This window comes from Xiphophorus couchianus, chromosome 15 (genome assembly GCF_001444195.1).
Source record: "Xiphophorus couchianus chromosome 15, X_couchianus-1.0, whole genome shotgun sequence".
NCBI classification, from domain to species: Eukaryota; Metazoa; Chordata; class Actinopteri; order Cyprinodontiformes; family Poeciliidae; genus Xiphophorus; species Xiphophorus couchianus.
The window spans coordinates 18,833,435-18,973,807 of record NC_040242.1 but is presented as its reverse complement, the minus strand read 5'-3'; the positions used below and the strand labels follow the sequence as shown (position 1 = coordinate 18,973,807).

General features: G+C 40.5%; 4 protein-coding genes, 1 long non-coding RNA gene and 1 other non-coding gene across 7 annotated transcripts; 3 read left to right on the top strand and 3 right to left on the bottom strand.

Moving 5' to 3' along the window:
• The first annotated feature begins 14,606 nt into the window (after window positions 1–14,606).
• LOC114158915 (breast cancer metastasis-suppressor 1-like protein-A) lies at window positions 14,607–21,661 on the top strand. Of its 2 annotated transcripts, XM_028040839.1 has the most exons (11): window positions 14,607–14,889; window positions 15,098–15,188; window positions 15,526–15,653; window positions 15,736–15,815; window positions 15,924–16,020; window positions 16,611–16,700; window positions 16,794–16,858; window positions 16,933–16,972; window positions 17,101–17,230; window positions 20,688–20,810; window positions 20,912–21,661. In XM_028040839.1, the coding sequence occupies exons 1-10, from the start codon at window positions 14,754–14,756 to the stop codon at window positions 20,803–20,805; spliced, it is 975 nt and encodes a 324-aa protein (XP_027896640.1). In that variant the 5' UTR covers window positions 14,607–14,753; the 3' UTR covers window positions 20,806–20,810; window positions 20,912–21,661. The 2 variants fall into 2 exon arrangements, with proteins under 2 accessions (XP_027896640.1, XP_027896639.1); XM_028040838.1 differs by having other exon boundaries at window positions 14,608–14,889; window positions 20,688–21,661.
• A 29,093-nt stretch (window positions 21,662–50,754) lies between these two features.
• On the bottom strand, window positions 50,755–69,814 carry LOC114158311 (calmodulin). The gene is made up of 6 exons (XM_028039673.1): window positions 69,628–69,814; window positions 61,402–61,432; window positions 60,553–60,696; window positions 53,621–53,727; window positions 53,322–53,457; window positions 50,755–51,865 (listed from the first exon to the last, which is right to left on the bottom strand). The coding sequence occupies exons 1-6, from the start codon at window positions 69,628–69,630 to the stop codon at window positions 51,837–51,839; spliced, it is 450 nt and encodes a 149-aa protein (XP_027895474.1). The 5' UTR covers window positions 69,631–69,814; the 3' UTR covers window positions 50,755–51,836.
• LOC114158312 (uncharacterized) lies at window positions 62,849–85,772 on the top strand. The gene is made up of 4 exons (XR_003598388.1): window positions 62,849–62,859; window positions 63,684–63,690; window positions 82,003–82,006; window positions 85,201–85,772. It is a non-coding gene; the product is annotated as an uncharacterized LOC114158312 (long non-coding RNA).
• On the bottom strand, window positions 73,732–81,748 carry LOC114158310 (26S proteasome regulatory subunit 4). The gene is made up of 11 exons (XM_028039672.1): window positions 81,705–81,748; window positions 81,144–81,197; window positions 80,527–80,623; window positions 79,369–79,493; window positions 79,097–79,282; window positions 78,888–79,016; window positions 78,554–78,650; window positions 77,385–77,574; window positions 76,099–76,250; window positions 75,471–75,625; window positions 73,732–74,086 (listed from the first exon to the last, which is right to left on the bottom strand). Exons 1-11 carry the CDS (start codon window positions 81,705–81,707, stop codon window positions 73,952–73,954), a joined length of 1,323 nt encoding a protein of 440 aa, XP_027895473.1. The 5' UTR covers window positions 81,708–81,748; the 3' UTR covers window positions 73,732–73,951.
• Window positions 81,828–81,900, top strand: trnak-cuu (transfer RNA lysine (anticodon CUU)). The gene has a single exon. It is a non-coding gene; the product is annotated as a tRNA-Lys (tRNA).
• A 5,646-nt stretch (window positions 85,773–91,418) lies between the features above and the next one.
• kcnk13b (potassium channel, subfamily K, member 13b) lies at window positions 91,419–109,877 on the bottom strand. The gene is made up of 3 exons (XM_028039531.1): window positions 109,024–109,877; window positions 96,002–96,789; window positions 91,419–91,836 (listed from the first exon to the last, which is right to left on the bottom strand). The coding sequence occupies exons 1-3, from the start codon at window positions 109,361–109,363 to the stop codon at window positions 91,678–91,680; spliced, it is 1,287 nt and encodes a 428-aa protein (XP_027895332.1). The 5' UTR covers window positions 109,364–109,877; the 3' UTR covers window positions 91,419–91,677.
• Between the last annotated feature and the right edge of the window lie 30,496 nt (window positions 109,878–140,373).

The following is a 140,373-nucleotide window of genomic DNA, read 5'->3' as shown; positions in this document are numbered from 1 at the left end:
TGATTGTTGATTCTATGTTGCATTGTTTCTGTGTTTGTAATGATGTAAAGCACTTTGAAATGCCTTGCTGCTGAAATGTGCTATACAAATAACATTTGATTGATTGATTGATTGATTGATTGAGTTTGACACACGTGAGATAAGCGGATATAGAAAACGAAGTGGTTCGATTCTGTAGGGGGAAAAAAATGTGCATTCAAATAAATAGATAAATAAATACAAAAATTTTCTTTTATTTCAGTAACAAACATATGGCAACAAGTGAAACACATTATATAGCTTAATTAAAGAGAAACTGATCTTACAGGTATTATTTTTGTTATTTATGATGCTTTTTACACACAAAGATTTGCTTATATTTGTAATCAAAATGCAGCTAATATGGCACTAGCATAACTATAAGATATAAACACAGACAGCTGCTGCAGTCTACCAAAGACCAGCTCAAATGCTGCAGCAGTTTCCTTACAACAACATTAATCTCATGTTACGCTATGCAGAAACTCTGTCTTCACTGACCTGCTCCAACCGATAGCAGGTTGACCTACTTTCTGTTTAATCAGGCTAACAGTTGGGGATACTTATTGGAGTATTGAGCGCTCACAATACTCCAAGTGAAACAGTTGAGTTGTACCTATGGAAATAAATAAACAAAATATAAGATGGTGACATCATCTTAAAAGGAACACACACCCCATCCTGATGCAGTGACATGCAGTAAATTCTGCTTCATCCGTCCCAGTATGCACCCGCCCGACAAAAGGTAGGAGTGTGAATACGAACTCATCCTTGAGAGACATGATGCAACATGATGTCGTACAAAGTCCATGTGCCGTGCTTACCCCACGTAGCACATGCTTTCCTCATACGCTACAACGGAGCGGCAGTAAATCTGCAGAGGCTTTTCTTAAGAAGAGATGATGACATGCCTCACTGACACGTAGAAATATCACATCATGTATTATGTTGGGATATTTTTGAACACGGCTTGTATTGCTTTACGTTTGGTTATATTTTGTGTTGGCGATAATCGTACGAAGCTTGGTATCTTTTTGTCAATAGCCAAACAACTGCAAGACTCGAGGGGGTGGGGGAAAGAAATTGAAATGTGTTCTTTGATCACTCATTTCGCACTACTGATTATTGAAGATTATGATGCAGTTACATCGTCTGGTTTCCCTTTTTCTTTTCTTTTCTTCTCTTTTTCCAAAGGTGGTAAAATTGTGAGTGGGCAGGGTGTGTGTGAACGTATATCTATTAATACTGAAATTACATTACTGCATCATGGTTCAATGGTGAAACTGAAACATGTGTAATATCTGGAGAGCACTGACTGTTGTCACTTCAAGGAACACATTGACATTTGTGAAATAAGTGAAAGATTTATTCACTACCCAGCTGTTTATCACCATCCCTTTTTTCACGGGGTGCTAATGTTAGGTGTGAAGATGTAAATGTTTGAAGACAAGGCCGTTGAGATACAGTTAGTTTGATATTTAGATGTTGGAGACTTGATGATGGAGCTTCTGTTTTTGCTTAGAAGAATTCCTCTTTTTTGGTTGAGTTTTAGAAGTTTTGCTCTTTGGCATGGCTTCAGGACTGGACTGAGAACTGCTGACATAATCTGGATTATACGCAAATATTAGATTTAAACTAATATATGCAGCCTTCTATAAAGCATCTGGCACAGTAAATATGTGTATATATATATATATATAGTATAGTATATATATATAGTATATACTGTATATATATATGGAGCTCATTTTCTGTTTTAGCATCGAATTATTAGCAAAGGAAGTGTCTAAAACTACACAGACAATATAATTGAAACAGGTTTTTTGGGGTTTAAAAAAAAACAAACCCTTTCCTCGATGCAAATTTTTTAAACTACGTAGTTAAAGGATTCTTGCATAATCCAATCATCCAACGAGATACGTAACAGTATTTTTTTTTGTTTTGAACTCCTAGTTTTTCTGAAACTGCCTTAAGGAAGTCATCACAACATGGCTCCTCTATTAACCCTTTAACAACGATTTTACCAGTGTTGCTCAGAGACGTAGCTTCTATAAAAAGCTCAGGTGGTGCACAGTTTCACCAGGTGTTTGCTAATTGCTGTTGGCTAGTCTGAAGGAGCTGAGTGGGGAGTTGGACGCTTGGAAACTGCAGCTCCAAGGAGAAGATGACGTCTTAAAGGTGGCGCTACGGCCACCAGGCGTTTTGCTCAGCTGCATGGTTGCCATGGAGATTAAAAGATTCCTCAAACATGCAAGAAAGTATCAAAGCAACACTCCAGGTATGTTGTTGATGCAGAAATAACATTATAATGTGATGTAAAGGTAAAAAAAAGTAGATTTTACACAATACTGCCCCTTCAAGACTGATGTCGGAGAATTTTGTAAGTAGAAATACTTTTAGTAATAACAGCCAATTTTCTTTCTTTTAAGCTAGGAATGACAGCACATAATGATGAATGGGGTAGGGGTTACACACAGCTAGAAGTATTTCATTAAAATAAATTAAAAAGAAGGGATGGTTTAGTAGATTTGAAGTCTGTCTTGTGACACATGATCCAGTTGCTACTTTAGTCCAGGCTACTAGGATGCTAACAGGCTAATAAGAACTCTGGCAGAATGGCTGAAAACAGAAGTTTCTGTCCATTGTAAAGAGCCCAACTACTTAGCCAGCATTCTGAGGAGCCGAAAAAAACAAAAGAACTGTGACTGATAAGTTGTGCTAGTTTGTAAGCATGTAGCTAAGCATTAGCGCCTAATGACCCTTCACAGATCCCTATCTGAGCTAAACTGGGGCTGTTTCACAGCGTTTAAGAAATCTGGACAGCAAATGTGCACTAATGGTTCAAAATTTGAAATAGGTAAACAGTTGAAACCTGAAAATTGCACATTGAACACAGAGGACAAACATGCAAAAACAGAACATTTCCATGTTTTTCTTTAGCATTACAAACATTCCAGAATTTGCCAAAAAAAATTCTCATACAGTGACAAGTGTAAGGTTTAGAATATCCTCTGACACCATTACGTTATTTGAATGACACAATATTTAAAAAAATTTCCCTAAGGAATATTTGTCTTGGTTTTGCAAAGCTAGCATCATGTGTCATCTTGCTATCTAGATGTATCATCACACCCTTGACTATTACTAAAAATGAGTACAGAGAGTGCTGGGTTAGGATGTTTTCATCATATTTTTAAAATATCAAAAATAGATTTCGGCTTGATTAGTTATTTAAAGATTATTCACAGTCCTGTCTGATAATTATTTTTTCTTAAAGACAAGTTCCTCCCTCAAGTAATATCTTATTGTTTAGTTTTAGCATCTGCGTTACATGTTTCCTCCTGCCTCCAAGCTAACATCCTCCCAGAGCTAGTGCTGGAATTAGCTTGTTAATACGTCAGTGATTTTGAGATTAGGGACAAAATGGGTTTAAATTTTCAACCAAAAAAAATGATTATTCCTCAAGCTTATGTACTCAAATCTGACAAATAATGTTTTGGAAATGTAAAGATGCTATGGTGCAGGTACGGAGCCCTCTAGGGGACATGGGGAATTTTTTTTCTTTTGCGTTCCCTCGCAAAACTTTTGCGTTACCTCGCAATACTTTTGCGTTACCTCGCAAAACTTTTGCGTTACCTCGCAAAACCTTTTGCGTTACCTCGCAAAACTTTTGCGTTACCTCGCAATACTGTACTGGTCAGTTATGCAGCATAATTGAATACTGCCAGCCTTTCTTACGGTGGGCGCCGTACTTTCTGCTTTAATATAAGGTTATGTGAGGTTTTTCCATGAATGTTAGAATCTTTTTGTGAAATATCTGAAGTTTTATATCTTTCTTTAGGATAGAAAGGCACCACAAACCTACGATATAAACAGAAACCTTCCGTAAGTAGGAAAGAAATAAAAATACATTATAATTTGGACTATTTCTGAGTTATTATCGCGGGTAATAAATCATCTGACAGTTTTGATTGTGTCTCTGTTGTGTTCGTAGTCTGAATGGTTTAAAGAGCTGCTTTCAGTGCCGCTCCATCTCAGCCTTAACAGACATAAACATGCAGTAATAAATCGATTTTCAATCAGTGTTTTGCACCAAACAGTTTTTACTATTAACAAGTTTTTATTATTAAAAACACGACAAACTAATGATGGTAAAGGGCTGCACTAGGGTAACTCGGGGAATCTCATCTGTCCGTTTATCAATCAACTCCAAACCTTTTCTTTGTTCTGTCACAATTATCGATTTATTCCATTTTGATGATCAGGTTCCAAACTTTGCAAGGACTGACCGCCCCGCTCATCTGCTTCCTAATACACACAAAGCCAGTATCCTTCCCATTCATACCTGGTGACGTCACGCCCACATCGACACACCCACCACACAAGTGTCAAAGCCGCTGCTCCTGTCATATCAATAATTACTTATTTCATTCATATGGCTCTTACAGAGCCTCAGTGAAAACTTGTTTATTATTATTAACTGTTTGGTGCAAAACATTGATTGAAAATCGATTTATTTTTTACTGCATGTTTATGTCTGTTAAGGCTGAGATGGAGCGGCACTGAAAGCAGCTCTTTAAACCATTCAGACTACGAACAACAGAGACACAATCAAAACTGTCAGATGATTTATTACCCGCGATAATAACTCAGAAATAGTCCAAATTATAATGTATTTTTATTTCTTTCCTACTTACGGAAGGTTTCTGTTTATATCGTAGGTTTGTGGTGCCTTTCTATCCTAAAGAAAGATATAAAACTTCAGATATTTCACAAAAAGATTCTAACATTCATGGAAAAACCTCACATAACCTTATATTAAAGCAGAAAGTACGGCGCCCACCGTAAGAAAGGCTTACAGTATTCAATTATGCTGCATAACTGACCAGTACAGTATTGCGAGGTAACGCAAAAGGTTTTGCGAGGGAACGCAAAAGTATTGCGAGGTAACGCAAAAGTTTTGCGAGGTAACGCAAAAGAAAAAAAATTCCCCATGTCCCTTAGAGGGCTCCGTACGCAGGCTCCCAGTTGCAAATGTTTTTGGGTTTTTTTTTATTACATTTTTAATGCGCCAGAACTTTGTCAACACCATGTGACAAAAATAAATATAACATTATTTTTAATAACCCTATTAGTGATATTTTTTTACTCAGTTTTACAGACAAACGCTTCTCAAGAAACAAAAGAAATATTTTTTAAAACAAGATTTGTCAACACTATAACTGAAAGAGTCACACCGTCAGTTAAAAACTCTGACGAAGTTGACAAAATGCCAAACTACCTCAATTTATACGATGTTACTCTGAAGGAGGCCATATTGTAGCTCAGCAGGTCCATGAAATCTTTACAATTTACTAAAATTAAGCATTTATTTCACAAAATTTCATCCAAATTGTCAGTTATGGTGCTGACACATCATGGTTGTAACGAGCAACTTAGGAATAACACGGAAGAAAAAACTAAAGAATAACATAAGCTAGCCAGAGCTGCTTAGCCCTCTTAGCAAAGGAAGAGAAGGAAAGACGTCATGGGGTCCTCAGAAGTTCTGATGCCCCCCAATAATGCCTGAATTTTTTTTTTTTACATTCTTTTTATGTCTGACGGTGTTGACAAAAACTTGGGACAAATTTTAATTGAGTTGGAAAATATAGAAAAATGATTTTTAATTAAACTTTTTGATACTTTTGTAATTATTTATTTGAATACTTATACTTAATTGTCATATTAGTATTCCTTTATTTGTTTTAAACTATTATAATGTATTGAGTTCTGCTCCAGGACAAGGGCTTTTACAGACACCATCCACCTACAACGTAGTTTAAAATAAAAAAATATTCAGCAAACACCAGGAAAACATACATTGTTGCGCTGACATGGCCCAGGTTAGTCAGATATTTGAAAAAATGATACTTTGTGTACATTTTATTCAAATGTTGTGCTTTAGCCATAGGACCTGTTTTATCTTTCTTCTCAAGAATTACTGAAACACGTTTTAAACGCGATGACTGTAGCCACCTCCACAATATGTGAGATTTTTTTTTATTTTTAATCACATTTCTGAATGTTGCTAAAAACAGCTTCAGCTTCCCAGATGTGTGCATGTCATTCATGACAGATTCCCTCCTTTCAGGAGGAAGCTTTCGCTCCACCTTACAGTAACTGACAGTCAGCCCAAGCCGGTACGTTTCTGGTGTGGGTGCCGTGACACAGCAGTTCAACACCCACATCTTCACAACCTTCACACCCATCTGATAAAGTGAAAGGAAGCAGTGTTTTTTTTTTTTTTTTTTTGAGGAATGAAATGTTCGCGTCCCTGCTGTGTGTTGCTTGTATTCAGGGACGCTTCGGGGGAGTTTTTCAAACGGCTAGTCCAGTGAAAACCACTTAGCATCTTGGAGTAGCAGAGGAAAACAGAAAAGAAAACAAAGATTCAACTGCTTAAATCTGCTCTCATTAGATTAAAAGTATAAATAAAGTGGAATTGGGATGAATGAATGAGTGAAATTTAAAATAGACACTGAAGATGATTATGTACTAAGCAGAAAAGAAGATTATGTTTGTGTAATGCTTCTTAGCAATAAATCTTGCTCCGTTGGAAATCCTGTTTATTCCCCCTTAAACAGTGCCACACTTTATAAACACAATGGATTTTTGGTCTGAGCAGAAGAGTTGAGTTTGTTGGTTTTATCGTAAAAGATTATACAAATCCTCTCTTAGCTTATTCCGCATTTGACTCTTGTTTGGTGTTACTTGTTATCAGATCATTGAAGTTTGAAGAAAGAGAACATGTTTTTTTTGTTTTGTTTTTTTTAATTAATTTATACCTTTAACAAACAGGAGGGGAAAAGCACAAAGTCACAACAGTGTGGCACCCGCTCCACTTCCTGGTCCCTACCTTGGTCAGACACTGCTGTGGGGTCCCCAGCGGATCCCGTGGGTGTGCGATGGGGTTGAGGTGAGTACAGGCAAAGCCATCCGCTGCTCTCCCAAAACATGAGAAACAATGATGAACTCGGCTCTGCTGACATCTTGGAGGACAGATCTGCTTAACAAATAAATAGATTTTCCTTACAAATGTGGGATCATATGTAGGAAAATAAACAGGCTGCTCAGTAGCATAACATGTAGCATTACAAAGCATTGTTGCGTCATAGAAATTAATAGACTGGGCATGTTGTGCTGTTTATTTTAAATAAATAAGTAAATAAAGACATTTATTGTCTGTTTAGGAGGAAAGTGTATGCGGGACATTGGTTCTTGCCCCCTGGCCTCCTCGTGTACGGGGGACAAAACTGACATGATCAAAAATAAAAGCATATTTTTTGGTTCACCTTACAGATGCGTTTTCGTCTTTTAAATTACTTAATCAATTAATTTTCCCTGTGCAAGTATTTCTACTTCCATGTGTTGCTTTTAGCCTCCTGGTTTTACTTTACCGTATGCAAATGAAGAGGGGCGGAGTCTTAAGGCTTCAACTTCTTTACATCACACTTTACCGGCCTCAACCAAGATGGCGACCTACGATTAGTTTATCAGATAGCTGAAGCTTAGCAACTTTATTCGAATATAATGCTGCAATTCCTGACTTTATTAGTTTTTATGTGGATGCTCAGACGTGTGTAATTTTACTATTATTTTTTAATTTATGTCCGTTTTCATACTCTTGATCTGGCCCTGCATGTTGACGCTGCACAAATTCATCATAAGTAACAGTTTTTACAGGTATTAGACCATACACTTATATCGGATGCTTATTGTGGGTGATCATGTGACCTTTATATTTATGTCCTTCCAAGAAAAAGAAAAAAAAAATCTGTTATAAAAGACGCTGACTTGAAAGAGGCAGTTCAAACAGGTTTCTGAACGTGTATTCTTCATAATGGACTTTTTTCTTGCTTCCTCCTTTGTGTCTCCTGTTATGGTTTTGAAAGCTAACAGGAGACATCTAAGACTCGGTGCATAGATCGATACTGTCAAAGTGAGGCTGAAAAGAGAAAACTGCGACATGCTCCCTCTCTGAAGACTCAGTTTCATGCTGAATGTGCAAATGCATATTTTTTCGGGGAAGCGTGGGCGTTATTCGGAGAAGGGGTAATACCCTGGTTTCCGTCCCGAAGCATTCCCACGGTGATAGAAGCTTTTTTTTTTTTTTTTTGCATTTCCACAGACACACACATACAGTTGTTTGTTTGTTTGTTTGTTTGTTTTGTCGATAGAAGCCCTACTGAAGGCTGTCATCCTTTACCACAATTTTATATGCGATCTACTCGAGCATTTGTAAAACGAGTTGCCCGACGCACCACGATAACTTCCTTTACTGCCATAGAGACATGGCTGAAACTGAAACGACAACAGGTAGAGGTGAATGTGTCGAAATGGTAATCTCAATGTAAATTTGTACGCCAAGACGGAGTGTATGTTTTCTTTTAGGCTAAAAAAAAAAGTCATATCCTCCATATGCAGATATCCATTAAATCTGACAGTCTAAAATTTTTTTTTTGTTGCCCATTTGCATTCCAACCTTTTAAAATAACCGCCACCATTATGTATTTTATGAATTTAGTCATCCCCCATTACATATTCATCTCTTTATTAAGAAATATGAACATACAAATCTCTAATTGATGTATTTTTATCTCTGGAAAAGAAAGTGGACGATAAAGAAGTTATTGCGATGATGTTGTTGTTTTGAGACCATTTTCACGTAATATAATGGCAATGGCATAATAATGCAAGAACATGTATTCAGAAATCCTTCAACTTTAAATTCAATTGAACATTTAACACTGGAGAAGGAAGACATTTTAAATATCCAAAAATAAATAAACAGAAACAACCAATGAAATTCATCATGAAGTCTCTGTAAACAAAATTGTCCTTAACAAAAGGGCTAGTTGAGACCAAAGCACCAAACTGAAGGCTTTTGTCATCCAGTTTTTTGGTAGAAAGAGAGATGCAAATGGAAGTTATTGATTGCCATAACACTTTTATCTTCATGCTTCATATATGATAGAGTCTTTCCCTGGAAAGGCTTATTTAGTTTACGTCAAACATGTCCTCCATTCAGGTGTCTAAATATGTAAATTTCAGTCCCTCTTTGTGGTTTTATATCTATCTTTAAGCATCTTGCAGTATATTTTTCTGGGTGAACCTGCTTGAACAGTCAGACCCGGGCATGTTGACTAATGCAGCGCACCGAACTTAAATGTCTGAGGGGCAAAACACCTTCAAAAATGCAAAGTAATGATGTGTCTATTATGCACAAAGGATGTGATGCCCTTATGTGTAACTTTGGGCATTTTGATATGGAATAAGTGTGGGGGCGTTCTAACTTATTTCTCACCAGAGATGACATGTTCAATTACACGCTACAGCCGATGTCAGTTAGGTCTTCTGCTTAGTTTTTAGTGTTGATTTGCACCAGTCGTCAAAATCTAACCCGCAAAAGCAGAGCCGGCCCAAGGCATATGTGATTTAAACGCCTGCTCAAGGCCCCAACACCACCAGGGGGCCCCCAGGAGCATATTATTTATTTTTATTTTGTGGTGATGGATTGAATGCTTGGCACATTTTACACACCTGGTCCAAATTTTAAAAATAAAAAATATTAAACTTGCCAAACCTGTTGTAATGTCTGCAGATCTTACTTTCAAGTAGTTAAATTAATACGTCACACTTAAACACCACTCTGCCTTTCAAAATTATAATTAATTAGAGCAGCCTTGCTTGTTTTTGTGTGTGTGTTTTTTTTTTTGCTTTTATGGGGTGAAATATCAATAACCATAATAGCCCCGGCTAATTACAAATGACAAAGGTTCTCCAACATAAAGCGTCAGTCTTGTTGCCCTAAGATACCCATGTGATTGAGCCAATATGATAATAATCATTTACAGTGGAACCCTGGTGTTCTCGGGGGTCAGGGACCACAACCGCCCCCAAATAGCTGAAATTCAAAAAAATTCTCAAGAGACCTCTAAAAACATTCATTAGGGCCTTTTTCAATTGTTCAAACACCTGAAATACCTCAATATGCAGTAACACACATAGTGGAAACCCTCTTAGCACTGCAATAGAAGCTTATCTCAGGGGTTAAGCACAACCCACGTATGGAGGCCTTGGTTCTCAACGTGACAGTCGCAGGTTCGATTCTCGGCCTGGAGATCTTTGCCGCATATCTTCCCCCTTCTCTTATTTAATGTCAATTCACTATCAAATAAAGCCCACTAGAGCCAATAAAACCTTTAAAAGAAAAATCCAACTTGTAATTTTTGTTTAATCTTTTTGACATGCTCTACCAAAGACTCTCTGAATACGCAAATTTTCCACGAATAATTTGGAGCCATGTTTCACAGAACAGCTGGTCCTCAAGCAGGTGTCCGTTGTAGTTCGTTAGTTAGCTTGGTATTTAACTTGTTAAACAGTTCACATTCATAATATTGCTTGAGTAAAAGCAGGAAGTAGCCCAGTTTGTAACGGTGAAGTTCGACAAGCACAGCGGAAACAAATTTAAGCCGACCACCTGAAAGTTTTTTTGGTTTTTCTTTTCAAATGTGAGGAACATTTGAGGAAGCTCAAGTTCAACTTTAAAATCCAAAACGACTGTTTTACATTTAGACCCTGTGCAGTTACTGTATGTCTTCTTGCCTTTTGAAGCCATGGTGTTGGTCACTACTGCAGTGCCAGAACATAAATGCAGTTGTTTTGGTGTTGTTCTTGTTCAAACGTCTGTACAGAGCAACCATTTACTCCTGGAAATCTCTGGACTATGTGAGGTATTCATACCTTAAGGATTAAAATTCGAGATTAAATGGATTCAGCCAAGTGGATTTTCTTGATTTCATTGACCTACTTACAGTAGTTCATTATTCTAATGAAAACCCCCAGACATATATGTCCTTTCAGACATACAAACAGTGATAACTGTGGTGTTTTTGCCACTCTTTTGCCATTCTGAACACATGTAGTGACTGGTTCTGTGCAGACTATGTATTTTTTCTGTGCTCAGAAAAGCCGTGTACTGACCAACCGGGTCAGCAAGCTTCTCTGGTTTTTGCACAGGAACAGGTCAAACCAGAGAGTTCCCCAACTTCAAATTTGGACAATGACACAGCACCTTTTATGAAACACATATTCTATATTATTAAACTGAAAAAAAGAAGAAATGTTTGAGGGGGTGCACACTTCTGCAACTAAGGTTGTTGCCGTTTTTTGGGGGGGGGAGAGGGGGGGGATTTTCCTTCTCTAACCCTTTTGTTGGAAGAAGTTGCTTTAAACAAAATGATCAAAACGGGCGTGGAAACATTTTAAATCCACTGTTGTCCGTACAGAGCTGATGCAGATGAGACAAGAGCACAGTTTTAGATTGGAGAAGTAATTAGAGTTTAAAATAGGCTCAGCTGACTATTAGTCACTCTCGTCTTATTTTTAACCTTTCTCCTATTTTCCTCCTTTATTTGTGGTGCACAAATGACGAATGACAGAGTAGGGGGGGCGGGAGGGAGTGGTGTGAAAAAAAAAACACCAAATGAATCCTCACACTTTCTGATTCCACACTGTAGTGACCTGGTTACATATTTCAATCACCAAAGTTTCCTGACAGGCCCTGCGAAAACGGACAGGGACTGGCACAGAAACGCTGCGGCGGCGGCGGCGAGGCAAACCACAAAATCTGCTGAGCAGATTCTTACTGCCGTCTCACATTCTTCTTGTTTTGATTCGACGAGGCCCGGGCCTACGTACTCTGATGCTGTAGGTGTCGCTAGTACCAGGTGGCACAAAGTCCCAGGCTTTAGATCTGATTGTTCTGATTTAATCTGAACTACTTGATCACAATCTGTTTCTAAAACCCCTCAGTAGAAGTCTGAAAATAAGTTGATGGCTGGGGGGGTGGGCTACATATTTTGTGCATGAATTTATTTTTTCTCTTTGTTCAGTCCTTTTTACATTATTGATTATTATTATTTTTATTATCTTGAGTTCTTTTGAACTTATCTTACTGTTTACGTTTTGACTTAGAGAACAAACTGCAATCAGTAGGAATAATTAGAGCACGCGTTGTACCCTTCTAAGTTAAAGATCTTGACCGCCCCCATGTGGTAATAATCTAAACTGCAGGTATTCAGGACCCCCGTTACACAGCGCAAATTTAAACTTTATTAGAATTAAGCATTAAAAAATGTAATGTGTCTATTAAAACCATAAGATAAGATAACATAACATAACATAACATTTTTTTTCACATTGTAGCCCAAAACCTCTTTGTGTTTCAATGGAATTTCATGGAACAGACCCAGAAAGTGGTGGATAATTGTGATGTAGCTGGAAAAAAAAACTATTGTTTTCCTTTTATTTATTTATGTTTTTAATAAAAACTCATTGTTCAATTGTTTTCTGTGTCCCCACCCCCTCTTTATTGTAATTTCCTCAAAAATCCTTTGGAAATTTGCTACATTCGTGAACAAAAAGCAGATCAATTAGAATAAAGCTGTGAGCATTAAGGCAGAGTTGGGCTATAAAACAGTATTCCAAGTTTTAGACATGTCACAAACGTTTAGTCCATCAAACGCTTGTTTCTTTCGCCCATCACTTTCAGAGACAACGCCAACATCTCAGGTCTCCATCAGGCGTCAGTCTGTCCATCACTCTGACCCCGGGGCGCTACATGCCTCTTCCACTCTCTCTCTCTCACCTCTGCAGCCGCACCTTCGCCGTGAAGACCTGCTGTCACCATGGTGACTCAGCTCCTGTGATTCACTCTCTTTGGTGCTCTACCTTTGTTTTCACCTCCACTGCTTTCAGTTTCCAGCAGGAATACAAACAGATCACAGGCCACACAGTGAAACGCTGAAATTAAAATGATATTCAAAGGAGAAAAATAAAAAGGGGGGTGGGGGGACATTAGTTTTAAATCTGCAAGTAAAAAAACATCTTCATATGTCAGATTTACGTTGATTTGCATCTGGTTGCCCTCAGGAGAACTGGGGGCTTCTGACTATAAGCACGCCACGCGTTTGTAAATCTGATTTGTTTCATGATGTTGAAATGCGTGCGTCACTTTTTCCACTTCTCAACGACGTCGCTTTTTGTGTTTTTCACAGAAAATACAGAGAAGTGGTTTTAGCTTGACAACATTTGAACAGAGTATTTTACAAAACGCAGCAGAGTAAAACCCTTAGTTTACACTGTAACCCTTATCAGACAAAAACTAAGCAGAAACTCTTCTTAGATTAGAAATTCTTCCTAATCTAAGAAAGAATTTCTTTCTTAGTTTAGAAAGAAATCTAAACACTATTGAACATATGAAAAAAGGGGATCTACAAAATGGCTTATAAAGCCAAGAAACCAGCAGATAAAAGGCATATAAAAGGTTTTCTCTTACTGAAGTATTAACTCCAAGACACAAAGTCTTAATGTTGCAAAACATATTAATAGCAGTCGTTACAGCCATGATTGAATCCAGAAGGAGAAAGCATTATTTTAAAACCAGCTTTAGCCAGGAATTTTTCTGACAGAGGAGACTGTATTTAAAAAACATTTTTATTATGAAAGCAATAGGTAAATTGCTTAACTGCAGTGGCATGTGTGCAAGACTCATTATGCAAGACCCTGTTGCTGAAGAAAAACATTAAACACTCGTTTAAAATTCTCAGCAGAAACTTTGGACGAGCCAGTGAAACACCGGCAGAAATTTGTCAGGTCAGATGAGGCTGTAGCTGATCTCTTTGAATGTTTTTGTTGTTGCCCTGCTTGGAATTTTCCAAGTTCCCAGCGGGAGATGCACAATTCTCCACAATAACAGTTTGATCTCATAAAAGCGGTACATAGAGTACTGTACAACCTCTTTCGGTGAGCATGCTCCTTTTGTGTTTGAATTCAGAAAATAAAATGGAGATTTTGTAGATTGTAATTGATTCATAGTCCTTCCAGTTACCACCACCCCATTCCTAGATGCTATTTTTGATTTAGATAGTATAGTATCGCCGATTTACTGAGACCAAATTTGTCTGAACTGTTGATGACAGTTCAGTTTTCACTATTTTAATTCCACTGCAGCCATGTTGGACACCAAACCTGCTGTAACTCTGATAACCTCTGGATTTCACGGTCAGAATTCATGCGATTTTATTGTAGTGACGACAAGCTTGGGAAATCCTATTTCTAAGTATATCCAGTTGCTTGTAATAAAAAAATTATATTAAAAGCTTAACATTTTTGTTTAAATTATACTGAAAAAGACAAACACTTTCATAAAAAAAAATAACCTGTACAATTTAGTCTTTCTTTAAGAATTATTTAGGTAAAATTTTTGACGCTGTTGTCTAAAACATCCAACTATTGCAGGACTCGGCCAATAACAACCATAACAACCATAAACATAAATACGTATAAATATGTATATTCAAGTGTATGCTAACAACGCCTCCGGCGCGTGCACAAACTGTTAACTGTCAGATTCCGGTGCCTGACGCTACAGGACAAAGGAATAAAAACTACAACTCCCCACCGCTCCGCTGACGTAGCCTACTTCTAATGCCGGCAGCTGATTGGCTGTCATGTGTAGAGTCTGCTGTGATTGGTTGACGGCGCCCATGATTGCGTGTCCAGCTGGGAGAATGCAGAAGAGCGAGGCTGGCTAACCGGCTAGCAGTCTGAGCCGCATTTCCCCTCTTTCCGGGAGGGGGGCTAAGTGTGAAGCCTTTGCCGCGCCGTCAACCCCGGCTGTTCCGATAGCTGCCATGCCGGTCCACTCACGGGAGAAGAAAGAAAGCAACCACGAAGAAATGGAGGTGGACTTTGCGGAGCAAGACGGCAGCAGCACAGACGAGGAGGACACGGTTAGCTCGACCGTGTCTGAAGATGGAGACAGCTCTGGTAAGACGAACAGGCCCTAAACACCAATATACGCCGAAATTAAAATGAAAATGACATAGGTGGGTTTCTTTTGCAGATGTTGCTAAACAAAATATGTTTTTCCAGCTTTAATTTGTAGGAGTCAGTAATTGAAGGTGTAGGTGGGGGTTAATGAGAGAAACAGTTGATGCGAGGTGATGTCAGACTTGTGATGCGTTCACGTTCACAGAGATGGATGATGAGGACTGTGAGAGGAGGAGGATGGAGTGTCTGGATGAGATGACAACACTAGAAAAACAATTCACCGACCTGAAGGAGCAGTAAGTTATTACATATATATATAGCCAGAGCAAATTGAAGATGTTTGTTATCTCTTCATTTCTGTCAAATGGAAGGAAAACGGTAAATTCTGAAAGGTGTGGTGTGACTTGTAATTAATTTTGTTAGTCTGTTGCAGGTAAATGACTTTAAAAGTAACCTTTAGTGTTAAAGTTTCTAATTTTTAGTGGTTAAAAATATGAAAGCAGTGTAAATTATCTTCCAATTATGCACCAACTTTTGTTACACAGTCACTTACATTAAAGTTTGTGGATGTAGCATACAAAACAGAAACAAAACATGCACTGATAATAAATCCGCCTGTTTTCTGCCTTTCAGGCTGTACAAGGAGCGCCTCAGCCAAGTGGAGATAAAGCTTCAGGAGGTGATGGCCGGCTGCGCCCAGGAGTACCTGGAGCCTTTGGCCAACCTGCAGGAGAACATGCAGATCCGGACCAAAGTAGCCGGTCAGTCGAGATGGGGGTTTTCCCCCCTTCAGCAGCTGCTAACCTCAAACAGTCTAACCGCATTCATGCTGTATTTCTAAAGGGATCTACAAAGACTTGTGCCTGGAGTCGGTGAAGAACAAATACGAGTGCGAAATCCAAGCTGCTTGCCAGCACTGGGAGGTGAGAGGTCAAAATGCGGTGGAAAGTGGAAAACATGTGTATGTGTTGGCCTTGTGAGGGGTGTTTTGAAGAAATAGTCAAAGTTTTGCCCTCTGTGTGTATTTTCAGAGTGAGAAGCTGCTGCTTTTTGACACCGTGCAGAGCGAGCTGGAAGAGAAGATACGAAGACTGGAGGAGGACAGGCACAGTATTGACATTACCTCAGGTAATAAACCACCATCAGAATAGTTGTACTTTATATACATTTATTTTAAATTGGGGAAAAATGCAGAAATCCAACAAATTATATTTTAGAAAATATTTTTATTTACTTATGGATACTAGTGTGTGATATGCTGTCAGGGTATTTTAAGCCAATATTAAGGTACTGTGCTACCAATACCATTGAGTCTCGTCAAATTAAAAAAATTTGTGAAGCATTTCAGATGACTGGTCCAGGTCAGGAAAGTTTCCTGACAGAAAGAAAGTCCTTATAATGATGCTAATACAGTTAGTGCCTTTCCTCCTCACAGTTTAGCAAACTCCATATGTATTTGAGCTTTGGATATCCAGTCTACGTCTCTTACCATCCTCCTCGCTGTGCAGGGTGGAAAGATCAATATTGGTTCTCGTCGATAAGAGTTGGACCTCTGTGTCACATCTAATTAATACCCTAGGAAAACAAAGGTTCCTAGGAAACCTTGACCAATTTAAAATAGAGAAGTAGAGAATGGGAACTGTCTTTCCCCTGCCTTGGTTGCAAACGTCTGTGGTACTAGTCATAAAATTGTTTTATCTTTCCTCTTTGCCCTCCAGAGTTATGGAATGATGGACTGCAGGCTCGGAAAAACAAGAAAAAAGATCCCTTCTGTCCCGTCAAGAAGAAGAAGCCTGTTGTTGTTTCTGATATCCTTTCATCTTTCCCTTCGCTCATCGCTCTCCTCTCAATACTTCTCATGTGAAGACCGTAGCTTTTTCCTTAGCTTTAGCTGTTTCTACGGCCTTATATTGTTTACATGCTGCAAGACCTGGATATTCTTGAAGACTGGACGGCCATAAGAAAGGTAACATCCTAAAAGCGGACAAAGATCACAGGCGCGAAGGCTTTCTGATCTCTTCCTTTCTTCCTTCCTCACAGGCGATGGCGTCCTTGGCACCGCACCGGGTGAAAGTGGATGGTAAGAGTCTTCCCTCGTCCTCGGCTACAGTCAATACCTGGCAGAGCGCTGACATCGACCCAAGCTTAACGCTGGAAGGCTTCACTCTGTGCTTTGTACTTTTATTTCCTTTTTGTTTCGCTGGAAAGTCCCTGCAGTGAAACCGGACAGACATCACCATGTGGCGCGCTCCGAGGAAGGTCGGCTTTTCTACGACAACCAGTGGTACTGCAGGGGACAGACCATCTGCATCAACAGAAAAGACGAGTTTCCAACCAGGTACGATGGGAAGGTGTCGAGTTGGTGAGCAAAAAATAACTAAAACAACAAAATTTGGGGATTTTCGGATTGACTTGAGGTCAGAATACTGCTGGTTGTCTTGAATCAGCCATGTGTCGATATATATCGATCCTCCTCCCAATCATTAAACCAAAGCAACCTTTGTTGTTCTGCTATATGTGATTGAAAGTCAGAGACAGAAGCATAGCTGCTGTAGAAAAGGTGAGACTTGTTCACTCGGCACTGACTATTGAACACGGCTAACCGTACGGGACAAAAACCACGGTTCACACGTTTCATCTGTTGATTGTAAGCATTCAACTTTTCATGTTAAGAGTTCCTACAGTAGAGTAGATGAAGCAGGTGAATGAGGAGCTGCTAGTTCCCTGGAAAATGGACAAAAAGTGTCACTTGATGAGTTTCCATTGATAATACAATTGTGCTAATTGGAATTAAATCAATTTGCTTAATGGAAACACGGCAATTTAAAAAAAGAAAACTCACATTTTTTGATAAGATGAGGTGATTTGTTTTTGGCCTTAAGGTAATTGATGTGTTTTGCAAAACCTCAATGTAAATACTTTTTTGCATCACACGAGTCACTTTAGGAACAAACAGATACTGGCAGAACCAACGAAGACGGTAAGAGGAAGTGATAGGAGGATGAAGGCGTGCCATGTTTTTTTTAAGAACTTATTGTGTAAACAAACTTGCTCATGCGTGATTTAAAAAAAAAAACAAAAACATTATTTGTTGGAAGCACCACACTTGAAAATTGCGGTTTTTCAACAGTGGAATATCGAAACATTTTTGCCCACGTTTTCAGTGAAAATGCAGCTACTGACATTATATTTGATCACAATGCAAAACATGAGAAATCAATAAATAGTCCCTCCCAAAATTCATGCAAAATCAACAGATCCAGGCATTTTTTGTGCTAGTGAAAAATTATTAATTCATTGCAATTTTTACACAAATTGGCCAAAAATGTTGGGCTAAAGTTATGCTAACTCCCACCTGCAGATGGCAGAATTTCTGACTTCTGCTGCCACAGCCTTACTTGAAATCAAGTTATAGTTCGTGATCGAGTTATTTAGGTTCTTTGAAGAATAAAAATGTTTCTGTGTCCAGTCTATCTGCTTCTTAGTTTTTCTCATTTTTTCTCCTACATGTAGATTTTGGAAGGAGTTTAGTAAGGAAAGCATATTATTTATGAAGAAGCACCACAAAATCTGTGATTTTGATTGCAAAAAACAATCACTAAAACAATTGCAAAATCCTGGAGGAACTGAATAAATAAAGGGGATCCTAAATAGCCAGGATGCTCTGGTTAGCTCGTTTGTGGTCGACTACCTTTATGTTTATTTTGACGTGCTAACATTGACTCTAGCCAATTGGGATGTAAAGTGAAGGAAGCTTGAATAAGACTGGCACATTTTTATATTTTGTTCATCTTCCTCTCTGGAACAGTCATTATCTATATTCAGAGGAACCAGCATCGCACTGCACTCTCCATAAACCAGGATTTTACACATATCGTAAACTCAGGACCAAATTATTACAGTTTACATTTCGTTCTCTCTTTAGAGAAACTTATTGTTTTCCTAACCATAAACAGCAGAGATCCTTCATTTCTGAGATATCCGGCCAGAATAAACTCCATTCATGCTGCAGAAAATGCAGCTTAATTTTCAGATGGTCATTAACGTGTATATTAATCATGTCTGAATGGTTTGATGCGTACAATAAAGGAGCAAAGCCAGATGAAATACAGCTACAGTTTACAGCACAAACTGTGAAATAAAACTGCAGTAAAATGTTCTTTTGGATTCATGAAACTAGTTATGTAAGATCAACACGTTCCTGCAGAACCTCACAACCTTCTGTTTGAAACGCGGCGTTTTAGCTCTTCGTTCTGCTCAGATTGACACCCGACAACTCTAGAAGTGCTGGTGAGAGCACTGTTAAGACTTCGATATGTGCTCAACGTGTGATTAAATGTGCATTAGGCGAATCCATGTGGAAAATGGAACGGCAGAAAACCCGCGGACTAGAGCCAGGGCATGTCTGAAGCGTCCGTGGGAGAGAATCTCAGAGCTCTTGGATAAACAAAGGGAGAAACTTAATGTGGCCATTTTGAAAACTATTCACTTCCTCACAGACATTCCTCCTTAGATAAACACCCTGTTGTCCAGTTGGATTTCAGGGATCCTTCTTTAGCTTATCTCTCTGTCCAAATAAGGTCACATGTGGCTCCTGGAAGATAAAATCAGCAACGCAGAAATTAAACATAAATGTCAAAGGTCATGCCTGCATAAATTTATGATGCACTATGAGGCAGGCTTATGTTCCTCGCAAAAGTAATCGTGCGCTATCAACTTTTCCACAGTTTGTCTCATTATTTATCATTTAATTAAAATTTTGTGGGATAGACCAACACAAAGTAGCAAATTCTTGTGAACTGGAAGGAAAAAGATTCATATTTGAAAACTTTTGATTTATTACAACAGGCTTAAGTCATTCAAGCCTGTAGTGGCTAAAATGATTAATCAATTGTTGAAATAATTGTGAACTAATTTAGTCATCGATTAATTGTTAACTGGAGTATACAAGCTTAAACAAATGGTCATCTGCTGAAAAAAAACAACCCATATTCATAACAGTAATTAAGTCAAAACTGTACAAAAAGTTTATACATTTTGCATTTAAGATAAATTCATCTTTGTAAGAATATTTTAGCCCAAATTGTTCAAGTGGAAAATTCACTCAGTTCAGATTTACTAAAGGATTGCAAATTTTGTCGCATTTTAAGCAATAATATGTTTATTTTCTTATTGTGTAATAGTTGTGTTTTTTAATGTATTTCTAATAGTTTAAAAAAATACTTAAATTAAAAATCTGTAGAATTGTTATCTGACTGTCAGAATAATTGATTAATCAGTTGCTAAAATAATTTAGTTGCAACCCTTTTTTCTTTTTTTTTTAAGATTCTCATTTGTCAGACACTTTGAAAACCTTAAATAATTTACGTTCAACTTAGTCGTTTGTCTTGTTGTTGTTCTCTCACTTAAAATCACACAGGGTGATGTTATAAAATTTGAGGAAGTTTCAGGGATACATTTTCAAGGCATAATCATAATACTAATAATACATAGAAAAACATTTTTGTTTATTATCTTGGGTAGCAAATATTCCGGAGAATGTGAGTACATTGATGCTTTTTGCAGCTTTGATAACCAGTCAAATTCCCAAACACCATAAGATGTTGGTCTAGATCCAACTTTTTGTTTTTTTCTTCTCCCGTAACCATGGCAAAGTTTCCGGTGGTTGTTTTCCCATGCAAATACCCAACAATGGAGGCTGAGCACTTAATGGGAAAGTAACTGTCTGTGGTATCACATGCTAATGCTTTGGCATGTCCTTATATCTGTGTGTGTGTGTGTGTGTCACCCTGCAGCGCCATCATCACCACCATCAACAACGATGAGGTGTGGTTCAAGCGGCTTGATGGCACCAAGTCCAAGCTGTACATCTCCCAGCTGCAGAAAGGCAAATACACCATCAAGCACTCCTAGAGGAGGCAAGAACAACACTTTAACACCCTCTCCCTCCCCTTTCCTGTATTCATCTCCGCTGTGTCTTTCCTCCATCTTACATCTCTTTCCATCCTACCACACACAGTCTAAACGGTAACACACACCTACCGACGCTCTCTGTACGAGAGGATCGTCCGTGTTCACGCGCGATTCGACACGCCGTTTTCACAAAGCGTCATTTTTCTCTGGAGCGGAGATCAATGCGAAGTGCTGCTAATGAGAAACAAGCGGGGGGGGGGGGGGGGGGGGGGGGGGGGGGGTTTAGAAACTAACTGTGAAGCGCAAAGCTCAGTCGAGTGCCTTTCCGGGTCGGGACGCCGCCGCTGACGGCTGGTGGGAGGGAGGAAGGAGGTCTCGACCTTTCAGCGCAGCTAAGCCTTACTCAGTGCTGCTTTCGCCACCAGGAGGACTGAAGCGGGTCAGTGAGCGTGTGGAAGAAAATCCCTCTGAACTTGAATTTCATGCTCGTAGAGAAATTTAGTTAGAAAATCAACTTAGGAACCTTTGTGTTTAATGACCTCTTGATGTTTTTAGTGGAACTTAATACCATTTTCTGTCCTCTAAGCACTACTACCCCCTGTACATAGTTGTGTTTTGTGACTCTTCTTTTCGTCCTGTAATGTTGCCAAATGGCTAATGCTAATGGTACCTCCGCTTTGCGATCAAAGAGGTGGAGTTAAAAATTAGGTTGCGTTTCTGTGACCGGATGTGTAAAGCTTAGTGCCATTCTGCTTCACTTGCTTCGTTCTCTTTCCTGTTTTACGTCATCGTCTTTGTTTAAACTAAAAAAAATACACTATAAAGCTCATCTGGTCAGAGAAGGAAAAAATACGGAGGATTAAAAAAAAAGAAAAACGTATGATTCATCCATCCCTCCAGCCTTCCTGTGAACATTTATTTGTTTCTTCAGAGCTTTATCTGACTTTGATTTGTCTACATCAAGTATTACCTGCCAGCGGTATTGAACTGAGAGGTATTTGTGCATAAATCATAAGAAAAGTTATACAGGAAGCCTAATGTGGCTTTTTCTGACGAAAACTTTTGACACAAAATCTTGTCATTTTTACTGTTTTTTGTTTTTTTTTACTTAATGCATAATGATTTCTTGTACATGAAACAATCAAAAATAAAAACCTAAAGTCATGCCTATGCTTGTATTAATCATTGAAGATTGACTAAAGCGGGGACACTCAAAGGTTTACAAATGAGTAAAAAAAAAAGAAAGGGTTGTCTTTACACCCGACAGATCCAAAGCCGTGTCACACGCCACCAGACACCCTCTTAGTTTTTAGTTGTGATCGGATAAAAGCACATGGTAGTTGTTTCTATTGGTGTAACGATGCCTAATCTTCATTATCGGCTCATATCCCGTGTTCAAGGTGGCCTTGCACTTGGAGAAGATTCTGTGCTTTGCAAAACTCTGCTAGCATCATCTAGCTGAAAGCCTCTTCACTTTTTTTTCCCACATTACAACTGAACACAATTTACTCATGTAATACAGCAGGACAAACTAATGCAAAGTCTAAAGATGGTGCATGGATTTCAAAATGTTTTCCTAATGGTAAAAAGTGTTTGCACTATAATGAACGACTTTTTTCCTGCTGTTTCAGCTGCAAGTTTTATCTCCAGCAGCTCTGCAGAAGTCTGGATCCAGACATTTTTATCCATTCCTCTTTCCAAAGGACCACAGGATAAGTTATGTTGGTGGGAGATAATCTTGCCACAAGATTCCTTTTTCTCTCTGTATATACTGTAGGTTTGTATTTTGTCAGTGATGTGCTTTAAACTAAACAATTTTACCATAGGTATTTTTTACTCTCTTAAAATCCCTAACTCTAGCCCTTCATTCATCTTCCCATCCACTCTGAACGACTTCTCTGTGCTGAAGAGAATCCATCCCCCAGCATGATTATTTATACAAAAGAGAAAGACAAGATTGAATTACTCTCAAATATTCGGGACTGGTTCTTGCTGGTAGCGCTCTGTAGCACCGACCTGAAGGTAAAAATCTGCAGTTTGTGTCCGGAATGTGTGGAATCTGAAGGGACGTTAGCTGCACCTTTTCCTGACCCTTGACCCGTACAAGTCCAGGATGGAGGACAGTTGACCGTAATGATCCTCTTGTGCACACCTAGCTACAGTCAGGTCCTACCTGCCTGCCTTGTGGCGGACTATTAAGAGGACTTTCAACATCTTTCTTTCAACAATGCACACCATTTTGTGTTGGTCTACAACACAAAATCGTAATAAAGTATTTTAAAGTTTGTGGTTGTAATGTGACAAACTTTTGGAAAGGTGCTAAAAATGACCAACTGCAATGATAACTAATATATATATATATATATATATATATATATATATATATATAGTCTTATGTAATAATGCAGTTTAGCAGAGGACAGAGTCTACAACAGCTCTCAACCCCAGTTCACCCCTGGAGTGTGCTGAATCCTGGCTACACTTCACTCCAACAGAACAAGAAGGTTGTGTGTGTGTGTGTGTTTGGGGCGGAGGGTATTTAGATGAAAAATGCTGAGCTCGTCCTGTTGGATATTGGCTCGTTTGGTCTGCTGTGCTGTTCAACCTCTCCCTGCCAGGAGGCCACTCACTAAATTAGCACCACGTTCAGTTATCGATTCACGCGCTGCTGTCTTGAAATTCAAGAGTCTGCGGCAATTAGTTGAGATTAATCAAGCTCCGTTTTTGAATACCGTAATTTATTTGGACATGCTTTCACTGAGTTGACGCCACGAGATCTGGTTGGTTCCTCGGCTGTGACCAGAAGGTGGCAGTAGAGCTTCGCTGTTGGAGAGGGGTCCAGCCTCTGCACTGGATGGGAGGAGGGGAGGTGGTTTGTTAATCTGGGGCATCCTGCTGCTGAAGCCTTCCAGCTGATGAGAGAAGGAAACCAAAAGAGGAGGGATGAAAGCTTTTTTTGATCACAGCTCGCTGGCCACGTTTGCTGCTGCAACGGAGAGAGAGTGAAAGAGGAAAATCCCCATCACCGCGTCAAAGGAAGAAGCAGATAAGAGAAAAGCAACCTGCCTCTTCTCAGTCCTTGCAGCCCTGAAGCAGCTTCCCATTCTCTTCTAACTTTGCACAGGAGCATGCTTAAATATAGTCTGCAATGAATACAACACAACCTGGAGCAATAGGAAGGAGCTTGCTTTTCTTTCTTTAACCAGATCTTGCTGGGGTTCTGGATGGTTCTGCCGAGCCTCCTCCTGTGACGAGTCAGATCCTGACGGCTGAGAGAGGCTGGCCGTCTTCAGCTCCATCCATACTTAATGAGCAACCAGAACTGCAGGGCCATTGTGGCGTGTTTACTGCAACACTGGGGCTAATTAGACCGTGAAAGTGTCACAATGTGCTAAATTACTTATATCCCCTTTATTCCTGTGTGCTGTCACGCGCAACTCTGGCCGAGCGAGACCCTGCTTGCTCTGTGTACTAAGGCCAGTGCGTTGGCATGGACTTCTGTGGGGGGTGAAAAGATGGTAAGCATACAGTTATCATCAAAGGCATGAGATGAGCTGCCTATCATGGAGGTGATTTTGTCTGGAGCAGCCAGATGAGACCTGTGTCACTTCTCTGAGGGTGTCGGTGCCCCAGAACTGGCCATTAGTATTCAGTGCACTGCGCCATCTTCACCTTATGCCCTCCAAACATTTCTTGCATCATCTGAGCCTTTGCTAAGGGATGTGTTTATTTTCCTCACCTTTGGGATTCAATATATAAACAAAGCAACTTTCCATCTAGGATACATTAGACATCTACAGTATTTTGGTTTCGTGACAGATCCTCAACTGGATTTAAGTTTGGACTAGGGTAAACATCTGCCCCAGGCTCAGGTCTTTTGCAAATCTCAAATTTTCTTCTAGGAATGCTCTCTATTGAGCTTCACCCATTTTCCTAGAAACTCTTGATCACTTTCCCTTTCTGCTGTGAAGGCAATCATCCCCCCACCGAGATGCCAACACCGGGTTGCAAGATAGCAATACTCTTCCAGGCGAAAAGGTTCTATGGTTGCCTCATCTGACCAAAGTGCCTACTTCTTCTTCTTTAGTTTTTATTTTTACTTAGAAATTGCAGAGTACTTATTACTTTTACAAAATTAGAACATGCTTTGAAAGTCCAGACAATACGTTCTCACTTGTACTTTAGCAATCCAGAACAGGGATTAAAACAAACATAGAATGCAGAAAAACTACCCAAGCAACTCAGAACAGGAATGGATTATCAACATTACTAGATTCTTTCTTTTGCTCTTTCCTTTGGTTTGTTATTTTGTTTGTATTTCCTTTTTAGTTTATGTAAAGCACTTTAAATTGCCTTGTTGCTGAAAATGTGCTATATAAATAAAATTACCTTATCTTACCTACCTTAACTTCCACATGTTTGCATTGTCCCCGCATCTCCTCCAGAGTTACCATGGGTCTGTTGGCTGCTTAAGTTTAGGTTAGCAGCCATGGCTTGGTAGGTCTTGAAGTCATGCCATGCTCTTTCCACTTTAAGCTGATGGATTCATGAGATATCCAAAGCTTAGGATATTGTAGTACTAACACATCTGCAATTAGCTGTGCTTACATTAAATCACTTCAAATGCCTGTCTTGGAATTTGCAGTCCAAATTACTTCCCCAAATTATGCAAATCTGCCATTTTCATTGGGTCTTATCAGAGTTCCTTAGACTATTTACTTTGTCACTGGTGGTTTTTGATGTGGACAATGTTTCTCATTCTACAACGGATCAGCATAAAAAGAGTTCGTCAATCATTAGTTTTCTATTGGTCGTTCCAATGCTCAATTGATTGGTCACGTGTGCCCATTGTTTTGCGCATGTTGCAAAAAGTATAATAGATTACCAATGGTTTATGCTGAAGTTGATATGTAATTTATAGATTGTGGCTCAAGACTCCATTTGAACATATTAAATTAAATATCCAAGCTAGTAAGAGCTGCAGTTGGGGTCAGAGTTAGAAAATGAAACTGTTTGCGGAAGAAAAACAAAGTGTTGACTTTTTTTTTATAATGATTAATGTGTTTTCTGTCCTTCTGGATGATGGAAAATGTTATAGAAATGGGGAACAGCACCTAACAGTGTCATATCTGTGATCAAATCAAGCGCATAAACAATTACCTCAGTGAAGAAGCTGCGGTCGAGTTAAATAATGGAAAGTTGAACGACTTCAATAAAAGTGACAGTACTCCAAGCAGTCGTAGGTGATCTGAGGTGAAAGTGGGCATGACTCACTGATGGATAACCAAATCTTCCCAGAAGCCAGGCTCTGAGAGTTCACAGCAGTGTACACATTTCCTGCCACTATAGGGTCAATCAGGCTTTGGAACAGATACTTGGGCCGGGCATCGGTCCATGGCCCTGACCTGACCTGACTCCACCCCCTGCTGGGGTGACTAGCAAGAGTGCGCTCACACTGAGACAGTTTGTCAGAGCCTAAATCCCGGCACAAACGATCCCCTGAGAGGTCTGGTCTGAAAATATAATCTGGACGTCATCAGCTCGGCCTGTCTGCAAGGTAAAATGTCTGCGCTTTTAGAGGCGGAATGATTCAAAGAAGAGAAACTGGTTTGTGTTCCTTTCCTTGTCTGTCACATTGTGCTCTTATGGTGTATGCATCACTGATCTCTTCTGGTCATGTGGGGCTTGGAAGGAGTTTATTTTTAACCACCCTCCTCTGAATTTGACTGAGGCGGCTCCATCCTATGCCTCATTCCTAGTTTCTACCTCCGGTTGGCACATCTATAGCCGTTATCCGTCAAACAGTGGCAACAGAGCAAACATTCTCATCTTTTTTACCACCCAAACAGCTTTTATATACGAGGCGGTAGGATGTTGTGTAAGCTCACAGTGACGTGGCTTCAGGACTTTTCCCCCTCCACCCTCTGCCCCCTTTACTCCACCAGGACACAGAGAAAATAAAAATAGCATCGTCTGTGTCGTGCCTAAGCTTTGGGGTGATGTGCAGCACTTTCTGGGCTGACTTCCGAGCAGACCCCCCTGAGGCTCTACCAGTGGCCGTGCAGAACTATCAAAAAACCCCTCGGCTGTCTGTGTCTGCATGAAGAGGAGTGCAGCAGCAGTGTTCTTGCTCAGAGAAACATCTGTCCAAACATCTGTATGTTGAGTATCCAGTTAAGACTCTGGGAGCACTTTATGAAACGTTTGTAGATCCTTCAGTGGTTCCAGGATTTTTTAAAGACTTTGTCAGATCGTCCAAATCAGAAAAGTCGATAAAAAGATACATGGATTTCTCCAGTTTTTACAAATAAAATATAAGCATTAACTTTCAGCCCCTTTTAATATAAGGCACCTAAATAAAATCCACTTGAATCAATTTCCTCAACTAACTTGTCGGTCTTGAAAACTACCATATCTGTATAAATACAGATCCTCAGATCTGAAACTCTGTTTACAGGGAAACTATTAGTTCCTGTTTGCAGTTCTCCATGAACCATGTAAGAGAAATACTTTAGAGTGGCGCAGAGCTTCACCTTCCAGCAGGACAACAACCCTAACTGAACAGCCAGTGGTACATTGGAGTGACTTAGATCAGGGATCGCCAATGTCCTACAGCTCCTAGATGTGTCCCAGATGTGGTAGTCAAGACCACAGAGTTCAAATACCTTGGCTCGCCGATCACCTCAGAAGCAAACACTGTCTGATGCCCACGGGTGATCCCAACAAGGCATGGCTTAAATGGTGACAAGTCACCAGAGTGCTGTGAAATAAGAAGATGCCAAAAACAAGCAAATCCACAGCACAATAGAAATGAAGGTGCTCAGGTGGTCTGACCAGATTCGACCACCTCATGAACAAGGATGCGAGAGGAAGACTCAAAGTAGCTCCCATCACTGCCAAGATGAAGAAGGACCGGCTGTAGTGGTATGGACACGCCATTCGCAGCAGTGACGAGTCTGTGGCTAAGACACCACTATGCCTCAACCCTATTGGAAAAAGACGATATCACCCAAAGAAATGCTGGATCACTGACATTATGCATGAAACAAAGACAGAAGACCTAGCCCTGGAGGACACTAGCAACAGGGCCAAGTGGAGACAGAGGACCCTGCACCCCTACAGACTTTAAATAGACAGGAACAGTGTGAGCAAAGAGAGTCTGACTGAGCTTGACCTATTTTGCAAAAAAGAAAGGGTTCCGTCTATAAATGTGGAAAGCTGGTACAGATGTACTTCTTTCCACTTCATGTTTTCTTCAGACGCAAGTTCTCAACAGCAGTTCTACATTGAGACAATACGAATGCTTCCAGGTGCTGACGATAAAGGTTTAGACCACAGCTTCCTGAGACGGGTGGTCCTTGTCTGCCACAGCCATCTCTGATGTCTGAAGTTACAGCTCCTCCTTACTCGACAGCCTGAAACTGAGGAGCTCCAACAAGGGTGGTGCTCCTCTGAGTCAGATTTGTTTAGCTGGCCAAACGAGGTGGCAGTATCACCTTCCAACCCCACACCCAACGTCCTCAGACACCGTACAGTATCTCCTCATTATGTCAGGTCTGATATGCAAAGTAACTCCAGGAGCCACTGTTGCATGGCGGTGTCTGACAGGAGCAGCAATTATGAGACTGTGTGTGTGACCTTGTATTTGATACATTGTAAGGACCACTATTCCAACAAATACACCAACCAGGTGTAGCTCTTCTTGTGGGATCCTTACAGATCCCACAAGAAGAGTTGCTGTTTTTGGTTTAGGGGTTAGCTTTAGGACAAAGGTGTGAATTGAACTTAGGGTTAGGGTTGGGCATGTACTGATAATGGGTAGGCATAAATGGAGTTACTAAAATGAATGGAACTCATTACAAAGCCTTCAGTACATATAAAAGTACAAAGATGTGTGTGTGCGCGCCCTTTCCCGTTTCATAAATTCAATGGCCTCCAAGCCAGTGACAAGACAGTGGGTCGTGGGTCAAAGACTTTACATGGAGTTTACACCCAGTTCCGCATCATCTCACTGCACCAATAAACAGACACATCTTATCCAGCTCTGGGAGGCTCTTCTTAGTCCCGATCCAATATGGAAATGTAGTCAAATGGTCAACCGGTGCTGGATACTGCCTGGATACAGACACTCTGCACAGTCAGGACACCCCTCCTGTTTCTTCCTCTCAAGCTGTGTTTGTTTACACCTAAAGCACACGTGCGAATAAATCTACGCGGCTACACTTTGTTTAAGCTGAATTTCCACTTGAGTGCTCCTCGGGTTTTTGTCACTCTTTCAGTTTTCATACATCAGGGAAAGTGTGCTTTGTGCTGGAATCAGTGGAGGGAGAAAATCAGCCAGCCATTTGGCCGCAGTCCTAATTGGCAGCGTGTCTGTTGACGGGTTGCTGACGAAGCACAAGGCACAGACAGGTCTGGCCTCTCTCTGTCTCTCTTCTCCACTGGGGTTTATAAAAACACGCATCAGAAGAATCTCCTACTAATCTTCAGTAACAAAAAAAAAACCCAAGTGGATCCCTTTGACATTTTGAAGAGGGTGAAAAAAATGGAACAGAGGGTCTAACCAAGGTTGGAGAAAGGCCATCCCTAATGAGGTTGGAGTGAGGTTTGGCGTTTAGACTCGGGCCAGTTTCCTGTGTTTGGGTTAACCAAGTTTTTAAAACGTTATGGTTTCAGAACCACTGAAATTAATAGCGTTATTAAAGTCTAAAGAGAAAGAGATTGAGCAACTTTAGTTCTGTTAAGCTAGCCAGCTATGTCTGTTGCTCCAGACGTAGCTGGCTGAAAGAAGACGAATACAGTTTTCCTTCACTTTCAAAACAAATGCGACTGATGCTCTAAAAATAAAACTTGCCCATTACTGAATAGTAGTTTAATAAACCAGCTGCTTAAGGTGATGGAAACGTTACATTTTCATTATCATATATGCTGATTTTATTGAGACTCTTGAGCAACAGAGAGTTAAAAAAAAGACTCAATACAAAGAAACACTCCGGCCCCACACACATGTATCAGAACGTTACAAATTTCAATGTATTTTATTGGGATTTTTTGTTTAACAAATAAAATATTCATACATATTGATTGAGGCAGTTTGAAGCAGTCTAGTACAAACTATGTTTGGGGCACGGCAAACATGGAAGAAGTCACCCTGACACCGATCATACCTCCACCTGGTGGTGGCAGTATCATGGTGTGGGTAGACTTTTTTTGTTGTTTTTAGCTGGTAGTCCATCAAGAACATGTGTTAGAGGCTTTAAATGAGCTAGGACATTCAACTTCAAGCAAGATTACCCTAATCGTACAGTGAGAGCAACCGTTGAATGGTTTAGAACTTTGCATGACTGTGGTAGAATGGCCCAGTCAAAGTCCAGATCTGAATCTCATTAAATATATATGGCTAGACTTGAAAATTGTTTTTCAAAGGTGCTCTCCGACCAATCGGACTGAGCTGGAGCTGTTGTCCAATAAAGAATGGACCAAAATGTCAATGAGCAAATAAATATGCACCAAGACTTTCAGCTGTTGAAGCGAAATGGTAAAGAAGTTGGAGAGGAATGAATTCTTTTGTGAGGCACTGCATCTCCAGTCAGTCCTCCTCCTCTTCTCATCCTTTTTTACAGTCTTGTTATGTAACCAAGACTTTCAGGCTCTTTGTAAAGACACAAACTCTTCATCTTTGTTGCAGAGTAGGTTCATTTGATGGGTTAATCTGCTTAAAGGTGCAACCAGATGTTGTAAGCATGTCGTTGCCTCTTGTGTTGACGCACTAACAAAATTTGCACTCTGGACAACCAACAAAACACAGCAAAAAGTGTGTGACAGGAATCCGTCATTAGTAACAATAATTGTTTGCAAGTGTGACAAATAACGTATTGTGTTCCGGGAGTTGTTAACGCCATGCCTCTTTCAAGGAATGTTCTAAGAAAAATAAATAGAAGACTAATGTTTCAGGCCCACGGGGGGCTCCGCTTTGAGATCAGCTGAAGCGTTAGTAACTCCTCTAAACGGGAGGGACGGGGGGCGAGTTTAAAAGGTGAAATTGGCTCTTGGCTAAGTGCAAAGGAGAAACAGATGAATGTTGGACCCATCAGGGAATGACCCTACATCTTAAAGTACAGTCTGTTGTTGCTCTGCAGTCCACTCACACCGGCTCTTTTAAGGTTACATCACTGTCCTCATGCTGTGAGCGCTCTTTCAGCAGCTCAAAAATGCAGCTTTCATTGATGTGACGAAGTCGAAAATGCCAGTGGTGGGTTATTTATTTAGCTTTTTTTTTAGCACTCTTTGACCCCTCCGTCATAATTTGTAAGGAAATTATCGACACGTCCAGCATGCATTCTTCCTCAGCTCTGCAGCGGTATGAGTGGGGGTTTTCCCTCTGGCGGCAGCGGCGGCGGTGCAGGCCTCTGTTTTTGGTTACGGTCGCACTTGTTTTGCAGGATGTGGTAGTTTCACAAATGCAAATTTAATACTATAAAAAGTTTTCTGTTGACACTATTTGCCTAAATTGACTTTCCGCAACTCCTTGAAACTAAATGTATCATTAGCATACCTTTAAAAAGAATAGGTAAAATATAAGGGTTCTTGTTTAAAAACAAGAAGTTCAAATGGTAAAGGGGTTGACAAAATGTGATGCTAGGTAATGAAACTTCGGGGTTGCTACAAAGCACTATTCCAGTCATACTTACCACTTATTGCACTGTTACGCAAATGATATTCATCTGTCACCACTCAAAAAGTGAAGTTAATTTGTATAGCACATTTCAGCAGCAAGTCAGTTCAAAGTACTTTACATGATTAAAACACAACACTATAACCAGTTATGAAACATATTTTTTAAAATGCCGTCATCAAACACGTCAAGAATAATCATCGCCAACGCGACTAATGATAAACGCATGGATCAGTTTCTCAAGATTTTGCTGGATTGGCCCTTTAGATGTTCTTCAGTTTATAGGAGGCCGACTTTGTAATCGTCTTTATGTGTGTCTGAAGGTTCACACCAATACACCTTGAGAGGGGGAGGCTGGAATCAAACTCACCAATGTCCGGTTGTCCGACACACAGCTCGTTTGCCTGTTGGGCCTTTCTCTACAGTTCACCAGAAAACTTTAACTTGAACAGATGGGGCAGGTTTTTGTGATTGATCAATTTTTTATGCCAGCTTATATTGAACCAATACAATCAGTACATCATCAACGTAGAAAGTACTCTAGCTGTTTTAAATTCAATGTATTTATACATTTTTACATTACATTTTTTTAAATTTCTTGTCAAATTTTATACTTAAAATGTCTGCACATTGACAACAAGTTGTAAGTTAATTTCCTTGACCAGTAAACTGGATTCTGATTCTGAAAAAAATAAAATAAAATAACACTAGGGATTTAATTTGTCTTTTTTACTATTGGAAGTCTTGTAACAGTTTAGTTGGTGAGGTATTTCTGAAGAAATATTTGTTTTTAGATCAGGGCAACACTAGTTGTGTCTAGGGCAGTGCAGGGTGAATACAGAGATCCTAAAGGTAAGGATAATTCATACATCATGCAGCTATTGGTGTGTTCCCTGTGCTTGGTAATTGGAACTCGGCTTTGGGAATGACGTCGCATCCACTTGCAAGTTGGAAAACCATCGAGATACAAATAGTTGTTTTCATTGGCCAGGCTAGCTGCTATTAGCAAACCAATGATGTATTTCATTCAAAGTCTGTAGCATCACTATCACCAACAGGTTGTATTTTATTCTTCGTGAGACAAATTTAATGAGACAAAAATCAGCAGAAGATTAAAAAAAAGTTTATTGAATAAAGCTGTTGGTATATGTTCGTAAATCAACAGCTCCTGGATTTCAAGTGGATTTGTAGAGCGACGTCAATGTAGTGAAAACCAAAGCTTTTCAGATTGTGAAAACTGTGTTTATTTTATTACTCTTTATCAGCTTTGAGGGGAAATGATTTGAGAAACTTTAGGATTCGGGGTTGTCTGGTTTTAATATCCCCCAGACTACTAAGCCTTCAACTCCTGTTACTATAGATAGGCTTAGCATTTTGAAATATTCACATGTCCTTTCAATTTTAATAAACCTCTGCCATCAGAACTGTTAAAACCTACTGTGCAAATAGCATATGACGTGTGAAATCCCTTGGGATTTTCTTTTTCTTCCCCTCTGTTTTTACATGGAATGTGCAGTAACTTCCAGAAGTGTTTGGATTCATATTTTGCATAAAAACGGCTCGCAGACTATAGGATTCAGACTTAAAATAATTCACTTTTTTTTGTCAGATTTGTTTCACCTTAAAATTCAGTCTCATACTTAAAGGTTTCTCATTTCTTGCCAATAATAGTAAAAGATATTTAAACCTTTTTATCAGTCATTGTTTGGACCACTGAAAATAAATGTCTGGTAATAATCATTGGGACTTTTTTCTTCATCCGTTTCCTTTATTTACATTATTTACATTAATACTAAATAAAGTACCGTACTAGTGGAAATAAAAATAGGAGGGACTTTTGACATGTATTTAACGCTGATGTCCCTTGTCTTCAAGAAGTCAGTGCGACGCCTTGGTCAGCAACATTTCTATCTCCACAGTAACCGAATGTTATACTGGCTAATGGAGGCTGAAATGCCCCTTCATTTTAACTTATACGCACCACAACAGGATATCTGTTGGTGGACCCACTGCTCTGTCGTCTGGACGGAGGTGTTGCTGGCTGCCAAGCTCGCAGTACAAGTCCAGCTGGATTCCGACGTGTTGCCATGGAGAGAGTGATAAACAAAAACACAGCAGTCTCTTGCATACGGACGAAAACGCTGTGTGCACTCGCATAGTTTCCATGGGAAAAACATGAGCAGGAAAAAGCAGCGGTCTAGGAGTGTCCAGCTAATGGTCCTGCTGTCCAGCCTCTGTCTTCAGGCAACCCGCATTCAATTCAATTCACAAATATGTTCTACCAAAACGAAATGAAAGGTCAGGTATTTGAGTTTTGAGATGCAATACCTTGTTGCCATGGTTGCTTATTAAAACAAAAGTTAAAAAGTAAAAGCAAAACTCTGTCCAGCTCCTCAGCAGCCATATAAAGAACAAAGCACTTTATTAAATAAGTGTTTGGTAGATTTAACATGGAAGTATAAATCGGACGTTTCAAAGATTTGTCTCGTAGGGTGACAAAGTTGTTGTCACCCTACGAGCAACAATTTTGAGATTTTGGTCACATTCCATTTCATTAATGTTTGACTGAATGTTCACTTCTGGGTGGGGTTGTGTGGTGAAGTTCTGTTTCTCTACCCTTAGTGATGTCAAAAGGTTGGTTAAGGGGTAGACTTAACCAACCAGTGATGTGAGAGTAAAGGTTACGGTAGGTACCAGGAAGTAGTCAGGTGGGGACAAGATATGTGGTATTACCTGTTGTCTTAGTACACAGGTGTCAAACTCCAGTCCTCGAGGGCCACTGCCCTGAAACTTTTAGATGTGCCTCTGCTGCACCACACCTGAACAGAATAATTAGGTCATTAAGGCTCTGGAGAACTGATCTACACAAGGAGGAGGTCATTAAGTTATTTCATTCCAGTGTTTTGTACCTGTGGCACATCTAAAAACTGCAGGACACCGGGCCCTCAAGGACTGGAGTTTGACACCCCTGCCTTAGGAGCATTTTCACCAATCTTCATATCCATAATTAAAGCATTAATACATCAACTAAAGGTATAAACCAATCATAATGTTATCTAGATGGTTCCTTTCTCTAAAGGCAGTTATCGTTTTCAGGATTTGTGTTAGCTTGACTAAGGATGGGTACACAGTTTTTCGTCTACTTACTAAACAGGTTGAGCACAAGCTGTTCCTGCAAATTTCAAAACCTTCACTATTTCAGTATCTAACGAGGCCACGATGTTTTCCGATGAAACCTGGTTGGTCTCGGTTGAGCAGCTACAGCAGTCCAGCAGTTCTTAGCAGCTCTCCTATAATTGCATTTTTCATTAATTAGATGCCGAATAATCATCTGACTCCAAGTGTCGCATGACTCACCAATGTTTTAATCATTTCTCATGTACGTTTGCTGCTGAAAAATAAAAATCCACATGATTTCCCAAAGGAGCATGTAGGAAGAGAAGAACAGCTCATTCGAAAGATTGCGAGAGGTCGAGTGTTCATCGGTCTGGCATACAGTAAACAAAACATCACATCACACGGATTCCACAAAACGCGTGTTTAGCTGTAAATGACTGATGCTGTGAGGAGGATCCAGAAGTCTTACAGGAATCGGAAGACAGTTTTCAATCTCTGCTTCAATCAGCCTCACCTAATCCCTTCTCCCAAGACCCTCAGCTGTTGAGAAGTGATTGCTTGATGGAGTTGTGAACTCTGTTGAGATTTTAAATGTTACCTTTTCGCTAACATTTTCCTGTGATGTATGTAATGTGGCAGTTTGACGCAATGAAGCTTACCGGAAGTCGCCTGCTCTGACTTTATTGGTTGCTGGGAGTGTTGTTACAACCTTGTTGGACTTCGGAGATTATGATTGCCCTCCTTAGTTCCCTACTACAAGTGCACAGGTTTTAAACTTTTAAACACGCATGTACAACTGAAAGGGCTGCACGCAACATTTTTTGTATGAATACATACATCGCCACACCTCTATTATATATGGTATCAAAAGATAGATAACATAGATATTGTACGATGGTATGAAGGTACGATGATAAACACATCCAACAATATGTACTTTAACTCGCTGTTTTTATTGCAATACATTTCAAAACAACGTAGCTGCACAGAAGCCAAATGAGGATCATCTTTAATTCACTTAATTTTCATTTGGTTTTAAAACTCCAAAGTATATGTAAGAACATTTAGCACTGCTTTTTGGTGTAATAGTACTAATTGGATTTGGCAGGTTAGAGAAGTGGAAGTCAGTTTTGGCCTGAAAATGCCCGATTGGTCCATCTCCAAATGCAGCAAACTTATTCATCATCTTTAAACAGAGAAGAAATGACTATTTTTTTAAGTAATTCAGAGATATGAATTAAATCATCCCAGTGCAAAAACAATAAATATGAGCAACAAAAAAAAAAGCAGTCGTTCAGGGGTGGATTCATTCCAACACCTTAAACCTGAATCGCACCGATCAGATGGCATCAGCCTCTGTACCCAGACATCCTTGGTGGAAAAGTGAGGATGCGGACGTCGGGATCCACCAGCCTGAGCCTGTAAACATGAAAGCGAGTGGGAGGGTTGGATTCTGGGCTTGCGTTTTCAGCATTTAGATGTGCGTGGGTGGGCGAGCTGTTAAGAGGAACGAAGACAGAGGGAGAGAGAGAACGCCCCATGATGCCTGTGTACTGTACTGAGCAGCCCGACTGATCTTGGGTCCTGTTGTTACACAGCAGGGATTTCTGCTGATCTCAGCAGATTCTGTTACGGCTCTGGCAAAGTGGGCCCGCTGAATATTCATGAGGCTCTCTTGTTTTTTGGTAAAAGCCTCGGGTCGTTCCGTGGAGACCTTTGAAGGGTCGAGTGGAGGAGGCGGCGGACAGGAGAGGCTCAGGCGGTGGAAATAGTGCTCTGGACACGGATTGTCTTCTAGGAACCCAAAGAAACCCCGTGAGGGTGCTCTCTGGGTACAAGTCTGACAATTTATTCGTGTTCATCTAAAAGCAGACTTTGAGGCCCCTTAATGATTAATCCATCCAGCAATGTCAATCTCTGATAGGGACAGCTATAACAGATTTCAAGACCTATGAAGAATTTACACTTGAAGCTGCTGTAGCTAGCTTATGAAATTTTTCTTTTTACATTTGTTGAAACGGTCACTATGTAATGATGGTATAATATGAGACAGATAATCTGTGACAAAATCAAGCTCCACTGCACATTTAGCAGCACATACATGAGGATGATTTACAGTGCTAAGACCCTCCTCCTGTCTCTGATTGGTTGCTTTTTGACTGGGAGTGGTGTAGGACTGCAGATGGCAGTAGGACCACAGAGAAGAGGCAGAAGAGTTTGATTTTTCTGCAGGTTATCTATCACATTATATACTGTCATGACAAAGTAAAAAAAAATTTAAGAAACGTGTAAAAAATTATAATTTATAAAAGTTTCATACATCAGTTTTAAGTTAGATATAGTATTTTCATACAGTGGTAACACTAGCTACAGTATATTTCTATTATAAAGGTGCCAACAACTTTGTCAATATTCCACTAAAGTCGAAAAACCTCAATTTCACAACTGTGACGTTTCCATTAAGCTAGAACCGCAATTAAAATCACATGTGTATAAGTTTGTTCACGCAATAAGTCATTAAAAAACTCGGCACTCTGTCATCCTAATGCACTTCCTGTTGTTGTTTCTTCTTTGTGGTTTGTGCCAAAATCCCGGTGTTGATCATGTGACTCGTGGGACGAAAATAAACGTGTTTCCATCGCTGTTTTGCTAAATAAACCAATTTTTTTCTAAAAAAAATACAAAACAAAAAAAAACTACCTCGTTCTAGCACTACCTCTTTTCACCGAAAAACAACAGTTTTTTTCTAAACTGGCGTGAGTCCATTAAGCAAATTTATTTTCCAAATGTCAACTTGTGCAATTATATGGTCAACGGAAACGCAGCTAATGTTTATTAGTGCCATTAAAAAAAAAAGGTTCTGGTGTCTTTGTTTGTTTCCGGCCGTTCTGGTCAGGCATTCTGGCGGCCAGCAGATGTCTCGGTGCCTCTCTAGCTCCAGCCCTCCTCTCACACTGTGTGGACGTACCTTTGATGCGAGAGGCATCAACAGTGCTGGTGTGTCTTCCTCTTCTTCTCTTACATAACTCTCTGAAGGAGACTGAGCAGAGGAGCAGGCTCGCTGTCTTTCCACGCCGGCTTCACCGAGCCTCAGTGTTGCCGGCGGGTGCGGGCCGAACCCCGCAGACTGGAACATGCATAAAGACAGAAGGCCCTGTCTTTATGCAGCTCTGTCGTCCCGAGCCCATCCATCCACATTGTGTTTAAAGCGGAAATGAATAGGTTACGTCTGTTTACGAGGAGCAGCTCTCGTTGCTAATGCGCAGAGCTGGAGAACGAGGGAAGTATTGCATCCTTTAACGGATGACGAAACAACTTCCATGAGCGGATACGTGCAGAAGAGGAAAAGACCCACTAATGGAACCTGAGCATCATCCAATAATTTCCAAGAAGAAATGATTCTTGTAAAACCGCCTCTGCCTCCGGGGCCATTATAATCACACACAGTGTGATGTAACTATTCCTTATGACGGCGTAACATCGGGTGGTGCTCTCCAAAGCGGTGGTCGGATTTTCCAATGAGGTTACTGAGAGGACATCTGCCCCGGTTAATATTTCATTGGGTCAGCGATGATGGCGACAAAGCCGGGAAATGATAGCCAGCCTCTCTTATTCTATTGTCTGAACAAAATGAGGAGACGAGGTCAATTCGGGTTTAAGGCAGAACATTTTTCCACCACTGATTAATCTGTCAATGTTAAAATTGCATTTTCCACCTAACCAGTGGTTGTAAGGGATGGTGGCGGTTTTGTGCTGATTATGGTCTTAATTTGATTGGTCAATGCTTAATTTTAAAGCGTTTAGACAGATAAGATCCATTACAGATTCACTACAGTAATGATCAGAGAGAAGGTACATGGTGTACAATAGAGCCCTGCTTGTTTGTGGTTCAGTATTTATGGATTCACCGATACCACGTTGTGTTTACGTGGATTTTTCTGATCAACAGCTGAATGCTACTACTGGTGGAAGCGACAAAGAAGATGACAGGAAGTGGTAGGAGGATGATAGTTGTTTTGTTTTTTTTGGACAATGTGCAGCTAACTCCACCAGAGCTTTTACAGCATTGCGCAGTTCATAAAAATTTGTGTCAATCGAACATGTGAAATCCACAACTCTTCTGTAAAATGGCCGACTACAATTTCCCAAAAACACTGTATATGTAGCCGCTCCCAAGTACATGGGGCTTGTCACTCCAACGCCTCAATTAGACACCAATGTCTCCTCTGATTGGCTGATAGCGTCATTGTTGAATTATGAACATAATCTCATTTACATCTGTCGCTGTCAATGATTCTCATTGACTTATCACATGAACAAGCTTTTTCACATGTGATTTTTAAGTTTATTTCTTATTGAATGGAAACATTGCACTTGAGAAATTGTGTGGAGTATATATTTTTTTACATTAGCAGAATATAGACAGAGATTTGCGCACGTTTTGTGATGGAAACGCAGCTGGTGGTACTGACCCATGCCTAATGCTAACCACCACCACTCAGGTTCAGTGACCAGCCGATAACAATCTTCTTTGTCTGGGTCTCTGCCATCCCTTGATCTTTGTGTGGCCCTCTCTCCTGTTGCTCTTGTTGAGTGTGTAAACATTGACCTGTGGCTACCCTCCTCCTGCGTTGAGCTCTGACAGCAGCACAGTGACTTCATTTGTCTGCGCCCGATAAAAGCCCCTCCATTATTCAACGGCCATCTCACATCACCCCTCATAAACGCTGAGGTATCATTTAGGATCCAATGTCTCATTAGTGGTCCCTTCAGGATCCAGAGGTTCCCTTCAGCTCCATGCATGTACTGCTTGTCCGACTCCAGCAGACCGCCTCGTAGCTGCTGATGGATAACTTTGGGGTTGCTGAGTTGCCACTGCCTCGAATTTCTTAACCGGATCTTAAAGACTTGTCAGTTGACGATGGTGCACCATCTCACCGCAGGTGTTCAAGTGGATTTATGATGTAAACGATCTGCACGACCTCTAGAAATACAAAGTAAAGTTACCTCATCCTCTTTGTTCAAAGTCTTTGATCGTCAGTTGAGTCTGCTTCGGCTTTAGTTTCCCAGGCCACTGCGCTCTCAACACTCATCAACTCTGTTGCCATGTTGTCGTGACGACTTAACTAAATCATGTTTATATGAACCGTGTCAATTATTCCACACAAATGGCCAATAAAGATCTTCTCTAAATTGCAGTCTTTACTTCTGTCTTAAGCCCGTTTCCCTTCAACTCACCCCAAGGGTTTGTCTAGAGATTGTAAGTGTTTTGACTGAGACGGCCATAAAAAAAAAAGAGGCTGAAATCATGTCTGGTGAACAGTTTTCCAGCAGAGGCCAGCAGGTTTCTACTAAAACATCCTGGTGTTTCAAAATGTTTACAATTGAATGCACTCCTACAAGTAACTCGCTTTGGAAGAAAAACAGCCTCACAGCATTACACATCCTCCACCATACTTAACAGTGAAAAGGAGATGATTAGTTTCACACGAGCGTCTGTTAATTGCGTCTAACTTTGTTTAAGATTTGCAAAGATAAAGATATTGCTTACCTGCATTGACATTCTGCTGTCTGTTTTTAGTGGCAGGGTAAACTTTGGTCCTTTACTGACTCAGTTCCAGTTGTTTTAAACATTTTAATTATTCCTAGCAACAAGCAAGTAGCCTTTTTGTTTTATTTATTTTATGACCAACATAGTCAAATTTATATCCCAGGAGAACAGACCGGCATGGATTTCTCAGTAAAGAGTCATAGACACTCTTCTTTACTTAAAAGATATTGTATTAATTACAAACATTAAAATAAATCAATATAATTTAATTCAATCACATACATTCCAATTATCAAGCATTACAATAAACTAAAGCTAATTATTCATAGTAGGAATGGTTCAGCTTTCTCAAATAAAATAGTAATAATAGTAAATCCTTTGGTTACATTTGTTTAAACTGGAATCAATTGCTCAGCTTGTGGTTTTATAAAAAGTAATAAATATTTCTTTAAGTGGTATATTTTTAACCACTAAACAAATGCAGTCAAATTAAAGGTTGGACTTTTCACACTTTTTCAATGCGAGTCGATGCTGCTGCAGTAACAGACGGATTCATCTGAGTGCGCTGTACCTTTAAGAAAGCCAGTGCCATCCTAAGAGTCTGAGCCTTTCCCACCTTAAATCCTGATGACGTAGTATCGCTGCTTTCCACTTCACAGTCGGTATTATCAAAGCAGACAGTTTAAGGTAAAAGATGTCTATGACCCCCCAGACGCCCCTCACCATCAGTCTGATAATGGCTGCTGCCAAATGTTTCTTTTATTAGACACTATAAAACAAAAACAAGCCAGGGATGCAGCTAATGAAGGATCAGACTGCTGTTTGTATTTAATGAAAGGATCCTCCTCATCAGTTTGCTGGGCAGTAATTAGATGAATTGCAGAAAGATAAAAAAATTAATGACCAAAGCTGCCTCAGCATTAGATGTTGAACACTTGCCACTGTAGAGCTTTTTGTAGACTGCTTTTAGTCCTTTATCGGTTTTAAAAGAACAACTTTGGGCCAGATACCTCCTTTTTGAGGGGATTTATTTGTAGCTTTTTTTGGTCTGAGAGAATGTTGAAGTGTTTGCAGATTTTTCTGTGTCACTTTACAGGGATTTTAGATGTAGTTAGGAACTTTGTTTTTGAGGCCACCCAGTGTTCATTTTTACAGCGGTGGTTCTTTATTGGTCTCCCTTGGCAGAAATTTATGTTGAAATTTATGTTTAATTTAAGGGTGCAGCAACACAGTCCATAAATGTACCAAGCCACATCAACCGCAACAGTAGACGCCAGCTCAAAAGTTCGTGATAGAAATCTTGAGTCTGTTGGCTAAAATGTCATTTCTATTTTTTGTTAAAATGGAGTCATATTAGATTACTAAATATTATTACATTTAAGTCAACCAATTTGATGCTTTAACTAAATTCTTGTTTTTGGTTTGTGCCAGGTTGTGGTTGCTGATTCTTTAAATGTGACTGTTTTTCACAATGGTCCAAATTTTCTAACTGCATATTTTAGGATGAATCTTCCCTGAAAACATGCGACTTCCATCACATAACTGAATTAAATTATAGATGACGTCTTAGGGTGTTACGACCATTTCACTCCATAATTTATGCAAACACTGAACTGCAATGAAAAAAAGAATGTGTTTACAAAATGGTTTGTATACAGTAAAAAAAAAGAACAAAAAATGGGATGACTGTGTAAAACATCATTACATTTACCTTCCTTCTTACTGACTGAGTTGTGGTTTTTCAGTGCGCTTGATCCTGATTTATTTCATGGCGTTGGGATGGTGTGGACAATCGGCCACTCACCTGGTGACTGGACCTATGAGTCTGTGGCGCTGCATGGTGAAAAGGTTGCTGCTGCTTTTTTCAGTGTACAGTACAGAGACACGCTCACATTACAGCTGTGACGCAGTTCTATGCCACTTAAAACAACTATAAAACCTATTTTTTTAAAAACACACTTACTAAAACAAGCTGGTTTATGTTTAAAGAAATATAAACAGTTAAATCCTGGAAGAAACCTGAGAAGCTGAACAGCACCTGAAACCGAAGTAGAAATTCACCTACTAGATATCTTTAGCTAGCAGCCAGAGCTACAGTGTGATGTATATCTTCGAGCCGCCATCTCAGTATCCTAAAATACTAAAATAGATTCATTATTTAATGAAACAGTACTTTTGTTAAAATAATGTTTTTATCTCCACTTCTATTTTCATTGTGACCTGGTTGTTTTCCAGTTGTTGTTCTTTATTTAGTCTAAAGCTAATCTTTGTTAGCTAGAAGCTAATCTCGCCTTATTTTCAAACTCTTCAATATAAACGTTGGCATTTGCAAGCATATATGTTCATATTGAGCTGCGGTATTACCATATATCATTCAATAAGATGTTTTTATTGTCAATTATTGATTTTGATGATAATTGCCCTAAGCAATTATATATAGTTATTCATAACCTATTATTCTGCAACGCCAATCCCTAAAAACACGCATCAGTCTGAGTAATGTTCTGTTAAACGTTAACCTCCTTTTATTGTCATTTAATAATTCAGCAAAGCCAAACATAAAACGGCCTGCGCTCTCTCAGTGCTGCCAGGAACGATTCAATGATCCAAATAACGCGTCGAGGCAGATTGGTTTCTGCTTACATCCTGTATTTGTCTTGTTTTCTATGGCCGACAGCACCTTCGTCTCTTAATTCCACGTTAACTGTACATCTGCGCTCTAAAATAAGCACAGACAACCGTCCGACTCAGACCTTTTTTTTAAAATAAAAATATTATTATTCTTATTGGCCGTGATCAACCGTGGGCGACATTTTGTGCTGTGTGGAGGTAGAGAGAGAGAGAGAAAAAAAACAAAACAACAGAGAAAAAGCTGCTGTCAAAGAGGGTCGCTCAGAGGCACAGCGGGGAGAAATGTGACGGGAATGCAGAGCCCCTGAGTTTTTGGCTGGTATTTTATGGGAAAGATGCTGACAGGCGACAGGATGGGAAGGGCACGGCGTTCGTTCCCCGGATGGGTCAGTCAGCCAGCCGGCCGTCAGTCGTAATCCAAAGCTGTGTTGAGTGACGGAAAGTCAACCGTCAGCAAGTAAAAACAACAACAAAAAGAAGAGAAAGGGCTTTGTTCTCCTCTGCCCAGCGGCAGGACCCCCCCTCATTACCTGACTTTCCACAACGGCTCTTTATAACTCTGAGGACAAAAACACAACCAATTTTTCAATAAACATTGTCACTAAAGATACAGATCCTGCATTTGTGAAAACATGTTATTTTTCTTCTCACTGTATTCAACCATATGCTTTGTTTTTCTTTTTTAACATAATTTTCTATAAATACTATCTTATGGCAAACCGCTTATGTTTTCACTAACACCCCTTCTCTTTTCATGCAATAAACACACAAACCAATATTTTAGTTTTGGGTCCACACCGACCTGCACGTCCTTTTACCTACCAAAGAGTTATTCGCTTAATTAAGATATATTCATATGCAAAAGTTTCCTATAGCTACCTGTTGAAAATCAGCATGTTTGCTATCACGCCTAAAGAGATCTGGTTTACACCAATGTGTTAGTATTGTTCATATTAATTAAATACATTTATAGATAAAATAGTTAGTTTATTTTTTAGCAAATAAATACTTTTCAGTATAACTTTAGGTTATTTTATTTATTTATTTATTTATTTATTTATTTATTTATTTATTTATTTATATTTTTTCTGGCCCACAAGTAGTTTGTGTATTGTTGTTACAAAAATGCTTCATACATCAAATATGACGTAAACAAAATTTTACTTTGTAATTTAACACCTTGAAATTGGGTCTTTGTCTCTTTAAGAAACTCCTTTTTTCTGAAACTCCGCCTTCAGGACGTCATCACAACATGGCTCCTCTATTAACCCTTTCACAACATTTTTACCAGCGTTTCAGTGAGATGAGCTTCTATAATGAGCTCAGCAGGCGCGCAGTTCCACCAGGTGTTTGCTAATTGCTGCTGGCTAGTCTGAAGGAGCTGAGTGGAGGAGCAGAGCCACTCTGTCAGGCATAGGCTTAGAAACTGCAGCTCAGAGGAGGAGCTTCGACCTTGAAGGCGGAGCTAGGTCCACTCATGGGAGATTCAAGGATTTCTCAAACATGCATGAAAGAATCAAAGCAACACTCCGGGTTTTTTGATGAGGGTACAACATTATAACAAACGAGTCAGTTTTACATCCTACCGCCCCTTTGACTTCTGTAAGCCGTCCCCATGTTGCGGCAGTGACTTGCTCTGCCAGAGGTTCATCTGAGCCTCCTTGCTTGCCGTTCAGATGGCGGTCATAAATAATTAAGACGCCCAGGCCCACGTGTGCAGATTTTATGAGGCAGCATTTAAGAGCCGCCGAATGTTTATGTACTGCTTAGAGGAAGGAGGGCTTGTTGTTATCGTCGTCGTCGTTTGCTCTGATGTCATGTCCGACCTGCCTGTCTTCTGACATTCTCACTGTCAGTCGCGGCTTCTGTTGCATATTTCAATTACGTATTAATAAGGAGCGTGCATTATTCCTTTAGATTCACCAAGGTCACCCTATGGGGCCCTCGGTGAGCAGCTTCCTTCTCGTGGACGTCCTTGCTGTGTCTCATCTGCAATGCCCCCACCCCTCCACTACCCCCACAACCCCAAGCCACTGCATTATGTTGCATTTGCATCGAATTGCCTCCGCACTGCCTCTGCAAGCCTGGCCCTGTTTTTGCTCCTCCGTCTTTCTCTTGCCCTCTCTAAGTCTCCCCCTCTTCTCCCTTGTCAGTCCGGTGCCAGCCTGTTGGGTGTGTGTGTGGGTGTGTGTGGGTGTGTTGGGGGTGGAGGGGATCGGCAGTGAGCTGTCAGGCGTAAAGGTAGCGGTAAGGACAGGGTTTGGGTAGCCTGTACAGGTGATGGTGCTAGGGAATTGGAGAGGAAATAAGCAATTAGCTTGGCAACAATTGCGTTGCAGTAAAAAATAATAATAAATGAAGAAGAGGAAGAAAAAGGTTTGTTGGGAGGACTTGAAGGGGAGAGGGTTCATCATAGAGAGGAAATCCTGAGGAGGAGGATTCCATCTCAGCGTTTTCTCTGACACATTCCTCCTCCTCCTCTTCTTCTTCTTCTCTTACTCAGCCTCATTTTCTCTCCCTGCTTCCTTTTTCCTGTGTGTTAGAATTGTAGCCGGATTGAGCTCTTCATTTGGGTTGGTGATAGACCCTCGGCCTTGGCCCCACCCCCTCAAATTTTGTCCACAAATAGAAAATACCAGTTGACTACAAAATGAAACAGAGCCAGGGACGTGACCGGGTTTTGTTTTTGTTTTTTTTCCTTAATGGAGCGAGGTAGAGGCACAAACTGTTGAAGGTGTCACACTAAAAGGGCAATTTCATCTAAATAAAATCTAATCTAACTTAGATTACAATGATCAGTGACCAAAACTTCAATACAAAATTATTTATTTACCTGAACAAAACACATGGATCTGTTCAGCCTGCAAAAACAATACAATAGATTTGTTTTTATTTTTAGTGGCCTAAGACACAGGCTAGTTTTTTTCAGTCCCATGATTAGCCTGTTTAGCTTAGAGTAGCTTAATAGTATACAACTCTAATTTTAGCGTTGCTGTTTTGCTAAATCCGTTCAACTTAATTATCGACTTAAAGTAAGAATTATTGCGCAATTATAGAGCAAGAATTACAAACAACTGCTTAATTACCCGCTTTTCTCCTTTATGGTGATTTTTCTGTGCGATTTGGTCGTCTTCTTACTAAATATTGTAAGCTGCTGCGTTTTGATTACAAAATGTGTGCAAAACCTTGTCAATAATGTTGAAAAAACACAATTTTGTAATTGCGGCGTTTCCATTAAAATTAGCAACGCAATTAACGTCACACATGAATACGTTTGTTCACGTGATTAGTCGTTAATCAACATGGCCGCTCCCTCATCCTCCAACTTCTTTGTTTGCGCCAGTGGAAATGTCCGGTTGTTGATCATGTGACTAGTGTGATGCAAAAAATGTGTTTCTATTGAAGTTTTGTGAAATAAATTTATTTCGATATGGTCAGAAAAAAAAACAAAAAAAAAACCATAGCGGCAAAAATGTTTTAGTGAGTTGGTTATTTCCAAATTGCCATTGGTTCCAGTATGTGAATTTATTTTCAAAATGTCAAATTGCACAATGAATGCCGCAACTGGATTGGCTGCTTTGCAAATGTTAGCCGTATCAAAAAAAAACGTTGCTAATTTGCACTTATGGTTGAGAGGCAGATTTTGTCTCTAGTGACATCTGCTGTTCAAAACGATAACTGCAGCGTGAGTCGTCAGCCAGAAGCAGCAGATTGAAAGGCATTTCGAACCATAGATTCCCTTTTCATTCCTTCGACAAAGTGCTTCCTAAACTGTCTAAATCCACCTTTCTGATTTCAACTCCACAATCAAAGCAGTTGGAGCAGCCACAAACCTTTCCTGGCCAGATATTACTGCTCATCTGTAGTCAAACTGTATTTGTCACTAGCCGTGACACGCGGTACTTGTCTACGCTTTGGACCAATGCGGTGGATTTGCGGCCTGAAGAGCAGGCGAGTCGGTGAATGGTGGTGCCCTCGCAGTCAGGCGCCCATCGCTGAGTCACGGTGACTCTCAGCTTCTGCCCAGCGCCGGCTAACTGCACTCCCGAGATCAACAGGGAGCAGGCTGTTCTGCCTGGCCGTTATTAAAGAGCTGTTTGTATTGCCTGCTGTTTTTTTTCATTAGCAGGAATCTTATATCATCGCCTCTGAATATTGCATGAGGCTCCGAGACGCTCGGTTCTCGTGACAACGCAGTAATTTTTCACAACAATCAAAGATGGATGAGCCTATTGTTCTAGGTAAATAGAGTGAGGCCTGGAGCCGGTGACGGCGACACTGACGCAACCATAAAGCGGGCTGGAGGTTGAGCAAGAATGATTGGAATCTATTAAAAAAAAAACACACACACACACACTCACTAAGTGCACCGTCAGACAAATAGAGCGGGCCGAGGTGAGGCAGCAAGGTAAATGAGGGGGAAAGAGGAAGGGACAGGACGAGAGAGGGGGAAGCAGAGCAAGAGATGAAGACAAACATGAGGAAACGGCAGGGGGTCGGATTATAAACTCAAACACACCAAAGCAAGAGACGGAGCTTTTGTTGGGTTAGGGAAAGTGTTTGGGAGAGAGCAACGCTTGCTGCCAGTACTTGCAAAGGCACCATGACGGGAGCTTAGAGGGTGGAGGTGGAGGGGGGGGGCCACGGTGCATTGCAGAGTACGACAAGCAAGACGTGCCAAACCCCTGCGGTGCTTTGCTCCACCACCTCTACAGCTGTTATTAGCGCAACATGGAGAAAACGACCCTCCAAGGACCAAAAGAAGCTGCCAGGCTGCAGAATCATCCACACCAGCTAACCACTGACAATGCCTCCCATTCTTCTTCTTTTAGCATGAAAGGTGCACTAAAACACAGAATCATGAAGAATTTAAAAGAAGATGCAATATGATAGAGATGCTGGGTAAAGTTCTCATTGCAGAAGTTAAGGGTGAACAGATAACTTAAGACATAAAGACACTCATACTTCAGAATTTAGTACCCACACAGAGTTCCTGCTGAAACCGAAAGACCCCCACGTTGGGATTTGAACCCAGGACCTTCTTGCTGCAAGACAACAGTGCAGGCCTACAGTTTGTAGAACCACCATTTGCTGAATTTGTAGGGGCGCGCCCTTCAGGGTTTGCCTACCTGCTTCCTGGAGACTGACATTTTTGCCTGTTTTTCTTTGCAAATTAGCTCCTTCTAAGTCAGATTGCGTAGAGAGCATTAGTTGACGTCTCTTGTCAAGTCGTGCCACAAATTCTCAATTGGATTTAGGTCTGTATGTTGTGTGAACCTTTTTACTGGATGAATATCTTCAATCTATATCAACAGAACTCACAATTTTGAAATGTCTTAAGATACGTCAAAATGTCCTTCCAATCCACTCATACATACATATCAATCGTTCTGTTGGAGTCTGGACCGTATGCTTAGGGTGAACTTACCACCCTTCGAGTCTTCTACAACCTCCAACTGGTTTGCTTCAACTATTGTCCTATATTGATGATTCTGGTGCCACTCAAAGTTTTATAGGCCCAAAAGTACAATCTGGGTCTCATGTGGCAGAGAACCTTCTTCTACGCGTTTGCTCTGTCCTCTGTTGTTTGTGGTTAAGCATGTCTTTTATGGCTTCTTGCCATTTGTCCGTAAAAGCCACCCAACTGTTCTTGTGGACAGTACAGCAAAAATCTGTCCATATGCAAAACATTTCATCTTCTTTCCACTTGTTGTTCACATAAAGTCCCAATACAATGTTGATAATTCCATAAAGTATGAATACCTTTACAAGAATTGTATTTGTTTACCGTATTCGCCCATTGCGCTAACAGAGGTTGGTAGAAGGTGCCAGACGCACTCTTGTTTTGAAGCTTTGACTGTCTGAGATCATCCTCATCCATTCCCTCGACACGCTAAAGCAACCCAATGCTACACCAACAAACAGAGCTCCACGTCTCTAACACACACACAGTCCCCGACTCCACCCTCCTCTCTTGCACACGTGTACTATTTGCAGGATGTGTCCTACACAGGCAACACACAGTCACACCATATGTCATCTCGCAAGCGGGCCTGTTCTTTCCAGGGGTGCTGCTACGCGATAGCCCTGCCCGGTCAGTCCCTCTCACGTTACCGCCTCCACAGTGCGCTGCTTCATTTACACATGAAATATTGATGTTCTTAATTTAACCCGCAGGGTGCTCGGATGTCCCTTCCTCACCTGAAAGGAAGGGACGCCTTTTCCAGGGAACCCATAGCCTCATTACCAAAAACCACACCCTGTCTGAGCCCTCATTGGTTGACGGGCTGTGTTTGGGTTTTGTTTTTTTAATGCTTGGCTGCTGCTGGTCAGTGCGAGCAGCTGGTGGTTGAGAGAGGTGGCACACCCTTTTTTGTACAAGTTCTAGCATGTGCTTGTGTTTGTAAGAGCCGACAAGTGACCGCATACTGTTTTCTCACTGGAGTGTTAGTGTTGCAGAAGTTTCTGAAATTACTTGAATTTCACACTTAACAAGGTAAATGGGTCCAAACAGGAGCTACATAGCAGTGTTGAGGTTGACAAGATACATCCAGGCTTGATTATTGCCCAACCTGTGTGGTCAAGAAATGACTGAAATAGAAGGGAAGCTCATTGTGTTAGTCTATTGCCCCAATGGCTGAAATGACTGGATGCAGGGTTTTTGCGTGTCTCATTGACTCAAATTTAACACTTTTTAAAAGACCATAATGAATTTATTTTAATACAGCAAAAATGTACAAAAGAAGATTTCATGTTTTATATCGTAGTACCAAGCTTCTGGCAACAGAAGTGAGCCAGTGGCAAAGATGAAGGTGGTCTGGCCAACTTGCAATTATTTGCGATAACAAACGCAATAAAAAGCTAGCTAGCAGCTAACAAGGATTTATTGGCAGCTAGTTAGCGGTAGCCTCTCACACTAGCCAGCAGCAATTAGCAAACACCTGGTGGAACTGCACATCTCTCGAGCTCATTATAGGAGCTGCTTCTCACTGAAATGCTGGTAAAAATGCTAAAGGGTTAATAGAAGAGCCATGTTGTGATGACTTCCTGAAGGCAGAGTTTTAGAAAGAGCAGGAATTTTTAAAGAAACAAAGTCCCAATTTAAGGACAATTAATTATGTAATCAAATTTCTTTTGATTACATAACATACATAGCATTTTTATAACTGACTTTTTACTTAATTTTAATATGAAATACAATGTGACTGGAAAACATAATACTGGACACTTAATAATTAAAAAAAAGAATTTAAAACTCAAGGATACACAGGCACCCTTTCCTTCACCCTATGATTTGACAGAAGTATTAGAGATCATAGAATCCATATTTGTTCCCTTGAAAGCCGAATCTCTCCTCTGGGTGGCTTTTCTTCCTGTCTTAAAGGCATATGTGTTTCCTTCTCGCCGTGGCGTGGGTGGCGAGCCGGCCAACACATGCTCAAACAACACTCTCTTTACAGCGAAAGTGATGCGACTCTTTTAAGTTTGTAGATATTTAAGTGTAATGCCCTGCAAGTGTTGCAATCAGTGCAGAATGGAGGATAATGAAGAAGCGCAAACCCAGTAGTGCTTTGGCCTGGTTTGCCTTACTAGGACAAGCCAACATGGAGTCATCAGCAGAAGCAGGAAGGTTTATTCAAACTCCCACTTGTCTTTCCAACCTCTCCACCCCCAACTCCTCCTTCAACATCCCAGTACCAGCATGCTCCTGTTGCCTAGCAACCCGCTGGGTCTTCTTAAAAGGGAAGAGAGATAGATAGATGCGTGTGTGTGTATCCACAGTTGAATGCGAAGGCAAACGCACTCCCTTCATAGTTTGACACAGCACAGCTCACCCAGACACAGCACATGGAGCTGATTGTAATCGTTTTATTGTTGACACATTTGTCTAGTCAAGTAAACAACATAGACTTGTTATGCTGTCTTCAGTTATCGCTTTCGTAATCGAGCATAAGAAAAATGACATAACACATGATAAAGTTTATGGTCTTTTATTTGAAAAAAAAAAAAAAATAATTAAAGACTAGCATGTACAACTTGGAATGAATGTAAACTGAACTCAGGACGAACAGTCGCGCAGACCTGGTGCGGCGTCGCACCCTCACTATGCTCCCCGTCTGAGTCGAAACAACAGAAGAATAAAAAAAACACAATAAACGTGAAGGCCAGTGATTCTCTCTTGCAAGAAAAAGAGGACAGACACTCCATCTCAGCGAAAAGAAGAAGAAAAAAAAGCTCACTGTAAGACTAACTCCTCCCCTCCTTTTTCGTAGGGAAGGACAAGCGACTACTAAGATGGCCGTCCGAATAACATAAAAACATGCCAAACGCTTTAAAATGTCAATTTTTTGGTAATTTTTTTTTTCCTTTTTTTTTATCTAGCATACAATTAAATCCCATTCCACTTTAATGCTTTTGAGTTAGAACCTGGTATATTCTCTCAACTAACAGTACAGGGTTCCTCTGCGAATACAAAAAAAAAAAAAAAAGAAACTGTACCAAACCAACAAGAGGACAGATTATAGTGGAATCAGCACGCTCTGGTAGTCCGGAGGAGGACGGATGAGTTGGGTGGGGGGCGGAGGGGGTTAGTGCTCCGGTCTCAAGCTGCATGCATGAAGAACAGAAAACAGAGAGAAGAAGAAGAAGAGAGATGGCCAGCCCAGACGGTTACCACGAGCATATGGAGCTGGGAGGAGTTGGCCCGATGCTTTAAATTTAGTCTGAAGGTCGTAGTTACAGGGTTTGTTATTGTTTTTACTCGTACTGATGCTGAACTGATCTTCATGTTGGGGGGCGGGAGGGACAGGAGAGAGAGGGCAGAATCACTAACCATCATTTTCATGCATTTTTTGTATTTTTTTTTTATATATATTTTTCCTGTGTGGACAGAAGGATATTTTAAGTCAACATTCAATTATTTTCTATACAGAAACAGTATGAATAAATGAACATTTTCTTCCAAGAGGTAAGTAAAACATTTTTTTTTCATGTTTTTTGTTTTGTTTTCTTCTAAGAGGGGAGGGCGAGGGGGGGTCAGGATGGGGCGGGCAAGCTTCACTTTGCGGTCATCATCTGTACAAACTCTGCAGAGACACAAAAAAAAAAAAAAACGGACAATGAGGTCACCAGTTTTAGGGCTCTGCCGCGATGGGCAGTCTCCTGCTAAATTCTTAAATGCTTTATTAATTTTTTAATCAAGCTGAGCAGGTTCAGAACACACATCCTAATTACTGACCCCCCCTCTTCCAAACAGCTTCTGCGTTCGGCTCATTAAACCGCCATGATTAAAAATGCAGGGCTTTGTGCACAGGGCGGCGGGGGTACACACACACACACACACACACACACACACACACACGAGCTAAAACGATAAACGTCGTAGAGAACGTGCGCCGATACGGCGAAACTCTGCTGAGACGGTGCCGCGTTACGACAAACAATACGTTGTAATCTGGATGTTATGCAACAGAGAAACTCAAAGCAGTGCATAATCGTGAAGCTTTGGTTTCTGAAAAGTAATATTTAAAACTAGAGACACACCGATCCGATATCGATATCTGTATTGGTTCGGATACTGAGTGTGGCAGATCTATTCAGTCTAATTCTATGGTTTGTTCTGAGCGGTGTCATTCATTATTTATTTTACATTATATTTAGAATTCCTAGTTGGACTTTCTGAACTATTTACAAGAAGGTTTGTTGCAGTGTATTTCTTTACATGTTTGACCAAAGTAGTCAACACAGTTTTTTTTGTCAATTTCAGTTTCTCTATTATTAATTTTCCATTGGCTGTTATACTTCTAATTGAACTGACTGAAAAAACTAAAGCTGTTTTTACATGTTGGACCAAACTTATAAAGCTATTGGTGTATTTAAGTGTGCTGTACTGGTGCAGGATTATCAAATACATTTGTAATAAAGGAAATGTTTTAAGTTAATCCAGCACCGTTGTATTGGATTGGCATCAGTCGATACCAAACATCAGATATCGGTATCGGAAGTGAAAAAAGTGGATCGGTGCATCCCTGGTTAAAACTTAAGTGTGTGTTCAGCTCCATCCAGCTTCCTTGTCCCTGCTGTAGGAAATCATTCACACAGCATGATGATGCCACCACCGTGTTTTACAGTGGAGAAGGAAGATCAATCCTTTTGGTTACTTTTTAATAACGCTCTTTTTCCAACATTTTAGTTGACAATTACTACTGGGAGGTTTGTACTTATCTCACATTTTTGGTTTTGTTTATTGATATCAGCGTAACCCCCCCCATAAAAAAAAACGAGTTAACCTAAAAATCTTGCCACCCTTTCCAGATTCCCACTTCCTCCTCCACAACTCTGCACTACTTTGTATCAGTATAGAAAACATAAAATCCCATTAAACTCTATGGTTATGTGAAAACATGGTGGCTTTTCTCCAAACTTTGAGCGGCAGTTTCCATCCAACGACGGATTCAGGTCACAGTTAGCTTGGAGAGATGAGCCTCAGTCTGATCCCCGCTTGTTAAAAACTCGTGCGTTTCATTTTCAGTGATCCCATACCTTCATAGTTGACCTGTCCGTCTCCGTCGATGTCTGCTTCTCTGATCATCTCGTCCACCTCCTCGTCTGTTAGCTTCTCCCCGAGGTTCGTCATGACGTGGCGCAGCTCTGCGGCGCTGATGTAGCCATTCCCGTCCTGGAAGGAAGTGACAGAATTCATCTTACAGCTTATTGTTTAGTAAAACGACTAAATGTTTGCAATGATTTCATGACAAAAACACCAACAACTTTTTCTCTTGTTTTCTTTCTCCTCAAGTCACAGCCTTCCAGCAGAGGTTCTCCCTGCGATATTTCCGTACCTTGTCGAATACCCGGAAAGCCTCGCGGATCTCCTCCTCGCTGTCTGTGTCCTTCATTTTTCTGGCCATCATGGTCAGGAACTCAGGGAAGTCGATGGTTCCGTTACCTGGAAAGGAGTGAGTCAAGGAGGCCTGTTTAATCATCAAAAATGGCAATCAGTTAAAAGGTGACTGATCAGCCGAAATAATGACATTATATCAGCATTTGGCTGATGAGAAGCAGCCAACTGAAAATGTTCATCCAGTGGTTTAGCTCTTTAGAGGCCTCAACTCTGGATCTGATCCATCACTGTTGCGAATTGGAAGAAAAACGACGCACTGCTCTGAAAATGTTGAAAAGTGTGGCATGCTTTTTTTTCTTTTGCATTTGTCTGATCTGATTTTAAATCTGCTCGTTTTTTTTTAAAAAGGATTTTCCAAATGACAAAATATTTTCAAAAATTGGCTTTAATTGTCCCCTTGTGCAAGTTGTACGACGAGCCGTGCTGTGTTAATTATTTTTTTTTAATTATGAGAATTTAGTCATAGCATCAAAAGAATTTTATTATTATTATTCCTTTGTTTAATCAGGTAAACCCCGTTGAGATCTAGATCTCATTTTCAAGGGGGACCTGAAACAAACTTCACTCCCCGTCGGGGAATCGAACCTGGGTCTCCCGCGTGACAGGCGGGGATACTCGCCACTGTACTAACGAGGAGAACACTAATAAAGACGCAAATTTATTAGGACGTCTGAAAATTACAAGAAAGTCGTATGGAGGAAAAAAAAACCAACCTAATTATTATTTTATACTCAATGGAGTAAGTCAACATGCTAGTGATACCCCACGTGCTACTGACAGCATTTAAGCTAACCCTGGCCTTTTGGCTAATATTAGCTTATACACTAATGTTTGCATACTGAGTGATCTTAGTCACTTTTAGTCGATGTGCTAGTTGTTCTACATGCTAGTGATAGCCCCAGGCTAACATTAGCCTTAAATAACAACAACAAACAACAGTAACAACAACAAACAACAGTAACAACAACAAATAACAGCTAAAATAACAATTTTAGCTAATTGTTGATATATTAGTCACATATATTGTAGCTTACTGTATAGAGCAAGTTGATGAGCGTCCACATTGGTATTGACTTACTTGCTACAGACACGTCAGACACATGCTACTGACACAATTGAAGCTAACCATAGCATTTTAGCTAATTTTCAGCAATAAAATGCTGGATTCCGATTGACACGCACAGAAATTTTTTAATTCCATCGCCATTCCTTTAACATGACATTATTTTTGCATTAAGAAAAACAAACCATTTTGGCCTGACTCTTGTATTTCGTCATAAAGTTGACTTGAATTAAAATTCAAAACAAACAGGCTTGTCAAAGAAGATGGGCTTGATTAAATCCCTCAGACGTCTAGAAACACACACAGTGCATTAGTGAAATAAAATGCAGATTTTCCAAAAATATAATCTTCAAAAACCAAAAACTTGATTAATGAATAAACTAGATTTATCGCCCATTCCTATGTGTATTCCTTTAAGGGTCTTGAATGAATCGGATCTGGAGAGCAAATCATCGCACACAGGATTCTGCACTTCAAACCAGATGCTACAGCTACACATCCTCGAGTCTTTCCATATCAATGTGAGAGCCAGAATGATTGAACGAGTGGCGGCGCTTCAAGTTGCCCTAACGGCAGCTGCTGTGCCAGTAGTGTCATATGTGTGTACTGTCGGATTAATATCCATGTAGCCGATGTCACAACAGGATTAAACTGGGATCAGACTCTCCTGACTGGAAGGAGCTCATAGGCTCCACGGCAGGAGGGGGAATCTAATGAGAGCTTCCTTTTATCTAGACCTGGAACTGTTAACCATCATAAAATATAAATAAATGGAAAACAAATGCACAGAAATACAGGGTTTTTGCAAGTTTCACTCCATTTTGCGATTCTCTACAGCCTTAATCATTGTTGCCAAGCTTTTTTGCACAGAATCCACCTAGCTTCGTATGGGCTATGAACGTCATCAAGCTAACTGGCAATAAAACTGCACTTTCCCATGACGGACTCAAAAAACCTAGTTAGCAAGAATAGATTAGCAGCTAGTTAGCGCTAGCATCAACCAAGTTGAGTCACAGAATGCAATGAAGATGTTTTTGCGTGACTCAAACTTTAGCCAGACAGGGAAAAAAAAATAATTCTAGATTAAACAACGCTACCATGACAGAATATAAGATTTATGATTAGGGCTGCAACTATAGATTATTTTAGTAACCGATTATTCTATTAATTATCCTGACGATTAATTGGATTGACACATTCTACAGATTTTTCATTTAACCACGTATGCCCGTTTCATACAATATCAGAAATACATTAAAAGATACGAATACACAAACAATTCAATTCATTTTTTGAACAACAAACATTTTATCATCTAAAATGCAATAACAGCATTCCAAGATGTCCTAATGCCTTAATTTTAGATAAAAGTATTTAAGGATGCATCGACATCCTGAATTAGGTAAAATGTCTGGAACATGAATGAATTAAAGGAGCCAAAACGATTGGTTCTGGGGTGGGTTTGTTTGGCTGATTAACCAATGAGAGCAGTCTTTGCAAGACATACAAGTAACTAACTAAAGAGTGTGTGTTTCTGTGTGTGTGTGGAATAAAAAGGAGTACGGTGATGTGATGGGGGGCAGATGGTGATCTTATGGCCAAGGGTGATCGTCTGAAACGTAGCAACGAGGAAGACTGGTGAGGAGATAACGGTACCAGCTCAACTGGAAAAACACAATCTGAGGGGAAAGGAAGGGTGACGGGAACGTTTAGCTGTTTGATCTGGATCGGTGAGGAAGGATGAAGATGGGGAAGAAGGCAGACTAGGAGAGAGAGAAGATGGTGGAAGAGAAAGAAAGAAAAAAAAGGAGAGAGAGGGCGGAAGGAAGTGAGTGGGCGACAGAGATGTGAAGAGGAGAGAATATAAGGAGTGAACTGAGTGGGAGACGGTGCGATTACACATAAGAGGTGCTGACGCAAACTATAGATGGTTGAGACATCTCGGCACACTCGTATGTGTGGTCATCGCGCTAACTCCCCTCCCCCCTGAGCGGTGGGATTGTGTAATGGAGAGTGATGCGTTTTGGGGTGCATGTTGCTTTATCGCATGTTAACAGCAGGTTGTGTAACAGAACGGCCAAAACCGGTCAGAAACCAGCGTCCGCGTTTCTTCCCAGATCACGTTTTCCACTAACATCGCACCGCTTCGTCCGTCTTGCTTGGCGCTCGTCATCGTCCGCTTGTTTGGTAAATAAAGCTGATTTTCAATGGACCGGCTCACATCCAATGGGGTACTGGATGTACAGCGGGCAGAGAGGTCTTATGTAACCACTTTTATTTTCCATTACTAGCTTCATTGCCGTCTGACCTAGATTGCATCAGCCAAGGGAGGCAGAGGCAGAACAAGGGAATGTGATGGTGTGTGTGTGTGTGTGTGTGTGTTGGCTCTTCAATGCAACTCGTGAGGGTGGCAGGATAATCTATGACTAAAGGGGCAATTGATTCATTCTGATCAATGTGGTTCCTATAAGCGGTCGCAAGGCGAACGCGATTGGGGAATTGGCATGTTTCATTTTCTACATTCCCTACTTTTTTCATACAGTTTTTTGTATCATTCTGCATATCTGGGTACAAAAGTTTGGTTTTGGATTCACAACATAAGGCTTTAACTGGACATTTGCTTAGCTGTGGTTTTTGGCACCTGGGCCTGCTCTGTCTCAGATTCCACTACCCTTGTACCTGCCTAAAGACGATTGGAGCATCCTGCAGCAAATGCAGATTCAGACAAACAAAAAAAATAAATCAAAATCACCAGCAGTGGATCATTGTTTGGGAATTTAGCCAAGTTAAAAGCAGAAAGTTGTGAAATGGTACTTTTTCATTCCTAAAAATCGATTTTAAAACCAAAATACTGATGGGTGAAATGGTAACATGAAACATTGACGGCAAATCATAGATAAAATAAGTAATTATTTTAATTAAATTCAGTGAAAAGCAGAATTTTGGCCATTTAGAAAAACGGAGAAGGGAATCCTGGGAATTTAGGCATTTTGCGAATTGATTTGACATAATTCAGAAGACTAAGATTCGATTACGAATCCGCTGGTAGATCGATTGAACAAAGACATGTTGAGTTTAAACGTAGTACTTGGGTAGAAATGGATCAGCTGGGCCTCCACCAATTGTCTTTCAAATAATTTTTATCAATCCCTGAAGTTCAGGGCTGCAGCTAATGATTATTCTGAATTTATTTTGCCATATTCTGCAGATTTCTTGTTAAATCACTTCAGCCTTTTTATGCATTAGAAGTAGCTACATTAAAAGATGCAAATAAAGAACTTAATTCTTTTAGTGTATGTTTTTTCAAAACCCTTGTTTTAAATGCAAAATGTTTGTATTTTTGTACAGTTTTAGCTTAATTACTGCTCTGGCTGTTACTTCAGCAATTACCTCTTTTTGAGTCCAGTTAATTAATCTATTACTAAATTAGTTGACGATTTCAATAATCAATTAATCATGATTAATTATTTCAGCACTACTGAAATCTGACCTAGTAATTTTTATTAACTAATTGGAGCACCTTTTGGTTGAGTTCATGTTTTTTGTTGTTTGAAGTGTTTATAAACCGAACATAGATTAGTTTTTTACGGTTAATAATTTGAGTGTAGGCCTGTCACAATAAGCAATAAATTAATTAATTGCATAATAAATTAAAACAAACACAATAATTCCCATTTGCATAGTTTATTGTTTTCCTCTTTTCTCTCTTTCTACCAAAAACTGTTTGACTAAAATCCTCAATCTGGTGCTTTGGTCTCAACTAGCGGGTTTTTTGAAGGACACCTTTTTCTTCATAATTAATTTTGTTTGTTTATTTTAAATATCTAAAATGTCTTCTAGTTCCAGTGTTAAACATTGGTTGGAATTTAAAATTTATTGACCTTTGAGAATTATAATGCCATTGAAAATGCTCTCAAAACCCCCCCAATATTATCGTTTATCATAATAACTGATCTCTGGCCGATCCATTAACGCCTTCCTATAAATTAAAAGCGCTAATTCCTAGTACGGCGGCTGTGATCGTGCGGCGCCGAGAAGCAACGCCGACTCTTTTGACAAATGGCCTGTTCTGAAAACTCCACCTGCTCATCCATATCAATGACATAGTGGACTCGGATGGAGTCGAACGCGCAGTGACTAAACTGCTGACACAGAGGGATACGTCATCTGACAATAAAGCTGGCCCGCCAGTTGGCTCGGACAGTTGGCGAACAGTTGGCAGAGAAACGCAAGGAGATGGGCAACAACACAGCTGATGTGTTTGGAGGCAGGACAATAATGGATGCCTCAGCTAATCCCCTGTTCTCTGTAACGGGGGGGTTTAACCACTAAAGTCACGCAATGACAGAAAAATCACAGCCGTATCCCTGAGACAACAGCAGCAACTCAAATTAATTCCTAAGAAGAAAAATGGGTTGGGAGCGCTCACTTTCTGCACTCCTGTTGCAGCTGACGATCGTTTTGCAGATTAAAAATGAGGGAGCATCATATTAACCTAAATATTAAAAAGCCTTCCATTTCGCTTGCAAAATTTGAGTAAATTTGGGGATTTGCCAGCATGTGGGCCAGAGCAGAGCACTCGCCGTTTCCTGCAACACATTTTGGTTGACTGAACATGACCCACGCAAATGAACCCAAATGGTTCCCGACGCGCCGAAAAATGTTGGCATCAATTATTTTCAAGGTAAATGTGAACAGATGAACTGAACCAAGGAGGAGTTTTGGTGGCAACGAGTTGCAGCGGCATTCAGAAGTTCTCGGAAAAACATCAAAACCAACTTTAATGAACCAGCTGCCAAAAAAAACCCAGTGGGATTCGCTTCTTCATATGGTCAACTAGCAACATGTTCATTAAAGGAGGCTACACAGTAGTTTGTGTCTATTTTCTATATGCAAGGCAGCCATGTTGGATTGTGGTGTTGGTGAAAACTGCAAGGAAATTTCAACTCCTAAGTAACTTGGTTCCTTTTTACAACTCCAAAATTGAAATTTTCAAATTCAATAAAATTTTTAAACAGTTTATTGAGTCCAAAGGTAAATTAGATGTTATAGCTCATATTAGCCAAGATTCTTTAAGAGTTATTGTAGAAGCTGATGGATGTGGGCAGGCTGGATCTCCTGTAACAGTTTTTATTACAGGGGTTCTACTGAAGCCTCTGACTGAAGACATTCAATTGTAGAACAGGATGATTGTCATTTTATTAATTTGATTAAGAAAATTGTGAAATTTTGCTTACAAAATGACACTAGGGATACTTTTACCAATGAAACCAGACATTTTTCTATAACTGGCTCCAGTCATCAGCCCTTCCTTCCTGTCCATTTTATACATCATAGCTACGATTTTCAGTCTATAAATGCTCCAATTACACTGCAAACTCTTACAATGTATTTTTGGTCTAGTTTGTAGCGTAAATATTTTAGTACACTTGAAATGAGACAAAAATAACAGGGAACTTTTCAGCAAAATGTAGGAGCTTGTTTTGAGTAAATGATTCTTTAACGCTGATGAAAAAGTTATAGTTATAAGTGAAATAATCTAACAGTATAACTATTGTTTTTCCATCAATATAAATGAATTATTGACTTAAAACAAGCTTGCTGAAAAAATCCTTGTTAGTTTTGTGTTACTTCAAGTGTACCAAGATATATATCCGATTTGATAAATGAATAAGAATCATATTGTAACTTCTTCATTTTTGGTGCGATTCCAAACTTCCATCACAAAACCTGCAGCACGTTCCTGGCCAGGAAAAGCTTGAGAACGAGTAACGACAACTGAAACGAAACGAGCGTGTGCCACTGACCGTCAGCATCCACCTCGTTGATCATGTCCTGCAGCTCGGCCTCTGTGGGGTTCTGGCCCAGCGACCTCATGACGGTGCCCAGTTCTTTGGTGGTAATGGTTCCGTCGCCATCCTTGTCGAATAAGGAGAAAGCCTCCTTGAACTCTGCAGGGTCAGAGAAGGGAAACGTGTCTGAGTTAGGCAAACGCAGTCAGGTGACACCAGGGCTTTCCAGCGGCTAATCGATTTCTGATTGGGATCGTCTGGAACGCTGTCGTGAATCTGATGAGCTTTGACTGTCCCCAGAAATCCGGCCGAGATTGTGACAGAAAGTTTTAAAAACAACTAAAAACACGCAGCAGGGAGGCAGTATGGAGCTTTAGCCTTGGGAGTGTTAGCGTCAGCTAATTAAGCACAAAATGGGGTTCGGCTGAAAAGAAACAAGAGCTTCCAGTTTTAGACCAAAGCGCCACGTTGCGTCTTTATGGTGAGAACATAAAGGTGCTTATTGTGTTTGAAACCAATCAGAGGCCTGGACAGAAAAGTGCCTATTCAGTGCAATTTTATAGGTTGCAGTTGTGACTCATAACTGCTGTGAATTCTTCATCCCCTTATGTCCTGCTCATTTTGAACAGCTAATGATCTGCCAAGGGAAGAGAAGGGAAGGAAAAGGACAGCCTGCTGCCAAGTCCTTCAATGTTCCGTTTCCCTTCATGCGATGTGGAAGCAGCCAGAACGCCTAATGAGAGACATTACCTTACACGACTGCTGGACTTTATTGAATAACGCGGAGCTGGATTTAATCCACCGAGAGCTGGTACACAAAACAACAAGGAGGAAAGTTTTGTTGGGAGTGGAAGGAGTTCTTACCTGCAATCTGCTCCTCTGTTAGTTGGTCAGCCTGTGGTTGGGGGGGGGGAGGGAGAAGAGACGGGTTAGTCAACAAGGAAAGCATTTTAGATAACAGAAATTCCTCATGAAGCCCCAGCCTGACCGGCTTCACTGCAATCTAAGGAGGCCCTTAGAGGTATGTGTTTGACCTTTAAGGAGGTCAAACACATACAAAAGCAAATATTTTTTAACAAGGCTGAAAGAAACTAGTTTTTTTCCAGCCGTAGCAGTGAGGATGGATTTCTCATATTTGGAGGCTACAAGTCAGAGCAAAATATCTTCACTCAACCTACTTGCTTCAAAATAAAGGCCACAAAAGTATCAGTTTTATATGCAACTGCAACTAACAATTTAGTAAGCGATTATTCAGACTATTAATTATTCTGACAATTAATCGAATAAAAATTGGCGCAAACTGCAAGATTTTTCATTTAACCACTTGAGCCTTTTTTATGCATTAAAAATACACTTAAAAATCCCCCCCAAAAATAAGAAAATAAACATTTTATTGCCTAAAACACAATGACATTATTTATTCAGTTAACGCCTGATCATTTGTAGAAAAGGATGCATTGATTAATGATTGGATAGCAAAAGATGCTTAATGAGTAGAACATATTTACAGACAAAAGTTTTTTTTTTTAAACTTATATGGAAAATGTGTATACATGTTTACAGTTTTGGCTTAATTACTGCTCTGAGGTATGTTATTTTTTCAGCAAATATCCTTGTTTTGGAGTTTGTGTACTCCAGTTGACAATTTCTAAATTAGTTGACGATTTCAATAGTCAATTAATCACAATCAATCATTTCCGCCCTACATTTTGGGCTGTTTTTGGTCTCAAATCAGCAATAATCAAGAGCCTGACAAACTGCTTGGTTGTTGTTCATCTCCATTTCCCCAAATATTTCCAAGCAGCTGAATTTATATTGCTGGAAAGCAAAGGAGAAATAATAGAAGCTTTCCATCAGCTAGCAGTGCACAGCAACAAGTAGGGGTGGGGCAGTGCTTCCAGGCAAAACTAACTCCTCCAGTGCCAGGTATTTTTGCCGTTTTGAAACAATTTGTCTCCAGTCCAACGTTGGCATAATAAAATAGAATCAGTTATCGGACCTGGCTTCCCCGGACAGTAAAGGCTCATCAAAGCAGTTTCTGAATAGCTGTCTTGTTCGAAAGATAAGAAAAGGTAGATATTGACAATCAAAAAGAAAAAACAAGCAGGCAACACTTCAAGATACTGTAACAAAGCTGTTAAGTAGGCCTTTCACAAGAACAAATTTTGCTGGACAATACATAACCCAAGTAATTACTGCGATAAACGATAATATTGTCGTTTTGAGACCATTTTTAAGCAGCATGTTGACAATGGCCCAATTGTTCAAGTTCGCTCTCTCAAAGACTCGCAACACCGTAATTTTGTAAAGAACTTTAACTCAGTAACTGGAAGATATTTTAAACATCCAAAATAAATAAAACAGAACAACCAAAAAACAAAATAAATGAAATAAACACACAAACGAAACCAGGAATAAAACAGACTGTGTCTGTAAACAAAATCTGACCTTCCAAAAATACTAATCACGACAATGGAAACGACTGAGCTCATTTTAATTCATCATGTGATTAATTGATGAACTGCTTATGGATAAAGTGTTGCCTCCAGACCAACCGGCTGGCCTGGTCGTCCCCCTCTCTCACCCTGACCATTATGGCTTCCATCATGCATCAAGCTTCAAATGCTTCCAAACCAACTTACCCCCACCCTTTCTTTTTAATCTCATCAAAAAAAAGAAAGAAAAGACTAGAATAAAAGTGTGAAGAAACAGCTACTGGTGTAAATGACTCTGAAGATATTTTTATTATCATTGTTAACAGACCAGTCTGACTGACATCCGTGTGCTTGGCAGTAAAGAGGGGGGACACACACAGAGCAACTCTTTTATATACACACGCAGTCTTCCTCCACACCAATACTTTCCATCCCTGCGTTTCCTGTGAAGCGCCCAGCCCTGCTTCCATTGTTACGTTTGTGTGTTTATGGAGTGTTTCTCGTGCTGATGCAATGAAAAAATCATCCCGGAGTCCTGTGACTCCCGGAGACCAGAACCTCGTAACGAGCGCGGCGCTCCATTTTGGAAATTAACTCAGCAAATTGAATTTGTTGCATAAGGGTTAGATTAGTTTAGGCTGGGTTGGCATTTAGCAGAGCGCCACATGACCGCGCTGCCAGCTGACCTTTTGCTTCCTCTCAAACAGAGAGACGTCTCGTCGCGGTGGACCGGGCGGCGGCAGGTATCGATCGGCATGTAGTCGAGTTTCGAATGATTAGATGACCCGACTGAATGAGTCCAAGGTTTCTGCAGGCTTCACTGATGCAAATTTAGGAAAGTATAGTATATTTTGAGACCATTAACAATTAAATTAAAGATTTTTATCACAACAGAATTGAACAAAAGAAAATCACAAATTTTATATAGTAGTAGTTTCAAGCTTTTAGAGCAAGACTGTATGAACAGCATCGCACAACAGAAGTGAGCTGATGGCTCAAACATCTGGTATACATTTGCACTTTACTGATGATAGATGCAAAAAAAAGCCAGCTGGCTAGGTTATAGCAGCTAGTTAGCGGTAGCTGCAACTGCTTCAAGTCTCTGAACACAATGATAATGTTTACAGGTGACTCCAACGCTTGCACTTATGAGATGCCACAACATTTAAAGGGGACAATATTGTGTTTTAGAGCTACATGGTGACATTTTATAACATAATCAAAAGCTATGCTAACTTCAGTTGTAATAGAAATGATGTCTATATCAAATATGACTTAGATTGTGCAGTAAATTTTCTTTTATCTTGGAATTGGGCTTCTGTCGCTTTGAGAACCTCCACCTTCAGGAAGTCATCACAACATGGCTCCTCTATTAATCCTTTAAAAACATTTTTAAAAGCTTTGCACTGAGAAGTAGCTCCTGTAATGAGCTCTATACACTATAATGGACAGATGCGCAGTTCCACCAAGTGCTAATTGTTGTTGACTAGTCTGAAGGAGTTGAGTGGGGGAGTTGTGGGGTAAGGATGCTCTGTAAGCTTGGAAACTTCCCATCCTCGAAGGTGGAGCTAGGTCCACCGAGGTGTTTTGCACAGCTGAATGGTTGCTACGGGAGACTAAAGGACATCCATGAAAAAAACAAAGACAACATGTTTTTGTTGAGGGAACAACATTATATCGAGATGTGAAGATTAAAAAAAAGCACTGCCCCTTTAGGACCTGTGATTGAAGTTTTTAAGGCCATCTTACTTTTTTGTGTGAATTTAAGACATTTTAAGCCCTTAATTTTAGATACATGACTTTAAAACTAAAGGGTGAGGACAATCTGAACTTACAATAAACACAACAATGTGACTGTTTGCTCCGTCTCCATGCAGCCAAAATGAAACAAACCAGATTCCATCTGTGTATTTTCTCCGTCTACCTGGCTCTAAAAAACTGAACAGGGTGTGTGTGAAGGGGGGAAGGGTTTGGTGACTCAGCGCTATGGTTCCTCCCCTGGCTGTGACCCAAGCTGCCGATGACTTCTGGTGCCGCAGCAATGCCAGGCCTATTTTTTCCCCCCTTTTCCCCTCTCTGTGTGGCGGTGGCTCTTACTGTTCAGAGGAAACTCCCTGTGATTCACCGTCCGTCGGCCTAAATAACAGCTTGTAGGGGAACAGGAATCTGTGTGTGTTTGTGGATGCTGGCATGAGTGGGTCAACCGCATACCCCGTTGCCCATGGCAGCAGTCCAAACAGGCAGGAAGCAGCTCCAGGAGCCAGTAGGGAACAGGCATGGGTTGGTTCCTATTAAGGTTTTCCAAGGTCTAAAAGTTCTTGCTTTAATCTGCGGCTGGGCTATGGATTAAAATTAAAATGTCAGATTTTCTTTTTTCCAGTGCAAGTTAAATTTTTCTTTTTTAAAAGAAAAAAAACTACAGAAAACATTTTCAAAAAGTTGTTTTGTTTCAGTCACCCCTTCTCCGAGTTGTACGTCGGAGAATTAGGGCCAGGCTACGAGATTTTTTGAATAATTGTATTAGGAGGGGGGAAAAAAAGAAAAAATTTTACCAGAAAAAAAAAACATCTTAAAATTGCAAGACAAAACGTTGTTGAGAAGAAAAATGTGTGGTTATCATGTAGTTTTCTCTTTGACATATACACACTTGTTTGCACTATTTTAAGTCCTGCTACCAATAATGATTTGATGCTGATGTGTAAAAAGTGTCATCTGTAAAATGTATACCAAAGCATCACTTCACAAGATGCTCAAAAATCCTCATCTTAATTTTTTTGTTTTTTGTGTCGAGTTCTACTTCATTGTTATAATATCACCAATTTATACTGATGGTATTATGACTTCACTCTTGTATTAGTTCGACTTAAAAGAAAACCAAATCTTAGCCCGAAATCTGCCACAAATTTCCCATCACAGAATTGACCTGAATTCAAAGTCTAAATAAATGGAAGTTGTAAAAAAACATAATGCTCGCCAAACAAGATGGTGACCTTGGGCGTACTAACCTGCACTCGTGTTTCCTGAACTATGGAAACATGAGTGCATTGGTAAAAAACAAAATCCTATTTTTTTTTCAAATATTAACCAGTCAGAAACCAAAAATTTGATTAAGCAATATTATCGATTTTTCGCAGACATATCAAAGGAGCTGTTGGGACGTTTTGTAGCATACAGTGATGAACCCCTCCCCCCGCACAATCCAGGTCAGCCGGTGGAGGAAAAAATAAAATAACTAAACTACAGTTTGTTTTTTTTCCTGATATTTTCCGTGATTTGGAAATATTTCAGCTCATAAAACCAACGGAGAGCCAACAGCCACTCAATAGTTGTAAAGCTAAGCTAACACCTTAGCAGATAGCCACAATAACCAACCAGCAAACATCAGCTTGTTAAACCAGAATTTTCCCTTCACGGTGATTGACAGCTCATATTTCCTATTTCCTCAAATACGCCAATCATGTTCTCCTGTTAACACATCAACAAAGACTTGCATTGATGCTCTTTTCCCCCCTTTCGTTCTCTAGTTTTATTTTGTTTTTAATCAAACTCCGATCAAGGAAACTGCAGCACAGTTCATCCTTTTAACATGCAGTTCTTTTTAAGCACACAAAAACATTGTTTTTGTTGTCAGCATGAAAATTGAGTATCAGATTACATCGGGCGAAATCTAAAATATCAGGTATAATAATCGTTTAGTCCGGCCCAGCACTTCTATTCAGCAGTGCTTGTATCCCACAGACTGATCCACTTGTTATTGAATGGGTCAGTTGTTGTCACATCTATTGTTCACCATTATTCTCTGAGTAATATGACTTGATCGAGCCTTTTTCTAGCAATCAACACAACATATGTAATAAAAGTATTTTGGATTGATGTTGATTATTGTATTGGGAATGTATCGGCCATTACTCAAAGTATCGTATCAGGAAGCAAAAACATCGCATTGGGCAAGCCTGCCGTGATAAGCAATTAATCACACATTAAAATGAGCTTGATAATTTGATGATTAATATTTCTTGAAGGGCAATTTTATTTAAAGACCTTGAGAACCCATTTTATTTATAGTTTTGGTTCTGTGTGTGGTTTTTATATCCGTTTTATTTATTGCTTTTCTGGGTGTTGTGTTTTATTTTGAACATATAAAATGTCTCCCAGTTGCAGTGTGGATTGTTCTGTACAAAACTGAAGTTTGTAGATCTTTAAAAGGGAGTACTCGCATTATTCTGGCATTACCGTTATATTACTCAAAAATGGCGTCAAAACAACAAGGTTGTCGTTCATCGTAATAACTTCTGGAACAATTTATCGTCTGGCAAAATTTGTAAATTTGTTACCGCTAGCTAAAGAAAAGAAAAACGGGAATTTGTATCGTTCAGGAAGAAAAAAAAACAACAAAACATCAATGTTAGATAACTTTAGCAGCAGTAGGGAAATGTGTTCCCATTCTGTTGAACATGAAACCGACTGAATCCTGCTAGTTTTTTGGGGTCTGAATCTGTGTGAACACCATTACACACCAGGGTATGTTGGTGACGTTATCACACTGTGAGAATCACATTCCATCCCAGGCCTCTTTTGCTCTTACGTAATTGGCATTTCCTCCTTTAGAAAACAAGCGTACCAATCATGGATCGTCCTTTCTTTCTCTGTGATCTACTATGGAGGTGGCCGACCAGTTTGTTGAGCTGGATCAAAGCAGCCATCGCCCAGACAGATGGGTGTGACGAGCTGAAACATTCAGGAGGGAAACAAAGACTCCAAGTGTGTGGGGGGGTAGTAGTGGCAGGGCGTTCATTCCACTGTGGGGCAATTCTCTTCATAGCTGGACAAAAGACAAAGAGGCCTCAGGCCCAAGCAGCGCCACAGAGAGACGGAGAGAGAGATGGGGTGTGCGGTGTAAACAACACCACGGTCCTAGGGCGCAGCGACAAGACCCGGTGCACCATATGGCTTGTGGTGGCAGGTGACGGGCTCTCCGCACCGCAGACGGGACACGGTCGCTCCGAGACGCATGGGGAGGAAGGGGGGGAAGGTGTAGGGCAGGGCTAGGTGTTGCTGCCAAATGCATCAATTATTCACCACGGCGTATCGGATGCGCCGTGAGTTACTAAACATGCAGCAGCAAACAAGAGCCGAGCAGGAACAAGATAGGGCCTCGACACACTTACTCAATACTTCCACCTCAATGCTGGTGGTGGGGGTGGGTGGTTGGAGCGTTTCCACCTGAGTGGGCTCAGATAAGGTGATGGTGGTGGTGGGGGGTTGGAATGAAACTTTTCATGGATGCTGGTGGGTTTATACTCCGGTTGCTGCAGCGCGTTGCAACGTGAACCTGATTGGAAGCTTGATACTGTACGTGGGTCATCTGATCTCGGTGGAGCTGAAAGGTTTACGGCTTGGAGAGGCTTCTGTGCAATATGCAGATTATTTCCAGTTCCTGCGCTGTAGATGTCAAGCTAACGTGTGCACCAAAAAAGGAATTTATTTTTTTTTTCTGCAAGTCACTGAGGCCTACGGAGATGACCAGAAAGTCAGCTGCAACAGAGTGACATGCAGAATACGTAATTATTAGGAACTGTACAGCAGGGTGGCACCTAGGTGTGCAGAAGAAGACGAACAAAAAAGTTGATTCAACTTGTTTCCACCTTCTGTTCGTGTATTTATTTACACAGAGCTTCTTGCACGAGTCCCACAGGTGCCATATTTGCATAACATCGAGAAATTTGCAAAGAGGCAACCAAATCAGCAGACATAAGCACAACTAGATAACCCAGGATGCCTGCGATAAAGCCTCGCAGGGCTGCGGAACACCGTCCGATAGCGACTCGTTTTCGGCTCCGACAGCTCCCCTCCTCCCGCTCCCTTCGCTGGAGATGTGACCTCTCAAGTGTACGGAATAGTTATGGTCAATTTCCGTTGCGGAACAGCGACGAGAAGCGCGGAGGTTCAGGCGCGGCAAGGCGAAGCGAAGCTAGGAGGCGGCGGCGCGATGGTGCAACCCCAAGAAAAAGAAAACAAAAAGTGGAAACCAAACAGTTTCTTCACCCAGACTGTGTGTGTGTGTGTGTGTGTGTGTGTGTGTGTGTGTGTGTGTGTGAAAAAGAGAACAAAAAATGAAGCATATCTTGTGAATCCATGTGAAGGAAAAATACCAGCGTGTGGCTTCAAGACGTTTTTTTTTTTTACTCTCTCAACACGCCTGTGTTCCGGAGGCGCGTTGTAAAAAAGAAGACCAAAAAAAAATAAAGTACCGTATCGCTCATGAGCAGAATTATCCCATTATAACCCAGAATAGCACACCAGTTTCTCCCGACACCTCCAAATGTCGTCCAAGTTTGAATGCGAGCTGCAGCATGGAGGAACTAGCTAATTGCGCAGTTATCAAGCATAGAGTCCACATATGAAGTAGAGCACATTTACAGGCATAAACCCGCAAGGAAAAGGCAAAAAAAGAGGCGAATATTAAGGCCATGTTAATATTCGAATCGGCTGAAACACAGTGTGCGCCTCCTGTACGGATACGAGTTGCTCATAACAGGAATCAATGAGTGAACATTGAGTTATAAAGCAAAGGCTCCGACCAGCCAGCAGGTGTTCCTACACTTCAAGCGCCATTTTCCCTCCCCTAACGCAAAGAATGAATGACTATACGTACCATGTCGGACGGGTTGTGTGCTTGTTGGTCTGTGGAAGCAGACTAGGAGTGTGCTCGTTCCTTAGATGGAGTTCCACTGGCGGCTTTTGGAGTGGGTATATCGGCCGTGGCCAGAGCGGGGAGGTGGGAGGAGGGGGACGCGGGTTTGTCTTGTGTATCCCTCCGCCACGCTAGCACGTATCACTCACTTCCTTATTGCGATTCAGAGCCGTCTGCGGCAGCGCGGGCCTCCAGCAGCCCGGCGCGCCAATCAGCGCGGCCCAAACGTCTGCAGTGCACAGGAGAGGAGCATCCTGCTGCTCATTTTGACCCGCAAATAATTATTGATCAAATTATCCTGCTTGGACTGTGTTTTCCTCGTGATTATACAGAAAATAGAGCACATTATAACAGCACAAAGAAGTTTGAATTGAGATAAGGAGGAAAATGTATAAATAGTGCGACGAGTGATCTATTGAGCAGTTTTCATATTATTAACACACCAATAAATCTGATATAAATCAGGTTCAAACTTGTGCAATGTTTTAATCTATGCATCTAGACACCGAATAAGTTAAAATAAATGTAAACTTTTTCAATATAGTGACTTATTTTCTCAGTAATAAAAACTAATATTGCTTGTTGGGGTTGCTTGGTAAACATTGACATTTCATTAAAATAGTTTGCCTATATAGCTAGCACATAGTTGTTTACATCTGGAACAACTTTTATTTTGTGGATTATTTCTAATTACATTAAAAAAAAAAAACACTTAAATATTAATTCATGTTTTGCTAAATTGTCTTATTTTTGTAGCTGTATTTTACTTAATAGCTTCTCACAAAAAACAATCTCTTCCTTTACATTTTAATCACAAACTTCAACTCCTGCAACTTAACTTAACATCCACATTTAATTAAATATCATTCGCTTCCGAGATTAAAAAGAGAGAAATTGAGTTTCTTCAACCACTTCTACGTTTTTTCGTAGTTTTTTTTTTTTTTTTGGAAGTTACAAGTTCTTGACACAGGGCACTAGTTCGTAGCTGCGGAAGGATAACGTAAAATCTAAGAAGCGCGCTTGACACATGAGATTTTGCTGCGCCTGTATGTAAGGACCTCTCTGATTGGCCAGTGCAGACCTGCAATATTACATTCTATGTGCCGGACGCATCGATTGGCTACACGGGACCTGCATTGCACCAGGCAGTGGTACTTGATGGAAACGTAATAAATAAAAATACTGGATTTTTTTTTCTTTCTTTACGTGAAAAGCTAAACACTGCTTAATTCCGTCCGCTCAGCGATATCCATTACTGTTTATAGTATGTTAATGTTTTTATAACGGAGTCGGATAGAAATGCGACAGGTCTTCACAGGGGAAATGTTTGATAGGCTCGGTGAAAGAAGTGCGCACATTCACTTTGGACTGGCGAGGCGGTGTGAAACGAGCCATAAACCACTGCAGGACTGGTGGTAGCTTAATGGTACACAAAAACGAGCCTTTTTTTAAAAAAAAAATTAATATGTAGTCTCGTGGAAATGGTAATTCTTCCAGTCTCCTCAATTATAGGTTGTAACCTGGATTGGTAGTGACGATGCAGAAAAGGGGAAAGTAATGTCTCCCCTCGCAATTTGTGACTACAGCGCCCCCTAGCGGACAAATTAATGGAAGCTTTACCGCGTCTCCATTAAAATGAGGGCGCTTTACAATAGTATCTAATGGACCGTGAGGAGCATTCCTAAATAAGCAACAAGGAGCTAAAAAGATTTCTGCTGCTGCATCCCAAAGATAATGTATCTTTAATATTACCATACGATATTTGTTTGTTGCAAAAATGTTCAATTAGCTGTGTGCTTTTTACACACTTCAACGTTTTTTGTTATTGTTTTATGTGACTTAGTAACAAAGCAGTGCTGCTGATTGCAAAGTTGAGGCAACATGCCACATTTCCTCTTTGAAACAAACAAAAACATTTGCTCAGCCTCAGCCAGACTAAGTGAAGAATGTCTGTAAACATTAATTTTTACATCTTGAATTTAAGTCTAGGCCATTCTAACACACAGAAATGAGTCGATCTTGATGTTTGCCATGTCACTATGACTATGATTCAGTTCCTCACAGGGAATCCACTTCTGAAGGACTTTATTTAGGGCTATCTGAGGAAAGAGGGGTTAATGCAAAAGCATATCACAGTTTTCAGTAAAAAAAAAAAAAAAAGTTATAAAAAAAAAACAGCTAGCTAGCTTGCTAACTCAGGTTAAGACTTTTTTTCTGTTAATTTGCTGAAAACTAATCAGAACTTTTTGAAATTATTCCGTTTTGCTTCGTTTATTTGCTGCCGTACAGATTTGGAAGCACGGATCCGTTACTAACCATCACATATTCGATATGACCACATCTTCGTTTATATTCTCCTTCCTCAAAACCAAAGACGTCTAGAAAGGTCTGAACTGGATCTTGGTTCCCTTGATGAGACTTTAAAAAAAAATAAAATTAAGTCTGGTGTGGAGAATTAGTGAGGCAAATGATCAACATTTTGTTTGTTCTAACTAATTCAAATAAAAGGCTTTTAGGAACTAATCTAGGACGAACTTGTTGTGATTTATAAAAGTCCCAAAATTTGCCTTGAGCCAACAGGACAGACCAAAACCCATCTTCCAACAAAGCTGTTGCAGCTGCTGGGTTACAACATGCTACCCCTAATGGGTGCTTGAATTATTATTATTTTTTTGTCCTGAATGTGCTGCATTTGAAATGCCTGATCATTTTTGGATGAGGGTCCTGCAGTGCAGCAGCAAGGGCTCAAGGCCGGCCCTGCATCTTGGCCCGACGCTTGCTGCATGGGGCCACTTTCTGCTGAGCACTGAGTTCCACATGGTTCCACATCAGGGGGAATTAAATCAACGCCGCCGCTGTCCGCATGTCAAGACTGCAGCAACAGCAGCTTGGCTGGATTTACTGAAGTTATGCATCCGCCTACTTGCTTGTAATTGCGCGCATAAATGGAAACATGCACAAAATCTTTGCGTTTTTTTCTTTCTTTGAAGCAGCCCTTTGTAAACATCTGAGTGTTAATACTTTGACATACATAATGCAGCTCTTGTAGGTAACCACTAGATGAAATGGTGGATTCGAGTTTTTAAATTACATGCGATCATTGAGTTTATGGCTGTGATATGAAATATTCCAGAAATGACTCAGTAGCTACGTTTCCATTGACCATAAAACTCAGCAAATTGGAATTACAAAAAGAAATTCACTTATTGGAAACAGACCATTTTTTTTTATTTCATGTTTATCAATAAATGTTTGCGCTAGCATGAGGCGGTTTTTTGCAAAACTACAACAGAAAACACACCGTATGTCAACGAAAAATGTTCTTTTTGTTTTACAACGGCCATTAATTTATTTGTTGTTGATTGTTTCAAAGTTGTTGTTTTTTTTTATAATGGGACATTTTATAGTAACATTATAGTCAAGTGGTTAATTTCTATCTCTAGTCCCATTGGTAAGCTGATGTATGTTGCAGCGTTTTGAATCACCGTACAATTGCAGCAATTTGATATTTCAAAAATAAATCTGCCAATTGGAAACATGCCAATTTAAAAAAAAATGGGATGAGGTGTTTTTTGTGGCCATATTGAAATTGGCCACAAATTTTGCAAAACTGCAATGAAAACAATACTTTTTTGGCATGACATGAATCACAGGATCAGCAACCAGTTGGTGCAATTCACAAGAGGAAGTGGTACTAGGATGACGGCGGCGTATGATTTTAACAACTTATTGCGTGAATGAGCTTATTCACGGGGGAAATTGTGTTTTTTCCAAAATTAGGGGAACATCGACAAAGTTTCGCGCACAATTGCAACAGAAACGCAAACTGACACCACTTCTTTGGGTTAAACGAGTCCAATAAAAGACCTCGCATTCGTTATATCTGTGGTTATAACGTGACAAAATGTAAAACAGTTCAAAGGAAGTGGCTACATTTACTACTTTCTACAAAACTGAATGCATGAAAATGATGCAATCCTCCATATGCAGGACGTAAACGTCAGCAGATGGTTGAAGTGCTCCTGCGACCGAAGCTGTTAAAAAGTGATGACTAAACACCCCACGCCTGGTTCTATTCATCACTTTTATTAACTGTTTCAACACATAACGGTAACAGGGAAGAGGGGATGGAGCAAGACGTGCACAAGACGTATCAAAGCTTTTCGCTGACGAGCCGAGTCAGCTGCTGCCACTCTTCCACTCGCTAATAAATGACAAAAGGGTTGGGTGGGGGGGTGACGGGGGAGGAATAAAGAAACAAAAACAACAAATAAAGGTGGGAGCGTTAAAGGTAAAGGCCCTCCGGTGTGCCCTCCTGCTTCTTGTACAGGACGTTCTCCTTGGACTTTTTGAAGTCTTCGTTGGTGACTTTCATGCGGCGCTCTCGCAGCGCCATGAGGCCTGCCTCTGTGCAGATGGCCTGGAGGAGAAACGAGGAAACGGGAGAGGAAAAGTGTCAGACTTGTCTTGTGATGTTTTTTTTTTTTTTTGTGGTTGTTGTTTTTTTTAGGCAGCAAAGATGTGAAACAGAATGCAGAAACATAGGCGGATGTGTGTGTTTTCTATATTTTCCAATGAACTACCACAACAGGAACAATGGCTAGCTTAGCGTGTTCAGCGGGCTCAGCTGTGCAAAAACCTGCTGAAATGTTGAAACAAAAACACTACTGACCTGTTCAGTAAAGCTGTATGAAGCGCACATAAATTCCTAAATGTTTCAGTTTTATTTGTTGTAATTCCATCATGTGCCAAGAGATGGCAGCAAAGCCACAGCAGCGACCTGAGCTCCAGCGGAGAGATGCTATTGAATGGAAAGTTCACTTCACCTAATTAACTGCTGGCATCAATTAATTACAAAGCCAGCCTTAGAATTTTCCGTTTGAGCAACTTTGCCTTTGCTCCCCGCCCTCCGTTTGGATGAGGTTGGGATATCTAATCAATAAGTGACTGCAGCGATAAGCAGAAACCCACCAGGAAGAGCAGGAAATACAGAACCAAACACATTCCGGCTGAAAAATCCCTGCAGATTACCAGACTGAAAGTAAATAACTTTCAATCTGGTAAATAACGTAGAAAGAAAGGTTTTCTACATTGGACTTTTTCAATTTTGTGTGGAGGTCAATGTAGATGCTAAATTTTAATTTGAAGAAGTGCAGCTATGGTGCAGTACATGTCGACAGTTCCGCCCAGTTTATAAGTAAGCAATAAGTCAGTTAATCGCACGATAAATTAGAACAAACTGGATTATTTCCATCCGGGCAACAATTATTGAAGGACGCTCCAGTTTCATATGGCTGAAATTTTGAAAAATGCTGCAAAACATTTGATTCGCTTCAAATGTCCTTTATTGATCCTGAAGGGAAATTAAATTATTCAATACTAAGTAATTAGTTTGCACTGTTTTTTTTTTGTGTTTGTTTGGCAAAAGTCCTACCTGCCACTTTTGCCTGTTTTTTCTGTCTAATCTCAATGATTAAAAACATTTGAGACACAATTTCGGTTACAGAGACTTTGCAATCCATTTTAATAATTGCAGTTTTTTAAAATTTATTTGGGGTACTTAAAACATTTTCCAGCTCCAGTGTTGAATGTTTTTTTTAGAAATTAAAGTGTTTTTTGATCTTTGAGAGGGTGCAGTCACATTAATATGCCATTCTTATTATTATATTAGATGAAAATGGTCTCAAAATGACAATATTCTCATTTATTGCAATAGTTTCTGGGACAATTTATCATCCAGCAAAATAGGTTATTGTGACAGGAAATCAGACGTGTCTGGTTCCTGTTTCTTGAGGACGTCTCACCTTAATGTCTGCTCCTGATAGGTCGTCTTTGGCCAAAATGAGGTCGTCCAGGGTGACGTCGTCTGCCACCGTCATTCTGCTGGTGTGGATCTGGAAGATTCTCCTTTTGGTCTTCTCATCTGGCAGAGGAAACTCGATCTTTCTGTCGATTCGCCCTGCGTGTGGGAGAAACAGGAAACAAAAACGGATTAATAACATCTTTACGCACACGGTGCATTTACTAGCGTTGAGTCTTTTGGGAATATCTAAGAAATAAACAAGATTGGAGGGGTTGTTATTTAATCTGCAGGATTTTGCTCTTTGTGACTAGATTGCGGAAAAAGAAAGAAAAACTACCTCCCTCTCTTAAAGAGAGCTGTTGATAATGTCAAGTGAATGTAATTCCTGGTGCACGTGACAATCTTTGTTTAAAGGAGAGCTGCCTTAAGGGAACATGCATTATAAATTCACATCTCAAAGCAGAGAAAGGGAAAAGCAGAAGAAAAAAAGACTTGACATTTCAATTTCCCCCTCCCTGCCATGACTCAGCAGAATGGAGCCATTTCCTGAGTGCCAGACAGATTTACAGTACTGCAGATATGAGAGCCAGAGCCGGGCGGCCTCTGAGCCAATCAGACGGTGTGCTGACCGGGTCTGATGAGGGCCGGGTCCAGCGTTTCTATCCGGTTGGTGGCCATGATCACTTTCACGTCGCCCCGCGAGTCGAAGCCATCCAGCTGGTTGAGCAGCTCCAGCATGGTCCTCTGGATCTCCCTTTCACCACCCGAGTTGGAGTCGTACCTTGAAAAAGACAGAAAATATGTTTTACAAATATCTGGCGTACCAGGCGTGGTTCGGTTTGAAGCTGATGCCTGAATTATTTGGTATAAAACTCATAAAATCATGAATATTCAGACACTTGCAGCTCTGCCTTCTGCTTGCTTTGCTTCTTCCACTCTTAAAAAATATTTCTAGATACCAGTTGTGAAAATTAATATATCAATCTATATATATACCTAGAATTTCAAGATACAAGTGCAAGCTTATTTAAAATTCTTCCTCAGTGTTACGACTGGAGTCGTTAAATGTTATTATGTAAATGAGTGTGCAGGTACTTGTTTTTGATTGGTGCCTGGAGGACGACGGGGGACGTCCGATTGGTGGCTTCCCGGATGTGAGGAGTATAAAAGCGGCTGACGTGGACTTCCTGGAAGATCTCTCCTCTGCTCATCTCAACCGGCCACACTGTTTGTTTTGTTTGTTCAACTTCTTGGTTTGGAGTTTGTAGGAGTGAGCTGCCATTTATGTTGCCTTAGTTCTTTCCTGTTTTTTTAGTTAGGGAGGTAAGTTTTTGTCATTTGGTTTATTTATTTTTCGGTTAGGTAAGTTGATTATTATTTAGATAGTTCCTTTTGTTTGTTGTTTTGGCACTAGCTCATTCTGAAGTTATATGCTCCATTTTTGTTATATTTAAATCAAACATATATTTTTTAATAAACATCATTGTAAAATGTTTAACTTTGTATGTGTTGGCTGTTTGGGATGGGACGAGGAGGGACCTTTCATGTTATGATCTGGTCACCCCTAGACGGGTCGTAACACTCAGTATCAAAAACAATATAACTTTAGCCTATAATGTCAGAAATGCTGCAAGGCAGGTTTTTATATTATAAATGATCCAGGAAACAGAGATTTTGACCAGGATACTTAAATGTTTTTAGCAAATGTTGAATTTGGCATAAACATATCTTCAACAAGACAATAAAAAGAACAACGCTTCCGCTCTGCATCACCTCGTCTTGTTGAGAATTGGACACAAACACAGAGATTATTTAGAGACGGGACGTTGTGACACCAATCCAGCACCTTGACATCAGCGCAGGTGATTCATTACCGCTCTCAGTCTGAGTCAGCGCTCAGCAGACCCCCGCATACCTCTTAGTGCCGATGGCGTCGATCTCGTCGATGAAGACGATGGACGGCGCGTGCTCCTCCGCCACCCGGAACAGCTCCCGCACGAGCTTGGGTCCGTCTCCGAGGTACTTCTGGATCAGCTCTGAGCCGACCACACGCAGGAAGGTGGCCGACGTCTGATTGGCCACGGCCTTGGCGAGGAGCGTCTTACCTGGGAACGGCAGGACGGAGGTTTAAAACAAATCCTGACTCCAATAGTGTGATGTACACTCCTCTGATCTGGGACAAACTTCCAGAAAACTGCAAAACAGTCGAAACACTGAGTTCCCTTTGATTAATAATTACTGGAACATTGATCAATATATTTGCTGAAAGCATTTGACAAAATGTAAAGTTTATTGCTTGTTTAAGCAGTTACTGTGTTATGTTTTTATGGTGTAAAGTGCCTTGTTGATGAAATGTCCTCTATAAATCAATTTGGCTAAATTAATCAGCATCATGGCGACCAAGGCACACTGCATAACACATCACAAGCTGTGAACATCTCACCCAGAACGGCTCTGAGAAAGGAAAGAGCATGGCACACCTGTACGGCTGGGCGTTTATCGTACAGGTAAACGATAAACGTTTACCTGTATCTTATCTTATCGTGATAAATTTATCATCATGTTAAGCATTTTGATTCATCGTTTTTCCATTAAATTCAAATTAAATCGTTTAAAAAAAAAAATCCCCAAACTGTCAGTTTTGTCAGAATTTCTATTTTTACCACTTATCCCAGCGTTTGTTCAATAAAATTGTCAGTCAATACCAATAGATTTGAAAATATGATTGAATGCAGTCATTGTAATGATACAAATCACACTTGTTTGTGTGACTGGTGCGGTAAATTTGTGTATGTGAGGCTGTGACCTTAAACATAAAATAATAAATGGTTTTTAGTGTTACTTTTATCGTTATCACAACTATATCACATAATAGTGTGATAAAACTTTAAGTCCATATCGACTGTTTACAGAGTTAATAAAAGTTAACTTAAATCACAAAACCCTCACTTAGACTTTGTTTTACAGGGTTGTACTGAAAATCTGGGTTGGTATTAAGATAAAAAATATCAACCCAGGTTCTTTAAATTATTTTGTGTTGGTTGCTTGCGCCAAAAACAACAAAGAATGTTAAAATGAACAGACCTGTGCCGGGAGGTCCATACAGGATGACACCTTTGGGAGGCTTGATGCCCATCTCCTCGTAGTATTCAGGGTGTGTGAGCGGCAGCTCCACAGACTCCTAACAGCAAACAGTCAAAGTCAAGACAGCTTTATTCATAGAGTATATTTCATACAACAAGAGAGAGATTCAAAAAGTTTTCCCTTTTGTAATGTCGGGCTAAGGTAAATGCTACAAACTGAATTCAAATTTGTTCCTTTTCTGCTTAAACGCAGAAGGAGCCTAGCTTAAAAAGACACGACAAAAAAATAACTTTGTGTATTTAGGACGTTCGTTTGACTGCGTGCCACGCTGAACCTTAATCTCCTGGATCTGATTGTCCAGTCCTCCTATATCCGCGTAGGTTTCTTGGGGAGCTTTTTCCACTTTCATCACCGTCACCAAGGGGTCGGTGTCGTCCATTAGCACCCCGATCACAGCATGAACCTGCAGGCACACACAACTAGCATCTACTTTACCGTGGAACAAACATAGAAACACAGGCTGAGGCTTTGCCCACACCTCACCTTGTGGTTGAGCAGAACGGAGCAGCCTGGCTCCAGCAGATCCTTATCCACGAAGGACAGGATGCTGACGTAGTGCTCCGATCCCACCGACGTGGAAACAATGGCGTGGTTGTCGTCTATGATTTCTTCCAGGGTGCCTACCGACATGGGGGTTCCTCGCAGGTCGTCCACCTTTGACCTTTCCTCCTGTTAAAGCAGGAAGGGAGCAAACACTCACACACGTGATCGCCAGAGAGACGAGACAAGAGGCGAGCGTCAGAACGAAGGCTGACCTCCTGTTTCTCTTCTAGAGGCTTCATCTGCTCCTGGTTCCTGATGAACTCCTCCTCCATCAGCAGGTAGTCTTTGATCCGTTCCTGCTTCAGCAGCTTCAAGCGGCACTGAGTGTGAGGTGTGACTGGAACACAGGCAGACCGCTTTGTGTGAAATAAACTGGGCTGAAACGATTCATCCGATTAATCGTGATGAATCGATTGTCAAATTAATTGCAAACTGATTTGATGATAAATTACTTGTTAACTGGAGATTAATCGATTGTCAAAACAATCATCTACTAATTTAGATATTGATTAATTGTTAATCAATAATTGTTCGTAGACTCAAAAAAGACTAATTGTTGAAAGGACAACACATTTAGAGCAGTAATTAAGCCAAAACTGTAATCATAATGAATCAATTGTTAGCGATTAATCGTTAAATGGAGTAGAAAGACAAAAAGACATAACCAACTGCTGACAGAACAACATGTTCCGGTCAGCAATTAAGTCAAAAACTGTACAAAATAAATACATTTTACATTTAAAGAAATAGAAAAAAAACTCTTCTTCGTCTGTAAATGTTTTACCTAGACCTTAGCAAATGGCTTATTTTTAGCATTACCTGGTCCAAACTGTGTAAAAAAAATTTTGAATCCTATTAAGCATGTTCTTCTATCCAATTATTAATCAGTTAATACAAAAATGAATCAACAGATCATCCCTGCTCTGCATTGATGTTAAGTCAGGCGGAAAGGGCTGAACGTTTTGACATTAGAAGTCTTTTTTAGCTGTTTTTTTTGCTACAAATGATCAAGCACTCAGTAAATGAATGCTGTTGTTGCATTTTATGCAATAAAATGCTTATTTTCTTATTTTAAAAAGCAATGAAATTATTTGTGTATTTGTATTTTTATGCATTTCTAATATTGTATAAAAATTTGAAGAACGTACCAATTTTTTTTAAAAATCCAATTAATTGATTAATCGTCACAATAATCGACAGAATAGATCACCCAGATATTGACTTAATGGTTTACTCCTACTTTATGTGGATGGACAGTTTGGATTTTAGTTTGGACTCGTTCCATTGAAATGCTGCATACAGCCAGGTTTTTGTACATAATGCCAAAAACGGACATGTTGCCAGATAACAGTGCGTTTTCACTTCTTTACCAAGTGGAAGTTTGCTAGCGGCATCGGGACCCTTTGTCTTCTTCTTCTTCTTCCCCACTCTGGTTGGAATTGGAGGTTCATACTTCTTCTTCTTATCCTTTTAATAGAAATGAATGACAGCAAAATAAAAATAAAAAAAAACGTTAAAGACTTGGCAACAGAATGTAGTAATGGAGTACTTAAGCGATCACGCTTCACAAAAAAAAACAAGGATACATAAGCAGTTTATTGTTTGTAGATTTACAATATTGATTTTTTAATTAAATCTTCTGCATATAAAAGTTTGCTAAATCATTTTTTATGTTGTGTGTTTTCCTACTGAATGGAAGTGGAATCATTTTTACTGTGGTCGATTAATCGACCAATGACGAGAGTCTACTCTATAATTTTCTGTTATTGTTCTTGTGCTGAAGCAAGTTCAGAACCAGGACTTGGCATCTCAACACGCTGTCCACATGTATTACGATTCTGAAGCTTATTTTCGGAGCACAAATGTTGTGTTAAACTGGCGATTAATTGAAGCCAACACCGCAATGTGCGCGAATTTCAGCTGTTATAACAGTTTTGATATGTGCACCAAATAGTAATATCTACCACAACTGGTAGCAAAAAGTCACCTTGTCATCCTTCTTGCCTCCTCCCGGACCGTGACCTCCACTCTGGCTTTGACCCTAGGAAAATAAACAAGATTCAGTAAAGCAGGAATTAAGTTCAGAATGAATTGCCATGAATGTGTTATTTTTCTAAAAGCATTGTTTTCCTTGAGAAAGCTAGCTCGTTGCTATCTGCAACCTGCCAAGTCAGAAGCGACACTGACTTGTAAATGCTAACTATAAAAATTGTAAAACTATTTAAAAAAACATAAACGAAAACAGAAAAGTTAATAAAAGTAGAACAACAGATTATAAGTGTAGTTTAAAAATTAATAACTTAGTACATGAAAAAGAGAAACACAAACCCTGGTAGCTAAAAAGAAGCTAATGCTGCTAGCTTTAGGCTAAATGATCGTTTGCTCCCTTTAAAATAGCTAGCCGCTTCACAAATAAAACACGCAGCCATAAATATCGACTACGCGGTGTAAACTGTGACGCTAAAAGTGAAGCCATAGTCACAAAAGTAGGTTTTAGACCACAACTGATATATTAATTATCCGGGGCAAAAATTGCTTGCTCACTTACCATGGTTGCTTGTCGACTGAATGTGACGTCACGTCATACGGCAACAACACAGGGCACAAAAAAAGGCGCCCGTCCTGTCAGCCCACGTGTGTATTGAAACAGTCGTGTGTGTCAGCAGCGCAAGCCCGGCTAGCTCAGTCGGTAGAGCATGAGACTCTTAATCTCAGGGTCGTGGGTTCGAGCCCCACGTTGGGCGACTGCACTTTTTAAATTTGATTATGTTGTGAATGTAGTTAGCTTGATAAAATAATAGTACCGTAGGTAATAATAATACAAGAACTCTTTCAAACCCAGTAAGACAGGTTTGTCTAAAAAGATTTGATATTAATTTTTGATATTTTGATGATTATGGCTTACAGATAATAAACTCCAAATCCAGCGTCCCAGAAACCTAGAGTATCATATAAGATCATGTAAAACCATATTTCAAACATAAATGTCAGGATTGTACAAAGTATGCTTAATTCTGTGCACTCTGGGTGCAAGTTAAAATGTGGAAAAGATTAAAGGGGCATGACGTCTTTTGCAATTCACTGTAATGCATTTTCTGTAGAGAATTGACAAAAACGAGGAAAACTTCAAGGTATTGACAAGTGTGTCCCTTATTGGGGTGTGTGTGTGTGTGTGTGTTTCAGCCCTGCATATTGGATGCAGCCCTGCTATCAGTGACTCTCTTGGTGCTGCCGTGTCTCAGAATGGAGCCTCAACAAAAGAGTCTTTGTATGCCAGTCCGAGTCTCCGCTGTCCCACATGCATACATGCATTAGCACATGGCATGCTCATTGCACACAAACAGGAGCTAGCAGCACACAGGCACTGGTTCAAAGCTATTATTATCTGTGTAGGCACTGCTTCTCTGACTCCCTGTTAAGAATATTTTTTGAGTTATTCCGTGTGAAAGAGTTTGTCTCCATAGTGAAAAGCAGATCTTTCAGAATTAAAATTATTTCGGAGCGTTTGTGCCCTGGTGTCAACGCTGAAAAATGTATCAAATTTTCTGTGCTTGCAGGAAGAGAAAAGTTTGAGAAAAAGTTTGAACTTGAATAAAAACAACAGGGATTCACATGGACAGCTTGCGACTGCGGCCCGTAAAGACAGGTGCTCAGCATTGTGCTTGAAATCTTTGTCGTCTTGTCTTACGCCTCCGTTGATACCACAAACGAGTGTATAACGGTTTTCACTCAGGGCATCATGTCGTGTTGGAAATTGCTGCTCCTGAGAAAGAACACATTTCGAGTGAAGAGATTCAGCTGCAGCAAAGAAGGCTTAAGGACAGGGGCGTCCAAATATTAGGAACGATTTTGTGCCAATTGAAGAACAGAGCAAATGTGACACAGCACAAGCGTACGGTTGAAATTTTAGGTTGTTTAAAAATGGAAGTTATCAGAATTTTTTTAATTTTTCATTAGACACGTAGCTTTAAAAAAAAAAACAACTACAAACAAATGTCAGATGTTTGTGAAAAGTGGTGCCACAAACATCTGACAACTTTTAACAAAGAATCGACCGTCACCTTTTCAAGTCTTCCTCCATTGTTGTTGACAGAAGACTGAAAAAAAACCCCACGAAGTCTTACCAAGTATTTTTGTATAGTTTCTTGTGGCTACATCCTAGTTCACCTGAAATAATTCAAAACTAACTCAGAAGTAACTTTTTAGCAAGATACAGGAGTTTGTTTAGAGTCAATAATCCCTTAATGTTGATGGAAAAGTTCTAGTTCCACTGGCAGATTATTTCATTTAAAACATGGGGAAATTTCCTGGCATAAATGAAATTATCTGCCTATGGAACTAGTACGTTTTCATCAATATTAAGGAATTTTTCCACTTACATCAAACTATTATATCTTGCTGAAAATGTACTTGTGAGTTAGCTTAGTTTTATATATTTATGAAGTTTTCTACTAATTATAGACTAAGACCAAGAAAACAGAAAGCCTTCTGTTGTGCACCCAGTTCTTGTTTTTTTTTTTACTGATTCTCAAAGTTATATATTGTAGTAACAATCCACCAAAACATAGAAATAACTACACAAATCATAAATAAAATAAAAAAAACTACTTTCATATGACATTCACATGGAAGGATCAGAACATCATCAGCAACAGAAAGAGGAAAAAAACTAAGTTCATGAGAAGAAGAGATTATGGTGCAAAATCACTTTATTCCTTTTTTGTTAACAACTCATTTCTTCTTTTCCTTTTTTTTTATACAAACACTGCATATAAGCCAGGCATTATCGCCCCCTAACAGGCTGTAGTGAGAACTGAATTCTTTTTTTGACCGGAACAACAAGGCTCTTAAACGTTTCTGACACAACATGCCCCTCCCCCTCAGAGAGAGATATTAAGACAATAAGTTAATGATGCCATATATCCAATCACAATGTATATTAAAATACTTGGATAGATTTGAGGTATTTATTTTTATTAAATGTCTGACGATCTGCTTTCGCTCTTTGGTAATCAGAAGCACTTCAGCTCAAGTCTCAGCTGGAAAAGCAAAACGACGGCGGCTGGAAAATGGTCCGGTCCAAGTCACTTCAGCATCTTGACCGATGCGTGTTAGAGAAAGAAGACAACTGTGCCGCCAGCTCTTTCAAGTGTCAACAAGTCATTTTCCAGTTTTTCGCGGGCAGCGACTCCACTGACACTTTAACAACCATCGGGGTCTTCTGTGGTTTTCTGCAATCAGAGCGAGGAAATATATATATATATATATAGTTGTAACAAATAGATTGTGCAGGTTTTCAGATCGTATAAATAAACCTGAAGCACTTGGACAAAAGGTGTTGTGTGGCGGGATAAAGGAGTTTTTGCACCTCAAATGGCTGCCATTACTTTCATCAATTGCTCTAGTTACACAGGGAACCTAATGAAATGTCACCAAAATGAAGAACAGACAGATCCAAACATAAACTCTTTTACAGTTTTTGGTGGCATTTTGAGGAACTAAGAAAGTTGTTTTGTTCAAGCACTTAGGAATTATTATTCCTATGATGCTTTAGGAGACGTTTGTCATCCATCTTTGGGAACGATAAAACAAATCTGACCCAGAGCTCAAACCAAATATACAAACATATACATATATATGCTGCCGGCTCGGGTTAGAGTCCAGACCAACTGGGGCTTTGGGCTCCTCGTGAGCCGCTAGCAGGCGGTCGTGCGCCGATGCGCCCTGGACAAAGCGAGACCCGGGCGTGGAGGCGCTGGGCGTAGCAGCTGAGGAGGTGGGGGTCTTGTAGGCCACAGAGGGCTGAGGTGTGAGTGGATTCTGGGGGAGCTGGCGGCGCCCACGGGTCTGAGCGCTGGTACCAGACAGCGGCTTCGTCACAGTGCTTCCCTGCTGGGGAAAAACAACCACACTGTCACTTTAAGGCAGGCCTGGGCAATAATCAATAAGAATATAAATCGCAATAGACACGTGATCAATATCAATGAATAATACGTCCGAACTGCACGGCATTCTGGGAGATCTAGGGAGAAGAAAGGCTTTAGCTAGCTAAGCTAGGCTGGTGGAATCAACTGACTCACTCCCTCTTTGGTTGCCTAGCAACAAAATGCTGGGTAAGAAGCAGTTTCATTTGACAAACTAAGCCTTCAGAAATAAAAAATAAAAATAAAAAAAGAAAGCAGCGGATTGAGGGGGTGTGAGCTTCACACAAGATGTGCTAAAAACAAAACCTGATGGTTGCGGACGCCGCAAAGCTGCGGAAGTTGCGCCGGGCGAAGGGAGGTGATCAGTTTATCCCAACTGTAAATAATTTAAATAGTTAAATAGATAGTCTGACATGTGCAGTAAAGTGGCTGCTGACACAACGTGACTTCTTACGTGACGACATAAGGCTGCTGTGCGGGCGGGTTTGATGCCTATCACGTGTGGACGGACGTCATAAAGTCAGGGTCTTTATTTGCTCGTTCTCTTTCCCTAAACGTCACTTCACACTCGTTCCTTGCAGAGCCGGTTGTTGTAGCAGAAAACCTAAATCTTAACTTCAAACCTGAGGAATAATCATGCCAAGTAGACAGAGTTTGCCATCCGTAGAGACCCAGACCGTCACCGTGGAAGCCCTGATGGCTGCGGTCGAAACATCACGCCGAAGGAGTGGTTGGGACTGGCCGATGGAAACCCAGAACCCAGCACCACCTGTGCTCTGCGTGAGACTTTTGGAGACATCTTGGAGCTGTTTACATGCAACGTTCTGCATAGTCTCCACAAGGAAAGCTGCACTATGAAGGACTTGAAGGCGGGCGTGGGCAACAAAGTTCCCGAAACCTTCGCTAAAGTCCTGGAGATCGACGAAGACATCAGTACCAAGCACACACAGAATTTAAACAGACTCATTGTGCAATATCTGCTGGCTAGAGTCAATCACAGCTTGGACTCAGGTGCTCCAAGAGATCATGTTGAGCAAGCACCTTGTATGTCAATAATCAGACATATGGTTGATGAAACCAATTTGGTCATGCAGGACCTTTTGGATAGATTGCGCGCATCTGGTGAGGAATTCAAGAAACCAGCCGACGGTAAAACTTGTGAGCCGAAATCTAAGATTAAAGGTCTGATGGGGAAGATCAAGAAATTTTTCAGAAATTTCACTGGTAAACATTCATCGAAGGTGGCTCCAATGATCATCCAGGAGCAACCAAAAACCTCTCTGGCTGAAAACAAGTACACGCTGAGCATCCAGGTGGAAGATGTCGACATCATTTCGTACATTAAAGGATGTGTAGCAGAGGCTCGGCCGGCCAAAGACAACAACAGAACTACGGCCATGGCAGCCGTTATTCCTCTAGAAGTCCAGGCAACCGCAGAATTACACAAAGAGCCTAAGGTTGATAAAATCTCACCTGCTGAGCCGTTCGTTCCTCTTGATGTTGCAGATGTGGAGAACTCTGTACCAGAGACTCAGTCAACCAAAGATTCACAGGAAATAGAAGGGAAGCCAAAGTTGGTTGAAATCTCATCCATGGAAGCCTTCTTTCATCCGGTGATCTTGTTGACTGAAAATCTGCTGGAAAACGAACCAGAAACAGAGTCCATCAGCAAACCAGAGGAAGGCCAGTCTGAAGAGGTAGAGATGAGAAAGACGGCCGTGAGAAGCCTGGTCAGAGATGTGATCAAGAAGATTATTGACAAGTCAGGACACAAATACTACCTCTAGAGGAATATAATGCTATCTGTGACCGACTCTTTGAGAAACTCTGGTCTGAAACCAAACCCAGAGTCCTCACCATTAGCCCGGACAAGATTACACACCAGGGAAAGGCCATCTTCAAGGACCTGCTGAAGGTGTGCAACAAGGCAACGAACATCCTCCTTCTCCTGCAGGCAGGGACGCCGATAATAGAGAGAAATGTACTGACAACAATGGAAAACCGACTTCAGCCTCGGTGGAAGACGATCAGTCCATTAAAAAGGCTTTCAGGGAAGCGGTAGAAAACCTCCAAGAAAACCAACACAGGCTTTACATTTGGCTGTAAATGAATTACAGCCATATGTAATTCTGAGGGAAATTTAGTATAGTTAGTTCATTTTAGATTTCCCATTGATTTTTCTCCTCTTTCAACTCTGCCACTGTCCATTTTGACGCTTTTATGTCAGCGTAGAGCTTCCCCCTTTTGATTGACACCGCATTCAACCAATAATGTTCTGAAATGGCTTTTCCTGGGCCAATAATACCCAGAGAGCGGTTTGAGCTCATTTTGACATGCCTGTATTCTTTCTGGAATATTTCTGACGGGTCAACTCGGAGTCAGGCTCTGTGCGCCCTCATGCGTAACGGTGTTTACAAAACTTTTTCTCACCAACGGAGAGCCACGTTGTCAGAACGTGTCAAAACTGGACGCATTTCTTAAAATAGAACTTCAACACAACTCACTGGAGTGGATAATTATGGCCGTAAGAGTGCTGCTAAGTTTTGGATTTTAGAATACCGGAAGCTTTTAGTCATCCGCTGCTACAGTCAGAGCGAGGTGGGTAGAGCGTACAGTAAGAGCGCGCATGGGGAGGAGGAAGTAGACGGTACCGCTAGAGAGCGGGAGAGAGGGGGGGCAAAGTCGGTACGGTTCGAGAGCGGGCGGGGAGGAGGCGGGGCTTGTGTACCGTTAGGGTTAGCCCTGTTGTAGGGCTAGAAACGGTCGCAACTCTGTCTCATGCCGTCGCAATCACGGAGTTGTCCCATATTTGGCCGTTAAATGTGCGTCCCGTATTGAACCGATACATAACTGTCCGATAGACACGCCTATAATACACACATCAACACTATGTTTAATAATAATGACCAAAATAAAACACAGGAAATATTAAGGTCAGCTACATTCTCGTGGCGGGAGCTAAAAGGACCCCAGAACGTTGCGGGCCGTCGCTGAACGTCATGGTTGCCTAGAGACGGACACTACGCAGCCGCGGTGAGCTGCTATCAACCCGCGTATTTTTAAAAGGTCCTCGACCCGATTCCAAGTCCTTAGAAGCAAAAACGCGTTCAAAAATACAGACGTGAGTGAAAAGACGCGCATTATGAGCTGAACAATTTCAGAGAGGATGGATATTGTGTACATCGAAAGGCAAAAAAAAAAAAAGTGTCCGTCGTGGCGCAGTGTGCTGGACAGAATGGATCAGGAGAGGAACTGCAGACCCGTCAGAACCTAAAGAACCAGAAATCAGCGTCTCTTCATCTTCAATCATCTCCCGAGGCTGACATGGTACAGAACATTTAGCTATGATTTTAGTTTCTTATTGTGATTTTAGTTTGATTATTATTGCTTAGGATGTTGAGTTTGGATATTTAATAAATAATAGCATTAGCCAAAATAAGTGGCCATTTAAAGAACACATACTGATAGATTAACACTAAATACATAAATAGTTTCAACATTACATTACTTTCTGTGTGTTTTATTCACAAATGTTGATATATTTTATAAATAGTTGTTCAGTGGTCATTTAATGTATTATTTCACTAATGTTTTATTAATGTGGTTTACCAGTTTGGATAATCTGACTTCCTATCGATGAAGAAAAACACGCTAAGCAAAAATGCACCAGACTTGCAGGCCAGGGGCAGTTCTAGACGGGGGCCAACAGGGGTTCTAAAGAAATTATACTAAATAAATGTCTTTTTTAAATATTCAGTGGTAGATATGTTTTTAACTTTCACAATTTTATTTTAACAATGAATTAAAAATTATAGTGCTGCACTTTTAGCTGCTGTATCGAGAAAGAATCACACTTTCCATCTGCTAGATCAGGATCTGCCAGTGTTGTATAAAGTACTGAAATCTCAGAGTCAAGTAAAAGTATAGGTACTTCTCCAAAATATGACTTTGGTAAAAGTCCAAGTCACTGACTGAAATGTTACTTGAGTTAAAGTCTTAAAGTATCTGAAACTTCTTGTACTCAAGTATGGAAATTACTGTAAAAATGGATGAACTCAAGTAATGTAATGAAAAGTACAAGTAAAAAGTAAAACAAGGCAAATGCAGTTTGAATGACATTTTTTATATTTTGGTAAACTTGTCAAATACACTTAAAATTATGTACCCAACCAAGTGCAGGCAAAATTAAACCTGCTAATAGATATACCTGCAGGCATCATTTAGTTAAGAAAATTAGGTGCTTTACCTATAGCACAAGGTTAACTTAACCTGCTTTACAACTGAACCAGCTTCTTAGTATACCCTCCAGGACAGAAAATACAAAGTTTTTGTAAGCCTCAAGTTTTCCCTTCAAGTAAGGTCAGTGCTGAAAATGAGAAAAATAAATAGTACAGAAAATGCAGCCAACATGAAGAAAAAGAGCTGTTACGATTACTCTACTTCACAAATCAGTGAATCAGTCAATCCTACAGTCAGTAGGTGGTGCACACAACTGGTCATTATGCAAAAGAAAAAAAGAATTGGGAGGGAAATGCAGCTTATTGGCATCTGTAAACCTGGTTTTGAACTTGCATGCCTTTCCTATATTCGTTAAATTTAGTCTAAATTGCTATGGCTTCTATCCCCCTTGAACAGAGGAGTCTAGGTAGCCTGATACAGTCAACATTAGGCCTAAGCTAAATACACCACATGTGGAACTGAAACAATGCCAAACAAAGTTCATTTATGGTCAACGTTTCACAATACAGTAGTGTCTAGTGACCAAGCTATAGTTACTGAAACAGGAGGATTATAACCATTTCATAAGACGTTACCTCGATGTGTTTCTTCAAGTTGGACGGGGAGTTTTTGTAAGATAGAATTTCCACATCTTCGGGCAGGAATAACATAAACTGCATGCGGTACGACGAATCTTTAACACCCACGAAAGAGTATATTGTGTTTAAATAAGGCCATGGGCTCTCATCACCAGCTGGTGGTTCCCCTGGAGCCGTGTCCGACGTAGTTGCAGTCGTTGTGGTCTCCGTCTCCTCCTCCATGTGGCTGCTGCTGATTGCGAGACTTGCTTTGTGTTTAATGGGAGAAGCGAAACAGGTGTATCCTATTGGTGGTGATGAACCAGCCCAGGCAAGCAGGCTACCGACTTTGTTCGGTAGCCTGCTTGCTACTTGCTAATCAGTAGGTGGGGTCAAAACACTTTGTTTCTCTCTCTCGCTTTTTTGTAACGAGTAACTAAACCACACATTGAAAATGTATCGGAGTAAAAGTATGCAATTAAGTTCGGAAATATAGTGAAGTAAAAGTGAAAGTTATCAAAAATTTTCATACTCGAGGAAAGTATGAAGTACTCCAAAATATACTTAAGTAAAGTAGTGAAGTGTTTTTACTTCGTTACTATACAACACTGGGATCTGCAACCTGAATCTGCTTTTCCATAGATGGACAAACATTCTTATATACAGAAAAAAGGCCAACAGCCACATAACATTCAGATAAAAATAAGGGTAATGCAATTTCCAAGTATGATTTTCAAATAAAGTTGAGGTTAATGTCTCATTTTCATGAGTCATTTACCTGAACTTCTACCTTGATAATAAACTGGTTTTAGTCAAATGTTCTTCAAATGACTGAAAATGCATAGTGTTGAGTAGATTTTATTTTAATTTCCGGGGCAGCAGACCCCACTAGGACTGTGTCACTCCACAGCTGCATGTGTCTCATTAATGTTAGCAGATGTTGGCAGGTATGATGTGGTCTTGTGATTCTGTTTCAAACAGAGTTTATACACCTCTGGAAAAAATGAAAAGTTTCTCTGATTTTACTCTTTATAGGTATATGTTTGAGTAAAATGAACATTGTTCTTTTATTCTATGAATTACTGACATGTCTCTTAATTTTGTTTGTGAATGTATGTAAATAAGCAGTTAGATTTAGAAAACCGCACCAACAAATATCTTTTCATGGGTCTTAGACCTGCTGGGGGCTAAGCACCCCTAAATGTCAGATCCTAGAATCGCCCCTGACAGATATGCTATTTTATTTATATAATTATAAGTAATTTCCACTATCAGTAATGTTTGGCCCAACAAACATCACTTGTTCATGTTTAGTAGTTAGGTCATGTGTAGGAGGATTGGCAGTTTTTTCTCGCTTTAATAGATTTAAAAAAAAAAATGCCAATAGACAAATTACTTTATGTGCATTAAAATATCTGAACATAACATCCCAATGGCAGTATTCGGCATAATTTCATTTCCTGAACATAAACCATGTTTTAAACAGACAAACCCAGGATGTTGCGTTTAGGTGAGAAGGAGCTCAGAAAACGACGCTCTAGGCAGGCTTATTCCTTTTTTTAATTTATCACCATGGAAACTGGGTTCATCACCAGGGAACATTCCAGCACTCTGGTCCGGATGAAAGATTTCAGCAAACTGACACGGAGTCAAGTTCCTGAAAGGAAAGCGGACAGAGAGGGATTCGCTTGCGCCTGCTGAGAGGAGACTGCTGGGGATAGAGGGGTTCAGTTAGCCCACGCCCGTCAGACTCTTCCTCTTCAATCTTCTGTGTCTGTTTTTTTTTTTTTTAAACAACTCCTTATCTGTCCACGCTGGTCTCTGCCAGCCGGTTGTTCATGATGCCCAGGGCGCCCACCCCTCCTGAGAAGCCGTTCTGATGCGAGCAGGAGCCGCCGGACTGCCGCGGGTGTCCGACCGCCATCTCCGACAGCTGCTTCTGCATGATGGCCAAGTTCACCTGTGGGGGAGGAGAAACTGGTCAGCACGGGAGGGGAAGAAAAAAAAAAGAAGCTTGCTTCCTATGTACAGAGGCTGCAACATCCTCCTGTTAAAGCTTCAGTATGTAACTTTTACAAAAATACGTTTTGTTTTTTATCCCCCCCACCCATATTTATTAAAACTGTGAGCATGGACGTTGTGAGACAGGTAATCTCTGAGCTACAGTTGAGGTCGGAAAAAAATTCAACCAATCAGAGGCAGGAGGAGGGCTTTGGCGCTGTCAATCAACCTCGTGTATGCTAACTCGTGTGCTAATGGCGGAGAAACAACTTACCGTTACAGAGAAACCGCTTATCTGCCGTCATCGAGGGCTATGCTAACTAGCTAACTAGTGTTAGCAGACTACATTATGGTGAGCCAGATATTGATTAGCAAAGAGGAAACAGGAAGGGTGTGAGAGAGTGATTGACAGTGCTAAGACCCTCCTCCTGGCTCTCATTGGTTGTTCTGACTGACTGGTGTATTTCTGCAGTTAGTACTGGGAGAAGGCAGCGGAGCGTGATTTTCTCAGATTATCTGATAATATATTATACTCTTCAACCCAATAATTTTAACAATAATGTAAAAAATATATTTTTAAAAATAAAAGTTACCCACTTCATCTTTAAACCTGCAGAAGCAAGTGTTGACACATAGCACGTCCTGTTCTCACATAAGATATGTAAAGTACGCAGATATTTTCTTTGCTTAGGTGCGACGATCTAACTAGACAGGAAGGTGATAAATGCTAAACAAGCGTCAGCAGAGGCAACCAGAAGTTGCGGTTCAACAAGGCAACGTTTCGTAGCTCCACATAGAGAAGAACAAGGCGCTCATTTCTTCCTTACGAATATGTTTAACAGGAGCCGGCAGGATGACCACATGGGGAAAGTCTTTAGTTTGCATTCCACCTGACATTTACATTTTTTTCCCTGTATGTTTCATAAAAAGTATTTCCGGCAGCGTGACATTTGTTGCAGGCGCTTATGCTCTGCTTGGAATTTCAATAATAATAATAATGAAAAAAGGTGAGCAAAGAAGATAACTTAGCTTTTTCTTTTCTTTCTTGGCTTTACCTGGCTAGGCTAGATTTAATAAGGTACACATGCACTGCTTACACTTCATTATAGTCTGATACACCCATATTTATCTTATTGTAAAATAATTTGCCCACAACTTTGCATAAAATTGTAAGTATTCGAAAAGGTTTTGTTAGAATTGTAATCATCCTTCTGCTCATCTGTTTAAGGATCTACGTATTCTTACTACCAATTTGTATTTTTATGGAATTTATGAAAGTGAAAAAGACTTGAGTGATATTTAGGAAAATATCCTAAATATTTTCCTAAACACCAGCAGAAGTCAATTTTCTTCTCTGCTGCAGGAGGAGCTAAGCTTTGGGGTGACGTTTAGCCCCTGGTCTGCGAACTAGCTTAAACGGTATTGAAAATGATACTTAATTAAAGAATTGTGATGAAAATGAAACTTTGTCCACACACAAAACACTAAGAGTAGAACAAAACGAACACACTCTTCCCCACCGGCATCATAAGGGAAACTGGGCAGAGTTGATGGAGCTAAGTAAAGGGGAATCCATTAGGCAGGGTGATGGTGTAAATAGAAGTAGACCAAACAGAGACACGTTTGAACGGTTCTCTGTGAATCAGTTTTTGGTCGCTACACATTGCCTGAAAAAACTACGGAGAAGAAGAACCGGCCGGCTTTTCATAACTTAACAGCAGCAACGTATGACTCAAAATACAGACTCAATAAAAATGTATGACACACTGTTTAGGTTTAGTATTTTTTTTAAAGTGTTGTGTTTGTGTCTATCATAAAAATAAAAAAGAAATACACGGATGGTTTGAGGGTAGCGATGTAACAAAACATGAAAAAGAGGGGTGCTGTGGTGGCGCAGGGGTCAAGCGCAACCCGCATAAGGAGGCCTTAGTCCTCAACGCGGTGTCGCAGGTTCGATTCCTGGCCTGGTGACCTTTGCCGCATGTCTTCCCTCTCTCTCATTACCTACATTCCCGTCATGGCACTTTCAAATAAAGGCCACTAGAGCCAAAAAACATGGAAAAAGGTCAGAGGTATGTATGTATACTTTTGGATGGCTCAAATGCTTCAAGCTGAAATACTACAAAGCATCGCTTCGTACGTAAGTGTTCAAAACACAATATCAGAGAAGGAAAATCAAAAGTGCACAAACTCGTATTTCTTACATCCGAGGGACAAAATCGATGTTATTTTCCTCGATGTAAGCATCTAATGGAAGGGCCTTCACTGAGAATGCGGAAACTTCTTGTATATTTACAGTAACACTGCCTTTCAAAAATAATACAGAGCTTTGGAGACAGAGTGAAACTTAGTTTACATTCAAAATATGAAAACAACTACTGCATCACAACAGATCTATCAACACAGACAAAAGTCATATTTTCTCATTGAGCATCATAAAGATTTTTTATTTATTTTTACTAAAGTAATAGCTCTTTTTTTATTGCTTCGTAAAATATTATCATAAGTCAAGAGCGTCCCCCTGGCTCTGATTGGTTGTTTTTGGAAGGGAGCGGTGCACGACTTCAGACCGTGACAGTGTCTTGGGAAGGAAGTGGAGGAGATTGATCTTTTCACAGATTATCTGTCTCATATTGTACTGACATGACCAGGTGACAGTTTTAACAAATATGAAAAAAAAACAACTTTTTTTATTTTTTATAAGACACTGCAGCTTTAAGTTTTCTTAAGCCTAACATTAGTTAAATATTGGGCTTAAGATATTAAACGTGATGCTTGTATCTCTCAGTACCAAGGAATTAAGCTAAAGAACAACAACATTTTTGTTAGGTCTAGTCAGAAAACGAAGGTGTTGGACAAAAAAACGTCTCTGAATGCTCACGCTGCTTTCAGTTGTCGCTGCTCTCACTAATGACTTTTTGAAAATCAATACGCAGCAAATTGTGTTCGGGGGACGGGTTGGTGGTGCACTGAATGTGTTTTAATTGAGTCTATTCACACGGTTTTAAACAAATATATAATAAGATAAAACATAATAAGAGAAACAACAGCTTTAATGAGACCAGATTTGTTTCTGTGTGGGAGGTGGGCTGATGTGAGCGGGCTTTAATCCCTTCCTGGTAAGCGAGGTTGTTGTTCATCAGAGCCTGCTGTTCCTCTGTTTAAATTAAAGCTAGAGTGACCTTCAAGCATTAACTCGTATTCCATGAGAAAAAGAGATTTTTCTTTTAGAGGTAAAACTTAAATTAGAAATGAACTAGAAAGGAGAAATTCAGCTAAAATGCTGGCAACAGACATGCTAGCTTTCTTTCACCCCGCTAACATTAGCAAACAGCTGTTATCTTTCCAAAAATGTTCACCATCATGCTACAATACTTGGGTTGTTTTGCTGTTGCTCATGCCAGAGTGCGGTAGGGTTATACAGGAGGATAAATAGTCAAAGCACACCAGAAGGTTCAACTGTGAATACCTAAAATAAGACAAAGGGAAAGTTTTGGACTCAACTCTGACCTTAAGAGACCTCCATCCTCAAAACCCCTTCAATATAGCTAGTACAGTGGACCCCTGCCTATTTGCGGCTAAGTATTCGCAGACTCACCTATTCTTCTGTGGAACATAACTCCAAACTATTTGCGGAAATCCGTCGCCGCCTATTGATGAATTTTGTCCGACAGCATTTCAAAAATATTTGAAGGAAAATTCAGCTCAGGAAGTAGAAATACCACAGGAAAATGCTACTTGGCATGTCATTGGCTAGTGTTTGCAAAGCAGCCAATCCAGAAGTCCCATTTATTTTCCTTGCCACTGATTGGCTGTACCCTCAAGAGGGTAAGGAAGACCTTAGATGTTAGTTTAAGTGCTAAGATGGTTTACCCTCTGCACAATAATGCAAATTAAGATACATATAGTATTTTAACTATTAATATAGGCAGTTAGAAACACTTTTAGAGAAGGTCTTAAGTATTTAGCTATTCATGGGGAGCTGTGGTTCCTAATCCTTTGAGACTACCCAGGTTCTACTGTTCAAACCTGCCACATATCTGATTTAAGATTAGCGTGATTCCATTAAAGGCCCAAGACCGGATGTGAGGCATCTTAGGTTGTTCCTGACATAAGGTTTTCACCTTGTTGGCAGCCAAGAAGTCCCTCATGGAGATCATCTCTCCAGACATCCTGCGGCCCGGGTCGGTCTCGCTCTCGTTGATGGCGTCCGTCTCAATGGAGGGGTCCCTGCGGGCACGGAGATGTCCCGGGGCCACCACGTTCCGGCGAGGGTGCCGGTGTGGGTGAGGACCCTTCCTATAGAAGCAGCAGTGGCAAGAGGCTTCCAACCTCCTGAGCAGCCAATTGAGGACCTGCTTGATGACGATGGAGATGACATTGAAAAGGGAGTAGATGCAGCAGACGCCGGTGAGGATGAAGAAAAAGTTTCCGACCCGGTACGCAGCCGTGGCGTGACCCTCGTAGGAGATCCTCTGACTGCTGACCATATCCCCGAACCCAATGGTGCTGAAAGCCACAAAGCAGAAGTAAAGCGAGTCCAAGTAGCCCCAGCCTTCAGCCGCCGAGTACATCAGCGAGGCGCAACAGGACACCAAGATTGCCGCCGCTCCGAGGATGAACATGACGCAGTAAACCGAGGGTTTCCAGCCGGCGAGCGCCTCACGCTTTCCTACTCCGCCCGCCTCGGCTTCGCCCGCCTTCTCGCCGTCAGACGCCCGGCGTCCATTCTGCGGCAGCATGGCCTTGTTGCGGCGCCGTTCATGGAAGGACTTGAGGACAAAGGCGATGACCGTGATGACGCGCTCCAGAAAGAGGTTGAAGAAGAGGATGGTGGCAGCGCAGCCCAGCAGTCCGTAAAACATCAGGAAGATTTTTCCTCCAATGGTGGCGGGAGTGGTCATCCCAAACCCTGACAAACGCACAAAGACATTCAGTAGTGAGTGTTAATCCAGACTACAAGGATTGTACAGCTATCAGTGAGACAAGGGGAGGGGTGGTAGCTTAATTTGAATCTTTGTTTCTCCACAGCATACATAAAAGACTAAAGAGAGAGAGAGCAGAACAAAGAGCATTACTGTCTCTAGACAAACACAATTTTTAAAAAAACCCTCCATTTTCATTCACGCACACGGTCTTGCAAATGAATTGCTGCTCTCCTAGGAAACAAATTGATTACTTGCACATAGCAGAGGAGAAATATAACCACTTCCTGTTGCTTTGTCATTTGAACTAAGCATAAAATCTCTTGGCAATGAAAACAACTACCCAGTTACAATTAGGTATCCTCCAAGTTTTAAATTGGATGCTTCCCTTAATGATTCTGACGAGCACCTAAAACGGCTAATGTGATTGAGTTAAAGCTCGTCTCTTTATTACATGGTGGGATTCCAGTTTTCTGGAACTTATTTGGATTCTGTTAGCTAAATAAAAATATTTGTTTCAGACTTACGGTACTTTGAAAGAATTTCCAAACTCCTTGAACCGTTTCACTGTTTGCCATGTTACAGCCATAAACTTCAGTGTGTTTTCACCGGGACTGAATGCAGCAGAGCAACAAAAGGTAATAGCTGAAGCTGTCTGACTCGTAGATTGAGTCCAAATATGTATGATTTTATCTAAGTAGCAGCTAACAGGTGGCAGATGACGCTCTGGTCAGGTGAGAACCAAAGTGAACGTTTGACCATTGCAGTAATCTGCAGTGGAAAGAGACAGATAACATTTTTGCTAAAACAAGATGTCACATTTCCACACGGTGAAACTCCTCCTTTTTCATCCTAGAACTGAAGGTGGATTACTGCAGTGCATTCTGGGATTGATAGTTTTCCTACCTTTCTCTTTGGTCCCCGTAGGTAGTTCAGTTCGTCATTACTGGATCCCAACAAGATCCAATGCGTCAAAGCATGGTCAGGTGTTAGAATGGCCCACTTAAAGTCCAGACCGATTTTAAATCGAGTCTTTAAAGTTGAAGGAGAACAATAAGCTCAACCTGAGTGAGTTTGAACTTCATCACAAAGAAGAATGGGTGAAAATGTTCAACTTCTAGCTGGTAGAGACACACTCTAAAGACCTGTAGCTCCAGTTACATTGACAGATGACTCTACAAAGTATTTGCTAAGCTATAAAGTACACTGAAGTATATTAACAAGAAACTTTATGTCATATGATTGAGTACTTTTTGCAGTTTTTGCCATCTAACACCTTTGCTGACGTCAACAGGTACAGTAGCTGTGAATGTGTGCGACGCACGAGGCCTTTTCGGGTGGAAAAAGCTAAATTAAATGTTGCGGCCTTTTCTTTTTCTCAGCGTTGAGACGGAAAACAAAAGCTTCAGCCTGACTAATTGGCTGCGCTACACGGTGGCTTCTTGGGGAGCATTTGATTGCCTCTTGATTCAAATTGGTTGTCAAGGTGCTAATTGAGCCAGAGCTTTCTCCCAAACACCACAATAAAGCCGAATGAGCTGGAGTTTATGACTTTGTTTTTCTTCTCTTTGTGTTTCAAGATATCATTTACATGAATGTCACAGGCTATTTGACCCATTTAAGATACGGTGGTGGTAATAATAATATTGCAGTCAGACGGGCATGAAAGGAACTGCATTATGACACGAGTCAGGATGAAACTAGCTGCTGTCGGTGACGGTTTCTGAGTTGTGCTGCTAACGTCCTAACATCCATACCAAAGATTAACCATGGGGCTCATTTCGAGCTTTAACTCTTGTATTTTTCAGGCAGCTATAGATTATTTACAGAGAAATAGCAACAGCCATATATTAAAGACTTGCATGCAGCCACTGGGGTCATAAACTGTTTGAAAACCAATCTTCAAATCAATCGACCGGTTAAAGTTGTGGTTGGGCAGAGGAAAAAAATAATCTGAAATGGTAGAAGTAGGTGATAAAATCAGTGGTCTTAGATCTAGTTGACGGAATATTTTATAGCATAACCAGGACAAAAAGAGCCATACTTAATGGCCATATTTCAGACATATATTCAATCGTAGACTTTGAATATACATCTATGATTCGGATTTAGATACAGATTTTAATTCCTGTTCCAGAGGGCAATTAATTTTACAGCAAGTCACAATAAAAACAACAATTAATACTTAGCTAGAGGGTGTGGCTCTAAATCCTACTGCTTCAACCAATGAAGGATAAAAACACCAGAGTCGTCGATCAAACAGGAAATAAACCAATAATAAACATATAATGCTTTAAAAAAACGCAGTCCCGCTTGAGAGTTAGTTAGAGTTAGTTTTGCTAAATTTAATGCATAGTAGCCCATTGAGCTCCTATTAGTGTAGCATTGGTTAATTTGCATGAGAAATAAATGAAAAAAAATCTTAGATTTTTACTCTTATTAAAATGTCACTACATTGAAACTTAAAGGGGACAGTATTGTGTGTTTTCCAGGCATTTTAAAGTATTATCAGAACTATCTTACCTTCTGGTGTTATAAAAATGCTATATATATCAAATGTGGCTTAAAAGAAATTCTACTTCCTGATTTAACGCCTTGAAATTGGGCCTCTGTCCCTTTAAAAACTCCGGCTCTTTCTGAAACTCCGCCTTCAGGAAGTCATCACAACATGGCTCCACTATTAACCCTTGAACAACATTTTACCAGAGAAGTAGCTCCTATAATGAGCTCAGCTGATAGCAAACACCTGGTGGAACTGCACTAATTGCTGCTGGCTAGTCTGAAGGAGCTGAGTGTGGAAGGTTGCTTGATGAGGAAATAACATTATAACATGATGTAAATCTTTAAAACGTCTATTTTACATAACACTGCCCCTTGAAAAAAACAACACATGGAGTTTATACTGCTGCATGTGTACCACAACTTTTACACATCTTTACCATATTCTTATGGTACAGGTTATTATGAACAACCAGATAACACTTTAGAAAAGATCAACAGTGTTTTAGTTCTTTAAAACTATGCGTAGTATTCTCACAGGCAATCTTTCAGAATAAAACGAATAACAAAATGGTGAACTTCTGTGTGTTTATTTTAGGATAATAACTTGATTAGATCTCCTGTGGAGGAAAGGAAACAGTAGCGCCTTAGTTCCTTGTGACTCATCGCCTTTGTTTACCATGTTCTCAAAAAGCCCTTGCTGTTATTTTAATCTGCAACAAAAACAGAAGTCGAAAATATCACTAGATAAATAGACTTGTTTTAATAAGTCATGGTTGCAGCAACAACCTCTGCACAGCTAATCACTTTCCTGTTTCATGCTTGCGACTTCACAAACCGACGTGTTTGTTGCAAGGTTGGAAATGAAAATAACAAAGTCTGACAATAGATATGATTCAAATCCGAATATTGAAATGGAGCCGTGAAAGTGGATTGCTCATGACAAAGACACAGTGTGCTTTTTACTCGGCGCAGTCTCACTCCAATATTTAGAATCCATGGCAAACAACTCCGGTGGAGTCCCGAGCCGCATTGTTATATCGCCGATCTGAAGTTGGAAACAGGAAGGAAAAGGTCAAAGCAACAAACTCAGGCTGAATGTTTGCTGATGAGACTGACGCAACTGAAACCTTCCAGTCTTAACTTACTCCTTAAATAACTTGCATATGTTATTTTTTATTATGTACACAGACGAATTAATCGACTGGCACATTTATCGACGCATCCCAACTTAAGACACAAAACAAGGTGCTCTGGTGTTCCATTCGTGGTCCTTACTAATGTGGGAATTTTCATCTACATAAGATTTTCAGAAGCTTGGCAAAATACATGGCTTTTTATGTTTGTTTGTGTTTTTCTTTTCTAGAGAATTCATGGACTGGAAATGGGTTCTGGTCGCCAGTGTGTCCTGCTGGTTGTCATTTGAAATGGTCTTCAGTAGACAACGGGTGGATGAATTCCATATCACCTCAACTAAATTGGCAGCGAATGGGGATAACATTGTTTCCAAACCAGATAATTCTCCATTAAAATGTGGAAAGGTAGAGAGGTAGAGAGGAAATGCATGGGCATTAAGAGATGCTCTGTGCACTAATGATACCGTCACAATGCAGCACTCTGCTACTGTATAGCACATCAGCCTGTCATGATGCATGCAGTGCTTTTAGAGAAGATCCAATATGACAGTTTATTTTGAAAAGGCTTTATCAAAGTAACAAAGTGAGAATGGTACGTGGAATTAAAGAGTAGACGAAGGAACAATGAATAAAAGATAAAATTGACCACTCTGCCGTCACATACTGAGCGCCTCGTTACTTTCACTGTCTGAGCCCCACAAGCATTTTGTTCTGTGTTCACACATAGAACATCTTTTTTATTTTTTTTAACTGAGAACTTAATGTAAATGCTTCATACACTTCCTCGTGAAAGTATTCCCAAAGCACTTTCAGATTTTGTCACATTAAAACCTCATATTTCAACTTATTTTGCTGGGATTTTGTGTGATTAGAACAACATGCATTATCAGGGCATAATTCTGAAGTAAAAGCGTCACATATAAAGGGTGTGGCAGCCAGTGGTGCACAGATTGCAGTTTTCTGGCTGGATCGCCGATTACCGATCTTTTAAAAAGCCTAACCTGCCGATTCTGATTTTGGCCGATACCAATTTTTTATATACAGTATATATTTTTTGTCTGAAATGTCGCTAAATATAGCAGTAAAGTAACTGAATTGGCAACAGTGGGGTGACTGTTGTTGACTGTAAACGTGCAGATATGACCTGGTGGGCCGGTCCGTCAGTCAAACCTCTCTGACGGGAGAGCAGAAGAGGACAGATGTTGATTTTTAGACCTTTGCAGACGAAGATAAGAACGGTGGATAAGATCCGCTTCACATGTAAAAATCGGCCGCTCACCGATATTCCAATAATTAAGGAAATCGTCCGGCCGATAAATCGGTGGCAGCACCTCTTCACTGTGATATCACTAAATAAAATCCAGTGCATCCAGTTGCTTTTCAGTCACGTAATTAACCAGAAGCCTCCATCTCATTTAATACAGTTGGAAACCTAAACCATAAATATTAGAGATGCACGATATTGGATCTTTGTTCGATATTTGGTACGCCTATATACTAAAACTAATTTAGCCTATAACCAATACCAATACTGATATTTCTCCAAAGCTTGTAGAATGGACCGCTGGTGAGTTTTTTTTTTGTCTCCCTGGTTAACCGCTCTCTTACTTTCTCTTTGGCCACCATGAACTCATCGTAATGGTCGGCACGGCGGTTCTTGAGATGGTTAATCAACTTTGTTGTCTCTCCTCCTCCTATCACCGATGCTGAGCAGTCGAGGCAAATAGCGGTTCTGCTATCAGTTTCCGACATCTTAAAGAACTTCCACACTGCTGACATTTTCACTTGGTCCTGCTCTCCCACCGTGATCAGATTAGTTTGGTGTCATAACGTTGTGCTGTGCTGCAGGCATCATTGTCACTGGTTTGTCATATAAAAACAGCACCTTGTATATCGATGAATTATTTTGACCTGAATAGCCAATGTTTGGTATTAAAATTTTCCGCCAACGTCAGCCGATGCTAATATCATGCTGATAATGTCGTAGTAAATACAATACGCTGCCACCACCATGTTACGGGATGGAGACTGTTGGAACATTTTAAAATGTACCGTAAGCCAAATTTGGACTTCTTGGTATACGTTCAAAACCCAAAGTAGATGCTTTTCTGAAGAGTGAATATGTGAGCTTGTCAAAGTTGATAGAAGTCACAGATAGCTGAATAAAGCACCAATCATGACGAAGACCAAGGCTGCGACGGTTTGGGCCGGTGCATCTCCATCTCCATCCCTTTCCGATGGGGCTGTAAAGGCAACGCATGAACAAGTTTGAGGACTTAATCCAGGGGTCTCAAACTCCAGTCCTCGAGGGCCGCAGACCTACAGTTTTTAGATGTGCCACAGGTACAAAACACTGGAATGAAATGGCTTAATCACCTCCTCCTTGTGTAGATCAGTTCTCAGAGCCTTGCTAATGACCTAATTATTCTATTCAGGTGTGGTTCAGCAAAGGCACATCTAACAGTTGCAGGACTGCGGCCCTCGAGGACTGGAGTTTGAGACCCCTGGCTTAATCGATGAACTCGTCAGAGAATGATTATTTCCACATTTTAAGCAACATGAATCTGTGGGGTTCACACCGTGTGACGCAAAATGTCTCTGAAGAAATTGTGATGACTTTATGGATTTCTCCCTCATACACGCCCTGAGCCTGCTATCAATCAGAGGCCCTGCCACGTCGTCTGACGCTGACCGTAAATTTGTTTCAACCATGGCGCTGGAGCGAAATGGAGACACAAATCTGAGGAGAGGTTGTGACAACACAGGATCAATAGTGGCAGTCATGTTGGGTTGAGCATATCTGAAGGACTTTAGGGCTTTGTCTCCGTCTCACACCGACACCAGCGAACCCAGGACCCTGACGGAGGCTGGTGGTTCTGAGAATTTTACACAAATACGTCATTTTTCCATCTCGTTGTACCTCAATCTTGTTGTAATCTGTTGATGACAATGACAATAAATCTTATCTTATCTTATCTTCCTTTGTTCGCTGCTACTGAGCTATTGAAGGGGATTTCATGGATGGACAGAAATGACGAAACTTTTTCTTTTCTTCATTTTGAATTCAGGTAGAAATTTAGTTCCGGGATAACGACGGTGTTTGTAAAAGGAAAAGTGTGAAAGAATAGAACTCAAAGGATGATGCGTATAGTTAGAAAACTGCACTGTGCTATTCTAGATTACACTAATTCACTACCTTGTACAATACTGTAGAGCTGAAACAATTTACCAGATTAATCGTGATACAATATAATTGACCTGACAGCAGATACTTCGTCACACATACTTGTTTGAAGCAGCAAAACGAGCTTCTTCTTAACCGAAGTGCCAAAAACAATCTGCCTTCAACCTGCAGTATTTTATTTATAAAGTGTAAAAGAAAAGAAATATTTTTTTACTTTTTTTTTTTAAAATCAAAGTTGCACAATTTGGATGGAAATCAGAAACACATTCTCCGACAAGACTTTTCTCTTTTTGGCCGCATCTATTTTTGTAAATCTTAACTCTGTTGAACACAAAAGTTGCTTCTGGTTTCGTCTTCTTCACTTAGACTTTGTTGCCAAGCAATGCGGCTAAATGCAGTTCAGACAAATTCTCATTCTGCGTCCATTTTACTTCATGCAGTAAAGGCGACTGTTAGTGTGCCTCATACTGAAGCACATTGATGATATTACAAAAACAAGAAAACAAAAGAGAAATTGGTCTGTTTTTTGTTTTTTTAAATGGTAAATGTTTCATTCGGTTTCCCTTACAGTCTTTACAGTCCGCACCCAGAACTCTGAATACAAATGCCTCCATACTTCTGTACATGTGCACCTATTTATAGATCTGTGTGGCCGTCAATTACCGACTGTAATATCCAAAGAGAAGATTTAATAACTTGTTCACAATGCGTTCATTCTGTGGCCGTCTTTGATCCACGTTCCTCTTTTCGAGTAACCTGAGAAATTTCCATAACTCTCTCGATGTCAAATAGTCGAGCAGACCGTTCCTGTTTTTAGGGCTGTTTGGGTCCATCTGAAACACCAACCCTTCTATATTTAGAATCAAGTCGTTCCAATTTACATGTCGTTTAGCTGCCGGGGTGATAACGCCCCTACAATAAGCACTAGTGATGGCACTTATTGTCCACTGTTGCTGTGTGCTGAGGAGAGATAGCGCTGTGCACCGGAGGCCGACTCTTCCCTGTCCCTGGAGAGTTGAGCAACACGTTTTGTGAAAATAAAATAAAATAAAAGCTATTCTGTGGAGAGCGCATTGAAAAACTTTGATTTTGTGAATTCTGCGTTTTTTCTATGTCAGGCTTTTTTTTTTTTTGTCCAAAGCTTGAAATTACGACTGAGCAATGAGTGTTTTTGCGATACAAAATAACCAAATTGCTTTATAAATTTCAGATCCAGAAATATTTGATTAATCAGACAGGGAATCGACATGTTACTGTAACTCGTATTAGCCCAGGTTTTTAAATGCTGATTGCTGTGGGCAGGAAGGATCTCCTCTAGCAGTCTGTACTACAGCGACTCTTGAAGAACCCTCTGACTGAATGCAACTATCTTACAAAGTCTGAAAATCTGGAAAGTGCGGTGCGTATTTGAATCCGTTTTGCGGCCTTAAGCAGGTTTTCCATCCTCCCATGTTCCCATCAGCCAGGCTGAGAAAAGCCTCCCCACAGCATGACGCTGCCACCACCACGTTACGGGATGGAGACTGTTGGAACAGGAGCAGACTCTGTCTTTGTACTTTGGTTTCCACGTACAAATTACATCTAAGCATAATCTGACTGTTCCCTCCTCTTTTCAACGTCAAACCTGATACTTTACTTTGACTGGACTTTAATCATTTTATTCCAACGGTTGTATTTCTACAACGTTATGGCAATGAGTATATTATTTACAAACCTCCCACTATTAATGTTTTCTAATCCAGAACACATTTTATGGGTAGTAATTGTTCTTTTGCTGCATAGAGCAATATACAACAGAACACAGGCCTTGCAAAATTTATGCACCTATATCTTCCCATGTGTTATTTGCTAATTGCTAAAAAAAAAAAGGGTTCAGAAAAATCCTCCCATTCCTACACTGTAAAAAATGTCGCTGTAGAATTTACAGTAACTTACTGGCAGCAGGGTTGCCAGCCAGTTACTGTGATTTTTACGGTAAAGAAATTACAGTAACTTTACGGTAATTGTTTACAGTAGCCTTACTGTAATTCTATTACAGTTTTACTGTAATTTTTATTACTATCTTACTGTAATTTGATTAGTGTTACTGTAATTTCTTTAAAATAGCACAGTAATTATATAACATGGTTACTGTGATTTCATCACATTTTTACCAAAATAAAATTACATTAAATTAAATTGTAGTAGAATTACAAAAAGTTTTAATTTTACAGTAGTTCATAAAACTGCATACTTTGCTAGCTTTTAAAAGTTTAAATGTGAACTTGCAACATAATTTACCAAACTCTCAAAAACTGTTTTGCTTTTCTAATTTAAAAAATATACATGTATATTTTAAAATTGCTTTATTTTACTGTCAATTTAACTGTACATTAAAAGTTTACAGTACAGCCGTAAATTTCCGTACACGATCCAGCAGTCCAGTCACGTCCCATATACTTTCCATAGGCATTTCAGATCACAGTAAAGAGCTGTATTTTCAAAACCCAGCCACCTTACTGTATTTTCATGCTGTAGTTTTTACAGCCATTTGTTTCAGTGTATATTATTGCAGAGAGTTGATAAATGTGTGAACAGAATCCAAACTATAACTTTTTTTCAAAAATTTATAGTTTTTAGTCATTTCCCCCCTGTATCTACATGGAGAACACTGTTTTTCGGGGGTGGGGGGATGACGAAGAGGTTTAAATACGTTCCACAGTGAAAATTTTGCCCTCTCATTCTAATGTGGACAGCAAAAACCCATAAAAAAACCAAAACTCTTATATACTGTATATTAGCCCAACATCTAATCTGATCTATAACCCTAAACGAGTCATACATAACAACAATCGCATATTATCTACTCAGCATCGCACCACTTCTGGTTTGGGGGGAGTAAATACTGGTCTGGGCCGTTCTCTGCGTTTCCATGTGGACGAAAAGATTTCTGGAAACGGTGTGGAACTTGGTGTTTTTGAAATCTGTTGTAGAAAAAAAAAATGCATTCCTTTGTGGACTGTGCCGGGAGGGGAGGCGGGTGAATCTTTCTTTACAGGGAATGAATTATTCATCAGAGCATGTATGAACATTAGATTGAGTGAAGTTGCACAAAAAAGATCAGTAACGCTGCAGTTTCTAACAACTTTTATTGCTAATTACTGAAGTTAGCATTGGCTAGCTGTAACAGAAACGTCTACATATGTAATTTCTACATTGTAAATTTTTATAACTAGTGTGAAAGCCTTCCAACTGATCGCAACGTACTTATTGTACTGTGGCAGAAAAAGGTTCAAATGTAAAAAAAAAAAAAAAGGAATACGTACGGAAGCAGTTCTGTTATACGGTTAGCTTTCCTGTTAGCTAACGCTCCTTGTTGCTCCTCTTCAGAGCTACCGTTTTAATGTCAGTTATTATTACTGTAACAATCTGAGGTAGGTTATAATGCTTGAAACGTTTCCATAAAACACATTTTAAAAACATTTATTTTAAGCTTTCACCATTTCAACACCAAACTATATGCTACAAAGCTAATGCTAACAGGCAGAGTACGCCCTCTGACACCAGTCGGACATCTGTAGGTCTGAACTTTATGTAGTTTGTTCAATGTATATAACACTATACAATGAAAACAATCGTTTTATGTAAAAAAAAAAATAAAAGGTGAGATTATTATGTTTATTTAAGTGTGTGAGAATGCTTCTGACTGACAGTTTAACCTGCATAATCTGGTCAGTGATAGTCACCCTATCAGCCAGACATCAGATTCAGAAATACAGAAGATATACGGTAGCAGGCATTCAGAAATAAACATTCGATACCAGTCCTGGATCAGATCAGCCCCATCTCTGCTGAGACCAAATTCCCACTTAATGCCTTACACTAAGCTTTGGAAACCTCACAGTAGGAGAAGCAGCGTATTTACCAAAAGCACAAAAAAAAATCCCAGATATTGTTATTTTCTGACAAACTTGACAGTTTGACACGTAGTCAAGATGCTTCAGAGCTGTCAATTTATGTCGGATTGATTGTTAATCATTGAATTACTCGTGTATGTTTTAATACTTTTGCTGCATTTAATGACACAAGAATTAATTTATGAGACTGACTTTTCATTTCCAAGTCACTGTCAGCTGTGCCAGGCTTGCTCCTCCCCAGTAATGTGACGAGAAAAGTTAAAAAAATACATTTGCAGCACAACTTTGTCAACGAATGAATGACACAGCTCCCTGCTCGGGGAGGCACAGCAAGCGGGGGTGGCACAAGATTTCCACAACATCAGTTGCGCCTTACATGCCAAAAGTGAGTATTTCATTATGTCAACAGGAAATTTGCACCAGGTAACATGTAAATAACGAGGAACAAACTAAAACACAAATTAAAGGAATGTTTTACTGTTTTTGAACAAGTCTGTGCTGCATGCTATAGCTAAAAATCTGAGTTGCTTCAACTACTTAAACTTCAGCCGAGTCATTTTTATACCTGTAACAACAATTAATTTTGCAATAAAAGTTATTGCGATAAACGATGATGTTGTTGTTTGGAGACCGTTCTCAAGTAAAAATAATGCTAGTGGCAGAATATTGCTCAAAGATCAATAAACTTACAATTTTAATTAACATTTATCACTGAAACTGGAAGACATTTTAAATGGCAAGGCCAGGCAACTTTACTTATATAGCACCTTTCAGCCATAGACAATTCCAAGTGTTTGCACAAGAAAATTTAAAACAAAGTCAAGCAGATTAAAAATAAACAAAATAAACATTAAAATTTTGAATATAGTGAATGAATAGAATTTAAAAAATTTAAGAATAGGTCATGTCAAATGAGGTTTTTAATCTTGTTTTAAGGTAGGGGCAGTCTTACAATGAGCAGGAAGCTTATTAATATCTAAAATAAATAAGCAACAGAAACAACAAATAATTTTTTTATGACGTTTTATTCTGTAAACAAAATCGTTCTTAAAAAAAGGCTAGTTGAGACCAAAGTACCATGATTGAAGAGTTGAGAGAGAGAGAGAGAAACGGTTAACCATTTAAATGGAAATTATTAATTTATCATGCGATTGATCGATTAATTGCTTATTGCGACAGGTCTGCATCTACGGTGAAAATGCTGTTGGTTGTGCAGTTCTGAAGGGATACGAACAGATTTTTCTCTTTGCTTCTCTGCTGGCTCAATCCATGAACAGAAACGAGAGAGAGAGAAAATATTACTTTTTTTCCCCCTTTTCTTTTTTCCATATTTACATTTTGAATTTAGAGGAGACGGCACATTTCACAGTTGGGATAAGTTTGTGCTTATCCCAAGAAGAAAAAGAAAAAGAGTGAAAAACAAACATCGACCAAAAAGACGGTTCGGTCAACGCGTTTGACCTGAAACGACCGGCCGGTGCGTGACAGGTTGCTGCAAAACCTCACCAATTGTCGACACCACGGTCCCCACGAAGTAAAACGCTCCCGTGAAGTCCCACCGGGGTCTGACCGTGTCCACGCGGATGCCCGCCACGTTCGCCTCCTCGTAGCTCCTCAGGAAGTCGCGCAGGTCCCTCCTGCTCAGGTTGTGCTTCTGGGAGAAGTGCTCGAACCTCTGCGCCCAGCGCGCCTTCGCCTCCCGCTCCTTGGGCTGCTCCAGCGCCGAGAAGACGGCGGCGCCGCACAGCAGGTAGAGGACGATGAAGAGCGCCAGCAGCAAGAACCGCGCGTTGTCCTCGTTAATGGGGCCGGAGGAGCCGCAGCAGCAGCCGCTCCTGCATGCCATTATGTTGCCGTTGTCACCGCGGCGAAGGAGCGGCGGCGGCGGCGGCTGTGGGGGACCGTACGCGCTCCACGGAGGAGACGGAAAAGTCCATCGCGGTGGACTTTCATTGTGTTTCTGGCAACAACCGGTTCCAAAAAAAAAAAAAAAAAAAAAAAAAAAAAAAGTCAAACAAGCGAGATGTTTGTAGCAGTTCCAGAGGCTGGATCTGATCAGAATTAGAAAATGTTAGAAGATATGAGAGAAACAACCTCTACTTGCAGCGCGTCGTGCTGTTGTGCTCTGGTTTTTTTCTTCTTCTACTGATGCGTCTCCAAAGCTGTCCCCGCCCCGGAGCGCGTCTTTTACGCACCAGAGTCTGATCACCTACTGCTCAGCTGGCGCGCGCGAGAGAGAAGATAATGAGCCTGAACGCAACACCTCCGTCATGTTCGACCCGAGCCAAACTTTTGGAGGTTTGATTCCGACATTATAGAGCGTGTTTGGGATCAATAACACTTGACCTTTGCGGCGCTCAGATGGTGGGGGAGGGAGCGGCGCGTGGAGGGAGCCACGCGACCGCCGCATCTTCACCCCGGGACCGCGTGAGCAAATGTCACCGCGGAAATAAATTATTCAGGGTCAGAGAGAGGCACCCAAAGAGCTATTTCTGGAAACATGGACGATCTGACTAAACAGCCAGGAGCCAACGGACTTATGGATAACAAGTTCTACCTCAGGTTATGGGTTGAAATTTGAAGTCCTTAAGTTGTGGGAGTTGTTGTAACACTGCAAAACCACAAAATCTTACCAAGTTATTTTGGTTTAGTTTCTTGTGCAAATATCTTAATAAGACAAAACTAACTTATAAGTAACTTTTCAGCGAGATAGAAGACAATCATTTCTTAATTTTGACGAAAAAGTACTTGTTTCACTGGCAGATTATTTCACTTATAAAATAGGAAAAATGTCTCGTTATAAAGCATATTTTCATCGTTATCGACTCAAAACAAGCCTCTATATTTTGCTAAGAAGTTACTTATAAGTTAGTTTTGTCTTAAGATATTTGCACAAGAAACCAAACCAAAATAACTTGGTAGGAGTTTGTGTTTTTGTCGTGAATAACAAAAAGTGACAATTGCCAAAGTACTTTTTCCATATCTTATGAAACCAACTTAAACGTCAGTGTACTTTCTTTTCTTTTTTTTACGGCATATTAGTGACCAACACAAAGTAAGACATAATTGTGACATGGACACAAAAATAAAACTCGGTTTTCGTTCAAGAATAAATTTTGTTTAGAGATAAAAATCTTAAACTTGTAGCATGGATTTGTGTTTATCACTCCTGATTCAGAGTCACAACTCAACTCAGATTGGCAATTAGTCGATTCCTTACAGCGGCAGTGTACGCTATGTATCAGACTTCCCTATGTTGCATTCCAGTAATCATCTTCCCAGGATTTGAGCATCTCTTGTCAGATCCTTCTTCTGAAATGCCTGGTGCAACAGCACAAAGTTGATCTGCTTGTTTTAGTAAAAAAGGAAGAACAAAAACATACGTTCCTTCTGGTCTACAATCATGTGATGCTTTGTGTTGTTCTGTCACATAAATTCCCAACAAAATACGCCTAAGATTGTGCTTCTGACGTGGAAAAAAAACCAAACAGGAAGACGCACAAGGATTAGAAATTCTGTAGAATATGAATCGAAAAAAATCAACAAAAAAAAGTTTTTTGTGTGTTGGAATTCCAGACTTATAAAGAAACATTTATATTTGTGTTTGTCTCAATAAATTGCGTGAGTCGTCAGAAGCCTTTTGACATAGGCCAATCAACGGAGGAGACGAAGGCTAATCGTTTATGTCGGCAGTATGTCCGTTTCCATGGCACTCGAGGAAATTAAGACATTTTGCAACCACAGTAGCAGGTCTGTTGTATCTTTTCCCTTATTTGACTTTTATCCGTAGATTTAGATTCTTCTTTTCGGCAAACTCTGGAAGAAGGCACTGTGCATCATTTCACTCCTGTTTACAAGCACCATAATTAAGCCCATGCCCTTATCTTTCCCCTCACACACACGCACACGCACACACACCGCTAACACACGCACCGGCAGGGCTCTCGGGTCTTTGAGTTTCCACACAAAGTGAAACATCCTCAAGCGGCGTTTCCAGCTTCCCCAGCATAATTGTTGAGCTTATCGTGACCTTTGAACTCCCCTCGGCGGGCGGTGATAAGACACTGTGGGGGTTTTTTTGTTTTGTTTTGGTTTTTTTTATGATGGAGTCAGGTCGATAGGTCAGAGGAGTTTGAAACACAAGCATCCCAAAGGACGAGGCCTGTTCCGCTTTTCAGTCGGATTACGCAGAAACAAAAGAAAACAACCGAGGCGCTGATAAAAAAAAAAAACATCTTGATGTTTACTGAATGAACCCAAGCGTTAACGAACGTCTTATCTAACTAATTCATTTAATGGTTTGCTACGTATTCAAGTCAGTTTCTTGTACAGTAAGAAATGTTTTCAGCAAAACCTAACCCACTCTTTCGGCAAAGTGAATCTGAAGCATTTAAGTGGTTTTAATTTCTCTTTCTGGGTCAATCAGGGGGCTTTGGTCAATTTTAATCAGTAGCTAATCTGTAACTTTCATTTCCATTTTCGTAAATGTGACACGACACGGCATTATTCTTCTAAGACGCCATCCTAGTAAGGCAGATATTTGTTGAACAAACAGAAGAAAATAGCTACTTGTGCATGTTTGATCGAATCTTTGGCCAGAGAAATAATTAAAAGTTTATATGAAGATGCGGACAAGAATGGACGAGGACCCACGAGAATCTTGCAGTTACGGAAAGCGACAAGGATGGGAAAGAAGGAACTGCTAGGGGACTAGAGCAATCATTGTATGATTTCTAAATCTAAAAGCCTGTGAGACAACAAAGGGTGTTTCCTGAACTACTGTAACAAATGTAAACATGTGGAGTTTGCTCAACTGTCACAGGGCCTTAACTGAATATCCTTCCCTCGGTCAGATGAGACTAACTCACTCTCTCTCTAAATGTTAGCGGTGTTGTTGTTGGCGAAACAAAATAACAGCAGCAGTAGGGAAGCCATTGAAAACGGCACCGGTAATTTTGTCAAAAACATTTACTTCTCCCCACTGAATCACTGTACTCAAACTAAAAGGTTATTTTCCTTATTCTCAGTTGTTTTTGGGGGTTTTTGCTAGTTTTTGCCGTAGAAGTTTCCATTCTAGACTTCTGTTACTCATCTTGACCAGCGAGGTCAGTACCTGTTGAAAGCAGGTACTGACTACATACAAGTTCACTTATATGTAGTGTGAGCTTTACAAAAAAAAAAAAAAAAGCAACTCCGTGTGCAGCTACTGGAAGAAAATATTTACCACAGAGAATCAGTTTGGCCAACCTGGATGTTTTAAAATACAAAAGCCACAAAAAAAAAAAAAGGTCTGACAAAAATGCCGACTTGTTTCTGAGGTATCTCAGAAAACAAAATCGAAAGCTTCACAAAATGTTTAGCTTGAAATATGCGTCATTAGAACCTTAAATTTTTTTTCCTCCTGAGAGTTTTTTGCGGCGCTAGTGGCTCGTATTTTTTGCGACAGTAGGCAGACAGGAAAAAGGGCGAGGAGAGGGGAGAAGACATGCGGCAAAGGCCGCCGGGACCAGGAGTCGAACCCGCGACGTCCGAGTCGAGGACTAAGGCCTCCAAACGTGGGGCGTGCTAACCCCCCTGCGCCACCACAGCACGCCCCGAAAAACCTTTAATTTAAGGCGAAGGTTCAGGATTTATATGTAAAAGTTTCATAATATTTCGGCCTTTTACACCACTTTACTTTTCTGTCAGGTAGTTGCACCAAACAGAAATAAATTACACAAGGTGTCGCCGCATCCTTAAGTCTGAAATTTAAGTCCTTAAATTTAGTCCACCAGTTGGTTGGACGAAGTTTGTACTTTTTCTGTGGGGATACGGATTTTAAATTCCATTCGCAATGTAAGTTAGTTGGCCTATAAGATATTAATCACACATCGTGAATTTTGTCTTAGCGGGACAAAATCTCGTAACCTCGTGTATTTAATGTTATTTTTGCGGTGATTTTCTTTCAGGCAAAAGTTTGAGTCGCACATCTTCATTGCGTTCTGTGACTTGAGACGGTTGAGGCTGCCTTTGCTAGCTGCCTAGCTCTCTAGCTAGCTGGCCTTTTTGTGCCTACCTTGGGTAAATCCAAATTTGTGGCTAGCTGTACATTTCTGTGGAGACATCTATGTTAAATTCCATTCATAACGGTCTTAAAAAGTCTTAAGTTTGAGTTTATGAAACCTGCAGAAACTCAGCCTTTGTTTTGTTAGGCTGCTCATAATAGCGTTAGCATGAATCACTTGATTCTACACAAAGCAGCCATGTTTGTTTTAGTCTGCTCACTTTCTCTGCTCTTTCAAACTGAAGTGTGCTGATGTTTTAAGGAGCAGCATTTTTTTTTCTCAAGCTGAATATTTATTTTAAGTTCAACTGTTTTTATCAAAAAATAAAACAAAGATACATGCTGAGCTTTGACGATGATTAAAAATACTAACAATGCCTGCCCTCAACTACAACAGATTAAACACTTCACCAGTCAAGTGAGAGATTAAACTGCTCATCCTGGACGGCCTGATGACTTTACAGGTCAGTAAATGTGTTTTCTGAGAGGACAAAAAAAAAAAACAGAGCAATTGAAATCTTATTTCACTTCAGCTAAATCACGAGATGAAATTGAATTTTGGCGAATACAGTGGCAGTGCACGTCTCCCACTATCGATCTTAAAGGGAGGGGAGATAGCCGTCCTTGCTGCGCAGGGTAACCATAGTAACAGGGAACTAGGTTACAAAGGACAGTATGTAAACAAGAGTAAAGTAGTGCTCAAAGGTGTCAGAGCAGCTAATATTCCGTCAGGAACACGGTCACGAGAAGGTCTTTATCTTCTTTGTCTGTTTTTTTTTTTCTTCCCTGACTGTGTGTGCGGTGAAACATAGAGAAACTCCAAACTGCAGGGGCGGCTCTACAAGGGGGGGGAGAGAGGGCAGCCGGCACCGTGTTTTAGAGCCTTCCTACCCAGTTTTCTTGTCCTTAAAGTGAAACTTGTAATAACAAGTTCTAGTTTTTTTTTATTTTTTAAATGGAACAATATATATTTATTTACATTTATATGTACATACATGAGATTATATCCAGGTGGCTAATTTCCATCCCTAGTCTCATTGAAACTAAAAGCAATAAAACAATCACTTGTTTGTCAAATTAAATATAAATTTGGCGTGGCATGCTGTGGTGGCGCAGGGGGTTAGCACGCCCCACGTTTGGAGGCCTTAGTCCTCCACGCGGACGTCGCGGGTTTGACTCCCGGTCCCGACAACCTTTGCTGCATGTCTTCCCCCCTCTCCTCACCCTCCTTCCTGTCTACTGAGCCACTAGCTCCACAAAGACTCTTTGGAGAAACAAAAAAAAAAAATATATATATATATATATGCTGTATATATATATATATAAATTCGGCAAAAATATATAATTGTAAATGTAATGTTAGGTACCAGAAAAACACACGCACTGCAGTGTGCACTGTCTAACTCTTGTCGTTTTTGACTCTGAGAAAAATGTCCTGGAAGTTGTGTGATTCTTCATTTCCAGGAAAGACTTTGAGCATTCATGTCCGGCTCAATAAGAGGATCAAAGATTATTGAGTAATTCCAATAATATTGGTCACGAAAAGGTGATGGGCTTGTCGCTATGTTGGATGTAAAAGCCTTCTGGACAGGTTGTCTCCAGGAACGAGAGAGCTGGAGAAAATCTTACATGAAGCTAATCCATAAAAAGCTGCAGGATTACGTTCTAAGACAGATTTGGATTTCACAGCACTCTCTTTGGGGAGACAAAGATTTTGTCTGTGCATCAGCTGGGGTCATTATAGGAGCTACGACTCAGTGGCAAAAAAAGGTTTTTTAAAGGGTTAATAAAGGAGCCGTGTGATGATGACTTCCTGCACGTGGAGTTTCAGAAAGCACAGGAGATTTTAAATAGAAAAGCGGATGAACAGTTGAGAACAAAGCAACAATAAAACAGCAGCAGCAGCATCACACACATATAAAAAAAATGAATGAAATGTATGTGTGACAATTCATTGGACAACATCAGTCGGCAGACTAGTCCAGGGAAGTTTGAGGAAGTGATTGCGTTCTTTTCATATTGCCTGCGAGTTTAATTTGCAGAGAAGCCAACTCTCCTCCGGCCTCACCCTTTGAAAAGCAAACGGCTAACCGTGTTGTGCGACAAAGCGCCTCCGTCACCTTCTTCCTCATCCACTGCGCTGCTGCGAAATCAGCAGACTTTACTGCCAGCCGAAGACACCCAGAGGCGGGATTAGCTTGGAGCCAATTAGCTGCTGCAGGCGTTGGTGCTGCTTTAGCGCCAGAGTGAAATTGTACCTCTGTGAGAGGTGTGTGTGTGCGTGTGTGTGTGCCTGTGCAAAGTTTGGTGGTTTAAGTGAGAGTGTGAAGGACCTTCATCTTCATCATTTGATGCCTCAGAGAGATATATAGGCACCCTTATGACAAAATTTAACCGGTGGAGTGATTTATGGCCCTAATCATTAATTGCTTTTAATTTCCGGTGACCGGATGTGTTCCCCCCTAAAATAAACATTCCTTCGACATCTGTTAATCCCATCTTTGTGACACTTTGTTTTGGTAAACTCCTTCTGACTTCTGAGTTTTAAGAGTAATACAATTAAAGTATGAAAAACAATAAGTGTTAGATAATCAAGAATAATAAATATATATATATATAGCATATACTATACCAAGAAAAGTTTAAATAGATTCGGATGTTGTATTTACCTCTGGTTTTAAACAGAAGGTCTTCCTGATACACAGGGGGGAGAGGACTGACCCCAACCCTGCTGAACATGTCATCTGTGTGTGTGTGTGTATGCGTGCGTGAGGCGGGGGGGTCAGGACATTTGCTCACCAAATTTTGTGACACTTTGTTTTGGTAAACTCCTTCCAACCTCTAATAAGGTCTGGAAGCTACAATTGAAACGCCACCACAGGATGATTCTCATGACCTCTGGGGAAGGGTCGATGGCAGTGGTGCTCAGTGTACCGGTGTGGGGGTGTGTGCGTGCGTGTGGGTGGTGTGTGTGCATATGTGACCACGTGTGAGGGATTTAAAGCACAACACAATTAAAGTATGAAAAACAATAAGTGATAATCAGTATCAAGATTATCACATTTCCCAGAGAAGTTTAGATTTAGAATCCTGTAATTACATAAGGGTTTGGTCACCAAGCCATTTGTGCGTTCGTGGACTGTTTTACTGCATTATTTATGGCAGCACGATTAGTCAGTGCTGACTATGAGTTTGTGATTTCCTTCATCCGTCCCGAAAACTGTCACTTAAATTTGAACCTCTTATAGATTTGTTTTTCTGTAACACTTGCTAGTGTGATACATGTCGGTAAATGTCCTTCATTTGTACACGAATATGTGACAGACAGTATACAAGAGGCTACTCAAATTGAACTTTTATTTTTCCGCAGTTAAAGTGAAAGACAGCCTCTAACATCTCTCCCTTTCCAGAATTTGTCCTCGCATCATTGTGAATGCTTTCATTCAGTTTTGTTTCTTGCTGTTGAATCAACACTGATCTTCCCACTGCTTCATGATTTCTCCAAAATAGTAAAGGTTGGTTTAAATACATTTGAAACTCATAGATTTTTTTTTCTGTAACACTTGCTAGTGTGATACATGTCAGTAAAAGTTCCTCATCTGTAAATTTACTTCTGAAGAATATCCGACAGGGACTTAACAGGCCTAGGTGAGGATACTCTGAGCAAATGCTGCTTGTTTGATGTATTTCACCATGTCCAAATTACAGACAACTATAGACATCATTGTATATATATATATATTTCATATGTGTGGGGGTGTGTGTAATGTACCAATTTCCCTTATGATTAATAAAGCATATATTTGTGTTGTAATAAATTCAGCCAATAAGATGGCGAGAAAGCTTACAAGCCCACAAGAGAACCATCGCCATCAATGATGACATCACAGGCCTTTTCATGCATCATACACAAGAACTGTATCTTATAAAGGCACAAAGTTCCATAGAAATCTACCCACTTTTCACTGTGCGGCTTGTGCGAATTGTGCGGATTTGCGGATTGTGCGGAAAACATTGTTTTGAGCAAAACCTGTTTGAACAAACCAGAATGCAGAAACCAATGGCCTATCACCTCAACAACGAGCTCTTTGACATTTTTCAGCAAGAGATCAAGGAGCTGCACCAAGATGTTGCGGCCATTACGATGGAGAAGTTAGACACAGAGCGCTACTATGAAGACCTTGTCTCAGAGGAGAGGGAGGAGAAGCAGGCCCTGCTTCTGGAAATCCAGGAGCTTAAGGAGAAGCTGGAGAAAGCTGACTCCAAGAACCAAGACCTAGTGGGCAGAGATGAGACAACGTGCTGCCCCACAATACAGGAACTCCAACAAGAGTTAAAGGAAATGCAAAAGAAACACCGTCAAGAAATTGAGATGCTCACCATTGAGCATGAAATTGATCTAGCTGTGGCTCAGAAAGAGGTAAAGGAGCTCCAGGAAAAGCTAAAGAATCAAATAAATCTTGGTGCCAAAGGGGAAGCCATCGAGATTCCCTTACAATTCTCTAGCCACAAGATTCAACTGGAACTGCAACAGCTGGAGAAAACTATCCAAGGAGAAAAAGCACTCAGGGTCCAGGCAGAGAATTTCTTGGAAATATTGGAGAAAGAACTGAAAACAGAACAAGAACATAGAGCCCAAATTGAGGCAGACAAATGGGAAGCAGTAGAGATTGCAGAAAAACTGATTGAAAAGCTTGAGGACATGGAGAAAACGTCCAAGGAGGCTCCATCTGAGACCAAACTTGAACTGGAACTCCAAAATTTAGAGAAAATGCTCCAAGAGGAGAAACGACTAAGGGTCCAAGGAGAGACTAAAAATGCGGCTCTCTTGAAAACGGTAGAGATCCTTCGGCAGGAAACAATCAAAGAACGGCCGAAACCAGTGGCCTATCACATCAACAATGAGCTCTTTGACATTTTTCAGCAGGAGATCAAGGAGCTGCACCAGGATGTTGCGGCCATTACGACAGAGAAATTCAATACCAAACGCGACTATGAAGACCTTGTCTCGGAAGAGAGGAAGGAGAAGCAGGCCCTGATTCTGGAAATTCAGGAGCTTAAGGAGAAGCTGGAGAATGAGAAAAATCTTGGTGAAAAAAGGGAAGCCATCAAGATTCCGTTACAATTCTCCAGCCACGGTGAAGGATTGAAGAAAGTTTCCACCGAGTATTCAACAGGAATCAAAGTTCAAGATGAGGACATTCCTTATCCTGATGTCCGACAGCTTCAAGAAATGCTGCAGAGAGAGAGGGAGCTCAGGATTCAAGCTGAAAATGAGAACCTGGATCAATTTAAATGTGCAGAGGCATTCTTTGAAATGATGGAGCAAGAGCTGAAAACCGAAAGAGAACTTAGAGCCCAAATTGAGGCGGACAAACAAGAAGCCGTGGAGATCGCAGAGCAATTGATCAAAAATCTTGAGGACGTGTCCAAAGAGGGTCCCACTGAGATCAGTTCAGACGATAAGGACAAGATTCAACTGGACCTCCAACAGCTTGAGAAAACCATCCAAGAGGAGAAAAGACTAAGGGTCCAGTCAGAGAATTTGTTAGCTATATTGGACCAAGAACTAAAAACAGAACAAGAACATAGAGCCCAAATTGAGGCAGACAAGCAGGAAGCAGTGGAGATTGCAGAACAACTGATTAAAAAGCTTGAGGACATGGAGAAAACGTCCAAGGAGGCTCTATCTGATCGGGACAAATTTAAACTGGAACGCCAAAATTTAGAGAAAATGCTCCAAGAGGAGAAACAACTAAGGGTCCAAGGAGAGACTGAAAAAGCTTCTCTCTTAAAAACTGTAGAGTTTCTTCGGCAGGAAGCAATCAAAGAACTGCAGAAAGAAAGAGCATTGAGAGAAGAGGCAGAAAGAGGTAAGCTGGAGCACGAAAAGGTAAGTGACAAACTTTACCAGGGTTTCGAGAAAGCCTGCAAGATGACAGAGGCTCTCTCAGCTGAGACAGTACTCCTTACCGACAAGCTTCAGGCAGACGACAAGACACAAAGATCTCTGCTCAAAGACATCCAGGAACTCACCCTCATGCTGGAAAAGGAAAAAACCCTTAGGATCCAGTCAGAGAACTACGAGATGGAGGCCACAGAGATTCTAGAGGCTTTGCAGAAGGAAGCAAAATATAGAACACGGAAGAACAAAGGTTTGAAGAAGGAACGCCATCACATCAAAGTTCAACCTTTTTAAAGTTATATGAATTGCTCCTTGTTGTTAGATTATTAGCATTTTAATTCATGTAAAAGTAACTCTGTTATAATCTGTTTCACCACACCTGATTCAAACGATTGCATGACCTCCTCTGCAGCCACCAAATACTGCAAAAGTCTGACAATCAGCCATTCATTTGAGTCAGGAGAAGAAATAACATGTAGGGCGAGGACTACGGTTGGGAATCACTGCGACGGCGGGCGATTTCCCGTCTGTCCACACTTTGCCGTTTCTTTTCCCACTTCACCCACCTTGCCTGCTGGTGTTGGTCAGAAGGGCCAATGGCTCAAGAATTTGCAAGCCTCACTTCTGCCAGCCTGTAGCTACAATCCAGTAGCTCGCCATCAGCAGAGTTTGAATGAGTCCTTTAAGATTAGCCCTTTTTCCACTGCAGGGTCCGGCCTGGCCCAGCCCGGCTCCGTTCGACCCGGTCCTTTGGCCCTGGTCGTTTTGCATTAAACGGGATCGTCACGTAAATCGAATTCTTGCTAAAGCTACCGAGGCGATCTCCCCAGCGACCGCAGAACAGTTTCCTTCTTGGTTCTCCCGTCCCGCTCTTTCTGAACGCGCTCATGAGCGAGGAAGCTGAGGGAAACACTTACCTCAGCTTTACATTTAATGAAAAAAATAAAAAAAGAGCTGGAAGAAGTGGCCGGGGAGAGGGAAGTCTGGGCCTCCCTTCTGAAGCTGCTACCCCCGCGACCCGACCTCGGATAAGTGGAAGAAGATGGATGGATGGATGGATGAAATAAAAAAATCATCTGAATGTCGTCTCTGAGCTGAACTACCGCTGTGGGTGGTGGGATTTCCCCGCTGGAGCGACCCTCCTTCACAGCTTTTACGACTTCTGATCGGTTCAGCTGGAGAAATGTTATTCACATTTACCATTAAAATCTTTGGCTGAAGAGGCGATTGTAATCCCAGTGTAGGGTGAGAATAGATTATGACGAGAGTTTATTGATGCAGCACATTAAAATGGCAGCCATCGAGAAAGTCTAGTGCTCCTCTGACCCAGAGATCTGATCTTTGTCCCGCCAATGAACCAATCGACAGCTAACTCCAAACCGGCCCGGTCTGGCCGGCCCGATTGGAACCACAACTCTCGTGGTTCCAGGGAGCCGGGTGGTACCGGGCTGGAAGTGCTAATGCAAAAATGATCAGCCCTGCTTTTAAAGCCAGACCGGGTCAGCCCGGTTCTGGTCAGCCCGGTTCTGGCTGTGCAGTGCAAAAGGGACTACAGACACACAGTGTCATTTTGTTTTAAATGTTGCAAGTTCTAAGTCAATGTTTCATTGTTATTGTACTTTTTTATAAAAAAAAAAAATGCTTAAAAACAAACAACAACATAAAAGGAAAGGACAGTTGTTGTTTTTTTTACTTGGGATTCAGCCTCTTAACTGTAATATAAATAGGTTCTTGTGTTTGTTTCTGTTTTAAATGTTGAACGTTTTACATCATCATTGTCTGTATTCAGACTCGTAATGTAATGTAAATAGCTGTTGATTGTGTTTGTCTTTCTTCGAAATGTTGCAGGTTCTGTGTCGATGTTGCATTTTTATTATGTCCTTTTTGTACAAACAAACGCTAAGAAACAAACAACAGAAAAATGACTAAACAAAAATGGAAAGGTTGGATCTATTCCACCTCTTTACAGTAATGTAAATAGCTTCTTCTTGTGGTTGTTTCTGTTTAAATGATGAAAGTCTTACATCATCATTCTACGTATTCAGACTTTAAAGTAATGTAAATAGCTACTGATGTGTTTGTCTTTGTTTTAAATGTTGCAGGTATGTTGCATTTTTGTTATTTCTTTTCATTTTAAAAATACACATGCAAACGTTATGTGAATCATGACTCTTTACTCAAACTCTTACCTAGAGATGTGCAATGCTGAACAAAATAAATAAATACATCCAATAGGTAATTGTCACCGTAGCAACCAAGCTTCTAAAATTGCATTTGCTTTGTGACGTCACAAGTGCAAAATTCCCCGTTCTACTTATCAAATAGTGCAGCAATTTAAATGTATTATTTAAGTTAGTAAAAAAAAATAGCAGAATGCATCATGTCATTGACTTGACTTATTTATATGCTTCTTCCTCTGCAAATTACTTTTACCCTGTAATGACTGATTTTATCCATATTTTCAGGGGAAGCCAGTGGAACCAACATGAACATTTGCTGCCTTCTTTCTCTGTTTCTCTCTTTTTTAGACTAGGACCACCACAAAATGAATAACCTCACTGATCGACCTCTGAAATGAATAAAAAGTCACTCAGTTAATCATCCAGCTACTCAGAATCAGCACAACGTTGACTCTTTCCATCTTTACAATGACTAGAACCAGTCATTGTTGAAGCCAGTGAGGACTGGCTTCAACAGTGCCAAACTCCTGTTGCCAACATCATTATTACATCATTAATAATGATGTAATAATGATGCAATATGTAATGATATTACATCATCATTACATATTAATGTAATGTATCATTACATTAATATGTAATATAACATATATTATGTTATATTATAATATAACATAATATTATATTATGTATAATATAATATTATACATAATAATATTAGATTATGTATAATATTATGTATTATACATAATAATGTATAATACATTATTATCAAATAGTGCAGCAAATAGTGCAGCAATTTTTATGTATTATGATACATAATAATGTATCATTACATTAATATGTAATGATACATATTAATGTAATCATCTGTAATAATAATGATATTACAGATCATTATTATCTGTAATATCATTATTATTACAGATGATAGTAAATAATTGGAAATGTAGAAATGTAATTCTACCAAGATAGAGCTTATTCCGTTATTACTGGACACTATTATGGAGTTCCATAATACTCCATAATATTATCACTTATTGTTTTTTATACTTTAATTGTGTTGTACTTGAAATCCCTCACACACACACACACACACAGATGACATGTTCAGCAGGGTTGGGGTCAGTCCTCTCCCCCCTGTGTATCAGGAAGACCTTCTGTTTAAAACCAGAAGTAAATACAACATCCGAATCTATTTAAACTTTTCTTGGTATAGTATATGCTATATATATATATTATTGTTTTTCATACTTTAATTGTATTACTCTTAAAACTCAGAGGTCAGAAGGAGTTTACCAAAACAAAGTGTCACAAAGATGGGATTAACAGATGTCGAAGGAAGGTTATTTTAGGGGGGAACACATCCGGTCACCGGAAATTAAAAGCAATTAATGATTAGGGCCATAAATCACTCCACCGGTTAAATTTTGTCATAAGGGTGCCTATATATCTCTCTTGCCTCATTGCTGAACACGTGAAGGATATATGGCACTGTGAGGCATTAGTGTCTGAAGACAGCGGAGACCACAGCCTCCTGAGTCCGGTATAATTGGCCAGAGGAGGGATAACGAGCTTGTTCTATGTGAAGAACAGCTGATTGGCCAAAGAGACACACAGAGAGGAACCTTTGATATCAAACCAAAATCCGAGAGACGTCTACTTCAGTTTTGGAAACATTAAATTGTTTTGACTCTCCAAACAAAAAGGTGATTACTGGTATTTTAGTGGTTGGCGACCTTTAATCATGTTTTAGCCGCCATTTCTGTTCATGTTTTGGGCTCGAAAATGGAATACGATAGGATAAAATTGAACAATTTGGCTTGCCAATATACTTGATAAAGTAAGATCAATTAGTCCCTCGTCCTACAACGTCTGACTCAACAGCAGGTACAGGTTTAAACTCATCCACTCCTTGTAGAGTTAGCCATAGTTCTGGACACAGGCTGATGCTGTTTTCACATGCAAAATCATCAGGAAACACACCCGCATATTTTCCCTTTTATGTAAATGGTACCCAGTTCTAGAAGTCGATTAAGCCTGAGGAAACGAATAAAATGCAGATCTGTATTGCAGATGTAAAGTCCTGTTTGACAATAGCTAGTCTTCGCTAGCCTGGCCATTGGCGTCCCGCACTATTCTGCTCAATTCAAATCTCACTTAAAGCTCAGTAATTGAGATTCGACTTGGATTACTCTGGTGGAAATTCTATGTGTCATAATGGGTTTTAAGTTCTTAGCCCACATGCAGAACAAGCACAGGAGAATAGTAATCAGTTAAATGATTTTATTTGCACAAAATGATAAGATAGTTGAGAGAGAATAAATCCGGGAACAGGCTCACGGAGTCGTCGACTCACTAAGGAACAACAGAGGGAGAAGATGAGTTTGTGGTAATGGGAAAACAGAGTTGCGAACAGAATTGGACTGGTCTTACTTTGTGAGATGGTAGGTTCAGTCTGGGAGAGAGTAACTGCCGGTTCAGGTCTTGGTCCACTTGGTTGTGGTGGAGGGCAGACAGGTAAGTTCTGAGCGTGGAGGAAGGGAAAAGGAGCGGTCTGACTGCCAGCTGGGGAAATCTCCGATAACTGTTGGTGATCTGGTTGAGGAGATGACTGTTGGGCTTGGGCAACCAGTGGGTAATTTCCACGGCGTCACGAGGAGTGGAAATCCAGAAGGCCAGAGCTGGGTCTTCACAACGAGAGTACTCAGTATCTCAAGGAAAACACCTGAGAGAGGAAAAGGACAAGGAGAAATTACTCTAGGTATCTCTCGGAGAACCAAATCTCAGACAGGCTCGAGGTACCATCACTGGCAACACTGAGGCGCTGAAGTGCAGGCAGTCCACTCCTCTTAAGCTTCAGGATGACTGGAAGATGAACAACAGGTGCGCTGAATCACGGGCACACCCATCCTTAGAGGCTGCCTCTGGCGCCCTCAGGTGGAGGAAATGAGGAACCCCGATAAACAGGGAGAACAGAAGAAAAACCACAAACAGGGACCAAAAACGCCGGTTCCCAACACTATGGGGCAAATCAGCGGGAAAAAAAGGTGAAGTTGTTAACGTCGATTTTCTGTTTTAGAATTGTGGTCTGACTGTAGTTTCAGCGATGGCAGCGGAGGAAGTGAACGAAGCTGTTCATTCCCGGTTGGCCAAATATTGAATCAACATCAACAGCCATGGGGTTTGAGTCTAGTGATGGGATTTTCGGCTCCTTTTCGAGATGCGGCTCTAATGGCTCTTCTTACTGTGGAGAGCCGGCTCTTTCGGCTCCCAAACGGCTCCCCATATATAGTTTTGACATTATTAATTAATTAATAGCTTAAACCTAATTTTATAATATTTTGTTTCATTATTGACATTGTTAAGCACTTATGATGAGTAAAAATGCCGCATAACAATGCTATAGCAATGCCGATGCGTGTGATGTCCGCATGTGCCTGTGCAGGTTGTTTGTCGAGCCTGCACGATAGGAAATGCTGACTTTGCACAGTCTGCACTCTGCCCTGGAGCTTGATGTAGCATTAAAATGAGTCCAAATCTTGCTCCGTTTTCTGTCACTCATTTATTTTCACCTATTCAGTTCTCACACTGACTCCCCTTCTTTCTGTCGTGCTTCTTGACCGCTGAGTGAGTGTCTGTACATAAACACCTGCCGACGAACGCTATACAGCTTGGCCAATTGCCTGCCGTTTCCACAAAAAAAGTGGAGATAAACTTTTTTTTCAGTGTTTTCCCGCCACATTATTAATTGAAACTCTGTGTGATTGGTCAGATGTGTGGATCACACGCTTGACATGAGGGCAGTGGACCGAGGGGAAAAAACTCTCCGCTGTAGCACTGGCAGAAGAGCAACACGCGCAAGGAGAGGGAGAAGGGGGGGAGAGACAGCGAGGTACCGCAGGACAAAAAAAAAACGATGTGGGGAAAAACTATCGGCTCTGGCACTTGCAGAGCACAAGCACAACGACAGGGAGGCGGAGAGACAGCGATGTACTGTAGAAAAAAACCCGGCTCCCAAATAGGATCCTAAAACGGCTCCCATTGTGGAGCCGGTTCCAATCGTTCACTTCAAAGAGCCGGCTCTTAGAGCCGGATCGTTCGCGACCGACACATCACTATTTGAGTCGATGCTTCTCTCTGTGCAGTGGAGGAAGGTTGTTTACAGTCAGGCAATTTCTGGTTCACCTCGTAGCTTCGTACGGGTGCATTAGATAAGTAAAGTTCAAACATTAATAATTGGGTAAAATGTACGACTTCAACAAAGTCCACGCCTCCAGGAGACAGTTGTCTCTCAACAGCCGAGGGTCCAGACCCTTTGGACAGAGCAAAGTACAGCTTCGTTTTTACCAGGCTAAGTCACAGCAGCTCCATTGGTTAAAATGGAGCTGTGCCGGCGGCAACGTTACACATTCTGTCACTCAACCTCCATACCCACCTGCTTTAAGTTTGGATGTGTTGTACATTTGGTGATGGCAATCCTCGTGCATCGGTTGTAAAAAGGGCTCATCTGCACTACTTTCTATCGCCTCATATGAGTCTCCTCTATTAACAATGCCAGGCATTTTAACCCACACGATTGCCATCAATGGGAGATTTTCTCTTTCTCTGTCTCTCTCCATCTTTTTTTGGCTTCTTCTTTGTAAATCTGAGAGACTATTGTGTGAGAATCCCAGTAGACCAGCAGTTTTTCTTGGATCGCATATTGGTTTTTCTTTTTCAAAACAGAGAAAATGAAGAAATGAACTGAAAGAAATCGATTCCTCATTACAAATTTCACACAGCTTGAATGTATTCGTATAACGAAGGGACGAACGATACAAATACGAACAACAACGAAGTCCCTGAATGCGCCAGAACTCAAAACGTTTACGTCACACCGGCCTCAGGTTCAACAGGATGAACGAACACAATGGGATGTGAATGAACTTCAGAGGGACCAGACAGGATCACCTTCTCTTTTAAGTGTTACAGCAGAAAAAACTTTGACGGAAAATAAGTAGACAGTACTGGCACAAATGACTGTAAAGCACCAAAATTGTTCATACCCCTACCTGCCTCAAAGTCAATTAGAAAATGTTGAAATATGGGAAGTTGCATACAAACAGCTGATCAGTAAGTATAAGAAGGATTTGGTTGCTGTAACACCAATTGTGCTTTCTTTTATTATCTTTGTTGAGGCCCTTATGTTACCAGAAACGAACATCTTGGTTGGTTCGAAATATTTTGGGCTCGACTGTTTGTTTTGTTTGTTTGTTAACAGAATACAGGGCATAATGTCAAAACTTTTGTCTTACATATTCAAGGGAATGGGTGGATGTATACACTTATAAATGTTCCCGCTCTTATTCAACCATTTAATCTTACATACGAACTAAACACGTATTTAATAGTTAACCCATCAATTTAGTGTCTATGTGATTTTAACTAGAGTGGAAGATCACCCAATAAAACTAAACAAAATAAACCCCCATTAGCATCAGTAACAGAAACACCAACAATTATCGATTAATAATATATATCACAACCAAAAATAATAATGTGTTTATATGATAATTTGAACAGTTTTATGTTTGGACATTGTCTAAGTTTAATATTCAAATAATTCCACTTACTGATACACAAAGGTTTTATCTAGTTGTGATTTCCCCCTTAATTTCTAAATTTGCTACTTTGTCTTAAGCAAATTTTTTCCTGCAATAGTTTACTTTTCGCTTCGCAAAGACCTACAGGAGAGCTGTCTGTAGTTCTACATGAATGTTAATCATTTAGATTTTACAAGCAGCGTGTCAGCATCTTCTAAATTTTCCACCTCTTGGATTATTTTTCTTGCTCTCTTCTGGAGTGTTGCTAACGCTGAATGAGCGTCAAAGTCGACTTCATCACGTCCTGAGTGCACTCCGACCAAAAGAGATCTCACAAAGAGCCTTACAAGACATCTTTATGGAGAAGTGAAACTCTTGAAACGGCTCGGTGTCGCACGCTTTGATATAGATGTGAGCTGGACTGATCTAACAGCTTTGCGAGTGTTTTAAAAGCGCCAGCCTCCGCATGAAAGACTCAGCCCAGGGCTATGGGCTCTGACAGCTTTAATCTCCTTAGCATGTACGCTAGCTGAAGCATCTGCTGATGGTTTGTTACCGCCTGCTCCTCTGTCCCTGCTTCAGGTACAGCTGGGGTGTCCAAACGTTTTGTCACATGGGCAAAAAATCGTGGAGTTAAAAGTGAAACGGCCAAAATCTACAACTTTTTTAAAAGCTAAAACCACAGAAATGTTATTTTTTTCTTTACTTTTACATACCCGACTATAAACTAAGCGTGCAACATTTTAACAAAACAGAGAGTTTTGTTAGGAAGTTTCGAAGGAAAGCAATGAGTAGATGAGACCTGAAAAAGAGTTTTGCATGTTTGTTGTGTAAAATCTACGTTTTTGAGCTTTACATCATGTTATAAGGTTTTTCCCTCGTTGTAAACATGCCTGGAGTGTTACCTTCAGTCGTTCATGCATGTTTGAGAAATCCTTCAATCTCCCTTGGCAACCATTCGTTTGTTCAAAATGCCTGGCTGGGCCGAGATCTGCCTTCGAGGACGAAGCTCCTCCTCAGAGCTGCAGTTTCCAAGATTCAGAGCTTCTGCGTCCCAGAGCAGCCCTCCCCTCCACTCAGCTCCTTCAGACTAGCCAGCAGCAATTAGCAAACACCTGGTGAAACTGTGCATCTGTTGAGCTCATTAAACAAGGCACTTTGGAGTGAAACGCTGGTAAAAAATTTTCTGGAAAGGTTAATAGAGGAGAAAGGCGACTACTTCCTGGAGTTTCAGAAACTCATCCCTGCGTTCATCTTCAGTCGTATTGATTATTGCAACAGCATCTTCACAGGTCTGTCCAACAAATCAATCAAACAGCTGCAGCTGATCCAGAATGCTGCTGCTTGCGTTCTCACTAAAACCAGGAAGATAGATCACATAACACCAGTTTTAAAGTCCCTCCACTGGCTCCCTGTAGCTCAAAGAATAGACTTTAAAATACTGTTGTTAGTTTATAAATCACTGAACGGCTTCGCACCACAATACATTAAAGATCTGCTGTGGTTGTATCAACCTTCCAGACCTCTCAGGTCTTCTGGTTCTGGCCTGCTCTGCATCCCCAGAACCAGAACCAAACGAGGAGAAGCAGCTTTCAGCATCTATGCACCACAAATTTGGAACAAATTTCCAGAAAACTGTAAAACAGCTGAAACACTGACTTCTTTTAAATCTCAACTAAAAACCCACCTGTTTAGGATTGTATTTGAAATGTAATCAATTTCAAATTTATTGATGGAACTTGACTTAATGATTGATTCTATATTGCATTGTGATTCTGTGTTTGTAATGATGTAAAGCACTTTGAAATGCCTTGCTGCTGAAATGTGCTATACAAATAAAATTTGATTGATTGATTGATTGAAGAGCAGGAGTTCTTAAAGGGACAGAGGCCCAATTTCAATGTGTTAAGTCATGAAGTAACATTTCTTTTTAAGTCATATTTGATATATGTAGCATTTTTAGAACAACTGAAGGTAACAGTTTTTTGATTACACTTTAAAATGCCACTATGAGCCTGGATAATACATAATACCGCCCCTTTAAAAGAAAGGCATCAAGTTTGCATATTTAATTACATCATTTGGGGGACAAGAACAGCACAAGAACAGGATTTGGTTCACCTTACCTCAGAAAACATTTGCTGTAGTTGGTTGAGCTTAATAACTGGATTAAATGCGTTTGGATGCGTTAAAGTCTAACTTAGAGTAAAAATCCCAGGATAAATGTGGTCAGATTCACAATAAAAATGAAAGAAAATGCAAAAAGACTTGTCATTAAAGCAAATATTTTGCGTTGAACCCAACATTTTTTTTGTTGCATCACTGATGGGGGGATAAATTTGTCCTAACATTGAATTACAGTAAAGGGTTGTAGAAAATCAGTCCAGAGCCGCACTCTGGACATCCCTGAATTACACTTGGAGTGACAACGCTTGTAAATTCTGTCCTTCCCATCTTCAAAAAACCACATCAAGTTTATTGAAGTGTTTATCAGATTTCATCAATGATTCTCCAAGCATGTCCCCTCTGGTCTCCATCGCTGCAGCTCCCATCCTGCTGATTATCGTTTTTTTTGGAGCAATTCCACTGTAGCTGCTCGGTGAGGACACCGACACATGTGACACGCTTGCCTCCGAACAGGGCGGGGAATTCATCGTGGGCTGATATGCATATAATAGAGCAATTACACTATGCAAATCCTGTATTCTGTGTGCGTCTGGTGAGGATTCAACACAGCGCTGACGGAGCGTTTTGCCCACGGATTCTCATTTAGAACCGACAAAGGTTTTTGCCGCTTTTGTTTTCTTTCTCCGTTTTCTCATGTAGTTTGAATGCACCTGCACTAATAAAGGCTACTTTAGAGGTTCCATCTTGTTTTTCTAACCCATCGCCACTACCGGTGCTCCAGCTTGACCTTCAGAATCGTGCCAGTTCTTCCTCTATGAATGCTGGCACAGGAAACTCTGTCTTCTACAGGCCTATTTGTGTATTTTTGCTAACGTTCCTCGGAAACACTTGACCGCGAGATGTTCTTGGCACATCCGAAGTTGAATGTGCTAATGAAAGCGCTAACCCTCTGCCTCATTAATATGCAGTTACATGTAGTGGATACATTAGACACAGGAGCTAGAGGGGCAGCACAATGTGTATTCCATGCACAAAATGCCACTTTATTTCACAATCAAGTTACTATGTTAACTTCAGTTGTTAAAAGAAATGCTATAGCTATGAAATATGACTTAAAAGAAATTCGGCTTCGTAATTTAACGCCTTGAATTTGCGCCTCTTGTCTCTTTGAGAAACTCCAGCTCATTCTGAAACTCAGCCGTTAGGAAGGCATCACAACGTGGCTCCTCTATTAACCCTTTAACTACGTTTTTACCAGCGTTTCACTGAGAAGCAGCTCCTATAATGAGCCTAGCAGTTCCACCAGGTGGTTGCTAATGGCTGCTGAAGGAGCGGAGTGGGGGGAGCGGCAGTCGGGATTTGCTCAGAAGCTCGGACACTGCAACTCAGAGGAGGAGCTTCGTCCTTGAAGGCGGAGGCAGGTCCGTCCAGCTGAACGGTTGCCATTGGAGACTAAAGGATTTCTCAAACATGCATGAAAGAATCAAGGCAACACTCCAGGTACATTTTTGATGAGAGAACATTATAACATGATACAACTCTTAGAAAGTCAATTTTACTTAATATTACCCCTTTAAGAACATTTAAGTGTACTTTTATATTTTGTTTAACCAGCAGTAGTTGGCTATTAGGCTGTTATGACATTAAGCTACAGAAAGAGTCTAGTAAAATATATTTTGCTTAAATAAAGTTCAATAATCATGCATATTTTACTGTATTTTGACATATCTCTATTGTATCCACATGATTCATTGGTTAAACTATCCCACACAATTCAAAGAGCCGGGCTCTATCCTTTTCTTCTGTGCCAGTGAGTCAAGCCTAATATGAAAAAGAAATCCCAAAAGACCACATACAGTGTTTTGTTGCAATGTCATGGTGAGGATGACTGGTTGCCATGGCTACCTCCAGCAGCTGGGCCCTATGATCTGTCAGCCAGCTTTCACTCCACCCCCATGAATGTTTGTACCGCAGCGGCCACTTTGGTAAAACGGACAGAGCCGCGCTGTGACAGGCGCTTTTTGTGCTCTGCAGCTCTGACCTCGAACTCAGCGAGAACAGTGGAATAAGTTCAGAACTTCAACATGTTGTCTCCTCAGAGGTCACAAATAGCGAACCGTGATGAGGTGAGGGCAATCCAAACGTCGGGAACTGTCTGAGGAACGTCCGACCGAACTGTGTCGCCGCCAGTGCAGAGCTCGCTCAGACAGCAGCCGGCGGCTGTCAGCTCAGCTGAATGAGCAGGGAGACGAAGCCTGAACAAAAACATCAAAATGGATGACAAATAATGTGAAGAAAAGCGACAGAATACAGTGACCAGGGCCGGATTTACAAGGATGCCGGGCCCTGGGCTGGAGACAGTTTTGGTGCCCAATGTATTTAAGAAAAAGTCTTTTACTGTTAGAATAATTATCTAAGTTCATTTACTTGTGAGTTTATTTGAAAGGTTATGTTTTCATATTATTATTTTGTGTGTAGTTTACTTGACTCCTTTTCTTCTGTGAAACACTATTAACCATTTTTAGGATGTTTGCCTGGAGGCTAGAGACGTTTGCACATTCCTGTGTTATCAGCTCCATGTGTAACTGATTGGTTGCGGTCAGCCTCATGCCCTTTTAAGGGCATGTCCACAGAAGGTTCCAGAACACCCTGTAGAAAAAGGTCATTGGTCAAATTCTTTGTGTGACTATGTGAAAAAGCCCAACCTCCTTCCTTGTATTTTCTAATAAAGCCAAATGCAGACAAAGATCGGGCAGAGTTGATCCCAGACAGTGTTTGACGGCGGCTTTCCGCGTCTCGGATCTTCCCTCCTCTTCTGCAGAAAAGAAAATTGTGTCTGGTTGAATCTTTGCAAGTTAGGAATTAAAATAAACCTATCATTTACCAATGCAAATTAAAGTACATTAATAGGTACTTCTCTACATTAGTGGGTATGAACTGATGACTGACATAATCAGTTTTTTTTTTGGTCGTTAAAAAACTCATCATGATCATCAACAACTTTATTTATAATGTCATTTAACTCCAGCCGCAGTTAAAACAAAGTCCTGTAATAGATAAAATAGTAATAGGTAAATAAGATAAGGATGGCACTTTAAAAAAATGCAGTTAGGGCGTGCTGTGGTGGCGTAGGGGATAGCACAACCCACGTTTGGAGGCCCTGAGTCCTTAACGCAGCCGTCGCGGGTTCGATTCCCTGGCGACATTTGCTGCATGTCTTTCCCCCTTTCCTGTCAGCCTACTTTCATATAAGGGACACTAGAGCAGTTGCAGTTAGACAGATACTATCAATACCAATAAAACAAATGTGTTATAACTTCAGAAGTTTCAAATACTTGAGAATTGTTTGTTTGTAAAAAAAAAACAACAAACCCAAATATTTATACCATTCACCTGGGTATGCGTCTGAGTTTTATATAAAGTACAATGTTTGCAAAAAATGCATTCATGAAAAAGAAAAAAAAGTTAAAAACATTTCTCTGGACCTTGGGCTACTGTCCTCGTTAGCCTAGACTGGCCCAGACCATGACGCTGCCTCTACCGTGTGTAGACTGCAGGTTTGACGTTCTTCCATTGAATCCCAGTTGTTTACTTGCCCAAGAATAACTTTGGTGAATGACTTTGCGACATGTAGAATCTCTCGGGCTGTGCAGACGTCTCTTGCCCACGACCGTTTTCATCAGGTTTTCTGTTGATTCACGTTTTGGACTCTCAGAATGTTTCTTTCTGCTTCAGACGCCGCTCCTTCGCTTGTTTGGATGCATACTTGGACTTGTTGCGATGCGATCCCCCATTTTGGTTTCCCAGCAGTCCAGAGAGGGTCAGGGGCGACGCGAACTGGTGTTTTTGGTCTTCATTTGATCCTTTGCAACATTTCTGCGAGCCATCGTTTTGGTGAAAGGAATGGGAGATGTCGGCTCAGTGAAACTGGAAGCTAAAAATGAATCCAAAGGCTTTTTACACAGAGTCAGAAGAAGGGTGTCTATACTTTTCCAGCCAGGTTATGTGATCATTTTCTTCCCAAACATATTGATTTTTCAGAAATACTCCACCTCACATTGATGGTGGGAAACGGTGAGGTAACACTTCATCATCGTCCCATTTTTAATTTCACAACCAACATGTAATTTATGGGTGTGAAGATGTCAGAGAGTCGCTGTGAAAACAAAACCTGTAGAGGTTGAAGGCATAAAAGGCGCAAATTGGGAGAGAGATAATGGTGCCGCTGAGCATAGATAGTGAGAAACTCTTTCGTTTTTATGATTACTGTAGAAGAATATGTCATGTTTTTGGTCGCGCAGCCATTAGGTTTTTTTGGAAAATATAATAAATGTTACATCAGAGACTACAGCACCAGCAAAACGAGAAAGAGAGTAAGCAGAACGCCCCGAGGAAGAGATTCAGAGTTAATTACAGTGATTGATTGATCATTACCGCTGCCAGCAGAATACAAAAACAAATAATAATAATTTATACAAAAGAAAGAGAGAAATTTAGACTTTAATTATGCTGCTCAAACACCCAATCAAAAATGTTCTTAAGCAAAAAAAAACAACCAAAAAAAACCCAGAAAGAAAAGGATTTAACTGGATTTCATTCTCATTCAGTTTGAGGCTCATTTTCAAGTGCGCGTAGTTTCAAGTACAAAATGCTAACGATGCTGGAAGCTGGAAGAGCCGCAGCTTGTTGCCGATGTTCCTCAAAGAACTTCTCTCTTGTTTGTAAAGTTCAAACATATTCCATCTGAACGCGAGTTTTACAGAACAGAGGCCAGAACGCAGACATCAGCTGAGAAAATAACCAACAGATTACGTGAACTGAAACAGAGTCCCCCAAAAACTTTCCATTCATTTCTTACATGAACATGCAAAGGTATGAATGACGTCTGAATATTAAACGTCTTGCCTTGTAAGGAATAGGAAGTGCTTTAAGTAGAGTTAAGAATGCTGCTTACTGGTTTGTAAAAGATGGATTTATGAATGATAATTTGGAAAATGTACTGATAAGTGGCTGCATATATGCCACCTAGGGTTTCTTTGGTTTGGTTTCTCTTGGTTTCTTTGGACCAAGGGTCCAAACCAAATCATGTTGGTTTGGACCAAACCAACATGATAGACAAATATACATATATTTTAAATAACATTCAATATGGCAAACTAAATGCTATTGCACATGGAAAAAACAATTTCTGTATTATTATTATTATTATTATTTTTATAAATAATGATTCACATCTTCCTGTTGATGGCTGCTGCCAATGTTGGGAAAATATAAGTTATTAAATTAAGTGTTTATCAGCGGATGTCACTTTCAAATAGTTAAAATAAAATGGCACACTTAATCACTTAATTTTTGCATTTCAAAATCCAAATAAGGTTAGTTCCCTCATGTTTATATTTTTTATATTTTACAGTTTATGTTTTATTTTATTAACTACATTACTCCTGTAAGGTTAAAATCAATAGCCATAATGGCACTGGTATAATGTATGCTAATTACAAATGATGCTAAAGATAGTAGGTGTCTTATACACATTGGAATTATAAATCACCTGGTGTTGATGTGAGGGCCAAAAAAAAAAAAGCTGCTTAGGGCCCCATAAAGGCTTGGACCGGCCCTGCCTACAAGTGAAAACATGATTACACTTGAAACAAGCAGCCTGTCCTGAATCATGAGAAATAATCAAACACTTTGCCAATAGTACTTATGTTCAACTTAGCACACATCAGCTGAGCAGCTCAGCTTCATTACCACCATATTTGCTGCATCCATCCGACGTTAGAGACGATCCATCTCCCTTCTTCGGTTGCCACGCGCTCGGCTACGGCTCTAAATGAACGCATCCTTCACTCGCGCGCGCTCAGCGGTTAAAACCCCCCAACACGAAGCTGCGACGAACCTCATCAGGGCCCAGGGGAGGGAGCCGGAGCTACTGGACCGGGATTGAAAGCGGTGAGGGGAGAGTCATCGACTGAGTGTTCTCCCGACAGTTGGAGACTTTTTTTTTTCTTTCTTTTTTTCGCTCCCGAATCGCCGCTTTACGGCTCGGCAAAACGTTTGAGCAGCGGGAGAACAGATGCGACCGGGTGTTAGAGAGGATCTGGACGTCTCCGTCTCTGGCCACGTCACATTTGACTCACCTGCTGGTTAAGATGCGTTTCGGGTTTGGTTATCGATTGAGCTAAAAATCACTAATGTTTGTAATTTGCTGATTTTAAAATTTTTTTTTTATTTTTATAGTGTGTGTTTTTGGGCCCCAACATCTTGGAGTTTGCTAATCTGGTTGCCTGGCAACCAGTAGAGACTTTGGGTGGTGTATCGATGAAACGAAGAAGATGTAGAGATGTAGCTTGCTAATTAGTGTGGCTTTGGAGGAGTCTTGAACTTTGTGACCCTGCTGCTGTTTGCTGGGGAATAGATTCATATTTTACACAGTAAAATATGAATCTATTTCGCATTGTGATCTTTAAACTTTGCTTGTAAATACACACAGAGCAACACCAACAAAGCTGTTTTTAAGTTAAGTTAGATTGCCATAGAGCCGGTCCAATAAGGGATGTGAGTTCAATTAATCAACCAGCTTTATTTACACCACTAGGAAGATTTAGTTACAGTGAGGTGAGTCAAATCTATTGGAACTACAGGAAACTCTACATCAACTCAACAATAAATAGAAACATAACATAATTCAAAAGGGGCTGGTCAGCTCAATACTTAAAAATATTAAAACTTATAAAAACAACAAAAACTAAATGAATAAGACTCAAATACAATATCCTCGTTAGAACAAAATCAAAAAATAAAACAAGATAAAATGAAACGATATTAAAACTATGCTGAAACGAATTATGGAAGCTTAAACAGCTGCTTAGAGCATCCACACCACCAGGGGGCGTCCAAGAGCATCAAGCTGGCATAGATAGATAGATAGATAGATAGATAGATAGATAGATAGATAGATAGATAGATAGATAGATAGATAGATAGATAGATAGATAGATAGATAGAAGCAGTTTCAGATAACTTTATAACAACTTATCTATAACTTTAAAAAAAAGCATCCTAAGAGGTTTTGAAGTCGTATTGATCACAGTGAAAGGTTCTGTGTACTTTTAGAGTCAGCCGGCAATGCACATTTTGGTTTACTGTCCTGACTGTCTCAGATTGTTTCCTTAATTCAATACAAGCTAAAAGAAACGAATGAAAGCCAGTCGTTTTATTTGTCTCACAGGAAGTTATGATAAACGCTCAACTGCCTGCTTGCGTTTCCAAGATCTTTACCTGTGAAATTTGATGCTTGCATCCGGTGACAGAGTGTCTGCTTGTTGTTTTGCAGTGTAAAGGCTGTCTGAGCCAACACAGCAGCTGGCAAACAGGATGAAAGGGTGCAGTATTTAAAATATCGATCTGGCTCAAAATCGCTGCTGTAATTATCAACCTAAATCATTTCCATGTAGCAAGAAAACGGCCCACGAACAACTGCACAAGCTTCTCAATGCAGAAGCAGATGCTCAGTAAAATTTAAGAATACAGCGGGCGTAACTCCAAATTATTTATGGAATATTAGTGAATTTGTTTTAGAAGACCGTATCTGAAATATTCGAAAGGAAATACAGCTTGAATAGCTAGCCGCGATGCTAACTGGCATGCTATTAGCTATAGCAGGGGTCTCAAACTCCAGTCCTCGAGGGCCACAGTCCTGCAGTTTTTAGATGTGCCACAGGTACAAAACGCTGGAATGAAATGGCTTAATTACCTCCTTCTTGTGTAGATCAGTTCTCTAGAGCCTTAATGACCTAATTATTCTATTCAGATGTGGTGCAGCAGAGGCACATCTAAAAGTTGCAGGACTGCGGCCCTCCAGGACTGGAGTTTGAGACCCCTGAGCTATAGGACTAGCAAAGCATCCAATCCAGGAGTGTCGCTTACTTTCGTTGGTACTGATTGGCTGAACAAAAAAAAGTATAGAAATCTACAGCTTGGATCTACAGCTTCCACTGTAGATCCAAGATGGCTTCCACTGTGTTCATTAATGCAGTATGTTCTATGTTTGGACTATTAATATATGGAGTTGTTTTTAGAGGGAATTTCAAGTATGTCAGCTATTCACAGTCGAAGTCGACTTCCTGTAGTCGCTAATGTTAGCATTAGCATTAACTTGGAGGTAAATGGAAACCAGGAGACGCTATATTTTCAGGAGTTTCTGTCTCTTGCATGTTCTGCTGTTGATTTTAAACTGTTGTGTATGCAGTCCATGCTTCTGGCTGTTTATATGTATTTATTGTATGTGTATTTATTGTCCGTTTGGGCAGCTGCTACTATGCAGTAAGCACCCTCAAGTCCATGATAAGTGGAACCTAGAAGTCAAAACTAAAGAAGAATAAAAAATAAAAAAGTACAGAAGTTAGAAAGCCTCAAAGTGCAAACCAGAACTCTTCTTGCAGGGAAATACAAAACATATCATCAGTGGAGTAAAAAGAATAAGTGCACAAATCCTTTCATTGCTTGTAGTTTAACACAAGTAAATAAAATCTTTTTCCATGCTGCTGTTATTTGAAAACATACGTTCAAGTCAAGAAAAATTGTGTTACAACAAAAACACTTTGTCAACTGGCAGCTCAGAATATATTTCATCTGGTTGCCGTTTCCTTTTTGCCAGAGGCAGGAGGGCTTCTCTCGGTGTAAAAGGATTCATATTTCAGCCCTCCAGACTGCTGCAACAAAAATAATGATAACAGCAGACTCGATCGGACCACTGAAGGCATTCCCGACGCCGTTATGGTGAGCTGTTTCATGAGTCAAGTAGGTGTCAAGAGGGAAAGGTACTTGAAGAAACACGTTTTAATAGAGTGAAAGTTGCTTTTTCAGGCAGCATTTTTATTGTTTTGCTCTATATGTCCACCGTTTTATATTTATAATTTACTTAGAGTACAGTTTTGTTTTTGTTTGCTGGGGCTGTTTTGTGTCCGATTGGGTATTAAGAACCACACATTTTAAAACCTTTATGTGAGATCACATGTATCGTTTCGAAATGTTTGTGCTTTGGGGAAACTTTGCTACACATTTTACACATCAGTTTGCTGTGATACACGAGAATCTACAGAGCAGGGACATCCATTGAGGAACTGAGGAATGATGGGAACAAAGGCGGGAGGTTTTGTAGCGACGGCGCAAATCTAATTGGGCTCCCACTGTGTCTGACTACCGGCTGGGACTGCGGGGGAAAAAAAGATTAAAAAGCTGATCTGGGTAACAAATAGAGTGCTGAAGGCTTTTCGTCTGCCTAAGCCTCGCTTCCCTTTCCTCCGTCCACCTATCCACTTGTCCGTTCGTACTCCCACGCAGTCGTGAGGAGGCGCCGTTCCCTGGCAACCTTTGGGGCGGGAGGTGGGATGGTAACGCAGAGTATGGCATCAGGGAGGATTCAAGGTTACTGTATCCAAGAAATACAGAAGAGTATTGCAAAAGTATTCAGCCCCTTTTCTACGAGTGCAACCAATTGTCTTCAGAAGTTGCCTGATGTTTGCCAATTGGCAAACACAGTCCACCTGCGTGCCATCTAATCTCTCTACCAATCCGGCTGCTCTGTGTCAGCCTCGGAGGTTGGTTAAGAGAATATTGGGGAGCGAACGGTATCATGAAGTCCAAGAAACATCCCAGACAGGTTAAAGAGAAAGTTGTGCAGATGTTTAAAGTGGGATAAGGCTGTAAAAAGACTTCCAGAGCGTTGAACGTCTCGCAGAGCTCTGTTCAGTCCATCAATGGAAAGAGTGTGGCACAAATGTACGTTGTAATGTGTGCTTACTTTCACCCTTCAAGTGTGTACTGTCACACTTCTAACGACTTCACATTTACGTAACACTGGGAGATCAATAAACACTTCTGTCCATCACTCCTGCTCTCCTCAATTTACTTGACTGAAGCAGAAATTGGCTCAACGGGAGCATTCTGCAGCTCTCAATAAAGCGGTCTGTTTTACCCAACCACTGGGTTGTTGGGAGCTACGGAGCCGTGTGCGTGGAAGTACAGCAGAGGCCCGAAAAGAAGCAAAACAGGTGGGAGACGAAGAAAAGACGGCCGAGAACAAGCTGGCGAGTTATTGCGTACAGGCAGACGCAGATGACTCTCACGCTGGGGAAATGAGTCTGCCTGCGAAGGACGGGGGGGGAGAAGTCGATCTTGTTGCTGATAGAGCCGTGTTAGTGCGAGTGTGAAAATGCATGATTGCACTGTTTTAATGCAGCTCAAGTTCTATTCACAAGTGCTATTTCCATCTTCTCATCCCTCCAGAGGCTCCGTTCCTGAAGGACCCCCAGATGTAGGCTATGCATATCTTGACAACTGTGTTACTGTGCCAATGCTTTTTATAGGCTTTCACCTCGACTGGCTGCCAGATCGACGTCTTCGTCTCGTGACATTGTGAGAAAAAAACAAAACAAAAACGAAGGCTCTTATTGGCCTGTGAGGTCTGGAGTGCCATGAAACGGCTTTTGAGCTTCAAAAAGTCACAGGCAGTCACAGTGGACTAGAACCATGATTTACCATCTGGAGTGTAAATGAAATGCAAAAGGAAGGTAACAAAAACCCCCAAAAAACTGAAGACTTGTAAGTTGTGAATATCTGCATGGAGATCAGCAGTGGAGCGCACACGCCCACACGCCAACACACGGATGTTTAGATTCAGGTGTTTGTCAGATACACACTCAGTTGGGCTGCGGTTGGCATGAAATATATCTTGTACCGAGTTGCACCGGGTACTTTCCAATGATTTTTCTAACATTATTAGATGTATCCATGTCCATTATTAGATATTGTTTCAGTGTTTTGGTTTTGTTTTCTCTCTTTCTGCAGGTTTAGAGGCAGACTTCTAAACCTCTTCCCTACCTTTCTCTGTTTTTTATCCTTCCTTCTTCTTCTATACGTGTCATTTACATTTGAAGCAAACCCAAAGAAATTTCTAAAAAGGTTTTCTGTGGATATCAAGTGGAGCATTAAAAGGTGAAAGCCGTAATCCTC

Excerpts from the sequence above, each read along its gene's own strand:
- LOC114158310 (XM_028039672.1), bottom strand. Across the intron at positions 78,651-78,887 it reads ATCAGATCCAGGAGATTAAG|GAGTCTGTGGAGCTGCCGCT; the intron begins GTTCAGCGTGGC and ends GTTTGCTGTTAG. Across the intron at positions 74,087-75,470 it reads TATCAGGAGCAGACATTAAG|GCCATCTGCACAGAGGCAGG; the intron begins GTGAGACGTCCT and ends TTTCTCCTCCAG.
- kcnk13b (XM_028039531.1), bottom strand. The coding sequence starts at position 109,363 with ATGGCATGCAGGAGCGGCTGCTGCTGCGGCTCCTCCGGCCCCATTAAC. Across the intron at positions 96,790-109,023 it reads GACCGTGGTGTCGACAATTG|GGTTTGGGATGACCACTCCC; the intron begins GTGAGGTTTTGC and ends TGCGTTTGTCAG. Across the intron at positions 91,837-96,001 it reads ACTTCTTGGCTGCCAACAAG|GTGAACTTGGCCATCATGCA; the intron begins GTGAAAACCTTA and ends CCTCCCCCACAG.
- LOC114158311 (XM_028039673.1), bottom strand. Across the intron at positions 60,697-61,401 it reads AACAGAGGAGCAGATTGCAG|AGTTCAAGGAGGCTTTCTCC; the intron begins GTAAGAACTCCT and ends CTGACCCTGCAG. Across the intron at positions 51,866-53,321 it reads CGGACAGGTCAACTATGAAG|AGTTTGTACAGATGATGACC; the intron begins GTATGGGATCAC and ends GTGTCTCTGCAG.
- LOC114158915 (XM_028040839.1), top strand. The coding sequence starts at position 14,754 with ATGCCGGTCCACTCACGGGAGAAGAAAGAAAGCAACCACGAAGAAATG. Across the intron at positions 15,654-15,735 it reads GATCCGGACCAAAGTAGCCG|GGATCTACAAAGACTTGTGC; the intron begins GTCAGTCGAGAT and ends GTATTTCTAAAG. Across the intron at positions 15,816-15,923 it reads CTGCTTGCCAGCACTGGGAG|AGTGAGAAGCTGCTGCTTTT; the intron begins GTGAGAGGTCAA and ends GTGTATTTTCAG.